The sequence below is a fragment of the Cibotium barometz genome, chromosome 58 (assembly GCF_041138505.1).
Source record: "Cibotium barometz isolate CiBa-2024 chromosome 58, ASM4113850v1, whole genome shotgun sequence".
NCBI classification, from domain to species: Eukaryota; Viridiplantae; Streptophyta; class Polypodiopsida; order Cyatheales; family Cibotiaceae; genus Cibotium; species Cibotium barometz.
In genome coordinates this window covers 7,959,527-8,103,705 of record NC_141103.1, presented here as the reverse complement: position 1 = coordinate 8,103,705, position 144,179 = coordinate 7,959,527, and the positions used below count along the sequence as shown (strand labels likewise).

Sequence of the window (144,179 nt, the reverse complement as noted above, 5' to 3'; positions counted from 1 at the left end):
TCGCTTATGTGATGCCCGTCATCACATATGTGACGCACTAGATATTTTCATCCAATAAGCGACACATGCTTTTCAGCATCACTTAAGCGATGCCTATGCATCTCTTATGTGACACCCGATGCGTTGCTACTGGCGTCACTCAAGCGATGCACCATATCGACGCCCGAGCGATGCAAACAAGTGTCGCTACGAGCGGGTTCTGTTGTAGTGTCCTATTATTAATAGAGGATGTAGGTGGAGAAGGAGGCTATGTGTAAAAGTATGAGTAGGAGTAGGTACCATCATGTTGTTGTGACAGATCCCCTGATATTGGTATTCATTGACTCTTCTAGTGAATTGATAGAACAAGAAATAACCTGTAATTCAAGTGGGTGAGATTAGGCCTTCTATAACCCATACGACAACAATGTAGCCACTCCACTAATAATCACCACGAATTTTAGAAAAGACATTTGGGAAAAAGCATGATTGATGTGTCCACCCAATCTAGGTGCAACAATCATATTTAAGGGCACACTCCAAAAATAAGCTAATAAATTCCATTTACAACGAAGAGAAATATTGTAACATATGTGATAGATTTCATCCGTGACAACTCTCACTAAAAGGATGTTTGAAACCTTAATTTAGTAGTAGATTTTAAGTGGTAATGTAGCATTACGCCATTTTGTGAATTTGATGTTGTCATCTCATTACCTTGGAACTATCCCCCTACACTAATAGAGCATAATAATCATATCCTATTTGACTCTTATTTTTCTTATGGGATTCTAGAAATTCGCAATAGTACACAAAGATTATCTTGGCTTGGTGTGACACCTAACTTTCATGTGTAATTTAGATTTTACGTATCTGTTGTATCATCAGTGAGACTATATCTTCTGAGTAGCATAATTGAAAGTTTGAGTAACATGGAAGCTATCCAAGATGTCAAGTAGAATTCCAATGACTTGCTCGAGTGAAATGAAATATTGATTTACTAATTTCTCTCCTCGGCTGAAGATTCATGCTTATGCTATGTGCTTAATCTTGAGATGAGAACCTTATCATTTGCAGTGGCTCCCTTTGAATTCATCTTTTATACCCAATTTACCTTCCTCTCTAAAGATGTCAATTCACTCCTCATTTCCTCCTAGACTCTTCTCTTGTGAAATGTTGCCAAACTAGAGCTCCTATATATAAGTATCTCTTTAGCTAAAACATGTATCTAGATTTGAATTGGTTTACGGATTTTTACTTTCCTCAATATTTTTTTGAAACATTGCTGTCTCGCATATGCTATCACAAATACACCATAAATGGCGATGGATTGACACACTAGTAGTTGCAGCAACACGCACCACTACAAGGAGTTAAAAAATGGTGATACAGGATCTTTGTTCTTGAGTAAAACAAACTCATGAGACTTGGTAAGCCGAAATCTCCAAGTAATGGCATGATTGTCTAGCACCCTTTCAATGATGTAACCTTCACACTGAAGTCCCAAAGGTCCTTGGCAAGTTTTGAATCCTCTGAAATCTCACTAGGCTTTGCCTCTTGACAGTCGTCAAAGTACTTTCCAGTGGTAGCGTTGATAGAAGGGTGGAGAGCAAGAAGACATTGAGTAGCAGCGCCCTGTGATGAGGAGACCCCAAACAAACCAAATGATCATTACACTCTCGCTGTCTACTCTCTCTCATACACACACACATGCACATGACACAAGCGCACACACATGTACTGTGCTTTCTTGATAGAGCCTGTTCCACTATGTACGCCGACCGTTGATTTTTACTGACCTGGGGGGTGGATTTCCAAAATATAGGTGTGGTCTTCTCGTAATCCTTAATGATTTGTTGCCCTGCACAACAAAGAAAAGAAAAGGGGAAAAAACATCAATAATAAGCTTGAGTTCGCTTAAGTTCTAATAAGAAACGGTAAAGGGCCTTAAGGGTAGGTTGCGACTTGTGTCTTTGGGGGCGTTGGTGAAGAGGTTTGTACTCGCAATGGCGCCAGGGTGAAGAGCGTTTGCGATCACGTTGACGCCATCTTCCTGCAGCATCAAAAACAGCGTATGATGATACATACCCCTATATTCAAGAGATTGGTGCTGGGCGTTAAAACGTACTAGAGAAGGTCGATCAGGGTAATAGAAACCTGAAATCTCCTGGCAAGTTCCTTGGCATGGAGAATGTTGGCGAGCTTGGATTGTCCATAAGCACACCAAGGATCGTAGCTGTGTTGTGGGATGAAAGGAGATCATAATTAGATGGGATGATGGTTCCCCGTTAGTCTTTGCGTCATTCATGATACACGTACCTGGACTCGTCGTTAAGCTCATCGAACCGGATGCCGCCGGGATACGTGAATAAAGCGTGGCCCATGGATGAGACGTTCACGACCCTGCCTTGAATGCCAGTGTCGTTGGCCGCCCTGCTCAGATCGTCCAGCAGGAGGCTCGTCAGGTGGAAGTGGCCTGGTTCGCGAATTTGAGATTAGAATTAGTAACTAATCCGGGTTGTTTTTGGGTTCATTATATTCTCGTCCGCTTACCAATGTGATTCGTGGCGAACTGCATCTCGAGGCCATCTACTGAGAGCTTGAAAGGGCAAGCCATGATGCCGGCGTTGTTGCTGTTAATTATAGATAGCGTGTTGATTAATTATTCTCACAGATCGAAGAAGATGTTGTTAATTATTCGCACACAGATCGCTAATTCCAATCATGTGCTATAGCCATATATGTAATTATTGCTAACAACATTACATGAGGATGTTGAGGCGCAGGTTCAAGGCCTTGAAGCTTTGGCAGAAGGTGCGGACGGAGGCCATGGAGCTGAGGTCCAGCTGCAGCACGTGCAGCCGCGCGTGTGGAATCACCTGCAGGATACCCTCCTTCACCCGCTGTCCCGCGCCGACATTTCTCACGGCCAGCACCACCTGGGCCCCACGCAGCGCCAACACCCGTGCCGTCTCTGCGCCAATCCCGCTCGATGCACCTGCGAAATAAGCATCTAAATACTAAGCATATAATCATTAATCAAACAGTCTTCATTACCAGAACTAATCGACGTATAACCTGTCACGATGGCTGTCCTGTCGGAGGCGTCGATTCCCTCGGTCACATCCTCTGCCGTGGAGAAGCAGCTGAAGGCCGTGGCGTCGTTAGTTATCGGCGCTGCCATGGCAACAAAACTAGTTAGTATTACAAGAGTACTGTTGCGCTAGTATTAATCAAGTGGGCACTGAGGCAGTAGTAGTAGCAAAAGGTATCCAAGGAGATTGGTGAGTAGTAGCAGGCTGGACCGTCGTCGAATTCTTTTAAGGCACCCTAGTGGATGATGTCATGCATGACATCATCGCCCATAGGACGTTTCAAAACTGGTCATGCATGACATCGTCACCCTGGACCACAAAAATCAGGCGAACAATACTTGCAGACTCTAGAGTTAGAGATTTTGGGTGGTTGTGCCAATTTTTTTAAAACTACATTTGATATTTGCAGGTGGAGGTTTTTCACCATTTGGTAGAGAACTTTTTTCTTGGGTGGTTTTGCGCCTAGACTTGTGATTGCCTGTGAAGTATATTGTACTACTACTGTAACATTTGATGACTAAAGAGCTTGTACTATTTTTAGAGAAGTTACTATTTTTCCTAAACACAACTGTAAAGTCGGACCGCAGTTCTCGGAGTCTCCTAGGAGTGGTTTCTATTTGGGACAACTAAAAGGTAGGTCTTGGGTTCAAATTTTGCAGCCCTTATATCATGCCTTGGGGGGTTCATGTGCCTATTATGTGCTTCATGATGTAAGAGGGTGTGAGGATATTGCTACATCCACACATCCAATATTTTTGATGACGTGTCTTGTCTACCTCGTTCTATGATAATGAATTGGTAACAACAATGTACAATTTGGCTCCTCAAAGCTATGTCACTACGGATCGAAGGACTTGGATTGCTGACGTATCTTCGAAGCATGGCCTCCCTTTACATGGTTCTTGTATCTCGCACTGGATCGGAGGACTTGGACTGATCTATATCTCTCTCTCCATGTGCGCATGTGCGTGTGCAGCTCACACACAAAGGACATGCACCCATGTGTTGAAATGTCATCTTTAGCATCCTTGTCTTCAAGCATTATATATCATAGTTGTAAGAAAAATGTTGCTAAAAAAGAGAAATTTTGTCTCATTTGTAGTAAAAAAATTCCTTTATGCATCTTTCTATGCATAGAAAGCAAATTTAATAAGAATAACACTTTTGTAATAAAAAAAATTCTTTATGCATCTTTCTATGCATATAAGTCAAATTTAATAAGAATAACACTTTTGTAATAAAAAAATTTCCTTTATGCATCTTTCTATGCATAAAAATCAAATTTAATAAGAATAACACTTTTAAAATAAAAAAAATTCTTTATGCATCTTTCTATGCATAGAATCAAATTCAATAAGAATAACACCTAAAAATAGATTTCTTTATGCATCTTTCTATGCATAAAATCAAAATTAATGAGAATAACACTTTTGGGTTAAAATAAATTCTTTATGCATCTTTCCATGCATAAATCCAATTTAGTAGGAATTACACTTTTAGAATAAAAGAATTTCTCTTATGCATTTAATTTATGCATAAAATCCATTTATGATGAAAATCTCACTTTTAATATAAAAAAATCTTTTATGCATACAAATTATTTATGATGAAAATCACTCTTTTAATATAAACGAATTTCTTTTATGCATCTAATTTATGCATAAAATCCATTTATGATGAAAATCTCACTTTTTATATTAAAAAAAATCTTCTATGCATACAAATCATTTATGATAAAAATCACTCTTTTAATATAAAAGAATTTCTTTTATGCATCTAATTTATGCATAAAATTATTTATGATAAAAAACACACTTTTAATATAAAAAATATATATTTTATGCATATGTTTATGCATACAAATCATTTATGATAAAAATCACTCTTTTAATATAAAAGAATTTCTTTTATGCATCTAATTTATGCATAAAGTCATTTGTGATGAAAATCACACTTTTAATATAAAAAAAATATCTTTTATGCATATGTTTATTCATACAAATAATTTATGATAAAAATCACTCTTTTAATATAAAATAATTTCTTTTATGCATCTAATTTATGCACAAAGTCATTTATGATGAAAATCACACTTTCAATATAAAAAAATTATCGTTTATGCATATGTTTATGCATACAAATCATTTATGATGAAAATCACTATTTTAATATAAAATAATTTCTTTTATGCATCTAATTTATGCATAAAATCATTTATGATAAAAATCACACTTTTATAATCAGAATAACAATTTCAATATACTTCCTTCTCTGCGCATAGAACTTAATTCTAAAGAAAGTAACACTTTTTTAATAAAATATTTTTAGTATGTATTTTCTTATACCTAGGATAAAAATTAACACTTTAAGAATACATATACGATGGAGATTGCTCTTTTTGAATAAAAATAAATAAAACTTATTTTACATGATTTTAGAAAATTTTGCCATAACCTCCTTTGTATGGCTGACCATTTTTTAATTTTTAACTCTCTAAAATCAACTAGAATTTCACCAAGAGTATTTAAATCATTCTAATGTAAACAATTTCTACTTATTTAAGAAAAAAATTATAAAAAACTTGATTCTATCCATTAATCATTCATCTAGGATAAAGAATGGTTGGATTTACTAAAGAAGAGAGGGGAATGCCTTTTTTCAATGAGGCATATCATAATCATTTTAGAGAAGATAAAAATCACAAAAACCATTAAAATTAAGCATAAATGGAAATTTATGTATTTCCTTACTACCATTCATCAATTAACTCCAATAGCATTAAAAAGCCATTCCAATTAAGCTTCTCAAGCTTGAGAGGGGTTGAGAAGAGAAAACATTGAGAAATTATGAAAAAAGATCAAAATTCACACTTTACCTTACAAATTGCTTGATTCTTTGATCACGGCGGTAGAGGCCCCCAACCAATCAATTGGTTTGGTATGTTGATGGAGCCACCAATGGAGATTGAAGGAGGAGGAAAGCTCCAATTTCTTCAATTTGGAGAGAATTTTAGAGAATAGTAAAAATTATCATTATTTCAGCATAATTCTGGCATAGTATAGTTCTCCTATTTTTTTTTACAAAGGACTCAGATTCTATTTATAGGAGAGGGAGGCTCTAACCAAGACCAACTGATTTCTAGAATTTTCCAGATTCAGTTTGGTTGAATTTGGACTAGATTTGGACCTAGTTTGGTTCCTTTTTTATTCGGTTTGATCCAAGAGAGAGGAGAGATAAAAATATCACATTATTTTTGAGTTTAAAACTCATTCAAGCATGTGAAGTAGGCGCCTCCTTGAAAGGACTCCCCTTCCTTACACATGTATCAAAATGGAATCATTATACCCAAAATATCTCATTTTTTTAGTAATACTCATTACTAAAAACCCTTGTAACTCTTCATCTTATGTGAGCATTTATTCATTTTTGGGTATTTTTCTTTTACAAATTGGATTTATCTCCTCCCCACACATGGATTGATCTTATTGGCCCATAAGAACCTTAATTTAAAATTTTTAAAAAATCTTGACCCTCAGGATAAGGCCTCTTGAACAGATAATACTTGATTTCTAATGCACCTTCTGAAAATCTTTTTGAACTTCTGTTTCGGGGGAACTTATTTTAAACACTTTTGTAATGAAAATAAAATTTTCTTTATGCATATTTCTATGCATAGAAATCAAATTTAATAAGAATAACACTTTTATAATAAAATAATTTCCTTTATGAATCTTTCTATGCATAGAATCAAATTTAATAAGAATAACACTTTTGTAATAAAAATAAAACTTCATTTATACATCTTTCTATGCACAAAAATTAAATTTAAAAAGAATAACACTTTTATAATAAAACAATTTTCTTTATGCATCTTTCTATGCATAGAATCAAATTTAATAAGAATAACACTTTTGTAATAAAAAATTCCTTTATGCATCTTTCTATGCATAGAAATCAAATTTAATAAGAATAACACTTTTGTAATAAAAGTTTTTTTGTTTATGCATATTTCTATGCATAGAAATAAATTTAATAAGAATAACACTTTTGTAATTAAAAAAAATTCTTTATGCATCTTTCTATGCATAGAAATCAGATTTCATAAGAATAACACTTTTGTAATTAAAAAAAATTCCTTTATGCATCTTTCTATGCATAGCAATCAAATTTAATAAGAATAACACTTTTGTAATTTAAAAAAAATCCCTTTATGCATCTTTCTATGCATAGAAATCAAATTTAATAAGAATAACACTTTTGTAATAAAAATAAAATTTTCTTTATGCATCTTTCTATGCATAGAAATTAAATTTAATAAGAATAACTTTTTTATAATAAAATATATTCCTTTATGCATCTTTCTATGCATAGAATCAAATTTAATAAAAATAAAACTTTTGTAATAAAAACAAAATTTTCTTTATGCATCTTTCTATGCATAGAAATCAAATTTAATAAGAATAACACTTTTATAATAAAAAACTCCTTTATGCATCTTTCTATGCATAGAAATCAAATTTAATAAGAATAACACTTTTGTGATTAAAAATTTTCTTTATGCATCTTTCTATGCATAGAAATTAAATTTAATAAGAATAACACTTTTGTAATTAAAAAAATTTCTTTATGCAAATTTCTATGCATGAAAATAAAATTTTAATAAGAATAACACTTTTGTAATATAAAAAATTTTCTTTATGCATCTTTCTATGCATAAAAATAAAATTTTAATAAGAATAACACTTTTGTAATATAAAAAAATTCCTTTATGCCTCTTTCTACGCATAAAAATCAAGTTTAATAAGAATAACACTTTTATAATTAAAAAAATTTCCTTTATGCATCTTTCTATACATAGAATCAAATTTAATAAGAATAACACTTTTGTAAAAAAAAATTCCTTTATGCATCTTTCTATGAATAGAAATCAAATTTAATAAGAATAGCTTTTTTGTAATAATTTTTTTTCCTTTATGCATCATTCTATGCATAGAAATAAAATTAAAAAAGAATAACACTTTTGTAATTTTAAAAAAAATCCTTTATGCATAAAAATCAAATTGAATAAGAATAACACTTTTATAATTAAAAAATTTCCTTTTGTGCATCTTTCTATGCATAGAATCAAATTTAATAAGAACAATTAAATTATTAAAAAAAATCAATGTAGATGGCTCAGGACAAGAGTAGAGTAATAGTGCATAAACACCATTAAGCTTTTACAAAGGGGGAGGCTTCTATTTATAGGAAAAAGTGAGCCTCTAACCAAGAAAACTGATTCTAGAATTTTCGAGATCAGTTTGGTCAATTTTTTTACCATTTTTGGGTCAGTTCACCTTACTTTTTGGATCTAGATTTGAAATAGGAGAGATAAAAATATCTCATTTTATTGATTAAAAATTGGGGGTAACTATGAGAAAAAGGCGGCTACTTCATGAGGGGAGATCCCCACACACTGAGGTGTCAAAAGTCAGTTTTTTTTATTCTTTTCTTTGGTCCTTAGTCCACTCTTCATCTTATGTGAGCATTTACTCATTTTTGGGGGGTTTTTCTTTTATTCTTCAATTTATCTCCTTCCTACCCATAGGAACCTTAATTGGACCATAATCCAAAAATTTTTAAAAATCTAGACCCTTAGGCTAAGGTCCTTTATACTTATTTTCAATTAATTCCAATTGCACATTGGAAAGTTCTTTTTGAATTTTTGTTTCAGGGGAAACCATTTTAGACACTAGGAGGATTTTTATATCCAAAAATATCTCAATTTTGAATTACCTCCCTCTAGATATTTTCTCTCTCTAGGCTAAAACAGGGTAAAATAGGATCTTTCTTTTATTTCAGAGAGGGGAATATTCATAAGATCAGAAGGGAAGGTTCTTACACCTGAACACCTCAAAAGCTAGAGGAGGGAGGAATCTTACAAAATTGACAATACCATACTGCACAGAAGAGGATCCAACCCTAGTGGATTTCTATGATTCTTCTGAATGATGCAAAAAGCTACAAGCCTCTTCTTTGGAAGCCCCTTTACATGAAGACCTACCATCATCTATGTCACTTACCAACTCCAACAAAGAATCTACCCCTTCAACTCCATCCTCATCAAAAAATTTCAATGCTAAAACCGCGCACAATCAACAGCTATTCCTAAAGAAGTCCGCTAAGCACAAAAGGTATCCAAGGAAATTGGTGGCTCGTCGAATTCTTTTAAGGCACCCTAGTGGATGATGTCATGCATGACATCATCGCCCATAATACGTTTTAAAACTGGTCATGCATGACATCGTCACCGTGGACCACAACACAAAAATCGGGCGAACAAGTTAGAGATTTTGGGTGGTTATGGACAAATTTTTTTAAAACTACCTTTGATATTTGCAGGTCACCATTTGGTAGAGAACTTTTTTTTTGGGTGGTTTTGCGCCTAGACGTGTGATTGCCTGTGAGTATTAGGTGGCAGTTCTTGGTCAAAGATACGGTAGTATTGCTAGCGTACTGCTAGCCAGAATGCCTAGACGTGTGATTGCCTATGAGTATTAGGTGGCAGTTCTTGGTCAAAGATACGGTAGTATTGCTAGCGTACTGCTAGCCAGAATGCCTTTTTGTCTAGTCAACATGAGTCTACTGTAACATTTGATGACTAAAGAGCTTGTACTACTTTTAGAGAAGTTACTATTTTTCCTAAACACAAGTTACAACTGTAAAGTCGGACCGCAGTTCGGAGTCTCCTAGGAGTGGTTTCTATTTGGGACAACTAAAAGGTAGGACATGCACCCATGTGTAGAAATCATAGCTGTAAGAAAAATGTTGCTAAAAAAGAGAATTTTTTTCTCATTTGGCTTGGTTAAGGAGTAGTTTATTCACTCTCCTTTCATCAAATGTGCCTCCAAGAAAACATATTAAAAAATATGGCTCTAAGAAAACTAATAGAGTGGTATATACTTAACGTTAGCATCACGCCTCATTTTGACCTTGGCAAAGTTTCCCACGGGCCACACTACGTGAACCCTCTCCACACCGACTCCCATGTGCATTCATGTGGTCCAACAGTTGAGCGTTCCACACACTCAATGGGCGCCACCGTCACCTCAACTCCACATGCTAAATGGCCACCATTATCACCATCACTGTCATGGTCACACACACACACACAAATGTTAAGATTAGAAAAATAAAAAAATTGAAAGAAAACAAGCCTCATTTATACCCCCCTTTCCATACCCACGCGCCCATCTCCTCCTCCTCCCTATCCCATCAATCGTAACTCATTTCCAATCAATTTTCAACCTCTAGTACATTTTCAACATTTCTTCCAATCTACTTCTACACCCCGCTTATAGTGTTCTGATGTCGTTCAAAGACTAAAGTTTTTCCTTTAATGCTAAAATACTTCCTCATACTTGTATGGAAATTTTTCCTTGACCAGTGATGCAAGTTTCATTAACTCATTCCCCTCTAGAGGCCTAAAGTTTTAATGTGGTGACACTATAGAATGAGACATGAAGGGTCACTATATGTCGTGGGATGCCCTTTCACATGAAATGGGAGTTATGGGACAGATAATTCACAAGTTTTTGGTCATTCTTGGATGTGATTGAGTTTGGGATATGCATTCATGCCTTTCCATTGAGTGATTGAGCCCTCTAAAATCCCAAAATACATGATAATATACATGAGAACAATGCATTTTTATGATGATTTCAATGCAAGACATGGGAAATGGAATAATTTCTATCAATATTCAAGTGCCAATGTTAATAATCATGAAGAATGGGTGCAAGAAAAATCCAAAAGATAACTATTTTTTAGAACAAAGGTAAACCCAAGGATATGGAAAAGAAGCCTATAAAAAACCATTCTCCAAAGGGGGTCAAGGATATGCTCAAGCATCAATTTCCAAGGTGGTCCTAAAAAATAATGAACTCACATGTGAGATACTTACTACAAGCGGTCTTGAAAAGTAAGGAATCCACAAGTGAGACACTTTGCCACCACAAGTGATCAGGAGAAAACATATTCTCACTACATGCATGGGCAAGAAGAATGGAAACCTAGTTATCCAAGGAGGATAAAATGATGAAACAATATCTGACACCTTATATAGTGAAAATGAAAATAAAATACTCAAAAAATAGCATGTCAAATTTGCGATGTAACTAACCAAACTCACAAAAAAGAGGAGCATTAGGAAAGGTTAAGTTTTTCTAAGGGCCTTTTAAGAGTGTAAATAATGAAAAAGAGGTTTAAATGGAGCAATGGGAGGATCACACATTGGAAAAAATGTGTAAGGTTCCTCCCTTCTAAAATGGGGGAAACACTTAAGATAGTCCACTAAGTCTTATCTTGGGAAAAATTTCCTATTCATCGACACCTTGACCCTGTAGAGATTCAAGGATACGATTCATAGGTATGACCTAGCTCTATCCCGCAGGGGGAGCGTGGTTTTCTAAACATCAAATCACCCATAGGGAAATTGATCATAAATTGGGCAACTACTAGACTTGATTTCTAGAGACAACGCTTTTTTCCTCATCTTATGCAAGGCACAGCCGCTAGCCTAGTCTTCTAGAATAGAGTTCCCAAGAACCTAATTATCTAGCGTAGAGCGTTCACTTGATCTGTTGGAAAGCTACCCGACTAATCGGGTCCACCCGTCCGTAGGATGGTGCCGTCGGGGCATTCCATCCTCCCACTTTCCACCCTACTCACGCATCAATTTGTTTTCTAATTAGTCCTACCACACTGTTTGACATAAATAAACATATTCCTTAATTAAGGTCCTTTTTCACAAGGTTTGTTAAAACAGCCTTTTTACACAATACAATCATGCCAAAGACAAGATATATTTATATAAAAAGTTTATACATGAATCAATTCCAAGCAAGCCAAACTGGCTCTCTTATTCTTATACTGCCGATGATCTAGAATTTAGCCTTCCAGCCTCTACATGCTGGTCAAAACCCTACGGGACCATACACCTCATCGTCGGCCGCTGGCGAGGACTCAAGCCGGCCTGTCGCCCTCTCAGGCTCCATCGCTTGATCCTCCCGCTCCTCAGAGGGATGTCTGCACACTAGGGTGGGCTTATTTACCGCACTAGCTTGGGCCCTCAGAACTAGGCAGCCTCATAATCTCTCGCCTCAATCGGCAATCCTTATTCTCCCAATGGTATAAGGGATACCTTGGGCCATTCCCTGGCTTTGCTAATAACGACGCCGCTCGGCTACACAAGCACGGAACGGAGTTAGCGTTGAAGCCAAAAAAAAATCTTGAATTCTAAAGATAACAACTTCAAGGCAATTTATTAAATATAGCATTCACAATTCGTGAAGATAACAATTTCAACGCAATTTATCGAATACAGCATCACATAATTCGTAACTTCATACAATTTTTATGTCGTCATTTTAAAAGGAAAAGATACCATTCATTAACACTAATTTAAGAAAAATCCCTTCTTTTAAAAATTAACCAAGCTAACCTGGCCACCATTTCTTTGAGGAGCTTGAAAAGGGAGGGCTGGAGCCGCATTGGGAGCATCTTCTCTAATCTCGTTATTGCGCGCTCCTCTTGAGGAAATATTTTGATGTCTCCGAGAAGAGGCCATCTTAGACGTCGCCTTGTAGAGCTCGCTGCTGCGATCGAAACGCTTCAGTCGGATCTGAATTCTGAGTTTGTTTGCTCACCGTATGAGCAAAAGAGTATGACGCACGAACCCTTTCTTAAGGCAAAAAACTCTTATTAAAGTCTACGCAAATGGGGGGGAGGGGATTGTGAGATATCCTTAAGAGCAAAAACGTGGAGGAGGGCTGAGAGGGCTGCTGTAAGTCTATTCACACGGGGGGGGGGTTAAGGACACTGCCTCTAATGGAGAAAATTTAGCTTATCTGAAAAGAGGCAAATAAGGGGGTGTGAGAGGGTTGGCTGCAAGGGGCGGCTGTACTGCAGCAAGTACGCCACACATGGACGGACAGCGGTATAGACGACGGTACAACAGGGCATATGCAGCATAGAGATGCGTGCCGTCTGTGGAGCACCCCGGGGGTTTATATAGCAGAGGGGTGAGGGTACGGGCGCTCCGCAAAGCAAGGACGAAAGGACGGTGTACCGTCAAAGGCTATAGATCAGTGGCCTGCATGGGTCTAGGGGAAAGGTACGGTGTCGGTTGTCAGGGAAAGGAGTGGTACGCATGTACCTTATCTGGTCTGGGGCAGCATGGGTGTCCACGTAGGGGTACGTGTGGACCATACAGTGGGCGGCCGTCCTTTGGTTCTTGGGCGGCCATTGTACGGGCACCCTAGTAAGTGTGTACGGCCCAAATTTTGGGACGGGGTATCGAAATTTGGGGTGCTCGCCTCGATTTGCGTGTTGGACCGCCCCGAGGGGTAAATTTTTTTTTTGTCCGGGAGGTTCTCCTGGTCGTTGGGGTTCAGACCGTTCGTCAATCTGACACCCGATCGTGTATTTATTAAGGCTTAAAGGTCGTCGCTTTTTAACTAAAATGACTGAAATTTGCATATAAGCTTGATCCGGTGTCCGTTTTGGATGCTGTAAAATCCTATAATAGGTAAAATCACGCGCAGATTCCAAATTTGGGCTCAGAATTTGAAGATTCTAAGTAGAAATGACTCAAATAATAAAATCATTGATTTTTATACCATAAAAACTCATAATTACATGGACATTTCTTTATTAGTGAAGATGGGTATGTTACATCCTTCCCCCCTTAAAGAAATCGAGATGTCCTCATCTCGTCTCATGAATTGGGGATAATCCCTTAAGAGTGTAGCTTCATCTTCCCAAGTTGCATCTTCTTCAGGGTAATCTTTCCACTGTACTAGATGTTCTACAAGAGTTCTATTTCGGAGTTGCCTTTCCCTAGAATCTATGATGCTATTGGGCTGTAATTCAAGGACTCCTTGAGTAGGGATTACAACTTGTTCATCATCAAGAATATGATCGAGACTGGGGACATATGGTTTTAACAAACTTACATGAAATACATTATGGACTTTGATATAGGCTGGGAGTTGGAGTTTATAGGCACTTTTACCTAGACACTTGATAACTGTATAGGGACCACGATACCTAGGGCTGAGCTTCTTATATTTTCCAAGTGATAGAGAACTTTGTTCGGGTCACACTCGTAGAAGAACTCTGTCTCCTTCCTTGAAGATCCTTTCAGACCTCTTGTTGTCAGCATAATGCTTTTGTCGATCTTGGGCAGCTTTAATATCCTTTTGGATTGCCTTGGTTTGTTCCTCCATTTCTTCGAGCATTTTCCTGGATGCCTCAACTCTTATGGTTGGATCAGAGAAATTTAGAGGAGACAGGCATTCTTGCCCATAGAGTGCTTTAAATGGTGACATTCATATGCTTTGATGATAAGATGCATTGTAGGCAAATTCTACCAGAGGAAGGTATTGAATCCACCTTCTTGGTTCTCGTCCATAGTATGCTCTGAGAATGTCTTCAATTACTTGATTGACTCTCTCAGTTTGGCCGTCGGTCTCTGGATGATAAGCTGTGCTAAAGCAAAGTTGAGTTCCCAGGGCTTGAAATAAAGACTGCCAGAATTTTGAAGTGAAGTCAGAATCCCGATCACTTACTATCCTTTTTGGGAGACCATGAAGTTTGAGGACTTCCTTGATGAATATTCGAGCAACATCATAAGCTTTGAAGGTCTTCTTTGCTGGTATAAGGTGAGCTACTTTGGTAAGTAAGTCCACTACTACCAGAATGGAGTCATATCCTCCTTGAACAGTGGGGAGACTCATGACAAAATCCATACTAATGCACTCCCACTTCATTTGGGGAATATCTAAGGGTTGAAGTTTTCCAGGCATCTTGACCCTTTCAGCTTTGATCCTTTGGCATGAGAGACATTGCTTTAAGTACCGAAGCACATCATTTTTCAAGCCTGCCCAATGAAAGCTCCTTCTTACGGCATTTAATGTTTTTGCATAGCCTGGGTGTCCTGCAGCACGGCTATCATGAGCTTCATGGAGGATTAGTTTCTTTAAAGCAGGATCCTTAGGGATACATAGCTTGTGATTGAAGTAGAGGCTTCCTTCATGAGTGGAGTATCCCTTGATTAGATTCTTCTCTTTCTCTGAATTTCCCCCTTCTTCTACTAACTTCATCATTCTCTGATAATCTGGATCATGAGATGAGACTTCTTCCACCTTGACCAGAATGGGATTATTTGGCATTGAAATAGCACTCAAGAAAGATTTGCGGCTAAGTGCATCTACTACCACATTATCTTTCCCAGGGCGGAATTTGATGTCGAAATCATATTCTTGTAGAATTTCAATCCATCTCCTTTGCCGCATGTTGAGGTTAGGCTGGGTGAAGATCCACTTTAGACTTTTGTGATCAGTTATACAAGTTGGAATTTACCCCCCAAGAGATAATGTCTCCATAATTTGAGGCAATGAACAACTGCTAAGAGCTCCAAATCATGGGTGGCATAATTTGCTTCATATTGCTTCAACTTGCGGGAAGTATAAGCAACTGGTCTTCCTTCTTGGCCTAAGACACCACCAAGTGCTAGACTACTAGCATCAGTAACTACTTCAAATTCCTTGGCAAAATCAGGAAGTTTCAGGACTGGGGCAGAAGTAATAATGACCTTGAGCTGATCAAAACTGTTTTGATGGATTGGCAGCCACACTATTTTGCAATCCTTCTTAAGAAGATCCGTCGAGGTGTAGCTACCAAGGCATAATCTTTGATAAAAATCCTATACCAACCCGTGATTCCTAAAAACCCACGAACTTCACGAACTGATTTAGGGGGTGGCCATTCTAGGATATCCTTGACCTTGGCAAGGTCTACTGAGATGCCGTCTTTGGAGACGATGAATCCAAGATACTCAATTTGATGAGTAAAGAAGGTACATTTGCTTTTCTTGGCATAGAGTTTGTGTATGCGCAGCAATTGTAGAACTCTACGCACATGCTCCTCATGCTCTTCCATTGATTTGGAGTAGATTAAGATGTCATCAAAGAAAACAAGCACAAATTCATCCAAGTAAGGACGGAATATATCTTGCATTAGGCGGTTGAAGGTTGCAGGAGCATTGGTTAACCCGAATGACATTACAGTAAACTCATAGTGGCCATAACGGGTATTGAAGGCTGTTTTGGGTATATCTGCTTCCTTGACTTTGATCTGATAGTAACCAGACCTCAAATCGATTTTTGAGAAGACTTTGGCCCCATGAAGCCTGTCAAGAAGTTCGTCGATGCGAGGGATAGGATACTTATTCTTGATAGTGACTTGATTTAGCCCTCGATAATCTATGCAGAGGCGGAGAGTCCCGTCCTTCTTTTTTTGGAAAAGAATAGGTGCTCCCCAAGGAGAGCTACTGGGGCGTACAAATCCTTGTTCAATGAGTTGGGAAAGTTGCTCCTTAAGTTCAATGGCTTCAGGAAGGGACATTCTATAGGGAGTTTTTGAGACGGGTTAAGCTCCAGGGATCACCTCGATTTCATGATCGACTTCTCGAGGAGGCGGTAACCCTATAAGCTCGTCAGGGAAGATGTCAGAGAATTCTTGGAGCCAAGAGGGTTCTGTCTCCATACTAGGTTCAATGACTTTGTTGAGTTTGACTAAGAAAACTTGCTGACCCTTATGTGTTCCCTTGAGAAGATGTTTTGCCTTGACTACCCTAGATTTAGGTTTTCCTGTGATCCCCTGGACAGATATTACTTGGCCATGCTCATTTTCAAAAGTGATACTCCCCTGGTTACAATGAATGCTAGCTTTGTTTGCAATTAACCAATCCATCCCAAGGATTCCATCATAAACTCCTAATGGCAAGACTCTAAAGTGACCATGAGTTTGCTCATTACCCAGCTCAAAATCAATGTTTCCTATAGAGTGGCGAGATACTACTTCTTTCCCACTGGCTAACTCTACAATCATTCTTCTAGCTGTTTTTTGACCCAAGTTTAATTTTTGCAAACACCTAGGAGAAAGGAAAGAATGGGTACTGCCACAATCAATCAAAAGCTGAAATGGCTTACCGTGATGAGTGGCGGGGGTTTGGATTACACCAAATTGTTTATTCGGACCTTGGTGTTCTACTGTCGCATGGACGGTGGCGCACTCTTCTTCAACCGTTTCCAAGGTTGGTTCTTCACTTATAACACAGGCAGTCCTAGCAACTGCTCCTCCGCGGCCTCTGCCACGGCCACTGCCTCTTGCACCTTGGTGGATAGGGGTTCCACGGCCTTGATTTCCTCTGCTACCTTGGGGAAATGATGTTGCCATCTTGGGACAGTTGGCTCTAAAGTGTCCCGGCTCATTGCACTCAAAACACAGAGGGCCTTCTCTGGAAAAAGAAACATACGAGCGGGGGACAAAAGAGTTGCCTTGTCGCCCTCTGTTGTAATAGGGGAAATTCTGTTGGGGTTTCTTGTAGGGTTGATCTTTAAGATTTGCCTCAGGGTAAGATCTCTTTTGATTCTTCGGTTTGTTAGCCTTCATTTCTTTCACAAGGGGCTTTGCTCATATGAGAGCATCCTATAATGTGCTTGGCCTCATTTCTTCAAGGCGGGAATCTAAGGGTTCATTTAGCCCTTGGCAGAAACGAGCCACTTTTGCTGGGAAGTAGTCATGGCTGGGGCATACTTCCGAAGGGTGATAAATTTGGAATAGTAGTCCTCAAGAGTTAAGCTGCACTGCCTAAGACTAAAAAACTCATTCATCTTTATGGATTCATGGGATGGGGGAAGATATCTTTCCTTCACTGCCTGCTTGATGTCTTCCCACGTTTGAGAATGCTCGGTGACTTCCTTGTCACGGCACCACTGTTTCCACCAGAGTCTCCGATGAGGCGAAACCATGCGAGCATAGACTGATTTGCTACTCCAGTACCGGCAGCAGAGAAATAATCGTCCATCGCCTCAATCTAGACTTTAGCATCCTTCTCAACCTTTGAACCTTCTCCTTTAAAGGAGGGAGGTTGCATTTGCTTGAGCAGGAGCTTCTTCTCCTGGGTATCGGTGTAAAGCACATTGGGAAGTGGAGGGTGGTCGTCCTGGCCATCATTGTAAAAACAATTTTAAGATTACAAGATTCATATTTGCACAACGCTTATTTTTGGAGAGTAAAACATTGAAATTATTTTATTTCCAAATATTTACAAGGACAAGTTTTATTACAAAGATCTGAGACTAATATAATTAGTCTTATTTGACATCAAGGGAATTTCCTAGGCTTGACTATGACATAAGGGTAGAGCGGTCCACATAGGTGAAATATGGGGGTTCTGCTGTAGTTTCTAAGACTCTAAAAACTGATGGTAAGGGTGGTAGACTCTGGATTGGGGTAGATCCCAACAACACAGCTACTCTATCAGCGGGTAAGATCTGCATCACTTGTTGGTCATACACCCAACGATCCTGAGGTATGCGAACCCCATCTATAGTCACCGAGGTGTCGGCCCTGGGGACACCGACGAACCAAAATAAACGGATCATCTTCAACTTCTCAATCCAACGAATCCGCTTTAGGTCGGTGGTAAGGTTCCCAATTTGATCTGCTCGGATGAAGAAGTATCTCGGCCCACGACTCCAGAAATCTCTACCCCATCCTCTTTGAATACGAGAGAAATGAGGGAGGGACATCTTCTCTAGTATCTGCACCATGGTGTCGCTAAACTCAAAATTCGAGGAGTGACTAGGAGTCTCGAAGATGCATTGGAAAACTAGAAACTTGGAGTAGGCATCTTCCTCTTCCTACAGTCATTCAAACATCAATTCAACTTATTTGTTTTAGTAGGATGTTTTTACTAATTAGCATTATGTTAGGTAAAACATTCATTGCAAAACAATCCTTAAATGACAATTCCTAGGAGCTAAGATCGGCTCTGATACCAATTGTAAGGTTTCTCCCTTCTAAAATGGGGGAAACACTTAAGATAGTCCACTAAGTCTTATCTTGGGAAAAATTTCCTATTCATCGACACCTTGACCCTGTAGAGATTCAAGGATACGATTCATAGGTATGACCTAGCTCTATCCCGCAGGGGGAGCGTGGTTTTCTAAACATCAAATCACCCATAGGGCAATTGATCATAAATTGGGCAACTACTAGACTTGATTTCTAGAGACAACGCTTTTTTCCTCATCTTATGCAAGGCACAGCCGCTGGCCTAGTCTTCTAGAATAGAGTTGCCCAAGAACCTAATTATCTAGCGTAGGGCTTTCACTTGATCTGTTGGAAAGCTACCCGACTAATCGGGTCCACCTGTCCGTAGGATGGTGCCGTCGGGCCATTCCATCCTCCCACTTTCCACCCTACTCACGCATCAATTTGTTTTCTAATTAGTCCTACCACACTGTTTGACATAAATAAACATATTCCTTAATTAAGGTCCTTTTTCACAAGGTTTGTTAAAACAGCCTTTTTACACAATACAATCATACCAAAGACAAGATATATTTATATAAAAAGTTTATACATGAATCAATTCCAAGCAAGCCAAACTGGCTCTCTTATTCTTATACTGCCGATGATCTAGAATTCGGCCTTCTAGCCTCTACATGCTGGGCAAAACCCTACGGGACCATACACCTTATCGTCGGCCGCCGCTGGGGCGAGGACTCAAGCCGGCCTGTCGCCCTCTCAGGCTCCACCTCCTAGCATTCTTGACATAAAACAGTCATTTAAAAACATGTTTCATAAATACAGTCTCTAATGAACTCTCATCTTTCCACATCCATTTACATCACATCACATCTCATCCACATATAATCACATCCACATCCACATCCATTTACATCACATCCACATCCACATCCACATCCATTTACATCACATCACATATCATCCACATCTCATCACATTCACTCACATCTTATCACATCTTATCACATCGCATTCACATCCTACCACATCTTATTCACATCGCATTCACATTTAGTACCGTTTTCTACTTTCGATAATACTGATAGGACTTTTGTAAGTTTCTGCCAATTGCTTGGCCTAGTTAAAGGTACTTTTTCTCGATGGATATTTTTATATTCTTTCTCAAATTTCTCATGTGAAATATATTCAATATTCTTCTTTTGAGTAAAAGATTCATGGGATTTACAAAAATCAATTCTACCCATATTTTCTAATAAAATTAATAATGCTCAAAATTTCACTTTTGATAAATACTCATAATTTGAATTATGCCAAAAATTCCTCTTTTACCATTTAATTACTTGGATCTCAAATATCATGGGAATTTCTCTTTTTGCATAAAAATAAATTTACCAAAAATTCCTCTTTTACCATTTAATTACTTGGATCTCAAATATCATAGGAATTTCTCTTTTTACATAAAAATAAATTTACCAAAAATTCCTCTTTTACCATTTAATTACTTGGATCTCAAATATCATAGGAATTTCTCTTTTTGCATAAAAGTAAATTTACCAAAAATTCCTCTTTTACCATTTAATTACTTGGGTCTCAAAGATCATGGGAATTCCTCTTTTTGTAAAACTTACTCTTTTCTCATAATCAATTAATTATGCATAATTACAAAAAAAATATTTCTCATGAATATGATGAAAATCATTCTTTTTGCATAGGATGTCCAATCCTAGAATATGGTAGGAAGTCCTCTTTTAGCATTATGCATAAGAATAAGATATGTATTATTTTTTGAAAATTTTTCCATAGCTTCGCTGCTATTACTGATAATTCTCAATTTTATTCTAGAGAATAAAATCTTGTAATGAAAATATGATAGTAGTTCCTCTTTTATTCTTAAAATAAAACTATGAATTTAAATCATAATTTTAACCATAAAATTAAACATAACTATGATTATCCCACTAGATTGAGCTAATTTCAACATTCCTCTTTTCCCAAATTGTTAGGATAATCCATTTCTCATTTAGAATGAATTAGGGTAGTTTTTCACTACTCGTAAACAATCTAAAAGAATTTACCATTATTTTTATAGCACAAAATCATAAAAATGTCATTTTCTTAATCTCTAGCTTATCAAGCCTAGAGTTTAGCTTTGAATTAAGAGACTATCATTGAGAAGCATCCTTTTTCAAGGGATTTAGCCATAAAGATGGTAATTTTTTTAGAGAGAGAGATTTACTTAAAGAAAGCATTATAAATAATCATAAAGATTAACTTTCTCGTAATTAAACATTAAGACTTTAAGAGAAAGCTTGATTTGAATTAAACCAATCATTTAGAAAGCTTCTCAAGCTTGAGAGGGGTTGATAAGAAGAAAGTTATTGAGAAAATTGGAAAAAACCATAAAATTTGATTTTACCTCCAAGTTTGTGAGACCCCTCTGCCCCCTCCGCGCACCAGATTCCCGGTTGTTTGCTACTAGGAGTGGAAGTAGCTTCCTCTTGTGCAGGGCAGGGTTTCCCACTCGGGGCCTCGCCCTCAAATGTCCGGACATGAGACTAAACTGGTGGTCATTTCAAAACCGAAACCGAGAAAATTTTCCTTGCCCGAAAAACGGGGACGATTCCACCTTTTTTATTTTCTTAAACGAATTTTCTAACGGGGCCAAGAGACTAAACTATCCTTCATCTGATTAAACCAGATAGAAAGAAAACTATCACTGACTTAAATTTTCTAATGGGGTCAAGAGACTAAACTATCCTTCATCTGATTAAACCAGATAGAAAGAAAACTATCACTGACTTAAATTTGAAGAAATCAATGCTTTTTCCTAACCAAAATTAGGTACAGCCGTTGATCTAATCATTTGAGGAAATCAACGCTTTTTTCCTAACCGAATCAGGCACAGCCGTTGATCTACTCATTTGAGAAAATCTTCAGGTTTTTATTTAACTACTCGAATTCTAAGCGTATTCCTATTATTTTAATTTAATTATTAAAACTCCACTGATTCCAGTCTAACCCCATCCGGCCCATGGGTTAGCCACCACCCAACCACTGGAATCAGTAGAACCAGACAATTACTCACCCACCCATAATTGAATGCCTTTCTTAACTTTTGCTTTCGAATACAGATACGCACACACTCCTCTTTAAAACTTTAACTTATAAAATAATCCAAACAATTATTGGTTACAGATGTCATAACTCAAAAATTCCATCGAGTCCCTTGTTTCTAAAAAAAAACAGTATCACTCTGGACTCTCCATTGGGACCAACTGGTCAGCCAACTAACAAATTACAATAATCATTTCCTCCATCATACATATCTTCCACGACAAATGCATGGGTGTCCTGGCACACTGCAAGCCTGTGCTCCTAGTCAGAACCCTCCAGGATCCTTCTTAGGTGTCCTGGCACTTCACTCAGGGATCGCTTCGTCGGCCCTTGCCTATCGTACCGGAAGCGCACCATTTTTCAACCATACCAAGGCTGGTCAAGATGACCTGGGCAGGCTTTGCCGCGTGAGACATCCTTTGAACACTCCCCGCCAGCTGTTGCAACCGAACTTTCCTTAGAAAAACATATACCAAATGCTCCCTCCAGCATTCTGGCGTAAGATAGTCCTTTAAGAAAATAGGTTTCTATGCAAGTTTTCAGTTTGATTTTCTTTTCAATACAAGGAGTACTTCTTGAATCAGTATCCCAAAAAATTCTTGATCGGCATTTTGAATTTCATACCAGAATTCCTTGAATTCTATAACCTTGATCCACATATCAATTCGAAGGGTCTCAAACTTAGTTTTAGATTTGGCGAGAGTTTTGAGTGTATTTTTCTAAACTGGTCACACCTTCTTTCCTCGAAACTGACGAAAGAGTTTGGTCTTGATCATAGTCTGATTCAAGGTTCGAGTTGTCGGATAAGATTTTTCCTGAACTATCTTTCTCGAAAAGGTTTGATAATTCAGTTACTATTTTACTGAATTTTTTTCTTTGAATATTCACTTAGCTGATTTCTAAATTAGTTACGAATTCCAATGAGGAATAAAATAATCATTTATTTGAATATTTCGATCTCGATAGATTACCTGAATTTTTCTTTTCACAATCCGTGTGAATATAAAACGATAGAAATTTCTCTCTTAGAGTATTTAATTATTCATTTATCAAATAGTCATAGAATTTAAACATAGAATTTAAGAGAATTCTAATTTTGATATAAAAATTCTTTATACATCTATTTATGCATAAAAATCAACTTCAATGAAAATCCTTTTTATACATCTATTTATGCATAAAATTAAATTTAATAGGAATAACTCTAAAAGAATTTCTTTATGCATCTATTTATGCATAAAATTTAATTTTTATAAGAATAACACTTTTACAATTAAAAAAATTCCTTTATGTATCTTTCTATGCATAAAACTCAAATTTAATGAGAATAATACTTTTGTAATTAAAAAAATCCTTTATGCATCTTTCTATGCATAGAAATCAAATTTAATAAGAATAACACTTCTGTAATTTAAAAAAATCCTTTATGCATCTTTCTATGCATAAAAATCAAATTTAATAAGAATAACACTTTTAAAATAAAAAAATTCCTTTATGCATCTTTCTATGCATAGGAATCAAATTTAAAAAGAATAACACTTTTATAATTAAAAAAATTCCTTTATTGATTTCTATGCATCTTTCTATGCATAGAAATCAAATAACACTTTTGTAATAAAAAAAATTCCTTCATGCATCTCTCTATGCATAAAATCAAATTTAATAAGAATAACACTTTTGTAATAAAAAAATTTCTTAATGCATCTTTCTATGCATAGAAATTAAATTTAATAAGAATAACACTTCTATAATAAAACAAATTTCTTTATGCATCTTTCTATGCATAGAAATCAAATTTAATAAGAATAACACTTTTGTAATAAAAAAATTTCTTTATGCATCTTTCTAGGCATAAAAAATAAAATTTAATAAGAATAACACTTTCATAATAAAAAATTTTCTTTATACATCTTTCTATGCATAAAAATCAAATTTTATAAGAATAACACTTTTGTAATTAAAAAAAATTCTTTATGCATCTTTCTATGCATAGAAATCAAATTTAATAAGAATAACACTTTTGTAATTAAAAAAAATTCCTTTATGCATCTTTCTATGCATAGAAATCAAATTTAATAAGAATAACACTTTTATAATTTTTTTTAAAAAATATGCATCTTTCTATGCATAAAATTCAAATTTAATAATTAATATCAGTGATATCCATGCATATTCATAGGTGAATATGTACATGGAGTAATTAGATTATTTCTTTTAGATGCAAAAATGGTGGGAATTACTCTTTTGGAATAACATAAAAACACAACTTTCTTTTTCACAAAATTTTGGAAAATTTTACCATAACCTCCTTTGTATGGCTGACCATTTCTCATTTTTATCATTCTTCACATAGCTTAAGTAACTCAATTTAGAATTATAGAACTCTAATCTACACAATTTTCTAAATTCAAGAGAGTAAACCATAAGAAGAGTTTAATTAATCACTTAGTTAATTTTTCTAGGATTAAGAAAGGTTGGAATGTAAAGAAGAGAACGGGGTGGCCTTTTCATCAAAGGCATAGCATTAGAATTTAATTCAATCATTTGCAAAACATAAAAAATCAAGAAAACCATAGATTTTTCATTAAAATTTGTAAACAAAGTAAGAAAATTAGCTTACATGGAGCTTGTAAGCTCTCCTTTGGCTTGAGGGATTGAGGGTTCTGCTCTTGTTTGAAGCAAGAGTGGCCACACCAATTCACTTTGGAGAGGATTAGGCCAAAATAATTGAATTATTAAAAAAATCAATGTAGACGACACAAGACAGGAGTAGAGTAATAGTGCATAAACACCATGAAGCTTTTACAAAGGGGAAGCTTCTATTTATAGGAAAAAGTGAGCCTCTAACCAAGCAAATTGATTCTAGAATTTTCCAGATCAGTTTGGTTAATTTTTGACCATTTTTGGGTCAGTTTAGCTTACTTTAGATCTAGTTTTGAAGTAGGAGAGAGGAGAGATGAAAATATCTCATTTAATTGATTAAAAATTGGGGGTAATGATGAGAAAAAGGTGCCTACTTCATGAGGGGAGATCCCCACTCTGAGTTGTCAAAATTCAGTTTTTTAATTGTTTTCTTTGGTCCTTAGTCCACTCTTCATCTTATGTGAGCATTTACTTATTTTGGGGGGGTTCTTTTATTCTTCAATTTATCTCCTCTCTACATTTGGATTAATCTTATTGGTCTATAAGAACCTTAATCCAAAATTTTCAAAAAATCTGGACCCTTAGGCGGCTAAGGTCTTTTGTGCACATTATAATTTATTTCTAATGCACCTTAGGAATTTCTTTTTAAACTTTTGATTTAGGGGAATTTATTTTAATAAGAAGGGTTATTTTTCCATCCAAAGATATCTAAAAATTGAATTATCTCTCTCTAGAATATTTTCTCTCTCTAAGCTAAAAAAACGGGTAGAAACAAGATCTTTTATTATTCTAAAAAGGGGATTGATTACAGGGGAAGAAACTGGACATCCTCTCCCACTTGAGAAATGCGAGATGTCCTCATCTCACAAACTGGGGGTAATCCCGCATCAGTTCGGCTTCTTTCTCCCAGGTGGCGTCTTCAAAAGGATAGAACATTTAACTAATAATTCTCTCAGAATTCTGTTCCTGAGAACCTTCTCTCGACATCAAGGATTTCTTCAGGTTGGAGTTCCATCTGCCCTTGGGTTGAAGAAGTTAAGAGTTCATTATTAAGCACATGATTCGGGCTTGGTACATACTTCTTAAGTAGGCTGACATGAAACACATTAAGTACTTTGAGATGAGGAGGTAGAAGAAGTTCATAGGCTAAGTCACCTACTTTCTTTGTAATCAGATATGGCCCACAGTATCTGGGGGATAACTTCTTGTACTTCCCAAGAGAGAAAGAACTTCTTTTGGGCCGTACTCGAATGAAGACCATATCTGCTTCTTTGAATTTTCTATCTGACTTCTTATCAGCATACTGCTTCTGTCTATCCTAGGCAGCTTTTATATCCTTACGGATTGACTGCATCTGCTGCTCCATGTCATCAAGCATCTATATGGACATCTTGACCCTAATCACTTGGACATCTCGACCCTAATCAATGGGTCGGTCCAAGTTAATGGTGTTAGGTAGTCTTGTCCATACATAGCTTTGAAGGGGCTCATCTCGATACTTCGGTGATAAGAAGCATTGTAGGCGAATTGGACTAGGTGCAGATAGCTTAGCCACTTCTTGGGTTCCCTGCCACAGCATGACCGAAGTATATCTTTGATTACTTGGTTTACCCTTTCTATTTGACCATCGGTCTCAGGGTGGTAAGCTGTGCTGAGATCCAAGAAAGTTCCTACTGCTTCAAAAAATGCAGTCCAGAATCTTGTCGTGAATTTGGAATCTCGATCACTTACTATTTTCCAAGTAGGCCATGCAATCTGAAGATTTCCTTGAGGAACACTCTGGCCACATCCACTGCAGTAGTGTAGGTTTCTTTTACTGGAATCAGATGGGCAACCTTGGTTAGTCTATCAACTACCATGAAGATGAAGTTGTAACCTAATTACACTGAAGGTAGTCTAGTAATAAAATCCATACTGATACATTCCCACTTCATCTTCCCAGGCATTTTTACTCTCTCGGCTTTGACTTTCTGACATATCAGGCATTGACGTACATGATTAAGTACATCCTTTTTTAGTCCAGGCCAAAAGAAGCTTTTCTTTACAGACATGTAGGTCTTGATGAAACTTGGATGTCTTACTATAAGGCTATCATGGGCTTCACTCAGAATTTGACCCTTAGTTCCCTCATCATTGGGAATGCATAGCCTACTATTATAATACATAATTCCTTCATCCAGGCTATACCCTTAAACTCGGTTCAACTCCTGAGGAGTTTTGCTTTCCTGCATAAGTAGGGTAGAAATAGGGCCAAAGAATCTATCCTGCATGATCTTCTCTCTTGCTTCATTAATCAATGGATTTGACACCACTCTGTGATTGCAAGCAAGGAGGCTTTTCTACTGAGGGCGTCTGCTACCACATTTTCTTTGCCTGGGCGGTACTTGATTTCAAAATCAAATTCCTACAAGGTCTGCATCCACCTTCTTTGGTGCATGTTGAGATCCTTCTGAGTGAAGATCCACTTTAAGCTCTGATGATCTGTCACATTAAAGTGAATCTTTGACCCAGTAGTAGGTAATGTCTCCACAACTTCAGGGCATAGACTACTGAAAGTAGCTCCAGGTCGTGGACAGCATGATTTCTCTCATGTGTTCTGAGTTTTCGGGATTCATAGGCCAGTGCATGACCTTCCTGTATGAGCGCACCTCACAGGGCAAAACCATTGGCATCAGTTACTACCTCACAAAGAGTAGAGAGAAATTTGGCAACTTTAGAACGGGATTGGTTACCAAGGCGGTCTTCAGCTTATCAAAAGTGCTCTGACACTTGGCAGCAGACCATTGAAACGGGGCATTCTTCTTGAGAAGATTAGTTAGGGGGGAAGCTATGAGAGCATACTTAGGTATAAAAATTCTATACCAACCAGTGAATCCCAAGAATCCCTTGACTTCTTTCACTGTCTTTTGTTCAGGCCAATCTATGACTACTTGGACTTTTGCAAAATCTGGAGAAATTCCATCTTTGGATACCAGAAAGCCCAAGTATTCAACATGGTCGACAGAGAAAGTGCATTTGCTCTTTTTAGCAAAGAGTTGGTGCTTCCTTAGAATCTCAAGAACTTTACGGACGTGAGCTTCATGGTCAGCTGCATTCTTTGAGTAAATCAGAATATCATCAAAGAAAACAAGAACAAAATCATCCAAGTATTCTCTAAGAATGTCCTGCATTATGCGATTGAATGTAGCTGGGGCATTTGTCAATCCAAACTACATGATAGTAAATTCATAGTGCCCATAGCGAGTATTGATGGCTGTCTTTGGGATATCTTGATCTTTAATCCTAATATGGTAATACCCTGATTTGAGATCTATCTTTGTGAAGATTTAGGCTACATTTAGCATGTCTAGAAGCTCATCAATTCTTGGGATAGGATACTTATTCTTAACTGTCAGCTGATTGAGACCTCTGTAATCCACACAGATGTTCCATCCTTCTTTTTCTTGAAAGAGAACTGGCGCTCCCTAAGGTGAAACACTGGGTCTTACAAACCCCTGTTCTAATAGCTGCCTAAGCTGTTCCTTGAGTTCAATGGCTTCAGGGACTGGCATTTTGTATGTGCACTGGGCTACTGGATGGCTGAGCTCCGGGGGTCAATTCTATCTCATGATCTACTTTTCGAATTCATTTAGCTCTACTGGGAATAAATCATCATACTCACTTAACCATTCTGGTTCTTTAGCCTTTAACTTTGTGTTTACTGGATACATTTTGACAACATAAATTAGCTGGTTTTTTCTAAGTCCTTTCAGTAACCTAGAAGCTTTTACTAATTGCAGATTTGGGGATCCAAAAATTCCAATTCCTTGAACTTTGTTCCCGTGAAGGTCACGGAAGGAAATGGTTCCATTGTGACAGTGAATGTCAGCTTGATTTTTGTGGAGCCAATCCATTCCAGTCAAAAACTCCCAAAGATAAAACTCTGAACTGGCAGTCAGTTACATTCTCATCTAGATTAAATTGAATACAATCTATCTCATGGTGAGTGAAAAGAATCTTCCCACCACTGGCCAATTCAACTTGCATAGGTTTCCCTGATTTCTGTTCTAAGACTAGCTTACGCAAGCATCCTGGGGAAATAAATGAATGAGTACTGCCTGAATCAATCAAAAGCTTGAATGGCTTACCCTTATACTCAGCTGGAGCATGGATGACAGAGAATTAACGATTTGGCCCTTGGTTTTCAATCGCGGCATAAATCTGACCTCTTTCCTCTTCCACTACTTCTGCTATTGTAATTGCTCTGGCTGCTCCACATTGGGGCGGAACTCTTTCTCTTTGGTTACCCGAGTTCTAGGAGGGAGTTTTGAGACTACTCTGAATAGAGGCAGATGGTTGAGAGCTCGAATCCTCCTGGGATTACCCTGATTTTGGCAAGATGGACCTTGATTTTGACTGATATGAAGGGGCTGGTCTCTGCACTCTAGGTCCTTGACTTCCCTGTCCTCTTGACATGGCAGGAGTCGAGCAGTCTTTAAGCTGGTGACAGAAACCCGCGAGACCTTAACAACAAATGCTTTGGCAAAGTCCTTTTCCATTCTGACAGCTTCTGCCATTGAGAGTGGTTTGGCATTTTTCACTAAAGTGTCCAATGACTCGTTCATCCCTCGAATGAATCTGGACAACTGCTCTTCATCCAAAAGTGGAGAATATTTGAGGAGAAGGAAAAATGCTTGATGGTATTCTTCAATCGTCCGGCTGTCCTGCTTCAATTCCAAGAACTCATTCATTTTGGTTTCCACGAAGCCCGGAGGACAGAACCTCTTCCTAAGGTAAGCTTTAGATCTGACCAAGTCTGGGTATTTCGGTCAAGACGATTTGTCTCGCAATGGTTCCTCCATGCGACCCTGGCCGTTTCCACAATTTTCAATTTGGCGAGAGCCATCTTGCTCCTCTCGTTATTATAACCGATTACATCAAAATACTCTTCTATTGCCTCGATCCATTTTTCCACTGCTTCTCCTAACTGTTACCCTTCACCCTTGAAGGGACCAGGTTGGGATCGAGAGGTACAAAGCAAGACTTGTGGCTAAAGGCTACTCCCAGAAAAAGGGAATAGATTATGAAGAGTCTTTTGCTCCTACTTTGAGAATGACCACAATAAGATTAGTGATTGCATTGGCTGCCCACCATAAAGGATGGAAAGTGCATCAATTGGACATCAAAACTGCATTCTTAAATGGGGATTTACAGGAGGAAGTATATGTAAATCAGCCCATTGGTTTTGTAGTTCCTGGTGAGGAACATAAAGTATGCAGGTTGCACAAAGCATTGTATGGGTTAAAACAAGCTCCAAGAGCTTGGTATGATAAAATACATGCTCGACTAACGAGCCAAGGTTATGAGAATAGTCCAGCTGAAAGCACATTGTATGTGAAGAAAACCGATGCCGATATTCTCATAGTCATCTTGTATGTAGATGACATGCTCATTACAGGTACAAGCAAAGCACAAATTTCAGATTTCAAAGCTGATTTGAAAGCTGAATTTGATATGTCAGATTTGGGGCCTTTACACTACTATCTCGGCATACAGTTTATGCATACAGATGATGGCATTGTTATGCAGCAAACTAAATACATAAAAAGTTTGCTAAAAAGGTTTCACATGGATGAATGTAAGCCCATTTCTACTCCGGTAGAACCAGGTGTACAGCTTACTATGCATGATATTGGAGAGCCTTTTGAGGCCGGCATTTACAGCCAGGCAGTGGGATGCTTCATTTACTTGTGTAACACGAGGCCAAACATATCTTTTGGAGTGTCTTTGTTGTTGAGCAAATTCATGCACAGCCCAAGCACAAAGCATTGGCAAGCAGTCAAACGCATTTTTCGTTATCTTAAGGGTACCCTGGATCTTGGTTTGTTCTATCCCAGGGGGCAGCTTGCAGCTTTATGCATACAGTGATTCAGATTGGGCTGGTGATTATGATACCAGGCAATCCACCAGTGGGAATTGTTTCTTTCTTGGCAGCTCATGCATATCTTGGTTGAGTAAAAAGCAACCCACTGTTGCTACATCTACTTGTGAGGCTGAGTACAGAGCAGTCTTTACAGCTACAGTAGATTGTGTATGGTTGAGGAGACTATTGACTGATCTTCGTGAGTGTTAGCAGACACCCACCACCATTCTCATCACTGATAGCCAGAGTGCTATGGCCGTGGCACGAAATCCAGTATTTCATGCACGCACCAAGCACATAGAGATTCATTATCACTATGTCAGAGAGAGACTACATGCAGGGGAGATCAGTTTATCTTATTGCCCTACACAAGATAATGTTGCAGATCTATTCACAAAGGCTTTACCTCGAGAAAAGTTTGAAGCTTTCCGCAAAGCTTTGGGCTTGCTCTCATACAGAGAGTGATCTGCTACCTTGTACAGGTTCACACTTCCACTATAGGGGGGATTTGTAGGCATATGCTCACTTATGGTAGTGCTATGTGTGAACAGGGCTTAACCAAGGGCACTTTTTTCCATGTGGTTTTTTCCCTTGGACATCAAGTGTGAAAGGACACATATAATATTTTGTACTTCTATATTATATGGATGTGGCACACATGCAAGGGTTGACTTGCATTTTGTGGATATACCACACTTTTGGCTCTCTCTCTCTCTCTCTCTCATTTCTGTGTGTGAGCTTCTCTACCCTGCACCTTACCCTAATGTGCAGGTTTGTGTGTGTGAGTGTGTGAGTGTGTGAGTCCAACACCCAACAGTGTGCTGGGACTTCACTCAGGGACCACTTCGTCGGCCCTTGCCCATTGTACTGGAAGCGCACCATTTTTCAACCATATCGAGGCTGGTCAACAAGACATGGGCAGGCTTTGCCGTGTGAGCCGTCCTTTGAACACTCCCCGCTGCCAGCTGTTTGCAACCGAACTTCCCTTAGAAAAACATATACCAAATGCTCCCTCCAGCATTCTGGCGTAAGACAGTCCTTTAAGAAAACAAGGTTTCTATGCAAGTTTTTAGTTTGATTTTCTTTTGAATACAAGGAGTACTTCTTGAATCAGTATCCCCAAAACTTCTTGATCGGCATTCTGAATTTCATACCAGAATTCCTCGAATTCTATAACCTTGATCCACATATCAATTCGAAGGGTCTCAAACTTAGTTTCAGATTTGGCAGGAGTTTTGAGTGTATTTTTCTAAACTGGTCACACCTTCTTTCCTCAAAACTAACGAAAGAGTTTGGTCTTGGTCATAGTCTGATTCAAGGCTTGAGTCGGATAAGATTTTTCCTAAACTATCTTTCTCGAAAAGGTTTGACAATTCAGTTACTATTTTATTGAATTTCTTTCTTTAAATATTCACTTAATTGATTTCTAAATTAGTTACAAATTCCAATGAGGAATAAAATAATCATTTATCTGAATATTTCGATCTTGATAGATTTCCTGAATTTTTCTTTTTACAATCCGTGTGAATATAAAACGATAGAAATTTCTCTCTTAGAGTATTTAATTATTCATTTATCAAATACTCATAGAATTTAAGAGAATTCTGATTTTAATATAAAAATTCTTTATGCATCTATTTATGCATAAAAATTAACTTCAATGGGAATAACACCTTTATAAAAAAAATCCTTTTTATACAACATCTATTTATGCATAAAATCAAATTTAATAAGAATAACACTAAAAGAATTTCTTTATGCATCTATTTATGCATAAAAATCAATTTTTATAAGAATAACGCTTTCATAATTAAAAAAATCCTTTATGCATCTTTCTATGCATAGAAATCAAATTTAATAAGAATAACACTTTTGTAAAAAAAAATTCCTTTATGCATCTTTCTATGCATAGAAATCAAATTTAATAAGAATAACACTTTTGTAATTAAAAAAATTTCTTTATGCATCTTTCTATGCATAGAAATCAAATTTAATAAGAATAACACTTTTGTAATTAAAAACAATTCCTTTATGCATCTTTCTATACATAGAAATCAAATTTAATAAGAATAACACTTTTGTAATAAAAAAATTCCTTTATGCATCTTGCTTTGCACAAAAATCAAATTTAATAAGAATAACACTTTTGTAATTAAAAAAATTCCTTTATGCATCTTTCTATGCATAGAAATCAAATTTAATAAGAATAACACTTTTGTAATAAACAAAATCCTTTCTGCATCTTTCTATGCATAAAAATAAAATTTAAAAAGGATAACACTTTTATAATAAAAAAATTCCTTTATGCATCTTTCTATTCATAAAAATCAAATTTAATAAGAATAACACTTTTGTAATAAAAAAATTTCTTTATGCATCTTTGTATGAATAGAAATCAAATTTAATAAGAATAACACTTTTGTAATAAGAAAATTTCCTTTATGCATCTTTCTATGCATAGAAATCAAATTTAATAAGAATAATATTTTTATAATAAGAAATTTTCTTCATGCATAAAAATCAAATTTAATAATTAATATCAGTGATATCTATGCATATGTACATGGAGTAATTAGAATATTTCTTTTAGATGCAAAAATGACGGGAATTACTCTTTTGGAATAACATAAAAACAAACTTTCTTTTTCATAAAATTCTGGAAAATTTTGCCATAACCTCCTTTGTATGGCTGACCATTTCTCATTTTTATCATTCTTCACATAACTTAATTAACTCAATTTAGAATTATAGAACTCTAATCTACACAATTTTCTAAATTCAAGAGAGTAAACAATAAGAAGAGTTTAATTAATCATTTAGTTAATCTTTCTAGGATTAAGAAAGGTTGAAATGTAAAGAAGAGAAGGGGGGTGGCCTTTTCATCAAAGGCATAGGATTAGAATTTAATTCAATCATTTGCAAAACATAAAAAAATAAGAAAACCATAGATTTTTCATTAAAATTTGTAAACAAAGTAAGAAAATTAGCTTACATGGAGCTTGTAAGCTCTCCTTTGGCTTGAGGGATTGAGGGTTCTACTCTTATTTGAAGCAAGAGTGGCCACCAATTCACTTTGGAGAGGATTAGGCCAAAAACAATTGAATTATTAATGTAGATGGCTGAGGATAGGAGTAGAGTAACAGTGCATAAACACCATTAAGCTTTTACAAAGGGGGAGCTTCTATTTATAGGAAAAAGTGAGCCTCTAACCAGGCAAACTGATTCTAGAATTTTCTAGATCAGTTTGGTCAATTTTTGGCCATATTTGGGTCAGTTCAGCTTACTTTTTGGATCTAGTTTTGAAGTAGGAGAGAGGAGAGATGAAAATATCTCATTTAATTGATTAAAAATTAGGGGTAATGATGAGAAAAAGGCGCCTACTTCATGAGGGGAGATCCCCACTCTAGGTGTCAAAATTCAGTTTTTTAATTGTTTTCTTTGGTCCTTAGTCCACTCTTCATCTTATGTGAGCATTTACTCATTTTTGGGGGTTTTTCTTTTGTTCTTCAATTTGTCTCCTCTCCCTACATTTGGATTAATCTTATTGGTCCATAAGAACCTTAATCCAATTTTTTTTAAAAATCACTACCCTTAGGCTAAGGTCTTTTGTGCATATTATAATTTATTTCTAATGCACCTTAGGAATTTCTTTTTAAACTTCTATTTCGGAGAAATTTATTTTAATAAGAATGGTATTTTTCCATCTAAAGATATCTGAAAACTGAATTACCTCTCTTTTCTCTCTCTAGGCCAAAATAGATAGCAACAAGATCTTTTATTATTCTGAAAAGGGGATTGATTACAAGGAAAGAAACAAGACATCTTGAGGGAATGGGGTGAATCTTATAAAGTTTGGCTTGATTCTCTAATTGCAGTCAAGCCTCCGACCAAAATCAATTGGTCCACCAAGAGGAGAAGAGCAACTCTAAGAGTTGTTGTAGAGAGAGAGAGCTCCAAGCTCCCAAGAGAGAGGAAATTTTAAAGGATAATAGAAAATATGATTATTTTAATATAATACTGGCATAGTATAGCTCCAATAATCAATTACAAATGACTGAGTGTCTATTATAGGTGAGGGAGGCCACTAACCAAAGTCCAACTGGGTTCTAGAATTTTCCAAGTTTAGTTTGACTCAATTTGGACAAGATTTGGACTAGTTTGGCTCCCTTTTTGACTTGGTTTGATCCAGGAGAGAGGAGAGATAAAAATATCACTTTGTTTTAAATTAAAAACCCTTCCACACATGTGAAAGAGGTGTCTACCTCAAGAGTCCGCCTTTCCTTACCAAGGTGTCAAAAATGCATCATTATTCTAAAATATCTCATTTTTTTAGTAATATCTCATATTTTTTAACTAATAAACCTTGTACTCAGTCAACTCTTCATCTTATCTGATCATTTACTCATTTTTTGGTATTTTCTTTTATTCTTTTGGATTCATCTCATCCCAACACTTAGATTAATCCAGTTGACCCATTGGAACCTTAATTGGACCATAATCTAAAAATTTCTGAAAATATAGACCCTTAGGCTAAGGTCCCTAATACCATTTTTAATTAATTCCTAATACACATTGGAAAGTTCATTTTGAACTTCTATTTCAAGGGAATCCACTAGGAGGATTGTTATATCCAAAGAAATCTCAATTTTGGATTATCTCTCTCTAGACATTTTCTCTCTCTAGGCCAAAATAGGGTAAAACATGATCTTTCTTCTATTTCAGAGAGGGGAATAATTACAAGAACATAAGGGGAGGTTCTTACACATTTACACCTCAAAATCTAGAGGGAGGAATCTTACAATATTTGACTCTGTTAATATAGTCTCGAATAATTTCACCATCCCTTTGTCTAACGTTGTGCAGCTGCTCCACCGGACTCCATCTAGTACCCTGATGGGAATATCCGACCTTGAAGGCCTCTTTCAAAGCTTTGAAGGTGGCTTTGTCCTCAGCTTTCAAGGACCTAAACCATTGGCATACTTCACCGTCTAGGGTGAGGCCAAAGGCACTCACCTTAACTTGATCTTCCACATGGCCAAAGGCTTCACAAATTTGGTTGAATATCTCTAAGTTCGGGATGCGATATCTAGCCCCATCGAATTTAGTGATTAGCTTTCAGATGTTTGCAATTTTTTTGCACTCTAATCTGAGTCTGGTTGAGAGATGGGGCTAGGGGCGTGATGCCTGCAGCCACCCCCCTCCCTGTTTCCATGGCTAATCTCAACATTTCTAGTGTTAGCCCTGGAGCAGGTGTTGGTTGAGGAATGATTGGAGGAGGAGCAGGGCTAGCTGGATAATAGACCATTGGAGGCCCTTGTCTTATGGGTGGGTTAAGTTGCGCCCCTTGTTGTACCATGTGGTACCCTAGGTATGCTCTCTGTGTGGTGGGTGTACTATTGATATATAGGTGGACTGGGCTAATGAGACGGGGCCAGGTAGGCTCCTTCTGTATGGTACGATGTTTTCAGTCCTTGGGAAGATGGACCTAGCCTTAGGTGTACGAGCGTGGCACAAGTGTCACGGGCATGGCACTTGTTGAAGGGAATACTTTGGAACGCGTGTATGCTTTGGGAAGGAACGACCGTGGCACAAATGGAATGAGTGTGGCACAAATGGAACGGTCGTGGCACTGTCAGATTTCAGAGATTTTTTAGAGAATTTAAGGCTACAGGTCTAACTGCCACCTACAATATTCTCTGACAGTGCAGATGTACCCCCTTGGTAAAAAACAATTAAATGTAATTTATGCCTACTTAATGATGCAAATATTCTCTTTTTAATGCTAACTACCACATTCAAGGCTGAAGATTTCCCAAGATCTGCCCAGATGGAATGGTATGGGGGTGGCACATTTGCCACCATGGGTGTGGCCTATGAATGGAATGTCCATTCGTTTCTTAGAAAAGCATCCAGAATGGGATTTTTGCCTTGTTTCCTCCTCTGATTTTTGCAATTTCACGTATCTTCCCAATGTTTTTTTGGGTTTTTGATTTGATAGGGAGCTAGAGCTATAGTCTCTAGCTATCTATTGATGCCTATAATGCTTAATGTGACCCTAAAAATTTGAGACTAATTTGATAATTAAGCTATGGTGCAAACTTAATAAAAGATGAACAAAAAAATAAAATTTGTATGAATGTCAAGGGCAAAGATTAAACACTTACTTGCTTTTCCCACACTTGGTGAAGACCTCAATGCACCGATGCTCCGGTTGACCTCCATATGTCCATGGACACACCACCAAACAAACAAACAACAAACTCAAACACAAGCAAACAACTGGTGAATTTGCACTCCAACCAGGCCAAATTAGGACTCTAGCAAATAAAATAATTGGAGGACCCGAAGCTAAGTACTATCCCCGATAGCAGTGCCAAAGATGTTAATCCTAACATAAAACCTTGCACACAAGAGAGGGGATGAAGAAGAAGAGAACAACCATGCAAGGGTCGGGTCGTCGGAGATGTGAAATTAGCCAACCCTAATGAGGGTTAACTCCCCTAGTTGAGGCTGCTAGGGGCTCACTCCACCTCCACTTATGTCACCTAAGTGGAGATTCAAGAGCTAGGTAGAGAGCAAGAAGGAGGGAGCTATGGAAATCTCAACCTTCACTCCATGCCACATGCATGCAAGAGGGACCTTAGTAGAGAGACAAGAGAGAGGGGAGAGGAGAGGAGAAGCTAGATCATCACCATCCCTACAAGCATACATAACAACAATCAAGCATGCAAGCAACAACGAAGCAAGAATGCATCCACAAGCGAGAGAGAGAGAGAGAGAGAGAGAGAGAGAGAGAGAGAGAGAGAGAGAGAGAGAGAGAGAGGAAAAACTCAAATGAGACTAATGGGATTGTCCCTTTTTAATATTTCATAAAATGTCTTATATACAAGAGCTCTTAGTTTACAATGGCCAGCCACCCAATGGGGGACCAAAACTAGTCGTCCTAGCTCTATGTACAACTCTTTCCTATGACCGGCATTACACAAGACGTAAGCTCAGTCATCCCATGTCTCTTTTATCATTAAGTGCTTTTCGTGGTTACAAAAAGATAAGTTACAATGAGCGTAACCATGCTTGAAAAGTAATGTTAAACCAGAGTGGTTAACATTTAGCTTGCTCTTCTTCTCTCTCTTCTTGTCTTCTCCCTCATCTTCACTCTTGCATAGATAAAGGCATTTAGTAGGAGTTGAGCTCTCCATAGCTCCCTCTCTCTTTGCTCATTACCTAGCTTGTGGAAGCTCCACTTAAGTGACACAAGTGGTGGTGGAGTGAGCCCCCTAGCGGCCTCACATAAGGGAGTTAACCCTCATTAGGGTTGGCTAATTGTTGCTAGTTCCCAAACCGACCCTTGCATAGCCTTTTTTCTCTTCTCCTCACCCTCTCTTTTGTGCAAGGAAGCATGTTCAATTTGGTGAACATCTTTCCATACCCCTTTCCTTGGGATGAGGATCGTCTGATTGTGCATTTCCCAGGATAAAGTTTTTGAGTCTCATGAACAAGACTTCTTTGTAAATGTGCATCAGATTCAAGGTCTTGCTCGAGGATTGGTGGTCTATCCATGCACTTGGCAGCCAATCTTCCTACCTCTAGGTCAATGGTAGTGTGTCCCGTGCTAGGATGTTCTTCACTCTCACTAGTGTTCTCAAAGACTAACACTGTTTGACTCCGTGTTATGTTGACTGAAGGGTATGATCTCACAAGTGATTTCACATAGGAAGGTTTAACATCATCAAACAGAGGGTTATTTTGCACCAATTTCCCTGAATGTAGGTGCATGAATGTGGTGAATGATAGTGTCAGATCACCCTCTGAATAGGGGACCCTCTCTTTCTTTCTTTTTCTTTTCTTTTTTATATATATAAGGGTATCGTCTACGTATATAAAGGTACAAGCATGGCTTAGTGGAGGATACGAGCGTATACTAAAGTTGGTATGGGCATGGATCTCTGTCAGTGAATGGACATACGCTATCGTCGTTCGCTTATGGGAGGAATGGGCATACGCTTGAGTAGGTATGGGCATGGCTTAGTGATGAAGGAACGTGCCTACGCTTGTAAGGGAATGTGTAAGGTTCCTCCTCAGCCCTAAAATATGTATAAGCTCTCCTCTCAGTCCCCTGTAGTCATCCCCTATTTCAGAATGCAAGAAAACATTGTTTTCCTTGTTTTTGGTCTAGAGGGAGAAAATGTTCTAGAGAGAGGTAATACACTTTTAAGATATTTTTGGATATAAAGTTATCCCTTTTATTTAAGATGAAATTCCTTGAAACAAAAGTTCAAAAAGAGTTTTCTAATATGCATTAGAAGTTAATTGAATATGTGTATTAGACACCTTAGCCTAAGGGTCCACATTTTTACAAATTTTTTATTAAGGTCCAAAGAGTGTTCTAAGGGGTCAATAGGATTAATCCAAGTGTTTCAATAAGAAAAAATAAAAGAATAAAAGAAAATCCCCCCAAAAATGAGTAAATTATCACATAAGATGAAGAGTTGACTAAGTACTGGGTTTATTAGTTTTAAAAAATGAGGTTTAGTAAAATAAATAAATTTTTGAAACCTCAGTAAGGAGGGAGGGGGCTCATGAAGGAGGCACCTATTTTTGACACCTCAGCAAGGAGGGAGGGGGCTCATGAAGGAGGCACCTATTTCACATCATTACTTCACATTTTTAATTCAAACAAATGAGATATTCTCATCTCTCCTCTCTCCTCTTTCAAACTGGATCAAAAAGTGAACCAAGCTGGTCCAAAACTTGTCCAAAATGGATCAAACTGAAGCCTCTAGATCCCAGTTGGACTTGGTTGGTGGCCTCCCTCACCTATAATTAGACCCTCATTCCTTTGTATTTTTATCTTTGTGTATTTACATGCTAGTATTATCTTCAAATGAGTGTAATTTTATTATCCCTCTATTTGGCCTCTTCTTTGGGAAGCTTTGGAGCTTCATTAATCTTCATCCTCTTTTGGAGATTACCCTCTACATATTGGTGGCCAAGATTTCTCTTGTAGGCTTCACTTCTCTCTAAAGAATCAAGCCAAAAACCAAGGGTGGTAAGCCTAAATCAATGGTGTTTTTCTATCTTTTTCAATGGTAATCTTCTTCCCAACCTCTCTAATGCTTGGGAAGCATTTTAATCAATGGTTTTTTCTGAAAACCAAGCTTTTAGTGATTCATATTGTTTAAATGGATTAATGCTAATCTTTTATGCTTAAATATAATATTTTCAAATGATTAGTAAATCTCTCTTTTTGTAAGAATACTCACCTTTATGGATTAATCCTTCTTGGAAGGATGGATCTTAGTATTAATCTCATTTTCTTAACCAAAACTCTAGGCTTAACAAGCTAGAGATAGAGATTAAGCATTTTGATGATTTTTATTCTAATTAAAATGAGGATTAATTCATTCAATCTTGTTTTATGATTAGAAAATTCATAATTATCCATTTTAAATTGAAAGAGAGTTTATGCTAACATTTTTGTAATTATTTTCATATGGAAATGATAATGGGATATTTGTAAAAATAATCAAGAGGTTTAAATGTAATTATACTTAGGTATGCATTATGAATTTTTAGATTAAAAGAGGAAATCCCACCATTTTTTAGATAATTAGGAGTAAATATTAAAAGTAGAATTTTGGAGTATTCTCAGAAAATGTAGCGAAGCTATGGAAAAAATATTTAAAAATGAATTTAATTCTATGCGTAAATTTGATAATGCAAAAAGAGGAATTCTCATCATACTCTAGGCATAAACATTTTAATGCTAAAAGAAGGATTTTTGTTACATTTTTTGAAAATAATTTCATAGTATTTATGCATAAATATTTAAATGGAGAAAAGAGGAATTTTTGTCATATTTAGTTTTATATGTGCATGCATAAAAATTTAGATGCAAAAAGAGAAATTTTCACGATATTTTATGTACAAACATTTTAAATATTAAAAGAGGAATTTTCATCTTATTTCAAAATAGGTATATTCATGGTATGTATATACATGGGTACTTTTAATTATTTATCAAAAGGTGAATTTTTATCATATTTTAAATTAGGAAAATGCATAAATTAATTTGGTATCAAAAAGAGAAAGTCTCACCATATTCTGCGTAGATAATTTAGGGCATGTGAATGCTTAGGTCCAAATGAAAAAAAAAAAAGAAATATTTTTCTATGTGAATATTCTAAATAAATGAGGAATGCATATCCACAAAAAGGATCATCGGGAAAAGAAATATCCTTGTTAAATTCCATTATTTATGAATAGAATTATTTAAAGTTCTATTATACCCAAGAAAGAATAAATTTTCATAATTTTGGATTTTTACCCTTATGATTAGAAATCATAGTTAATTTATCAAATAAATGGAGAAAAATCATTAGAAAATAAATCTAGGATTAAATCCGAGTAGACCATGACCACATGAGAAAGGTGGATCAGTAAGATGCATGCCCATCTCTTGAATCAAAAATTAAACCAAGTCTTGTGACTATTTCCATTTCTTCAATACAAAGAATGGATAACCGGCTGACTTAGAGAAGTTTTCCCTAAGACCCAAAATCGTCGAGAAATAGGTTAGAAATTCATTGTAATTGATGGGTGGATCACTGAGATACAAGATTCGTAATTTTCATTGAGAAAGTCTAGGTTTTGAGAAAAAGGGTCTTGAAAAATCAACTCAATGGGAAATTCTTAATTGCATAGAAACTCTATTTTTGTAAAGGACTATCTTACGCCAAAATGCTGGAGGAAGCATTTGGCTTATGGTTTAATCCAAGGAGAGTTATGTTGCAAAATAGCTGGCGGGAGTCATCGAAGGACGTCTCCCATGGCAAAGCGTGCCAAGGTCTTTTGACCAGCCTTGGTATGGTTGAAAATGGTACACTTTCGATACGATGGGTGAGGGCCAAGAAAGCGGTCCCTGAGTGAAGTACTAGGATACCTAAGGAGGATCCTAGAGGGTTCTAACCAGGCGATGCACGGGCACGTGGCTGTTAGGATACCCATGTGTATGTCGAGGAAGATATTCATGGATTGGCGAGAAATTATCTAAGTGAACTGGAAACTTGAAATTGGATCTCGTTAGTTGACTAGCTGGTCTTCAACGGAGAGTTCGGATGACAAATTGATTTGTAAAACAATGGAACTGGAATTTTGAGGATTATGATGTTTGGCTTAAATAAAGGTTATTTTTCTCGACGACTATTTTCATATTCTTTCTCAATTTCTTAATTGAATTATATTCAATATTTCTCTTTTGAATAAAAGAATTCATGGGATTTACAAAATTCAATTCTACCCATATTTCCATTTTTGATAAATATTCATAAATTGAATTATACTAAAAATTTCTATTTTTTCGATTTAATTTCTTGGATCTCAAATATCATGGAAATTTCTCTTTTTAAATTTAACTGCTTGAATTCTAAATGTCATGGGAATTCCTCTTTTATCATCAAATAAATTTATCTAAAATTTCTCTTTTCTTTAATAAAAATATCCATTAATTCAATATGCCAAGAATTTCACTTTTAATATTTAAATGATTGAATTCCAAATGTCATGGGAATTTCTCTTTTATCATTTAAATATTTCTCATACATAAAATAAATTTATCTAAAATTTCTCTTTGAATTTAAATAAAATATCCATTAATTCCAATATGCTAAGAATTCCACTCTTCCTATATTTAAATGATTGAATTCCAAATATCATGGGAATTCCTCTTTTATCATTTAAATAAAATTACCATAATTTTCTCTTTTCTTAATTATTTAATTATACATAAACCTTAAAAATTAGTTTTCCATTATATGTGATGAAAATCATTCTTTTAGCCTAGGATATTCAATCCTAGAATATGGTAGGAAGTCCTCTTTTCACGTTATGCATAAGAATGAATTATGTATCAATTTCTTAAAAAATTTACCATAGCTTCGCCTGCTATTACTGACAATTTTTAATATTTTTAAAAAGAATAAGACTTAGTAATGTAATTATGATAGTATAACTATCTTTTGACCTTAAATCAAATTTATGGATTTAACTCATAAGATTACCGTAATTTACTAGTATATAAGTATAAAAGACTATTTTCTTAACCTCTAGCTTCAAAAGCCTAGAGTTTGATTTGTGAATTGAGAATTTCTCCATGATAAGCATCAATTGAATAGAGAATTGGTCATAGGAATGACCATTCTTTGGGGGAGAGAGAGATAAACCTAAAAAGCATCCTAATTAAGCATAAATGTAAACTTTTCTTAATTATTCATAACAACTCTTAAAAAAAGCTTGATTTGCATTATAAACGCTTAATTTAGAAACTTCTCAAGCTTGAGAGGAGTTGAGAAGTGAAAACATTGAGAATAGTAGAGAAAAACCATAAAATTACACTTTATCTCTTGTTTTTGCTTGCTTCTCTATCTTAGAAGAAGCCCCCAACCAATCAATTGGTTAGTGTGTTGAAAGAAAAGCTCCAAAGATGGTTGAAGAGATGGTATAGTTCACATATTTTTTTTACAAAAGACTAAGGATCTATTTACAGGTGAGGGAGGCCTTTAACCAAGTCCAACTAGGTTCTAGAATTTTCTAGGTTAACTCTAAATGATTTTTATGCATAAACATATGCATAAAAGATATTGTTTTATATTAAAAGTGTGATTTTTATCATAAATGATTTTTATGCATAAAAGATATTTTTTATATTGAAAGTGTGATTTTCATCATGATTTTTATGCATAAATGGATGCATAAAAGAAATTCTTTTATATTAAAAGAGTGATTTTTATCATAAATGAATTGTATGCATAAACATATGCATAAAAGATATTTTTTTATATTAAAAGTGTGATTTTTATCATAAATGATTTTTATGCATAAATGGATGCATAAAAGAAATTCTTTTATATTAAAAGAGTGTTTTTCATCATAAATGATTTTTATGCATAAACATATGCATAAAAGATATTTTTTAATATTAAAAGTGTGATTTTTATCATAAATGATTTTTATGCATAAACATATGCATAAAAGATATTTGTTAATATTAAAAGTGTGATTTTCATCATAAATGATTTTTATGCATAAACATATGCATAAAAGATATTTTTTATATTAAAAGTGTGATTTTCATCATAAATGATTTTTATGCATAAATGGATGCATAAAAGAAATTCTTTTATATTAAAAGAGTGATTTTCATCATAAATGAATTGTATGCATAAACATATACATAAAAGATAATTTTTTATATTAAAAGTGTGATTTTATCATAAATACTTTTTATGCATAAATGGATGCATAAAAGAAATTCTTTTATATTAAAAGAGTGATTTTTATCATAAATGAATTGTATGCATAAAAGATATTTTTTTAATATTAAAAGTGTGATTTTCATCATAAATGATTTTTATGCATAAAAGATATTTTTATATATTAAAAGTATTATTTTTATCATAAATGATTTTTATGCATAAATGGATGCATAAAAGAAATTATTTTATATTAAAAGAGTGATTTTCATTCATAAATGATTTTTATGCATAAACATATGCATAAAAGATATTTTTTTATATTAAAAGTGTGATTTTCATCATAAATGATTTTTATGCATAAATGGATGCATAAAATAAATTCTTTCATATTAAAAGATTGATTTTTATGATGATAAAAGTGTGACTTTCATCAGAATTGGATTTTATGCATAAATAGATGCATATAGAATTTTTATATTAAATAAGGGTTCTCTTTAATCCTCTGTTTAAATTCTGCAAAAATTGAAAAAATGAATAAGTAGATAATCTGTGAGAGGAAATTCTACCGTTTCATATTCACTAAGATGGTAATGAGAAAATTCAATTAAACTATCGAAGTTGGAGATCGAGATAAATGATTATTTTATTCCTCATAGAAAATTCATGTTTAGTTTAGAAATCTGTAAGCAAATATTCAACGAACAAAATTTAGAAAAAGAGAAATTGAAATATTACCTTTCGAGAAAGATAGTTTAGGAAGAACCTTTCTAGACCCAAAGTCTAATTCAGACTATTGACCAAGACCAAATTCCTTTGTCAGTTTCAATCAATGACGATGTGCCCAGTTTAGGAAAAATGCACTCAAAACACCCACCGAATCTGAAACTAAGTTAAGACTTTTGATTTTGATCTAAGGATCAAGTTAACAGAATTCAAGGAACTCTGTTTGGAATTTAGAACTGGATCTAGAAGTATTGGGATACAGATTTAAGATTTATTCATGGTATTCAAACAAAATCAAAACTGAAAACTTGCATAGAAACCTGTTTTCTTAAAGGACTGTCTTACGCCAGAATGCTGGGAGGAAGCATTTGGAATTTGTGTTTATCTAAGGGAAGTTCGGTTGCAACAGTTGGTGGGGAGTGTTCAAGGATAGCTCATACGGCAAAAACCTGCCCAGGTCTTGACCAGCCTAGGTACGGTGAAAAATGGTGTGCTTCCGATACGATGGGTGAGGGCCGACGAAACGGTCCCTGAGTGAAGTACCAGGACACCTAAGGAGGATCCTGGAGGGTTCTGACCACGCGATGCATGGGCTCGCGGTGCTTTGGACACCCATGCATATGTCATGGAAGATATATATATGAATGTTGACGAAATGGTTATTGTAATCTGTTACTGGATCTAGTTGTTGCTGACCAGCTGGTCCCAACGACGGAGAGTCCAGAGTGGTACTGTTTTTGTGAAACAAGGGATTGAATGGAAATTTTGAATTATGAAATCTATGACCATATCTGTTTTGTCAATGGATTATTTTTATATTAAAGTTTTAAAGAGGAGTGTGTGCGTATCTATTTTCTAAAGCTAAAGTTAAGAAATGCATTTCAATTATGGGTGGGTGAGTACTTGTTTGGTTCTACCGATTCCAGTGGTAGGGTGGTGGCTAACCCATGGGCCGGATGGGGTTAGGCTGGAATCAATGGAGTTTTAATAATCAAACTGAAAAATCTTAGGATTACGCTAGGATTCGAGTAGTTAGTTAATTCCCTGATAAATTTCTCAATTGAGTGGATCAACGGCTGTGCCTGATCTTGACCAGGAAAAAAGCGTTGAAATTGCTCAGATGATCAAATTATATCAGTTATAGTTTCCTTCTATCTAGTTTATTCATGTGAAGGATAGTTTAGATGTGATCTTGTTAGAAAAATTTGTTTTAAGAAAATTCAAAAAGGTGGAATCGTCCCTGCTTTTCGGGCATGGGAAATTTTCTCGGTTTCGATTTTCGGAGTGACCACCAGCTTAGTCTCGTGCGGACATTCGTGGGGGCGAGCCCCCGAGTGAGAAAACCTACCCGCGCATGAGGGGGCTGCTTCCGTTGTCAGCTACCGGGAGTCTGGTGCGCGGAGGGGGCAGAGGGATCTCACACTCTTATCTTTGTATATGGTGTGTTGAGTGTTGAGTGAAGAAGAAGAAGATTTTCAACCTTTCACCTTGTGTGTTCTCTATTAGGGTTTTGTGAGTGTGTGTGTGCTTGCAAGAGCTCAAGCTCTCTTCTCCCCTGCATCTTTTCATGGTAACAGAGCCTGGTTCATGCTAAGGGCTGATCTGCAAGCAAGAGAAGCACAGAAAGCGGTACGAGGGTAAGAGCTTCAACTACTCTAACCTATTTGTGTTGGCGACTACACCCTCGTCGGGAGCTCTACAGGAGGCACCGACAAACGATCTCTGATTGAGGAGCTTTCTTTGCGGGAGTAAAGCTATAAGGCAACTATATTGTCCTATCGGACTGAATTTTTTGGGCCAAAAATGCGTTTTGGACGCGTCACAACCTCCGTTTCTCAGAAAGCAGGTGATTTCGAGCACTGCAGGTAAGTCATCGATTCTCTGTAGAACTCTGTTTTAAGAACTGCAGGAAGACAGATTGGTTGTGCAGACACTGTGTGTGCTGCAAGGAGGTCAACAATTGCCATTGGGTGTATGTATGCACATTGAGGTCATTGGTTGTGACATTTGAGTGTAGTACAGTACCGCTGCAGAAAATACAGTAGTTTGTGCAGGACAAACCAGAGTGCTGTTTCTGGTAAATTTGTGTGTCTGGCAAAATGTCAAATGATGGCATAAACCAGATTGTTGCTGAGAAGCTTGATAAGAACAACTTCCATGCTTGGAGGTTCAAGTGGACAAATTTTCTGATGGTGGGAAAGGGTTATTGGGACTACATAGAAGGTGAGCTTGATGAGGCACCGGAGATACCGGAGATCAATCCGACTGTTGGAGACGTGAAAGAGTTCGAGGACTGGAACCAAGGAGCCAGAAAAGTTATGTATTGGCTCTCTATTAGTATATAGGACACCCTGATTGGGCACATATAGGATGCCAAGTCCCCCAACGAGGCGTGAGACACCTTGGGAAAACTCTATGAAACAAATACCAAGGCACGAAAGATACAGTTGAAGTATGAACATACTGTGGAAAAAAAGAGTATGTCTGTGAATGACTATGCATTGAAGATAAAGAGTATTGTGGAATCCCTTGCATCTATTGGTGTTTCAATAGATGATGATGATAAGGTGGAAGTCTGTCTACATGGTCTTGGGCCACGTAGTCTGTCTACGTGGTCTTGGGCCACAATACAAGGCGTTCAAGACGTCTATTCACACTCGGGAAAACATTCCCAATTTCACAGATTTGGTGTCTATGTTGATTATAGAAGAGAAGAGCTTGGGTGAAGACCAACAGTCTTCACAAAACAAAAACAGTTCACAGCAACAGGCCTTCTACACAAGTTCATGAAGAGGACACGGTCAAGGAGGTGGCCGAATAGGTAATCAAAATTATGGCCAGCAGCAGCAGCAGCAACAACAGTCCTAGAATTCACAACAACAACAACAACAACACAGGTGGAAGAGGCCAATTCAGAGGCAGGGGGAGTCAAAGAGGTTGTGGAAATTGGCAAAGGCAGTATAATGATACACATGGATGCTTTTATTGTGGTAAGCCTAGACATGTGCAGGCAAATTGTTAGAAGAAGTAGGCTGACATGCAAAATGGGGAATTGCAGCAAAACAACTATGCATCCTCGAGCAGAAACAATGAGGATAATGAAAGGTTGTTTGTTATGCAGCATGTCGTTAATGCCATGTCTGAAAATGTTGAAGCAACACATAAAGATGATGTATGGTACGTTGATTCAGGTGCTTCGAACCACATGACAAGTCATGGGGAGTGGTTCAAGGAGATGAAAAACCTTGAAAGACCAGGTTTTGTGGAAACAGGGGATGACACTGCTCATCCAATTGCCCATGTTGGAGATGTGCCATTGTCTATGCAGGATGGTAAAGTGAAGTACCTTTGCAGATGTACTTCATGTTTCGAACATAACAAAGAATCTAGTTTCAGTTAGCAAGATGATTGAGCAGGGTTTGCAAGTTCGGTTTAACCCTGATGGTTATTATGTTGAAGACTTTAAAGACAAGTGCAGGTTGGTTGCAAAAGGCAGCAGAGTGGGCAGAATGTTTACGTTGAATGTAAACATGCGTGAAGTGAGTGCTGCTGTGATGTTTGCAAATGGTTCAGGAATTGTTGTAGACACAAACATTGGCATAAAAGAATTGGACATGTGAATGTGCAGAGAATGAAGTCTATGCAGACTAAAGGAATCGTGATAGGACTGCCAAAGTTTAAAGTTGAAGGTATGCAGAGAATATGTGAAGCATGCCAATTTGAAAAAAGCAAACAAAGCATGTATTTCCACGTAACAGATATATGAGCAGAAATGCACTAGATGTTGTGCATTCAGATGTATGGGGTCCTACAAAGACCATGTCTATGGGAGGCTGCAAGTATTATGTGACATTTATTGATGACCTCGCAAGGAAAGTGTGGGTATACTTCATGAAAGAGAAGGGTGAGGTGTTCACTCACTTTCAAGATTTCAGAGTTATGGTTGAAAAGCAAACAGGGAAATATGTAAAGTGCCTAAGGTAAGATGGAGGGGGAGAGTACTTCTCCAATGAGTTCTCTGAATTTTTGAAGAAGAATGGTATTCGGAGATAGTTTACATGCAGATACACTCCGCAGTAAAATGGAGTTGCTGAGCAGAAAAACAGGCACATTACTGAGATTGCGTGAGCATTGATGGAAGAGAAGAATATGCCGCATAGCTATTGGGTTGAGGCTGTTTCTACAGCAGTTTACATCATGAACAGGACTCCAATTGCAGCCATACATGATGTAACTCCAGAGGAGAAGTTTACTGGCAGAAAACCTGATTTGTCTCATCTGAAAGTCTTTGGATGCATTGCATATGTGCATGTGCCAGATGAGCTGAGAACTAAGCTGGATCCAAAAGCTGAAAAATGTGTGTTTATTGGATATTCCCTTGAGCAAAAGGGATACACGTGTTATAACCCTGCTACATGTGAGTTGAGCGTAAGCAGGGATGTTGTCTTTGATGAGATGAGCAACTGGTATGCTGCTGAAAAAGAAGCTGTTGGGGCTGATGTGAGTGGAAGTGTGGTTGCACAAAATGCAAGTCAGCAATCACAGTCTTTGAGTGGACCAGGAGAGTCCTCATCTAGTGGTTCAGTTGATAGACCATGGAGTGGTAGGCTGCGTCATAATACCAGTCCTACAAATGTGATTAGTACATCACATAAAGGCAAAGAGAAAGTGGTTGAGCCCCTTAGTATGCGTGACATTTCTGTAGGGCATTCTCATGTTGATGGAGAGTCTAGTGGCTCAAAGATGAGCCTTGATGAGGAGCTTGGGATCCCAGCTATGAGAACACCTGGTGTAAAGAAGGCTATGGAAGCCATGAATGCAAAGCTGCAAAAATCTTGGAGAGTGAAGAATCCTGTGCAGAGGTTTACCTATGATGGTTATGTGGCACATCACTATGCATACATGGCAAAAGTTGTACAGGTTGTAGAGCCCACATGCATTGATGAGGCTGTTGGAAATGTGTGTTGGGAGAAAGCTATGGATGAGGAGATGGATGCATTATATGGAAATGAGACTTGGGTTTAGTGTAATTGCCTAAAGGCAAGAAAGTCATTGGATGCAAGTGGGTGTATAAAGTAAAACATAACAGTGATGGAAGCATAAGCAGGTAGTACAAGGCTAGATTGGTAGCCAAAGGATATGCACAGACATATGGCATTGATTATGAGGAAACTTTCAGCCCAGTTGCCAAGATGGCAACATTGAGAGTTGTGATAGCAGTGGCTACATCAAAGCAATGGTCTTTACATCAGATGGATGTAAAGAATGCATTCTTGCATGGGGATTTGCAGGAAGAGGTGTATATATTGCAACCACCTAGTTATGAGAATGTGAGTCACCCTGAGCATGTGTGCAGGTTGAAGAAAGCCTTGTATGGCTTAAAACAAGCACCAAGAGCATGGTCTGACAAGATTTTTGAATATCTTGTCACTATTGGCTTTCATGTAGCCAAGGCAAATTTCTCGCTGTATGTGAGACAGTGATAGAGGGGTTGTGCTTGTTGTCATCTATGTAGATGACTTGATTATTATGGGGGACCATGATGCAGAGCTCTTTGATGTAAAGATCTTGCTTAGACAAAAGTTTGAGATGTAAAAGGGGAAGAGAAGGGTGTGTGTGTGAAGGGACTTAAGGTCCACTAGCTCATCTATTTAAAGGTGGAGCTAGAAGGCATTTTGTATTGAGCAAGAAGCCTAGTTGTATTTTGAGCAAGATATTTTCTTGTATTTTGTGAGTCTCTCTCCTCCACATAGTTGATCTAGCATGAGCACCATGAATTCTAACATGGTATCTAGAGATTTGGTTGATTAGGTCCCCTTTGTGGTGTAGAATAGGTCAATTTTCGTATCTTTTTCCTTGTGGAGCTGAACCTCCTAGTAGTGGAGGCCCTCTAGCTACTCGTGGAGGCAAGATCTCAACGTGCTTTCAACTGGAGAAGTGAAGAGGAGGCTCGAGCGCTCACAGTCGTACAGTCAATCACCAAAGTGTTTTTAAACACTAAGAGTGTTCTTAAACACTAATGGTGAATCTAATCACCAATGCAAGTGTCATTAGATACTAGAAATATGCTCTTAAGTACGAATCGTGTTTTTAAACACTAATGGTAATCTTAATCACCAAACAAAGTGTTGCTTAACACTAATGTGGTCTTAACCATCAAAGGAGGAGGTCTTTAACGCTAAGGAGGCTCTTCTTCATCAACATTGGAGGCCGGGCACACACCATAAGTGCCACATTATAAGTCTTCATCATCAACCCGCTTCTATGCTTACCTTGGCAAGCTTCCAAGGAGAAATGGTGCAACCATATGCCATTATCTTCATTCCATAAGCCAAAGGATTGAAGTTTTTTGGTTTTTCATCAACAAACTCAGTTTTGAGTGGTTTAAAGTTGGGCACATGTACACTAAGTGCGCATCTTTAATGTTGTTGTGTATCACCCTTGAGGCTCTTGTTTGTAAGAGGCATAGGCATTTCATAAGCCATATACTCTCATTTCCCAAGCCCAAGGCATGTTATTACGTTGCATATTCAACATTTTCATCTTCTAAGATGGGTTGTAAGGTTGAGCATAGCATCACTAAGTGCTCTACCTTGTTGTTTGTCATGTTTTTAAGCATCTCTTGGCATTGTCTTTGTAAGAGGCATAGGCAACGGCATAGGCAACATAATGAGCCATGCACTCACCTTCTTGAGCCAAGAATGATGTACCTTATTGGTTTGAGCATTTACCTCAACCACTTACTCACTTTCATTAAGCTTGTACAACATGCACAAAAGCTTTTGTTGTAATTATGGAGTAGATACTACCCTTGACCAATCTATAAGGCAAGTGGTAAGACCCTCCCTTTTGTTGTAATTATGGAGTAGATACTGCCCTTGACCAATCTATAAGACAAGTGGTAAGACCCTCCCTTTCCCTTTCCCATATAAATCTACCTCATAACCATTACTCTAAGAAGGAAGGCCCTCATTGCCCATGGAGGAGGTATGGTATGCAGAGAAGCATCAAGCATGTTGAAGGAACATCTATGTGCAAACCACGTAAGCAAGGGTGGTAGCCTTGTTTTGATCATTGTGTGAGAATGGTCAAGGTGGAAAGCATGTGGAAACAATGGCATGTATGTCCAAAGCATGTCAACTACAAGAGGTCAAGCAAGCACAGAGAGTGGGGTGCACCATCATTAAGGTGTATATCTTCATCGACATCAAATAAAGACTTAGATGGCATCATTGTATTAGCCTCTAAGGCTCTAGGAACATAGTTGTAAGTCCTAGATAACCACACCACCATGACATTCTTGTAAGCCTAATGTTATAAAGGCAATCTTTTTCATATGTCCAATACCACCTATTCCAAACACTTTCATAGTTGGTATTGAGGGGGGGTATTAAGAGACTAAGGTTATGTAAAAGGGGAAGAGAAGGATGTGTGTGTGAAGGGACTTAAGGTCCACTAGCTCATCTATTTAAAGGTGGAGCTAGAAGGCATTTTGTATGGAGCAAGAAGCCTAGTTGTATTTTGAACAACTTAATAAGCAAGATATTTTCTTGTATTTTGTGAGTATCTCTCCTCCACATGGTTGATCTAGCATGAGCACCACGAATTCTAACATGATTTTGGGAATATGAGAAGCATCCAACTCAACTTTCCCATTTGGGAGAGGCTCTCATGAAGTAGGTCGTGGGCCACAATCCACAGCTTTATAAAGAATACCCACAAGGTTGAGAAAAATAATTTCTCTACTACACTGAACCTTGTTATCAAGCTGTATAGCATACCTCACCATTGTTGCCCACCTAGAGAAAATAGGGCTTGGTGTCTTGCCCACCCTATAGCCCTGGGGACCCGATCTCCTTAATTTCTTATACTTCATTGAGACTTATGATGCCATCCATGCCATAGGGCAAGTCATAGATAATGAAGGCAATACCCAAATTGTCCACATATGCCTTAATCCCGTTCGGGATGCCCTCCATCTTCCCACATCAAGAAACCATATATGAGGTACAACAATGTCATGCACTATGTATGTGATGCTTACCAGGGGCTCACAACAACTAAAGATAGAGTGGAGTGGTAACATATCTCTTGCGCAGAACTAGTTATGCTAGCCACCACGACCCTAACTTTCCTCCTCAACACTCGTTGGATCGACAGGTTCAATAGATGTAACCTGTCCACATTAGCCCGTGTCCACCAGGGTGTCCCAGTTAATTGGGCACAATATCTACATAAAGAGCTTCATTTGGTCTGCTCGAACCCCCAAGGAAATCTCACAGCATCCTCTCTCCTAACCAAGGTCATTCATCACGTTGCGGGCTGGGAGGAACTACCACAACCCATCTGCATACAAAGCATAGCCACCATTCCACACCCCATCCTAGACCCGGACCCTCTCCAACCTTTCAAGCCTCCAAATGCCAGCACATGGATACCCAACAATAGGAGGAAGCCCGTAGACAAGCTCCCATAGAGGAAGTAGCCCACCTCAAAGCTACAGAGAAGAGGAGGAAGAATCCCAACGCAAAGAGCAAGAAGAAGAGGACATATGCCGCACAACCCAATTCTTTAATTAAAACCTCATCAAAACCCCTAGCCCCAGAGGCCAACACTTCCCCTATCCACCCCCCATTTTTCCAAGAAAGGACCCTCGACACCCTCCTCTCAAAGGCACACCATGGATACCTTACGGCAGCGGTGGGTCCACTCTAGCTGTTTTATGGTAGCTTGTCCTGGCGGGCATACTCTCAAGACATCCGATCAACCCATGGCACCATTCTAGATTTTGCCCAACAATTTTCCAACCTCGCCCGTGAGCTAGTCACCTCAATGATGTATTATATGCAACACTAGCAAGAACAGGTGACAGCCACCCAACAGCGAACACTCCTGGCCAAAGTGGACAGTAGAAAACCCAAGAAAATCTCCAAAAAGCCTCCCTCGCCAACAACCAACGCTTGCATGTGGCACTGGAGGATAGAGAAGAAACCCTCTCCACCACCCTCACTACCATCACAGAGCTCTAAATTCAACTCCAGGTAGCTTAAGAGGCTACCTGCAATGCTAGACAAGCCCTTTCCCTTGCCCACAATGAAACCCACGAGCTTTGGCGCATAACTAAAAAGGAAAAAGATGCTACAACCTCCTTTGGATTTCCTTCGACCAATACCAATAGGTGGAAAATCCACATTACTCCAAAATGATGCCCAGTGGGCCGCAGAAGCCCGACCTCTCCAACCTCCACCCCCACCCTTTGGGCCGGTACCAAGCACAGTTGAGTGCAAGGTCAACGCACTCATGGACTTGGCCACCACTGAGTTGCAAAACCTCGCAAACCCCCTCCCCCCGGCACAAAACCCACACCAACTCCTTGACCTCCACCAACACCACACTCTCTGCCTATACATGCTCCACAAAACATCTTTCTCAATGACCCCATTTCCTCCACCGCCCTCTCCTATCTCCTCAGCAAACTCCCCTCCCACTCCATAATCGTTCTAGTCACCCTTTTCTTCCAGAATAAAATCTCCTTCTTTGACCCCACTTACCTCTTCACACTCCCCATCCGCCCCCTTTCCGCCGCAAACCTCATCAACTAGGCAAACCTTCTACGGTATGTGCATGCCACTAAGATGACAATGCCACAATTGACCTTTCTGTTCCCCATGGCATCTGCCCATACTCTTATGTAGCCTCCAAATCCATAGTAGCCCTTAACTTCCTCTAGAACACCATGTTTAGGAAACCATCTACTGGGCTTACAAATCTCTTCATCGCTGGTGTGGGGAGCTCCCACCTTATTCGCCCTATGGGCTTTTAGTCCTTTACCAAAGGTGCTACCTTTAACTGCAAGTCCTCATCTCGCCACCACCACTGAGATTATTCAATTCAATGACTCTCATGTGGCATACCATTTTGACATATCCGCCCACGGCAGAAGAAACCCACACCTTCCTCTACTCCAAACGCCCTATTGTGACTCCAATGATGATAAATGATGACAAAGATGATGATAGGGACGGCACCAACATGCCCCCAAATAATTCCCAAAACTCCCAGTCTCCTCCACAACCCCTTCCACCCCCGTCACATTACCACTCCCAACAACTAGGACCTAGCTCTCAACCCCCACCCCACCCAGCCCACATGGGTGCCCACGACTTCTCCTCGGCACACCCCACCCCACACGGGTGCCCATGACTTCTCCTCGACACCCCCCACCTCTTTCACCCATCACCCTACCACTTTTCCCCTCACCGTCCATCATGCCACATCTAGTTTCCTCTTCGCCTCCCTCACTCACACCTCTGTCACCCCTTCCAACCCTCCATCTCAACCTAGGCCACCCCAAACACATCTACGATATACCCTTAACAATGGCAAGGCCACCCCCTTTCCTTGATGCCACCCTCGCCACCCCTACCTCTACTTCAGCTACTCCTCCACCTCTGTCACAATTCCCTGCTAACCTCCATTCCCCCCCATCCTTGGAGGAAGGCGAGATCCCCCCTAGGAACATGAAGAAGTGGATACGCTGCTAAACCCACTTAATTGGTGTGACCCCTTGGATTGCATGGAGTTCAAGGCAAGCCATCAATATCCTACTCACAAATCCAAAGAGCACCCATCACCAAGCTTACAAACTGTCTGGACATTAATGTCCTCCAGCCTTACCTCAATGCCAAACACAAAGCATGGAAGTGCCGCCATCCGCACACCGACAATGCAAAGGTTACCAGTGACCCCCCTCTGATGCCCAACCCATCACATTCAACCTTATGGGGCGAGCAACCCGTCTTGCTTTGACCATTCCTTCTGAAAACCTATGTCTGGGTAAAATACTGCAAGAGGCACCCCACCACTTTAGATCGATCTCGCATATCTACCCATCCACAACAAACGCGAGGCCTGGGACCGACAAGAGCAATCATCAAACCCCAAATTGCAATTCAACTTCCTATGGTTTGCCCCACCTATGTCCCAATGCACAGAGGCCATCATGCTAGCAAAGATTCACGCTTTCATTGTCTGATATGATCAAGTTCTCGACGCCGCCTCGCTATAGTGGCCACAATCAGATTTTTTCAACCTCATCATCACCCTCCTGGAAGCCTTTCCAGAGTGGGACCACTTTGACCTCAACAAAGGCCCTACTTCAAAGCAATTGTTTGGCTACTATGAGCGCATCCAATGGATACCCACCTGGATCCCCCCATATCCCAAATAACGATACAACTTCTTTAGAGCATAATCCATCTACTACCACTTGCCAGCTCCAACAAGGACAGATCTGAAATAGCGAGGGGGTTATATTAACCACAACTAGTTAACATTTATTCTAAAGTGTGGTTACGTTTCATATAGCTCATTTTTTATGTATACCTCACCACCGAGAACTTAATGTAAAAGATATATGGGATGACCGAGCTTATGACTTGCATAATGTCGGTCACAAGAATAAGCCTAGGTGTACATATAGCTAGAGAATTAGTTTTAGGCCTCCAATTATTAAATGGGTGGTCGACCATTGTAAAAAGAGAACTCATGTATATAAGTGACTTATGGAATATAAAAAGGGATAATCCCATTATCACATTTGAGTTTTCCTTCTCTCTCTCTCTTTCTCTCTCACTCTCCTGTGACTATGGTGGTAAGCTTGTGTATGTTTATGCTTGCTTGCTTGATTGTTGGTGTGTGCATGTAGGTGATGGTTTCTTGGTGTTAATCCTAACATACAACCTTGCACAAAAGAGAGGGGAAGAAGAAAAAGAGAACAACCATGCAAGGGTCTGGTCAAAGATGTGCACTTAGCAGCCAACCCTAATGAGGGTTAACTCCCCTAGGTGAGGCCACTAGGGGCTCACTCCACTTCCACTTGTGTCAGTGCCACCCAAGTGGAGATTCAAGACCTAAGTAGAGAGCAAGGAGGCAGTTATGGAAAGCTCAACCTTCACTCCATGCCACATGCATGCTAGAGGGACCTTGGTAGAAAAAAGAGAGGGGAGATGAGAGAAGAAGCTAGATCATCACCATCCTTACAAGCATACACAACAAGAATCAAGCATGCAAGCAACAACCAAGCAAGCGGGAGGATCAAGCGATGGAGCCTGAGAGGGCGACAGGCCGGCTTGAGCCCTCGCCAAGCGACCAACGATGAGGTGTATGGTCCCGTAGGGTTTTGCCCAGCATGTATAGGCTGGAAGGCCGAATTCTAGATCATCCGGCAGTTAAGAATAAGAGAGCCGGTTTGGCTTGTTTGGAATTGATTCATGTATAAACTTTTTATATAAATATATCTTGTCTTTGGTATGATTGTATTGTGTAAAAAGGCTGTTTTAACAAACCTTGTGAAAAAAGACCTTAATTAAGGAATATGTTTATTTATGTCAAACAGTGTGGTAGGATTAATTAGAAAACAAATTGATGCGTGAGTAGGGTGGAAAGTGGGAGGATGGAATGCCCCGACGGCACCATCCTACGGACGGGTGGACCCGATTAGTCGGGTAGCTTTCCAACAGATCAAGTGAAAGCCATACGCTAGATAATTAGGTTCTTGGGCAACTCTATTCTAGAAGACTAGGCCAGCGCGGCGGCTGTGCCTTGCATAAGATGAGGAAAAAAGCATTATCTCTAGAAATCAAGTCTATTAGTTGCCCAATTTATGGATCAGTTGCCCTATGGGTGATTTGATGTTTAGAAAACCACAAATCCCCTGGGCGATAGAGCTAGGTCATACCTATGAATCGTATCCTTGAATCTCTACAGGGTCAAGGTGTCGATGAATAGGAAATTTTTCCCAAGATAAGACTTAGTGGACTATCTTAAGTGTTTCCCCCATTTTAGAAGGGAGGAACCTTACAATTGGTATTAGAGCCGCTTTTAGCTCCTAGGAATTGTCATTTGAGGATTGTTTTGCAATGTTTTACCTAACATAATGCTAATTAGTAAAAACATCCTACTAAAACAAATAAGTTGAATTGATGTTTGAATGATTGTAGGAAGAGGAAGATGCCTACTCCAAGTTTCTAGTTTTCCAATGCATCTTCGAGACTGCTAGTAGTCACTCCTCGAATTTCGAGTTCCGCGACACCATGGTGCAGATACTAGAGAAGATGTCCCTCCCTCATTTCTCTCGTATTCAAAGAGGATGGGGTAGAGATTTATGGAGTCGTGGGCCGAGATACTTCTTCATCCGAGCAGATCAAATTGGGAACCTTACCACTGACCTAAAGCGGATTCGTTGGATTGAGAAGTTGAAGATGATCCGTTTATTTTGGTTCATCGGTACCCCCAGGGCCGACACCTCGGTGACTATAGATGGGGTTCGCATACCTCAGGATCATTGGGTGTATGACCAAGTGATGCAGATCTTACCTATTGATAGAGTAGCTGTGTTGGGATCTACCCCAATCCAGAGTCTACCACCCTTACCATCAGTTTTTAGAGTCTTAGAAACTACAGCGGAACCCCCATATTTCACCTATGTGGACCGCTCTACCCTTATGTCATAGTCAAGCCTAGGAATTTCCCTTGATGTCAAATAGACTAATTATATTAGTCTCAAATCTTTGTAATAAAACTTGTCCTTGTAAATACTTGGAAATAAAATACTTTCAATGTTTTACTCTCCAAAAATAAGCAGCGTGCAAATATATATCTTGTAATCTTAAAATTGTTTCTACAATGATGGCCAGGATGACCACCCTCCACTTCCCAATGCGCTTTACACCGATACCCAGGAGAAGAAGCTCCTGCTCAAGCAAATGCAACCTCCCTCCTTTAAAGGAGAAGGTTCAAAGGTTGAGAAGGATGCTGAAGTTTGGATAGAGGCGATGGACGATTATTTCTCTGCTGTGCCGGTACTGGAGTAGCAAATCAGTCTATGCTCGCACGGTTTCGCCTCATCGGAGATGCTAAACTCTGGTGGAAACAGTGGTGCCGTGACAAGGAGGTCACCGAGCATTCTCAAACGTGGGAAGACATCAAGCACGCAGTGAAGGAAAGATATCTTCCCCCATCCCATGAATCCATAAAGATGAATGAGTTTTTTAGTCTAGGCAGTGCAGCTTAACTCTTGAGGACCACTATTCCAAATTTATCACCCTTCGGAAGTATGCCCCAGCTATGACTACTTCCTAGCAAGTGGCTCGTTTCTGCCAAGGGCTAAATGAACCCTTAGATTCCCGCCTTAAAGTAATGAGGCCAAGCACATTACAGGATGCTCTCATACGAGCAAAGCCCCTTGTGAAAGAAATGAAGGCTAACAAACCGAAGAATCAAAAGAGATCTTACCCTGAGGCAAATCTTAAAGACCAACCCTACAAGAAACCCCAACAGAATTTTCCCTACTACAACAGAGGGCGACAAGGCAACTCTTTTGTCCCCCGCTTGTATGCTGCTTCTTCCGGAGAAGGCCCTCTGTGTTTTGAGTGCAATGAGCCGGGACACTTTAGAGTCAACTGTCCCAAGATGGCAACATCATTTCCCCAAGGTAGCAGAGGAAATCAAGGCCGTGGAACCCCTATCCACCAAGGTGCAAGAGGCAGTGGCCGTGGCAGAGGCCGCAAAGGAGCAGTTGCTAGGACTACCTGTGTTATAAGTGAAGAACCAACCTTGGAAACGGCTGAAGAAGAGCGCGCCACCATCCATGCGGCAGTAGAACACCAAGGTCCGAATAAACAATTTGGTGTAATCCAAACCCCCACCACTCACATCACGGTAAGCCATTTCAGCTTTTGATTGATTGTGGCAGTACCTATTCATTCCTTTCTCCTAGGTGTTTGCAAAAATTAAACTTGGGTCAAAAAACAGCTAGAAGAATGATTGTAGAGTTAGCCAGTGGGAAAGAAGTAGTATCTCGCCACTCTATAGGAAACCTTGATTTTGAGCTGGGTAATGAGCAAACTCATGGTCACTTTAGAGTCTTGCCATCAGGAATTTATGATGGAATCCTTGGGATGGATTGGTTAATTGCAAACAAAGCTAGCATTCATTGTAACCAGGGGATCACAGGAAAACCTAAATCTAGGATAGTCAAGGCAAAACATCAAGGGAACATGTAAGGGTCAGCAAGTTTTCTTAGTCAAACTCAACAAAGTCATTGAACATAGTATGGAGACAGAACCCTCTTGGCTCCAAGAATTCTCTGACATCTTCCCTGACGAGCTTATAGGGTTACCGCCTCCTCGAGAAGTCGATCATGAAATCAAGGTGATCCCTGGAGCTCAACCAGTCTCAAAAACTCCCTATAAAATGTCCCTTCTTGAAGCCATTGAACTTAAGGAGCAACTTTTCCAACTCATTGAACAAGGATTTGTACATCCCAGTAGCTCTCCTTGGGGAGCACCTGTTCTTTTCCAAAAAAAGAAGGACGGGACTCTCCGCCTCTGCATAGATTATCGAGGGCTAAATCAAGTCACTGTCAAGAATAAGTATCCTATCCCTCGCATCGACGAACTTCTTGACAGGCTTCATGGGGCCAAAGTCTTCTCAAAAATAGATTTGAGGTCTGGTTACTATCAGATCAAAGTCAAGGAAGCAGATATACCCAAAACAGCCTTCAATACCCGTTTATGGCCACTATGAGTTTACTGTAATGTCATTCAGGTTAACCAATGCTCCTGCAACCTTCGACCGCCTAATGCAAGATATATTCCGTCCTTACTTGGATGAATTTGTGCTTGTTTTCTTTGATGACATCTTAATCTACTCCAAATCAATGGAAGAACATGAGGAGCATGTGCGTAGAGTTCTGCAATTGCTGTGCAGACACAAACTCTATGCCAAGAAAAGCAAATGTACCTTCTTTACTCATCAAATTGAGTATCTTGGATTCATCGTCTCCAAAGATGGCATCTCAGTAGACCCCACCAAGGTCAAGGATATTCTAGAATGGCCACCCCCTAAATCAGTTCGTGAAGTTCGTGGGTTTTTGGGAATCACGGGTTGGTATAGGATTTTTATCAAAGATTATGCCTGCACCTCTGACGGATCTTCTTAAGAAGGATTGCAAAATAGTGTGGCAGTGCCAATCCATCAAAACAGTTTTAATCAGCTCAAGGTCATTATTACTTCTGCCCCAGTCCTGAAACTTCCTGATTTTGCCAAGGAGTTTGAAGTAGTTACTGATGCTAGTAGTCTAGCACTTGGTGGTGTCTTAGGCCAAGAAGGAAGACCAGTTGCTTATACTTCCCGCAAGCTGAAGCAATATGAAGCAAATTATGTTACCCATGATTTGGAGTTCTTAGCAGTTGTTCATTGCCTCAAATTATGGAGACATTATCTCTTGGGGGTAAATTCCAGCTTGTAACTGATCACAAAAGCCTAAAGTGGATCTTCACCCAGTCTAACCTCAACATGCGGCAAAGGAGATGGATTGAAATTCTACAAGAATATGATTTCGACATCAAATTCCGCCCTGGGAAAGATAATGTGGTAGCAGATGCACTTAGCCGCAAATCTTTCTTTGAATGCTATTTCAATGCCAAATAATCCCATTCTGGTCAAGGTGGAAGAAGTCTCATCTCATGATCCACATTATCAGAGAATGATGAAGTTAGTAGAAGAAGGGAGAAATTCAGAGAAAGAGAAGAATCTAATCAAGGGATACTCCACTCATGAAGGAAGCCTCTACTTCAGTCACATGCTATGTATCCCTAAGGATCTTGCTTTAAAGAAACTAATCCTCCATGAGGCTCATGATAGCCCTGCCAGGACACCCAGGCTATGCAAAAACATTAAATGTCGTAAGAAGGAGCTTTCATTGGGCAGGCTTGAAAAATGATGTGCTTCGGTACTTGAAGCAATGTCTCTCATGCCAAAGGATCAAAGCTGAAAGGGTCAAGATGCCTGGAAAACTTCAACCCTTAGATATTCCCCAAATGAAGTGGGAGTGCATTAGTATGGATTTTGTCACAAGTCTCCCCACTGTTTAAAGAGGATATGACTCCATTCTGGTAGTAGTGGACTTACTTACCAAAGTAGCTCACCTTATACCAGCAAAGAAGACCTTCAAAGCTTCTGATGTTGCTCGAATATTCATCAAGGAAGTCCTCAAACTTCATGGTCTCCCAAAAAGGATAGTAAGTGATCGGGATTCTGACTTCACTTCAAAGTTCTGGCAGTCTTTATTTCAAGCCCTGGGAACTCAACTTTGCTTTAGCACAGCTTATCATACAGAGACCGATGGTCAGACTGAGAGAGTCAATCAAGTAATTGAAGACATTCTCAGAGCATACTGTGGACAGGAACCAAGAAGGTGGATTCAATACCTTCCTCTGGTAGAATTTGCCTACAATGCGTCTTATCATCAAAGCATAGGAATGTCACCATTCAAGGCACTCTATGGGCAAGAATGCCTGTCTCCTTGAATGGTGCCTTGAATGTCACCATTCAAGGCACTCTATGGGCAAGAATGCCTGTCTCCTCTAAATTTCTCTGATCCAACCATAAGAGTTGAGGCATCTAGGAAAATGCTCGAAGAAATGGAGGAACAAACCAAGGCAATCCAAAAGGATATTAAAGCTGCCCAAGATCGACAAAAGCATTATGCTGACAACAAGAGGTCTGAAAGGATCTTCAAGGAAGGAGACAGACTTCTTCTACGAGTGCGACCCAAACAAAGTTCTCTATCACTTGGGAAATATAAGAAGCTCAGCCCTAGGTATTGTGGAACTTATACAGTTATCAAATGTCTAGGTAAAAGTGCCTATAAACTCCAACTCCCAGCCCATAAAGTCCATAATGTATTTCATGTAAGTTTGTTAAAACCATGTGTCCCTAGTCTCGATCATATTCTTGATGATGAACAAGTTGTAATCCCTACTCAAGGAGTCCTTGAATTACAGCCCAATAGCATTATAGATTCTAGGGAAAGGCAACTCCGAAATAGAACTCTTGTAGAACATCTAGTATAGTGGAAAGATTACCCTGAAGAGGATGCAACTTGGGAAGATGAAGCTACACTCTTAGAAGATTATCCCCAATTCATGACGAGATGAGGACATCTTGATTTCTTTAAGGGGGGAGGGATGTAACATACCCATCTTCACTAATAAAGAAATGTCCATGTAATTATGAGTTTTTATGGTATAAAAATCAATGATTTTATTATTTGAGTCATTTCTACTTAGAATCTTCAAATTCTGAGCCCAAATTTGGAATCTGCATGCGATTTTACCCTAATATAAAATTTTACAGCATCCAAAACGGACACCGGATCTAGCCTATACGCAAATTTCAGTCATTTTAGTTAAAAAACGGCGACCTTTAAACCTTAATAAATGCACGACCGGGTGTCCGATTGACGAACGGTCTGAACCCCAACGACCAAGAGAACCTCCCGGATAAAAAAAATTCGCCCCCGGGGCAGTCCAGCACACAAATCGAGGCGAGCGTTACTAGGGTGCCCGTACAATGGTCGCCCAAGAACCAAAGGATCAGTAGGAGCTTTAAGTGAAGGAACTACAAAACAAAATTTCCATCGAGCTCGAGTTGGATAGCATGAAGATCAATCTTCCCAATAGCAAGGCCTAGGCCAACAAGTGAATGAAAATTCCCTCCACGCTGAGCTTTGAACAAATATAGGAGCTTAGAGCGCTTCACAAGCACCACCTTCTCTAAGCTTGATTTCACAGGCATGGCCTTGAATGCAACACCCTTTGTTAAAGCCTTTATCTTCATGAGAGATACTTGTCCATCAAGGGAGCATACTTTGTGAAAGCCAATGATGTCTTGGAAGATCTTGCCAATATACTCCTTCAAAGCTGCATCCTAGACTCTTCCTCTGCCACCCCTTGTTTCACCAGCTCTTGATGCAAACTCATCGACATAGACAATTTCCTGAAGAAAATATTTGCATGCAAAAATAAAATATCAAAAATTATTCCAAAATATAATTGCATGAAAAAAAATATTTTCAAATGAGTTTAAATTGTCTGTGCAGGGCCTTAGGGGCCTGGGGACCCCACACATGTAATCTGGCATGCATCGGGGCTCTCCAAGCATGCCAGCCGAAGGCTAGCAAGGATGGCCTTGATTCTATAGAATCAGAGCCATCCTCGTAGAATCAAGGCCATCCTTGCCAGCCTTCGGCTGGCTGGAGAGCCCCAATGCATGCCAGATTACATGTGTGGTGTCTCCAGGCCCCTAAGGCCCCGCCGAAATTTTAAGAAAGATTTAAAATTTTTTTTACATACCTTCTCAACCTCATCATTCTGTTTCCCAACCGGTTCATCTAGGTCTGCCCCAGTGATCGCTCTATCATCATGTAGAGGGTCCGAGATGTCAATGCATGGTCGAGGTCCAAAGAGCTCCTCCTGCAACCTCTCAAATTCTGCATCTGAGATATCATAGTCAGGAGCAGCTTTTGTAGCACTTCTTTGGTGGATGTGCATGATTACAGAGACATCATCCATGATCGTGCCATTATATCAGCCAATCTCAATTACTTGTGGAGGGACATCCACAGTGTCAAAGTCAATGAGGTCTTCATCAACATCCTGGATAAGGTGGCAGTACAGCTCTTCCTCCCTCAAATCCAAGACCTCAAGGACATCCTGCATGAGCAAGTACTCAACACCGTCTATAGTGATGGCACTCAATGATGCAAGTTTTGCATTCTCAGAAGGATGGGCTGCCTCCTGGTGGATAGTCGACAAGTCCAAAGACAAGCTACATGCCTCCTCCTCTTGCTTGTCCCAGGACTGTCTCCTCTGGCTCCTTCTCTTCATAGGTGAGAAGAGGCACCACTAGCTCCTCATAATTCTCCTCTTCAAAATCAGAACATAATATACAAATAGCAAAGACAATATCCCGCTCGATAAGATAAATCGGGTCTGCTTCCTCAAAAGTGAGGGGCACAGAGGTAGATCGGAAGGGGGGGGAACATGTGCAAGTGCTCTTTACACAACCTTTCTATGGTTGTCATCACTCTTCATGGAGAAGAGGAACTCTAGGGGTATCCACCGAGCAATGGAGTCAGGGATAAAAAATGTGATATCATCACATCCCGCGTAAAAATATGCAAGCACTGAGCTATCAGGATCTAGAGTCCTAAATATATTCTCTAGCTCAACACTATAACAAAACCTAGGGTAAAATTGGTCCCACATCTGACCGTAAACGGGTTTCACTCATCCACTGTACAAATGCATCATGATGAGAAGCCATGGTGAAGGCGTAAAGGGAGCAACAAGCAAGGTGGATAGAAAGTGAGAGATAGAGAATGCAATAGAAGTGAATGAAAATAACCCCTACTTATACTTATAAATATAAATTTATATATTATTTCATTAAAACTTAATAAAGTAATATATATTTTATTAAAATTTTAATGGAGCAATATTTATTTCATTAAAACTCCAAGAGCTCCAACACATCCTACATAAGGAGGTACTCCACCCCTTCAATGGTGATGGCACTCAATGGTACTAGTGGTGGATCATGACTTTGGGTTTCGTGAGGCTGGATGGATGCAATTTATACTTATGTTTATTATTGTACTTAAAATATCTATAAACTTATATTTTTTTAATACCTTATGTTTATACTTTAGTAAATAAAGGACACTTCAATAAAATATAATAAATAATAAATCATACTTCTATTTCTTATTACATATTATTATTATTATATTATTACAAAGTTACTTATATTATTATTTGCACTTAAATATATACTTAAAGTTATATTTATGTTTATACTTATATCCATAGACCTGAAATTAATGACACTTCATTAAAATATAAGAAATCATAGATCATATTTATATTTCTAGGATAATTAATTGTATTATTGTTTACACTCAAATATATATTTATACTTATATTTACAATTGTACTTACTTATACTTATCTTTATTTTCTTACATATTAATGGGTTCGAAACACAGTAGACTTAAAAAAACCACTATAATTTTGTGAAAATAAAATTAAATTAAATTTACAACATAGAGAAACAGATTTTAATATTCACTTGGAAGAATAAGAATTACATGGACTCTACAATTTCAAGGATGTGTGGAGCAAAACACTACTTGCATGTTTTGCAATGTTCACTTTGACTCCCAACCTTCCTACCATCTAACTTGAAATAAAAATTACAAGGGGGATCATTAGACATGAGTTTGGAATTCTTGCCTCAGAAAACTAAGGGACCAATGACTTTCTACATTAACGCTAAAAGGGTCATGACCCTCCCAAAGAATATTCACATCAATGAGTGCTGAATACGTGCCATCGGCTGAGCCACTCCCCTCGTAAGAGTCACCACCTCCTATACTTGAAGCGAATGCACAAAGTTTGTCTTGCAATGAAGTACATGTCACAAAAAACAAACAACCAACATAAAAACATAAAAACATAAAAACAACAATCAACAGCCAACAACAAACATAAAAACATAAAAACAACAACAACAATCAACGATCGGTGTCTTGCAATAAAGTACTTATGAATAAAAACTATAAACAATCAATAGGAGTGTAATCTTACCTAAATGTAACATTTGACACAGTGATTCTACACTCGTTTGATATCATCATGGTGAGTTCTCTTGAGATGCCATGACTCACCTAGTAACTGAGTCATCCAATCCTTAAATGGGCACTTGCATTGATACATAATCTTAGTTTTCTTTACTACTTCATAGGATCCAAACAAATGTGCAAACAAACTAACTAGAACAAACCAACTTAGATGCACATCTCTAGAGCCTGTGGAGGGTTTCATGGTAGCATGAACATGATTTTTTATCTTTACCCTACATACTTTTGACATGTCTAAGCTAGGATTATACCATTCCTCGCTAGACAACAGTGGTAGTGGAGTGTACTCCAAACTATGTCTCTCCACAACATATGTGGAATCATAAAAGTAAACACTCTTATTGTCATAGATCAAGGCACCTATCTCTACATGTAAAACATTTAGCTTTTCACTTAAGCACTCTACATTTTGCCATTTATGCAGAGTTGATGGATATAAAGCTGCAAGCAACAAACATGCTTGCATTAAAACTCTATCTAATAACCATGGACTCAAAGCACAAGAACACAAAGCACAGAGAACACAAAGCACAGAGATATAAAGCTGCAAGCAACAAACATGCTTGTATTAAAACTCTATCTAATAACCATAGACTCAAAGCACAAGAACACAAAGCACAGAGATATAAACTTACTATTAGGCTTATGTCTCGCACTGAAGTTGTCATGATGCACTCGAATCTCTTTGTGCATATAAACATGTTGAATGAAAGTCTCTGTTATTGTACCATTAGTGCGTCTCCTGAACTCTATGATTCTACCTTTCCATTGTTTGTTGGGGTCTGTTACATCTTTAAGCTTCACCTTGAAACTCCCACAAGTACTTGTCTCATTAAAATTCAGTTACCTTCATCATCTCTCCTATTAAACACCTCCATTGTGTGAATATTACTGATATTCCTCCTCCTTGAAGACATTTACAATAAAAAACAAAGAACTAAATTAACAAAGTTAGACTGCATGATTAATAAATATCTATGTTAAGATTGTAAGCAACAAATAAACATTATAACAACAAGAAATAAATAGCAACCTATTGCTTTGATTCACATAACCTTGTTTCTTACAACCTATGAAAATGAACATAAACACATTAAGATAAAACATAAACAAACCCTAAACCTATGATCATTACTCACACAAGTATTTTATGCCACTTAAAATCAAGATAGTTATCTGTGGTGTAGAGAAGATTATAAGCAACAAATAAAGATTAAAACAACTATAAATAAACAGCAACTTACTGCTTTGATTTGCACAATCTTGTTGCTCACAACCTTGCTCCTATGAAAATAAACAACAACACATCAAGACAAAACATAAACAAACCTATCTTACATCAAGACAAAACACAGACAAACCCTAATCATATGATCATTACTCATAAGAATTTGATGCCACTTCAGATCAAGATAGCTATTTGTGGCGCAAAGAAGAGAAAGTTCACATGAGAAAACATACATAACTCATAGAGATTTTGTCCAAATGAGATGAAATTTTATAAGGAGAGAGCTATGGTGGAGAACAACATACCTGTAAAATTTTATGAAGAAAGAACTAGAGTTGCAAAAGATATGGCAAAATTAAATTTTGCTATTAAAAAAAAGGGGGGGGAATGAAAAGGTAGTGAAATGCAAAATGAGGGAAAGTTAACATTAAAAAAAGGAAAAAAGGAAATTCGATTTTCGAACTTCCATGTGCTGACCACAAGGTACATCTTACATGACAGAATAGTTTATGACATGAAATCTAACATTTCCCTATTTTTTAAAGTGGGACTCTATTATTTTATTGTCCTAAGAGATTTGGGTAACGATATGACAAAACGATCCATGTTACATGGATCTAGAATCCCAGCTCTCTCATTGATCAAGCCAATCTTTTTTTATTCACTCCTTAAGGGGCAAAATGGAGAGTCCATATTTCTCTTAATTATTAATTACAAGATTAAGCTACTTATACAGTTTTTTAGCAAATTTTAAAGGAAATAAGAAATGAATGGACTCAAGAGAAAGATTAGACCACTTACTTGTAGCTCCCACTTTTGATGTAGCTTTCCAAGCTCCTCATGCTCCATTGAACTCCATTAGTTAAAGAAAAACAAGATCAAACCAACAAACACACATATCAAAACATACTCCTATTGGTGGATTTGCATTCCACAAAACTGGTGGGAAAATCAAAACTCTAGCAAGTGATAGGATGTGGAGGACCCTAAATTAAATGCATTTCTTGCCAAGCACAGTGCCAAAGATGTTAACCAAAATGAAAATACTTCCTTGCACAAAAGAGACGGTGAGGAGAAGAGAAAGAAGACTACGCAAGGGTCAGTTCAAGAACTAATAAATTAGCCAAACCTAATGAGGCTTAACTCCCCTATGCGAGGCCACTAGGGGCTCACTCCACCACCACTTGTGTCATTGAAGTGGAGCTTCCACAAGCTAGGTGAGGACCAAAGAGAGAAGGAGCTATGGAGATCTCAACTCCTACTCAATTTCTTCATGTGTGCAAGAGAGAGAGAGAGAGAGAGAGAGAGAGAAGAAGAAGAAGAAGAAGAAGAAGAAGAAGAAGAAGAAGAAGAAGAGGCAAGCAATGAGAATATCACCTTCATGCACACACCACAATCAAGCAAGCAAGCATAGATCTACACAAGCTTACCACCATAGCCACAAAAGAGTGAGTGAGTGAGAGAGAGAGAGAGAGAGAGAGAGAGAGAGAAGAACTCAAATGTGATAATGGGATTGTCCCCTTTCATATTTCATAAGTTACTTATATACATGAGCTCTCTTTTTACAATGGCCGGCTGCCAACTACAATTGGGGGCCCAAAATTGATTCCTCTAGCTCTATGTACACCTAGGCTCATTACACAAGTCGTAAGCTCCATCATCCTATATATCTTTTACATAAAGTGCTTAGTGTATTATATCAAAATAAGTTACGTGAAGTGTAACCATGCTTTAAAAAAATGTTAACAGTGTGGTTAAACTCCTCCAAGAGCATGTCTAATCCCCTTGGTTACCCATGGTTTTGCATTGTGTTGAATTCTCCTTTATGAGTTGGTGCACAATTCCGAAGTAGATACTATTTTTTATGAGTTGGTTCACAATTCTCAAGTAAATTCTATTTTTAAGGTTTATATTTTTTAACTTATTTAAATTATTAAAATTTATAATTTGTTTGGAGATTTTTGGGTTTTGTATTTTGTTTAGGTTTTTTGAGGTTTTAGATGTTTTTGGTATGTTTGTGTTAGCTTAGTAGGATAAGAGAAACTAATAATCATGTGAATAGCCACTTAAGTGAGGTGCAAATGTTTAGCTAATCCAATAAAGGCCCAAAAGGCATAGGTGCTTAAGAATGCACGATTTGATTTTGAGACAACTTGTCTCTCTTTGTTTCCATGCATACAAAGAGGGATCATGGGTACACCTACATGTGTTATAGAGTCCCTAAGGTAGATGGCCAAGTAGCCTATCTTACATTGCTCTATAAATCCAACGACATTTATAGCCAAAATGTTCAAAACTATGTAGAGAAAAACCTCCTGCCCATAGGAGGCTATCCATCCCAAGTGTGTTCTTGAACATACATGTATACTTAACCTTAGAGTTTCTAAAAATGGTGTAGGAGGTTTTCTTGTGACTACATTGTGCAAGACTTTAAGGGGTGTTTTTAAAAAGAAGACAGGCCTCTGTACTTTAGTCCACTTTGAGGGGGTGTCTTGAGTCTCAACTTTTTATGTGGCTGATGGTCTTGCCACCACTAGAGTGACAATCACTCTGTTTCTCTATTTAAATAATCCTTGAAGGCATATTTGAATCCACACTTGTAACATATGCCTCCATATGGAATAACATTGGGATTTGGCACTGGATCGCGGTGACACTATGAGAGGACACTCCAAGGACACTTGGCAATGTGGCGAGGGCCCTTACAACAATAAAAACATTGAAGAGATGGCATCTGTGCCATATTGTTGAGGTCTCTGGATTTTTCTTTCACCATGGCCGCCTCAAACAAAGGTATAGTTTATGGCTAGAGGCTGCTTTGGATATCCATATCAATCACATTGCACATATTACTCATAGCTCTCCTATTCTCGACTCTTTGAGTCTGTTGGCAAAGTCACCCTGAAACTGGTTGGGGTGGTAGTATTGGATGTGGGTATGGCATTGGCCCGGTGGTTCATACATACCTCTCAATATAGTCTTCTAATAATTAGGCACTAGATTATGGCATTGTTGGTGATCTATACATACCTCTTGATATAGATAATTGGGCACTAGATTATGCACCAGTTGAGAAGAAATTAGTATGGGTGGCAGGGATAGTGATTGCTTTAGCATAGAGAGCATAGGTTGTGGTGTCAAGTTTCCCTAGTACCAAAACAATGAGATGTGTCGTTCCCATGGGACTGGTAATGAGCACAAACTAGGCCACAACATTGGACACTCTGTGCATGTATGATTTTGATGGAAAATTATACACCAACCCATGTATCTTCGTGGGAATAGATGTGGGTGTTCTACTTAAGATGCTAGTTGGGGATGCACATAGACAAGTTGGCCAAGGGTACTTAACCAGCACCAACTAGAGTCCTAGTTAAGGACATGCACATAGACAAGTTGGCAAGAGATCTACTAAACCGTTTAGCACCTTAAGGTGCCTCTACTTGCCTAGATGGTTTAGTAGATCTCTTGCCAACTTGTCTATGTGCATGTCCTTAACTAGGAATCTAGCTGGTTAGGTACCCTTGGCCACCGTTGACAACGAGGCTTTGGATGATGAGTCCCCTATCTCCTAGTTTGGGTGGACGACTTCTACATTCTTGTCTTGTAGATTATCCACTAGATCTATTTCCTCACACAACATCACTCATTAAAGATGTAGTGCCTAGACTTATAAAGATGGTCATGCAGCCTCTTTCTCTTAAGGCTGATCATAAATCAATCAACGTGTGATAGATCAACTGATCTTTCATAATGCTACATCTTATGTGAAGATACTTGGTTCTAGCAATGTAGTCCCACATGGTTTCCCCCTCCTCCTGCTTAAGGTTATAGATCTACATAATGGGGCTCCATATGGCTCCACTAGGTGAGAATCCCACTATGAAAGTGTATCTCAAGACCTCTAAGCTGGCCTTTTCAAGTGGGTTTAGTGACCTAAACCAATGGCCTACTTTACCTCCAAGGCAAAGTTTGAATGAGTAGATCTTGGTGGGATTATCAATCTGTCCAATGGCCACACAAATTTGATCAAACTTATCTAGGTACTAAATGGGATCTCCAGTTTCATGAAATTTGGTCATCATCCTTGAGATGGGATTAGCTTGGTTTCACCTAAATCTGAGTCTCTAGGTGCTATGTTGGTTGCAACCCCCCTTCCCATTTCAAAAGCCATCCTAAGCATGTCTTCTGCATATTTATGTGGTGGTGGAACGTAAGGAGGTGGTTACATAAAACCCTCTATTTTTAGGGTATAGGATCTCTTTCTCTATGGGGTTAAGTTGTGCAGTTTCCAATGGAACTTATCTTCCTCTAGCCTAGCCTTGAGTTTACAGGCTTGCTACTATGACTAAGGATAGATTTGGTGAATGCCCTTGTGAGGGGTCCCTTTGTGGATGAGGTAGTCCTAGACTTTGGATCTTTACCCTTCCTCGTGCTCCCTACTTCTCATCCAAATAGAGAAGAAATAGAACTTGTGGGTCCCTTTATGATGAGGTAGCCCCAGACTTTGGATATCTACCTTCCTCATTCTATGGAAAAAGCCTTCTATAATTGGCTCTTGGGGAGAATGAGACTCCTACTTGTGTTGTGTGCGCTTGTTGTTGGGTGTGTTGCAGAACACTTCTTCTTGGTCGTATGACAAAACAGACATATTCCATTTATAATTACAGTTGTTGGGTTGCATGTCAGTCATGGTCTACTTTGGGATAAGCCCAAATTAGGATTGACACCAATGTTTGAAACATTATGGCATCTGACATGCTTAGGCTGCTTCCTAAGGGAGCGAAGCTTGAGATTCCTAGTCCTAAGCACTCTTACTCCTTCACTGGATCCAAAGGTAGGGTGATTAAATGCCTTCTTTATAAAATTTAGGGTGCAAAGCCAATTAGTGGATCTGGAGTTTGGAGGGTCATGATAGCTCCTAGGTTCTATTGTTCCTCCACTCATGTATGTGTTTTGTTGTCTCATTTCCTCCCTCGCCTGAGGTGCCTTCTTAACAAGAAAGCATTCTAAGTGTGCTAGTAGTGTGCTTGGATCAAACGCTTGGTGGGTTTAAGGAAGCATTTATGTGTTATGTTGGCTCATTTCCTCCCCCGCTCTTGAAGTGCCTTCTTAACAAGGAAGCACTCTAAGTGTGCTGGTGGTGTGCTAGGATTGAAGGCTTAGTGGGTTTAAGGAAGTGTGGTTTGATGCACTGCAATCAACTATATTGTCATTTCCAATAATTAGTCTAGATTGGGTTCACATTAAAGTTCTCTAGTGCTTCTTCTGGATCAGTCTGAGAATAGTTTTAGACTTTTTAAAAAAATATAAATATATGCTACTTTTAGGCTCACATCACCAAGTTCACATTTCTAGACTCACATCTCCAAGCTCACATGTCCAGGCTCTAGTCTTTGTAGGTTCACGTATCCAAGTTCATGCCTCTAGACTCATGTTTGTAGGCTCATACCTTTTTCACATGAACGCGGCTCACATACTTTCCTTGTATAAAATTATCATACCTAGGGCACATAAACATACGAATTGGGACTACACGATAGGGTTAGTGTGTAATTGTTAGAGGTAATAAGTTTACTTAATTGCCTACCAATAATTCCGAAGGATAAGAATTTTCCTTAGAATTTGTAGAGCTAGTATAGATTGTATGACAAGAAAATCTTCCAAGGACATGGATAGGTGTGTATATATTAGTCTTTATGGTAATAATTGGTTCATACTGCATTAAATATGCTTACCTCCAGACTCATGTCTCCAGGCTCACGGATCACATGTCCAGACTCACGGCTCATGTGTCTAGGCTCACGGCTCACATGTCCAAACTCATGGCTCACATTTCTAGGCTCACGACTCATGTGTCTAACATCACGAGATGACTGACGTGTCTAGGCTCACGGCTCATGTGTCCAAACTCATGTCTTTTTGCACAGACTCACATCCCCTACCCGAGAGTTAGTTTAGCATGGTTTTTTTATTTTTTTGACTTGATGGGGTGTAATTAATGATCCTAATCTTAGTTCATGGTTGTGATGCACTAATTACGTATTTTTTAATGGTTTTTTGGTGGCATGCTTAGCAATTCCAATAACGCATGAACAAATTATAAAAACTTATGAAATGCATGAACAAAAATTGACAATTCCACTCTAATTCAACTCTAATGGCACTAAATGTATTTTGGGGTGGATTCCACTTTTAATCACTAATTCTAAGCTAATCCCTTGGTCAAAGTAATCAAATCTAAGCCTCTTGGGCTCCAATTTCATGCAAAACACCAAAAAACCAAGGTTTTGGCCTATCAATAGATGAACATAGAATGTGCTAATGCAAACTAAACTCCAAATCAAAATCAAACACAATAAACAAACACATCCAATGCTCTAAAACTGTATGTTCTTGGAGTATGACCTCCAAATCAACACCAACAATTTAAGCTTTGAGCTTTTGAGCAATTTGTGTAGATTTTAACACACAATGAAGTCACACAAGAGAGCAAGATAATATGGTTTTTCCATAAAACTATCTTACCATACCACTTATAAAAGATATCAAGTTGTGGTAACACACAATGACATCACACGAGAGAGCAAGTCGATATGGTTTTGCCACAAAACTATCTAACCATACCACTTATGAAAGATAGCACGTTGTGGCAACCTAGTTATTAAACACAAAACTATCAAAATAGGTTGCCATCAAGCAGGTGTGGTAACCTAGTTATTAAAGATAAAACAATTAAACTAATAACATCTAATTGAAAATCAGCCATTCACGATGACATAGTGTTAACCACTCTGGTTAACATGAACCTCGTGTGGTTACTACACCCTTTTGTAACTCGTTTTTTTTAATCGCACATTGCGCTAAATGTAAATGAGACATGGGATTACCGAGCTTACAACATGTGTAACGCTGCCATGAGTATTTGATATACATAGAGCTAGTAAAACTAGGAAGACTAGTTTTGGGCCCCCACTTATAATTGGGCGGCCGGACATTGTAAATATGAGCTCATGTATATAAGATATGAGCTCATGTATATAAGACATTTTATGAAATATGAAAGGGGCAAATCCCATTTGTCTCAATTGAGTTTTGCCTTGTCTCTTCTTTTTTCTCTTGTGTGTGTAAGGTAGTATGTTATCCATTAACACTTTTGGCACCAGTATCGGGGAAGGCATTTAGCTTAGGGTCCTTCACTTGAATCATTATAGCTAGAGTCTTTGATTTAGCCCGGTTGGAGTGCAAATCCACCGATAGGTTAATTAACCTTTTTTTGTTTTGTGTTTTGATGATAATTCCCTAGAGTTTAGACTATTGAGCATTCGAGTCTTCATTGAGAGCGAGGAGAAGCAAGTGAGTGCCCTTATCTTTCCCTTAACATTAAAAAAAATTTAATTTTTTGTGTTTTTCCTTCATGTTTGCATTGTAGCTTAATCATCCAATTAATTTCAGTTCATTAGCATAAATCATACATTATAGGCATCAATAACTAGCTCCTTGTTACAACAAAAACACAAAAAAAAATCTTAGGAAGATACCTGAATCAGCAAAAGAAGGAAGAAAATTCTAGGTGAAACTACATTTTGCCACCACAAGCAGCTCTGAGAAGAAGCGCACATCCGTTCACTCATCAGACCACGGTCGTGGCAAGTTTGCCACATCCGTTCCATCTATCTACAAACCATAATATCTAGTAAGATCTGCTGCCTAAATTTGTTAAAGCCATTCAAAATAGATTGAATGCATTTAATTGGGCATAAAGTGCATTGAAGAGCATTCAATCTAGAGGGATATTGTACTGATAGAGAATATCCAAGGTGGCTGTCAAACCTCCAGCCATTAAGTTCCAATCAATTCTAAAAATTCCCAGCCAGACAGTGATGCAACCATACGTTCCCAAGCATGCGTCTGTTCCTTCTCCCCTTTGAAGAAAACGCCCGTGCCTTAATTTTGATCCTTGATCTTACAAGCAAACACCCATTCCCTTTTATCATCTGAAGCGAATGTTTGTGCCTTCATTTGCCATGCTCTTTCCATTCAGCACTCAACTTTGAATGCCCGTTCCCTTTTGATTTGAAGCGAATGTCCATTCCACCTTCCATACCTGAAACGCACACCCACCGTGCCAAGTCTGGAGGTGAATGTCTGTTCCCCCTCCCCTGAGAAGCGAACGCCTATTCTCTTCCTATTCTGAAAGTGTGGGGCATTAGTTAATCCAAACGGCATGACAATGAACTCATAATGCCCATAGCGAGTATTGAATGTTGTCTTCAGGATGTCATGTTTGGTAGTACCCGGATTTGAGATCTATCTTTGTGAACATTTGGGTCCCACTTAATCGATCCATAAGTTCATCAATCCTCGGGATAGGATACTTATTTTTAATTGTTAATTGATTCAATCCTCCGTAGTCAATACAGAGTCTTAACATTCCATCTTTCTTCTTTTGAAAGAGAACAGGTGCACCCCAAAGTGAGACACTGGGTCTCACGAATCCCTGCTCTAATAGTTGTCTTAACTTCTCGTTAATTTCTATGCTTCAAGGACTTGCATTTTGTATGCACACTGGGCTACTGGTGGCTGAGCTCCGGGGGTTAACTTGTATTAGAATATAGGCATTGTAACCATTAGCCTTGGGCACAATATTGGATGGTTGAAATTATGGTCGTGTGTAAAGGCACCCCAAAGGGGTGGCCTCCTCCTATTTAAAGGATGGAAACTCTTCACAATGTGTGTGAGAGTAGAGCCCTGTAAGATTCCTCCCCCAACCCCTTTTTGATGTCTAGCATATTCCCCTGTAATCAATTCCTTTTCTGAAATATAAGAGATCTTGTTTGTGGCTGTTTTAACCTAGAGAGAGAATATTCTAGAGAGAGAATATTCAAATTTTGAATATTTTTGGATAGAAAAATATCTCACCTTATTAAAATGAATCCCCCTGAAACAGAAATTCAGAAAGAATTTTCCAATGTGCAATTGGAATTAATTGGAAATAGGTATAAAGAACCTTAGTCTAAGGGTCTAGATTTTCAAAAAAATTTGGATTATGGTCCAATTAAGGTTCCTATGGGCCAATAGCATCAATCCATGTGTAGGGAGGAGATAAATCCAATTTGTAAAAGAAGATACCCAAAAATGAGTAAATGCTCACATAAGATGAAGAGTTGAAAATATACAAGGTTTATTAGTAAAAAACTATGAGCAATAAAATTTTGACACATATGTAAGGAAGGGGAGTTCTTTAAAGAAGGTGTATATTTCACATAAGATGAAGAGTTGAAAATGTACAAGGTTTATTAGTTAAAAAAACTATGAGCAATAAAATTTTGACACATATGTAAGGAAGGGGAGTTCTTTAAAGGAGGTACATATTTCACATGCTTGAATGAGTTTTAAACTCAAAAATAATGTGATATTTTTATCTCTCATCTCTCTTGAACCAAACCAAATCAAAATGGAACCAAATCGAATCAAAAAGTAACCAAACACTAGGTCCAAATCTAGTCCAAATTCAACCAAACTGACTTGGAAAATTCTAGAATCAGTTTGTTTGGTTAGGAGCTCAATTTTTCCTATAAATAGAAGCCTTCCTTTGTTGAAGAAAATATAGTGTCTTATGCATTGTTACTCTACTCCACCTAAGCCAAGAACTGTGAATTCTTTAATAATTCACTAGTTTTTGATACTTCTCCCTTTCTTCAATCCCCATTGGTGGCTCCATCAACATACTAAACCAATTGATTGGTTGGGGGCCTCTACCGTGAACAAAGAATCAAGCAAGTTATAAGATAAGTATAGTGAATTTTGATCTTTTCTATAATTTCTCAATGATTCTCTCTTCTCAACCCCTCTCAAGCTTGAGAAGCTTAATTGGTATGGTTTTTGAAATGCTATTGAAGTTAATTAATTAATGATAGTAAAGAATTACATAAATTTCCATTTATGTTTAATTTTAATGGTTTTTCTCTCTCTCTCTCTCACTTAAGAAATGGTTATACTCATGACCCATTCTCAATCCAAATGAAGCTTTTCATAAAGCTTTTTCTTAATCCAAGATTAATCTATGCTTGAGAATAAATTAATAGTTTTTTTAAATCTATGCTTTTAGTTTATGATTATTTTTAATTAATCCATTAAGGGTTAATGATCCAATTAGTGATCATTCTAATCATTCCCTTAAAGATATGCCTTATCTTTAAAATAATTGAGATTTATCAGTTATAGTAGCGAAGCTATGGCAAAATTTTATAAAAATTTACATATAAAATAATTTCATTCGAAGCATGAAAAGAGGACTTCCTACCATATTCTAGGAATTATCATCCTAGATTAATTAAAAGAATTTTATTGTAATCATGGAGGTGTGGAGGTATGCATGTAGATGTAGATGTATAGATATGGATGTGAATGGAGATGTGGATGTATGCATGTAGATGTAGATGTATAGATGGGGATGTGAATGGAGATGTGGATGTATGCATGTAGATGTATAGATGGGGATGTGAATGGAGATGTGGATGTATGCATGTAGATGTATAGATGTGGAGGTGAATGGAGATGTGGATGTATGCATGTAGATGTAGATGTATAGATGTGGATGTGAATGGAGATATGGATGTATGCATGTAGATGTATGTTCTGATTTGGAATGGAGGCCTAAATCCCCTACTAAAAGCAACAAAGCTTATACAACTGTTTCTCTTGACACTGGAGCTGCAAGACCGCCTCCAACGTTGTCATCTGAAGATAGCCTGGGATTGCTTTTAAGCTCAATGTCAAAGCTTAAGCAGCTCAACATTGTGGCTGAACAGCCTGTTATCATTCCTGATCACCTTCAAGTTCCTGAGGCAGATCGAACACATTTTAGTTTTGGAAGCTTTGGGAACGATATTGATACTCCTTACTCTACTCAACTTGCAAATGAGTGTAGATGTATGCATGGAGTTGTGGATGTATGCATGTAGATATGAATTTATGCATGTAGATGTGGATGTATGGATGTGAATGTGGATGTGGATGTGGATATATGTATGGATGTGAATATATGATATGTGATGTGAAGGAATCTGAAGTGGTGAGATGGAAAATGATGTGATGGGATGAGTACACATATAAATGGAACGTGGAATAAGTAATGTGGGTTGATGAGGGATAATGTGGAAAAATGAGAGTTAATATAGAAACTGTATTTGTAAACTGTTTGTAAATGTTGTTTGTAAATGATTGTTTTATGTCAAGAATGCTGGGGAAGCATTTTGGCTGTCTTGTGATTAAGGTCGTGATGATAAAGTTGCAACTGCTGACGGAGAGTCAATGAAGGACGTCTCGCGTAGCAAGGTCGGCCGAGGTCTTGACTAGCCTCGGTGCGATTAAAATGGTGAGCTTCCGGTATGGTGGATGAGGGCCCAAGGAAGCGGCCTATGAGTGAAGCGCTAGGTCACCTGCGAAGGATCCTAGAGGGTGCTGACCATACGGTGCTCGGGCTCTGGGTCACCTAGGATACCCACGCGTGTGTCGAGGAAGATATTGGAACAAGAGTAGGAGTTGTTTTCTGAAATCGGGCATGGATCTGGTTGATTGACCTTGCTGGTCTTCAATGGATGAGTTCATGGCTCTTTATATGGATCTGTTGATTGATCTTGCTGATCTTCAACGAGAGTCCATCTTGATAAGTGATTATATTGCCGAGTATTATGGGCTAGGAATTAGGAAACGGCCCCTGAGTGGACAGGTGGTGAGCGTCCTAGTTGCCAATGATGCCATAGATACTCCGATGAAGGAATGATGGGAAAATTAAGAATCAACTGGATAAATTGGAAGATGGTGATCAGTGATACTATGGTTTTATTAAAGGATTGTTTTAAACTGGTTGAATCTGTGAAAAGGCAATTTCATATTGGGGGTGTGTGGGTGATGTGACTAGTTTTATTTTTGCATGAACATCCAGCTAGGGGGCCTTGGAACTCTTTTCCTTGGTACCTGGGAAAAAACCTAACCAAATTCTTAATTGGATCCCATCACTACAGTGGTTGGGTGGTTGGCTAACCCATGGGACTGGACGGGGTTAGGCTGGACTGATGGATCCGTAAATCGAGACTCAAACTTTTGTTTTTACGATAGATAAAATAAATCCTGGACAGTAACTGCTCTATGGATAGGAATCAACGGCTGTGCCTCTTGAATGGGGAAAAAGGCGTTGATCCCAATGATCCAAGTGCAAGTTTCTTCCTTGATCTGACCAAGTATCTTATAGATGTAATTGGATCAGCTTGACCAGAAATGATCTTGACTACGTTAGAGTAAAAAGTTATCCTGGTGGAATCGCCCGTGCTTTCCAGTAAAGGAAGTTTTTCCGAGTTCGGTTTTGGAACAACCGACGGATTAGTCTCTTATCCGGATATCCATGGGTGAGGCCCCGAATGTGGGACCCCTATCCCGCGCTAGAAGTGCTACTTCCGCTGCTGCTGCTGGTATCCCGAATCTGTTGCTCGGTGGGAATAGGGATCTTACAGTTGGTATCAGAGCATTTGGTTAATAAAGATCAACTGAGAAGACAAATATGTCAAAAATTTATCTAGAAAGACAAAAAGGTTATAATTGTGTGATATAATTCATACAATTTGATATTCAAACTGAAACTCGTAATTTGGTAACTGGGTCTTCAAATAGAAGTACCGCAATTATATAGAATCCCTGACTTTCTTGAGGCCTAGACATGATGGTATTTACCTTATAATTCCAAGGGCCGTGACTACCGTATATACCGAGAGTATAACTGCAGCTCTTTACTGACAGTATATACGAGTAAATCTAAGACTTGAAATTATAAGCGTTAATGCTATCCAGATGATGATTTTGAATGTGATTGATATGATTTTTAATTCTGTTTGAGAATTGATGAATTGATTTGGATTCTGATTGAAAATTCTGATTAAAAAATGATGATTTTTAAAAATTAGTTGAAATATAATGAAACCACAATGAGGGGGAATGGGACGAGTCGCTGTGATGATATTCATAACTAGAATGATGATAATGAATTCAGCAAATCACTATGAGATTAGTGGGTTGTGCTGTCAAATTGCTATTGTTAATACTTGACCGGTAGATCAAGTTAAGGGATGTCAAATTGAGAACTTGCTTGACTGAAATTTCCGTGGAGGAATGTTCCGAAGGAAACTTTTCGGTCTAATGGACCATTATCATGTTAAAGATATGAATGATATGATCTGAATGAATTGTTATTAAATGATGAGTTCTATATAAGGGATATTTATCCTAGTGTTCTGTTGGATTGACCAGAATATAAGGAACCCCAGAATAAAATTGGATCTTAAGAAAAAGAGATGTCCTCTACCTTGCGAGATGAGGACATCTCGCACTTTTTAAGTGGGGTAGAATGTAAGATTCCTCCCCAGCCTTCGAGGTATACAGAAGTAAGAATCTCCCTTTCTGATCTTATAATTATTCCCTCTCTAAAATAAAAGAAAGTTTCTGTTTAAAAAAGGAAGACCCTTTCCCTAAAATACTTCTCAGGAGTCCCACCTGTTTTAAGGATTTAGAACAATGAGTTCAGAAGTGAGAATCGGTGTTTTGGATACCAAGGTTTTGGTTTTCATTCGAGTACAGCCCAAAAGAAGTTCTTTATCTCTTGGGGAGTATAAGAAGTCATCCCCCAGATATTATGACCCTTATATCTAAATTCAATGAAAGTAGGTAACTTAGCCTACAAGCTTCTTTTATTTCCTCATCTCAAAATTCTTAATGCCTTCTATAGAAAAATGTGTCAAACACAAATCATGGAAAGACGGTAAAACTTCAGTGGCAAGTTACCGTTGGCTTCTAGGTTACGCTAGCTCCTTCCTTTATATAAGTCGTAACTTTTACTTGTCGCTCACAGTAATCTTACTCCCATCAATCTCCTTTCTTTCTTAATCTCCTTCATGGCTTGGCAACAGGAATTAGTTTTATCCCTGATGATTTCTCACCTTCAAGACGCAAGAGAGTCTAGAAAGACTTTATAGAACAGTATGAGCGCTCACTTTTTCCTCACCTAGGAACTTCTGTAGCTCAGACCAAATGGCGGACCTATCAAAACATAACTAGGGTAACCACCCTGGGGTTAGCAGCACTTTCGTAACAATGTCCGCTTGGCCATGGTTATTGAAGCTTTGGGTTTGGGTCCTCGATACTACTGCGTCATGAGATCAAGGCATCTTGGGTTTTCTGAGCGGGTCTTCTTACTGGCGTGTTTTCTTCCTCATGAGAAGATATGCCTTTATCCCGTTTTTGGCTTGCCTCTCAGAGGTCCTTTTGTTAGATCACCTCATACCACTGAGATAGGTGCGGCAATAACCAGCAGAATCATTCCCATAGATGAGTTACCCTATACTTGTGCAGCTTGTGAGTGCTGCTTTTGTGACCATATGATGGACGGGCTTATGGAAGTGTAAAGAGTTCTTCTATCTTTACTGTATAAGTTCCGAGAATGAATAAAGTTTAAATCTTGTTCTTATCTTACTTTCTTTAAGACTTTTCTTGGTGGTTAATCTTGATTAAAATTTTTCTCTAAGTCTCATATTCGTGCATCTTGCGAAATTATCCCAGTTTGCGAGATGAGGACATCTCGCATTTTTTAACTGGGGTAGAATGTAAGATTCCTCCCCCAACCCCTTTTTGATGTCTAGCATATTCCCCTGTAATCAATTCCTTTTCTGAAATATAAGAGATCTTGTTTGTGGCTGTTTTAACCTAGAGAGAGAATATTCTAGAGAGAGAATATTCAAATTTTAAATATTTTTGGATAGAAAAATATCTCACCTTATTAAAATGAATCTCCCTGAAACAGAAATTCAGAAAGAATTTTCCAATGTGCAATTGGAATTAATTGGAAATAGGTATAAAGAACCTTAGTCTAAGGGTCTAGATTTTCAGAAATTTTTGGATTATGGTCCAATTAAGGTTCCTATGGGCCAATAGCATCAATCCATGTGTAGGGAAGAGATAAATCCAATTTGTAAAAGAAGATACCCAAAAATGAGAAAATGCTCACATAAGATGAAGAGTTGAAAATGTACAAGGTTTATTGGTAAAAAACTATGAGCAATAAAATTTTGACACATATGTAAGGAAGGGGAGTTCTTTAAAGAAGGTTCATATTTCACATAAGATGAAGAGTTGAAAATGTACAAGGTTTATTAGTAAAAAAACCTATGAGCAATAAAATTTTGACACATATGTAAGGAAGGGGATTTCTTTAAAGGAGGTACATATTTCACATGCTTGAATGAGTTTTAAACTCAAAAATAATGTGATATTTTTATCTCTCATCTCTCTTGAACCAAACCAAATCAAAATGGAACCAAATTGAATCAAAAAGTAACCAAACTAGGTCCAAATCTAGTCCAAATTCAACCAAACTGACTTGGAAAATTCTAGAATCAGTTTGTTTGGTTAGGAGCTCAATTTTTCCTATAAATAGAAGCCTTCCCTTGTTGAAGAAAATATAGTGTCTTATGCATTGTTACTCTACTCCACCTAAGCCAAGAACTGTGAATTCTTTAATAATTCACTAGTTTTTGATACTTCTCCCTTTCTTCAATCCCCATTGGTGGCTCCATCAACATACTAAACCAATTGATTGGTTGGGGGCCTCTACCGTGAACAAAGAATCAAGCAAGTTATAAGATAAGTATAGTGAATTTTGATCTTTTCTATAATTTCTCAATGATTCTCTCTTCTCAACCCCTGTCAAGCTTGAGAAGCTTAATTGGTATGGTTTTTGAAATGCTATTGAAGTTAATTAATTAATGATAGTAAAGAATTACATAAATTTTCATTTATGTTTAATTCTAATGGTTTTTCTCTCTCTCTCTCACTTAAGAAATGGTCATACTCATGACCCATTCTCAATCCAAATGAAGCTTTTCATAAAGCTTTTTCTTAATCCAAGATTAATCTATGCTTGAGAATAAATTAATAGCTTTTTTTAATCTATGCTTTTAGTTTATGATTATTTTTAATTAATCCATTAAGAGTTAATGATCCAATTAGGGATCATTCTAATCATTCCCTTAAAGATAAGCCTTATCTTTAAAATAATTGAGATTTATCAGTTATAGTAGCGAAGCTATGGCAAAATTTTATAAAAATTTACACATAAAATAATTTCATTCAAAGCATGAAAAGAGGACTTCCTACCATATTCTAGGAATTATCATCCTAGAGATCCATCAGTAAATTTATGTTTTCATTGGGGTGAGTGCTGTTGTGACATGGAGCACAAGAAGCAGCCCACAATTGCCTTGTTGAGTATAGGAGGAAAAGTATAAAGGAGTTGTGTGGCAACATGTGAGGTAGCTTGGTTATGCAAGCTACTTGTTGCTAATTTGGGGTTGCACGTGGAGAGAAAGGTTGTCATATATTGTGACAATGTTAGCAATATAAAGTTGGCCAGGAGCCAAGTTTTCCATGTGGCAGACAAAGCACATTAAGGTACACTACCACTTCATCAAGGAGAGAGTCTTGGCAGGCGACATCAACTTGGCCTACGTCAGCACACAGGATCAGGTCTCTGACATCTTCACGAAGGCCTTGGGACCTGAGAAGCTCCATATTTTGAGATATGTCTAGAGTTCACGAGCTAGATTTGAGCTTGAGGGGGAGTATTGAGATGTCAAGCTCAACATGAAAGCTAACACTCATGAGGTGCCTACATGTGCCTACATGACCATTCGACATTTATATCACTAGCGAATTTGGTTGGCACCGACATATCTTCCCCAGAGATTTTATAGTTGGACTACACTGACTAGTCCACACCTACCCACTTCACTTTAGCGTGTTCACATTATGGACCACTTGTATATACTCTAGTATGTGTGTTAGTCACTTTATCTCCTTTGTAGACCTCTTTTATAGAAGAAGAAGAATTTTCAGACCTCCTTTGTAGACCTCTTTTATAGAAGAAGAACAATTTTCAGCCTCTCACCTTGTCTGTTCTCTTTTAGGTTTTGTGAGAGTGTGTGTGTGCTTGCAAGATCTCAAGATCCCTTCTCCCTTGCATCTTTTCATTGAGATGGAGACTGCATTGGGAAGCTCCTCCCACCGTGCAGCGTAGTAGAGGACTTTGGTTAAGAGTGTTTTAGCTGTGAGCTTTCCCTAGGGGTTGGAGTAGACAGCATGCAGCTCTTTGTGTAGATATTCCATCCAATTCACTGGCATCCCTTGGTGTACCTTGGCTGATGTGGACTTGTTAGTCCACCTGATGGCCAAAATAAAGGAAAGTTTCCTTGCTGGCATCACCAACTCCTCATCGATGATGTTACCCCATTCCATGCCATCTTTTGTTGTGGTACCCCTGTAAGTGCCTTTGGTCAACCTCAAAACATTGGTAAACCTCACATAAGTTTGGTCGAGTTAGGGGAACTGGAGGGCATCTCTGATAAGGTCTATGATGAGGTGTATTGTTTGTCTCTGTCCTTGATTGTCCAGCACCTCTCCTATTTGCTGGTTAGCATCATAAGTTTCTGTAAAATATAAAGATCCGATCCCCATGGCTCCATGGTAGGTAGGCCTCTGAGCCCCAACTACTCTAGGCAGGTTATTACTATAGGTTCTGTAGCAGCATGGCCTGGTGAAATACAGCAGTTTGGGTTCCACCTTATGGTTGTTCTTCATGAGTGAGTGCACTGTATGGCCGCTAACTTGCTTGATCAATGGCTCTCCCAAGTGTGAAAGCTAAGTTGGGGGTGGGAGCCGTATTCTTTGAAGCATCCCCCTTTTAGGCACTTCTTCCTGAGGGTGGGGTGGTGGAGTGCCTCCATTGAGGAATCTGAGAGGTGTTGGCCATGGGTGAGAGAGGATGGAAGAAAGGGAAATCTTGAGAAAAAAATTTGCAAGAGTTCTGTGAGGCTAAAAGTCGAAAGTGAGGAAGTGAGGGGGTGGGGGCCATATATATAGTTTTCCAAAAGGACATGGCTGTGGCACCTAAATGGTACGGGCATGGCATTCCCAGCGAACAGGCAAGGAAACGTGAATGGAACGGGCATACCAACAACTAGTGTTGAGGATGGAACAGGCATGGCAGTTGGAGCTGATGATGGAATGGCCATGGCAACTTGAATGCAAATGGTACGGCCATAGCACTTGGAGAAAAATTAGAATGGTTACGACACATTTGAAACGGCCGTGGCATCTAGAATGTTGAATGGTATGACCGTGGCAAAGGGAGAGGTGAATGGTACGGTTGTGGCACTTAGATTTTATTTTTTGGTGGGCACCCTGAGTCAGGTTTTGTGCCCTTGGGTTATGCTACCAGCACCCCATTGTGGGTTTTGTACTAACTACGTGCCTAATTTTCCAAATGGAGTAGTGGTGGCAAGGGTGGGACTTCCTTGGGGAGTTCAAAAGTTGGTGACAAGGGAGTACCTAAGATAGGAGCAGTTAATGGTTTATTGAGAGTACTCCGATGTAGCCTGATGATGACGGGTGGAGGAGTAGCCGATGTTGAGGGGGTATGTGTCATTGTGAAACTTTTGCTTCCCTTTCTCTTGGGCAGTCTTTGTGGAAGAGGCCACTTTGGGTTTCCATTGAAGGGTGGGTGACTGCAAAGTGACACGAGTTGGGAGTTGTTGTGTCATGGTGATTTGGGAATCCAAATGTGGCTATTTCCCTCATAGAAATGTTGGCCATGTAGTAGAGGTTTTAGAATCCATCCAGAGGTTGTTTTTGGGCACAACTAAGGGTGTGATTGAGGATAGTTGGGCCATGGAGAGAGTTTGGGTTGGCATTTGTCATGTACCCTATGGGCTTGTGGTTTCTAAATTGGTTGCCTATAAGGGGAACAAGGAGCTCGGGGTGCCGGTGGTGTATGAGGATGAGAGTTGGATTGTCAGGGGATCCACAAAGTAGAAGTGCCCTCGTAATAGCCTTGCACAGTTAGGATCCTTTTAGGTACTCATTGTTGAGAAGGTGTGCTATGTGTGCATTTGTTAGTGATGTTAGAAGTGTTAGTGTGGTTAGTTTTCTTTGGTGGGTTAAAAGCTTGGGTAGCTTTGGAGATGTGGGAGTGGATTGCTGCCAAGTGGGGTAGTGGGGAGGATGTGAGAGGTAGTGGGGGGTATTCGGAGTCATGAGTGACCTCTTTTTGAGTGGGATAGATTTTTGGGGATGTAAGGATGGGATGATGGTGGGATGAGTGGAGTGACTTCTTGGAATGGGGGAGCACAACGGGTACGGGCTCTTCATCCATCATGTGGACAGTAACTTGCAACTGTAGGGTAGCCATCCTTGCATCCCAATTGATGTTGCACCTATTGTGTCCCATCCAACCCCTTTCAAGGGATTATTTCTCCAACCCCTTTCAAGGAGTATTTCTTTGTACATTGTTCCTGCAAGCTTTACATAGAACTTCCCTTCCAAGGGATTATTTCTTATGTGGAACAAAAGTGTGACTGTGCCTAAGCAGTGAACGTCCTAAGATGCCACTATTGTGATTGTGGCAGGAGTATCTTTCAATGAAGGTTCCCCAAGGGAATGGCATGTTTCATGAGACATCAAATTGTAATTAGCCCCTATGTCTACGAGAGCTAATTTTTGGGAGAAACTCAGTGGGGGGTGGTCATTCCTAACCACAATCGAGCAGGCTTCACCTCCCATTTATTTGTTTGTCTTTTAGCTAGTCGAACCATTTTTTACACCTTAGCTTCTCGACAATCATGCTATATACAGCTAGAAGGTGTGCTTCATCAAGCTTTTCAAGCTCTAAAAGGAGACAGCCTAAAACGTTCCCTATGAGTTTCTCTTGTACAGAAATGCGTAATCTAGGGACCAAGAACTCCATTGGCATAATCGCCTTCAGTACCATAGGTTAAACTGAAGGGGGTGGCATTGGTAGCTACCTTGTAGGAAGTTATATAGGCCCAGAGTGCTATTGGTAACTTTTGTTTGCAATCATTTACAAGCTGGCCTCAACAGTTTTGGTTAAAATGGCACACAAAACTTTGTTAGTGCTTTTGGCTTAGCCATTTGCTACTTGGGGGTAATAGGGGGAGGACTTTCTATGAGTGACAAGGAATTCTTGTAAGAGGAATTGGATTACCTCATTAATGAAATGCATTCCATTGTTGCTCACAAACTCAAGAAGGCAACCGAAGCATGTGAGGACTGACTCATAAAGGAATTTTGCAGTTGATCATGCATTAGCTTTACGGGTAGCCTGAGCTTCAACCCATTTAGTACAATAGTCCATTGTGTGGCTAAAAATAGAGGCTGATAATGTGTACATACGTGTGCATGGCGTGTGTGAAGTTTTGCTTTTGGGAGCATTGCCAGGTGTACAGGGTAGATGGTTTTGATGTGAGCATGTACAGGCCTGTCCGGAGTAAGGTCAACTGCAGGTGGTTTCAGCAGTTCGGCCACTTGAATTGTGTGCACGTCCAAATGGAGTGGGCACTGAAGGTTGTGTTTGAGAATGCATGAAAGCAAGGGCAAGAAAAGATAAAGGGGCCATGTGCCATGGGCATTGGTATGAAAGGGAATATGGTGGCCATTATTGAAACTCTAAAATATATATATATAATATAATACAAACATGGCCAACAAAAGTAATGGCCACGTAGCAGCCAACCTTGCCGCCAGCGAGGTTCTTCTGGAAGCTGGCGAAGACGCCTTGCGTGGAGTAGCCGCTTTTGAAAACTGGGGGAAGCGCAAGATAGTAAGGGGGCCCCCGTGTGTTTTTGGGTGGCTAGCTGCAGCCACAGGCACAGAAGACGTGTGGGCTAAAGGGTTGTGACAAGTGAAGGCGGTTCGCCGTGTGGAGAGCTGGGGGGGTCTCCTTGAACGGAGAGGTGTCAAGGTGCAGGACGTGGCTGCTGGGAGGGCCAGCTGTGGAAGCCTTGGCGACGGGCTGGTGTGAGCGACGCTAAGCAAGAGTGGAGCGCAGCTGCAGACAAAGAAGGTCCTTGGTGACTGTGAGGAGACGACCGCCGTAGCTGCAGTAGGTAGCGCATGAGGCACCAAAGAATGAGATGCTGGTTGACGGGCTGAAGCGCAAGGAGCGCAGCTGAAGGTGCTGCTGCAAGAGGGTGGAGCGACGCCTGTGGGAAAGAGACAGAGGTGGTCCTGTGGGCTAGCGTGGACTAGGCAGCGTTACAGGTGGTCGCTGTGGCAGGTGACTGGACAAGAAGACGTGTGGGCTGGCGTGTGGAGGCCGCCTAGGTGCTGGTGTTGAGGAAAAAAGGTAGAGAAGCGGGCTGCCACCACAGAGCAGATTTTGTGGAGCGGTGGCTGAAGCAAGTGAAAGAGTATAGTGGAACCAGGCAAGCAGGTGTTTGTAAAGCTGTCGGCGACAAAGAGGGATTGGCTCTCGGTTTTCTGGTGGTTGGCAATGGCAAATAGAGAATACGAGGAGAGGGAGCCTGGGTAAGGATTGTTTTGGGCTGGCTGTTGTGAGCAACAGTGAGTGCCTTGCTTTGTATTGGACACAGCTGGTGGCTGGTGAGGACAAGAGGTTGCTTTGGGTTTTATGCTTTGAGGACTGGCAGTGTGCTGGTGGTGTAGGAGAGAGTGGACTTCAGCTGAGGTGCAGTGCAGAGAACAAAGAGGTCAGCTATACAGAGAAGCAAAAGAGCGAAGGGATTTGGAGCGATCAGGAGCTAGAGTGGGCTGATTGCGAGTGAAGCTGATATTTGGGATATCCGACTCTATAAAAGTGAAGGTCTTTTCTAAAATATAAGTCTTGTTCATGCTCTTTGGTCTGGTGTTCTGGTGTGTTTGCATGCGTGTGTGGAAGTGTGGCATTCTATAAAGGCGTAAACAGCTTTACCACTTCCATGCCATCACTTTTTGGTGCCTCCACAGAGGAGCAGATTTCCTCTGGTTTGTGAAAGAAGACAGGGGCTGTGTGAAGCAAGATTTGGAAATGGCTCAGGATTTTTCGAAGTTTTGGGGATTGCCACAGGAGAATGCAACTAGGTTTCTAGAGAAAATGGAGTTTACAGCTTTGATGAAAGACAGGGCAACCCCGAAGATCCTTTCTCGGATTTTGGCTTATTGCTTGCAGGGTGATGCAAAAGTATGGCTACAGATGTTTGTGACTACACACAGAAATGCTCATCAACAGGATCCTGAGTACCGTGTAGTCAGAGCTGCATTTTTGGCACCGTTTGTCCATGTGAAGAGTCCGAATGAAGTGTGGAAGGAGTTGTGTAACATTCAGCAGAAGGATGGTCAGGATGTGGATCAGTATTTGATTGAGTTTGGTAGGCTGTGGAGTCTATGGTGTGAGGCTTTGATTCCTGAAGTACCCCCGCAGATAATTAAGAGGGAGCGGTTTGTGGCTGGTCTGGAGCCAACGATCCGTCTGAAGGTGGAGCTGAAGAACCTGGATAGCTTTGAGGAGGCTGTCAGAGTAGCTCGTGAGAAGGAGTGGAAGGTGAAGCGTCTGAAGCAGTTGGGAATGCAGGAAGAGCCGAAGAGGTTTGTGAAGATGCCAGAGATTGAGAGTATGCATCCTGGAAGAAAAGCTGCTGTTGTTCCTAAATAGGAGGATTCTTTGAAGAGGGAAGTTCATGATGCAATGGAGCTCATGAAGTCTTTAAGCTTGAATTGGATAGAGTCCGCAGGAAGAGGACGAGGCATAGGTGTTATGGGAAGGAAGACTGATGCATCATCTGGTTTTGAAAGAAATTCAGCAGATATTGGAAGAGGGAGAGGGTATCCGAGTGATGTGCAGTGCCGGAATTGTGGTGAGTGGGGTCATATCAGTCCACAATGTGAGAGACCAGCTAAAGCTAATGGTGGCATATATCAATTGTCTATGGGAATGAATAATAGGGTGATGGACCCCAGTATGCAGATGAAGGATGCAATTCAGCCCAATGTTTGTGAAGTTCATGAGGTCACATTTGCAGAGCAGGATATGGGACAGATTAGCCTGTTGGGAATGGAGAAGGGTGAGGTTTCTAGAATCAGCCCTGAAGAGCTTTCAGAAGATGAGGAGAAAAAGGATGGAATAATTGATGGTGCTGTGGATTGTGAAAGTGATGCTAGTGCTGTGGAGCCTGATGAGTTTGAGTATGGATATGGCTTGGTGGATGATCTCTTTGATTCAAAAAAGAGTAATGATTTGCATGTGCCAGTACTTCAGCCAGTCAAGGTGGAATATGATGATCAAGATGTTACTATAATGAAGGTACTATGGATGTAGTACAAGTGGATGATCCGGGTGATGAGTTGGATATTGCAGCTTGTGAGAATGAGGATGGTGAGCTGGACAGTGTTCTTGATAATGCACTGGATGATCTGTTGAGGTTGGCTTCCTTGGAGAAGATTACTTGCATACCAGTTGTGCAGGAAGGGAGTGATGGTGAGACTGATGATGGGTTAGATGTTATTTTGGATGATGACATGATAGATTTTGGATGTGTGGTTGCTGATCATAAGGTGTGTGTTCCTTGTCATGCCCAAAAGAATGAGTCGGTTGTGAGTAGTGGGAATGCATGTGAGGCTATTGTTGTTGGTCAGGGGGACCAAGATGCTTTGCCTGGCAGTTTGGGGAGCTTGGACTTGGTAGGGATGCCTGCGCAAGATGTGGAGAATCTTGAAGGATCGCCAATGGTCTTGAAGCTGGAGAAACTGCAGGAAAGTGACAATGATGAGTCTGCAGTGCATGAAGTTGTTGTGTGTGATGTTGATGGGCTGAAAGGAAATGGGTTAATGGTGGACACACCACATGTTGATGCTCAGCATATGCATGAGTGGTTTGGTCATAGTCTTAGTCTGGCAGTTTGTCCAGAGAGGGAGAGTTGGAAGCCAATGATGTGGGCTGCAGATTGGATGACCGTAAGGTGGAAGTTGATGATCAGATGTTTGTTATTTTGGTATATGATTATGAGTGGAACTCAGATGTGTCAGAGGGGAGTAGAGGTGAGGAGTGGTTGTCTCCATCACAAGGTTATGTGAGCTGGTATGGAGGAGGAAGTGCAGCAGAATATATTGATGAGTATGCCATATATGAAGAGCAAAGGGGGTTGCTGAAAATGGAAGACTATGACAGGGTGTATCAATGGTTGTTTGATAGAGGAAAATGCTTGAAGGATTGGAAGGTAGATGCACCGAGGTTTCTGTTTGATCCAGGGGGATAAATGGTTTCTGTTGTGCAGCTGCTGGACATAAATGTCTCAGTAGAAAAAAGGGGGTTACTAAATATGTGTGGCTAAAAATAGAGGCTGATAATGTGTACATACGTGTGCATGGCGTGTGTGAAGTTTTGCTTTTGGGAGCATTGCCAGGTGTATAGGGTAGATGGTTTTGATGTGAGCATGTACAGGCCTGTCCGGAGTAAGGTCAGCTGCAGGTGGTTTCAGCAGTTTGGCCACTTGAATTGTGTGCGCGTCCAAATGGAGTGGGCACTGAAGGTTGTGTTTGAGAATGCGTGAAAGCAAGGGCAAGAAAAGATAAAGGGGCCATGTGCCATGGGCATTGGTATGAAAGGGAATATGGTGGCCATTATTGAAACTCTAAAATATATATATATAATATAATACAAACATGGCCAACAAAAGTAATGGCCACGTAGCAGCCAACCTTGCCGCCAGCGAGGTTCTTCTGGAAGCTAGCGAAGACGCCTTGTGTGGAGTAGCCGCTTTTGAAAACTAGGGGAAGCGCAAGACAGTAAGGAGGCCCCCGTGTGTTTTTGGGTGGCTAGCTGCAGCCACAGGCGCAGAAGACGTGTGGAGAGCTGGGGGGGTCTCCTTGAACGGAGAGGTGTCAAGGCGCAGGACGTGGCTGCTGGGAGGGCCAGCTGTGGAAGCCTTGACGAGACGGGCTGGTGTGAGCGACGCTAAGCAAGAGTGGAGCACAGCTGCAGACGAAGAAGGTCCTTGGTGACTGTGAGGAGACGGCTGCCGCCGCAGCTGCAGTAGGTAGCGCATGAGGCACCAAAGAATGAGATGTTGGTTGACGGGCTGAAGCGCAAGGAGCGCAACTGAAGGTGCTGCTGCAAGAGGGTGGAGCGATGCCTGTGGGAAAGAGACAGAGGTGGTCCTGTGGGCTAGCGTGGACTAGGCAACGTTACAGGTGGTCGCTGGCAGGTGACTGGACAAGAAGACGTGTGGGCTGGCGTGTGGAGGCCGCCTAGGTGCTGGTGTTGAGGAAAAAAGGTAGAGAAGCGGGCTGCCACACAGAGCAGAGTTTGTGGAGCGGTGGCTGAAGCAAGTGAAAGAGTATAGTGGAACCAGGCAAGCAGGTGTTTGTAAAGCTACCGGCGACAAAGAGGGAGTGGCTCTCGGTTTTCTAGTGGCTGGCAGTGGCAAATAGAGAATACAAGGAGAGGGAGCCTGGGTAAGGATTGTTTTGGGCTGGCTGTTGTGAGCAACAGTGAGTGCCTTGCTTTGTATTGGACACAGCTGGTGGCTGGTGAGGACAAGAGGTTGCTTTGGGTTTTATGCTTTGAGGACTGGCAGTGTGCTGGTGGTGTAGGAGAGAGTGGACTTCAGCTGAGGTGCAGTGCAGAGAACAAAGAGGTCGACTGCAGAGAAGCAAAAGAGCGAAGGGATTTGGAGCGATCAGGAGCTGGAGTGGGCTGATTGCGAGTGAAGCTGGAGTGGGCTGATTGCGAGTGAAGCTGATATCTTGGATATCCAATTCTGTAAGATGAAGGTCTTTTCTGAAATATAAGTCTTGTTCATGCTCTTTGGTCTTGTGTTCTGGTGTGTTTGCATGCGTGTGTGGAAGTGTGGCATTCTATAAAGGCGTAAACAGCTTTACCGCTTCCGTGCCATCACCGTAGTAGGATTATATATCTGGCTTGAGTGTATTTGGTTGTTGTAGGACTAATGGGCCCAATGAAATCAATGCCCCACTTTTCAAATGGCTACAAGGACACTACAGGGTTTAGGAGCATGTTGTTCTTAAAGAGGGGGATTGCCACATGTTGGTATTCATCGCACACCACTTGACGTATTCTGTTGCGTTAGCCTATAAGGTGGGCCACCATAACCTGGCTGCTGTGAGGACTTTGCGTGTAGTGATATCTGCTGCAAAGTGCCCCCCAGCACAGGAAGTGTGAGCTTGTTCTGAAAGGAAGACATATTCATCTTCACAGACTCAGCATTGGAGAATCTTGTCTTTCCCCTGCCTATAGAGTTGAGCTGGTAGAGGGTTACCTGTTTAATTAGGCGTCAACCACCACGGTCCTTGTTTAGGAGGGGGTCCACTTGTAAGCCATTGGCTAGAAAGTGTGCTACCTCCTTGCCCCACTCAGGAATTAAGCATAATTGAAATAGGGCAAAATTTGGTAATCATCATCCACTCCCCCCATGGGCGGCTCGCCATTGGGGATTCTTGACATGTGGTCTACCAAGACATGCTGTGAGACCTTCCGCACTATGAAGACAATGAAGTCAAACTCAAGCAAGATCAGCCACCTAGGATCCTTCCTATTGTATAGCGCTTGTTTACCAGGTATAGAAGAGCTTGATGGTCTACAAAGAAGATTAATTTAGTCACCCCAGAAGATAATGGCAAAATTTCTTGACAGTATAGACCATGGCCAAACCTTCTGTTTTGGTCATGGTATAATTTCTCTCGTGTTAACAATCTAGAAATGGGATTGATCATGGTGAAGGACATAGATTAAGCAACATAATTAAGGTGGATTAAACCACACTAAAAACTCCATGAGAGAGAGAGAGAGATTGCACACTCAACAATCGCTCTATTGCATATCTCAAGTGAACCATACAATGATATAGGCTTTCTAGCCTTATCCCACTTTACACATCATCATCCATATGGCAACTCCTTTTTCCACTCTTTTGGTCAACTCTCACACACCATACAATATTACATGTGGCATTCCTATCTCACCACAATATCTTGCACCTTTAGGATGCTTTCCCACACAACACAACACCACGATTATAACTCTCAACACCCCCTCTTAATCGAGGTGTTCCACAACTCACCCATCACCCGTATCAATGTAGCATTGCACAAACGCAATCGCTACTTCTCTTTCAACACCCCCTCTTAATCGAGGTGTTCCACAACTCACCCGTCATCCATCACCCATATCAATGTAGCATTGCACAAACACAATCGCTATCTTTTCACACTCCCCCTCAATGATACATTGGAGTGTCCATCAACAAAACATATGTGTCCGTGTCTACCATCTTAGACACCTAGTCCATTTTGAGTCGACTCGCTCATAGCGGAACCACTGAGTCCGATTTGAACATGGAAGTTCGGGTAGGAACTAACCCATGCGCATGCACCTCACACGTGCATCGCTCATGCACACATCACAACAACCATTTTGAGCTTCTAGGTGAGCTCGGGCATGAGACCCTCATACCATGGGTGATTACATAAAAAATCCTCGTTTTGAGCACACAAGCTCGGGTACGGTTACCCATCATCAATTATGGGTGAATAAAAATTACAAGGTCTTTTGTGTGTGAATTCTTAAGAGCATTTGAATGGCCTCTTATCAACACAAGGCAGTGTGTGTGTGAAGATACCCTTAAAATTTATAAGGGTCTAAAAAATTAAACAAAAAATCCTATTTTGCTTCTACAACTTGCAGCATGCCAGTCAACTCTGTGCATCGCTGAAAGTTTGTAGCTTTTAGCTATTGCGTGTGCCACACACCAACCCCATCCGAGCAATAATTATTTTGTCCTCATCTCCAAACGGCACCAAGTTGTTTATGAAACTTACTACAGGCTTCGTCTTCTTTGCGTTGTACTCCACATGTAAGGTTCCCCCCTTCCACAAATAGGGGAAACGCTTAAGATAGTCTGCTAAGTCTTATCTTAGAGAAAATTTCCTACTCATCGACACCTTGACCATACAGAGATTCAAGGATACGATTCATAGGTAAGACCTAGTTCTATCCCGCAGGAGGAGCGTGGTCTTCTAAAATCAAATCACCCATAGGGTAATTGATCACATAAATTGGGCAACTACAAGACTTGATTTCTAGAGGCAACGCTTTTTTCCTCATCCATGTAAGGCACAGCCGTTGGCCTAGTCTTCTAGAATAGAATTGCTCGAGAACCTATTTATCTAACGTAGGGCTTCCACTTAATATGTTGGAAAGCTACCCGACTAATCGGGTCCACCCGTCCGTAGGATGGTGCCGTCGGGGCATTCCATCCTCCCACTTTCCACCCTACTCACGCGTCAATTTGTTTTCTAATTAATCCTACCACACTGTTTGACATAAACAAACATGTTCCTTAATTAAGGCCCTTTCACAAGGTTTATTAAAACAGCCTTTGCCTTTTTCCACAATACAATAATGCCAAAGATAAGATTTATAAAAACAAAGTTTAAACATGAATCAATTTCATATAAGCCAAACTGGCTCTCTTATTCTTTTCCTTTATACCGCCGATGATCTAGAATTCGGCCTTCCAGCCTCCACATGCTGGGCAAAACCCTACGGGACCATACACCTCATCGTCGGCCGCTGGCGAGGACTCAAGCCGGCCTGTCGCCCTCTCAGGCTCCATCGCTCGATCCTCCCGCCCCTCAGAGGGATGTCTGCGCACTAGGGTGGGCTAATTCACCGCACTAGCCTGGGCCCTCAGAACTAGGCAGCATCATCACAATCACTTGCCTCAACCGGCAAACCTCATTCTCCCAATGGTATGAGGGATACCATGGGCCAACTCCGGGCCTTACTAACATCTCCGCCGTCCGGCTATACAAGCACAAGAACGGGGCAGCGTCAAGGCAGGGAGAGTTGTACCTGTACCTTAATTTAACCAAGATAACAATCCATTTACTCACTAAACCATAGAACTAGGATCCATATCACCTTCTTTAAGAAAACAATCCTTTTCACAAAGATTTTAGCATTTCAACTTGAGATTGCGATAAGACATTCTTTATTAAGGCATATGCTGTTGTTTAAAAGAATACAAACTTTAAATGGTAAATCAATCAAATAGATCACTGTAACAATCAATAGAGAAGCCGGGGCCATACCTCAACCCCTAGGAAAATGATATGTAATTGAAAAACAAAATATGTACCTTAATTTAACCAAGATAACAATCCATTTACTCACTAAACCATAGAACTAGGATCCATATCACCTTCTTTAAGAAAACAATCCTTTTCACAAAGATTTTAGCATTTCAACTTGAGATTGCGATAAGACATTCTTTATTAAGGCATATGCTGTTGTTTAAAAGAATACAAACTTTAAATGGTAAATCAATCAAATAGATCACTGTAACAATCAATAGAGAAGCCGGGGCCATACCTCAACCCCTAGGAAAATGATATGTAATTGAAAAACAAAATATGTATATACCTTGTAGAAATTTATCGTTTATCTCGTTGTCCTTGCTTGTTAACAAGAGCTTTAGAACTTGACATATGAGAATAGAGTCTTCTAATACCTTGTCCTTTGATTGAAATCATCCAATAATCTCCAAGCTTTATCTCCTCTTACTCATATTGTGATTCTTCTCTCTTTCTAAGATCTATGGCAAAATAACCTTCTCTAATAGGACTACGGTCTACTATTCTTTCTCTACAAGAAAAGCTATGGAGTTTTGGTCTCTTCCTCCGAAAGACTATAGCAATCTAAGCTTCTTTTCTGAGATATTAGATAAGAATTAAGGGATATATGTATCTCAAACTCTAGGATTACCTTTGCTGCCTTCTCACAGTTTTCTTTATGTAGAGACCCTGACAGAAACAGCAAACTGTTTCGACCATAACTCTCTGATAAAAACTCAGAATATGGTCATGTAACCAGTCAAAAGAACGGGAAGGCATCTGGTCTACAAGCCAGCGCGGGCAGAATAGGCAAAAACGTCTGTATATAGCCGCAAACGCACTATCTTTAGAAACGCGTTGTTTTTCCACATTTTTAGTATGCATGGACTCTAAATGTGTAAAAGTACTCTAAATATGACCTCTTATCACCTAAAATCGAAATTCTATTTTTGGGGATACTTATCTCTTAATAGAACTATTCTTATGTTCTTATTTCTTTTAGGATTTTTGAAGCTAATATTTTTATTCTAACACTTTTCTAATGTTTCTAGCTTTATTGTCTCACTCTTTCTAATTACACTCTCTTTTCTTATTGAAATCTATATTAAAAGAGACACATACATACATGGCTTGGGAGGGACGTTACACCACAGTAGATAAACGCAAGCTATTGGAGCCTTCTTTTTCCCTGCACCACAGTGATCTTTTTTTTAGTGCGTGCATTGCATTACTTTTGTAGAGACGGGACCCACCCTGGTCATCGTCTTCCTCACCGCTTCTTTCTCTGTGCATCTTTCCTACGCCATAGCCAAAAGTTCACGGCAACCTGACTAAGGTCGCCATAGTTGTTTCTCCAACTGCGTGGTCATAGTTTCTTTACACGTGGCAATCCCCCTTTCCTTACCAAGGTGTCAAAAATGAATGATTACTCTAAAATATCTCATTTTTTTAGTAATATACCACACTGCCATGAGTTGCCTTTTTTCTTACTGAATTTTCAATATTGAATCGGACTGCTGCCACCTCTTGCCTGCGAGTGTTTTGTTGACTGCTGGTGACGACTGCTATTCCTCACTGCTTTCTTTGCAGTCGACTGTGGCCTGCTCTCTAGCCACGCTGCCTATTTCTCCATGGCTTTCTTATACGCTTGCCTGTTTCTCCATCTGCATCACCTCTTTTTCTCTGCTATGGAGCTTCCAGCCTCTCCTCTACTTATGTCATTTTCAATGTCTTCATAGCCCCTTGTGTTGCTACTTCTGTCTACTCTGCCATGTTGCTTTTCATGGCTTCATGGATTTGCTTGCCTGTTGCTACCATATAGCGAGTTGCCACCTCTCATGGTTGTTGAATGTGTAAGACTTATCTAACACAGATTTGGACTTACCGGCTTGATGTCCAAGCTCTCTATTTATGTAACTTCTTTTAGTTACAACTCTTTGCCTCCTTAACCTCTTTCATGAGGTTATTGTAGCAATTGTATGGCCACCATTAGAATCCCCACAATGAGATCTACATGCATGCTACCATCTTGCATGCAATCAAAGGTTCTTTCAATTTGCTTCTCTATTCCAAGAAGCCTCCAAGCTGAAAAACACTTATGTGAAAACCCTAGTCACTTCCATCACCACTTGCCCATCTTCCATGAGCGATTACACGAGCCATGCCCTTATGACATGTTTCAACATGAGCTGCAAATTATCCCATCACAGCTTGCCATCACTTGACCAGCATGCACCTCCTCCACAAGCAAAGAACCTTGGGATTCTTCCATCCCATCAAGCAACCCTTATCAAAAAATGAGCATTCTCTTATGCTCAAACACAAAACTTTGAGGCAAAACTTCACAAAACCAATCTTCTTGAGGCATAATCAGCAGCATATCTTCTATTGGCAGCTTCTCCTTGATGATGATGAAGACTCCATAGCCTTCATAATGCTGAAATCTCTATTTTCAGCTTCCTTGATGATGAGCAAGCTCTCCATGTTGTAAACCTCCATTTGCAACTCTCTTGGTAGCTTCTATGCAACCTCCTTGTTGCAAATCTCCTCTCAAATCCTCACAAATGCAAATCCAAATGATGATATGAGTGTGCATAATTTTTTTCTCATAATAATTGAAAATAATGCTTAATCAAACAAACACACAAACAAGCTAATATACATAATAATCACCATGACCAAGAGCCCACCCAAGCTCTGATACCATGTTAACAATCTAGAAATGGGATTGATCATGGTGAAGGACATAGATTAAGCAACATAATTAAGGTAGATTAAACCACACTAAAAACTCCATGAGAGAGAGAGAGAGAGATTGCACACTCAATAATCGCTCTATTGCATATCTCAAGTGAACCATACAATGATATAGGCTTTCTAGCCTTATCCCACTTTACACATCATCATCCATGTGGCAACTCCTTTTTCCACTCTTTTGGTCAACTCTCACACACTATACAATATTACATGTGGCATTCTTATCTCAACACAATATCTTGCACCTCTAGGGTGCTTTCCCACACAACACAACACCACGATTATAACTCTCAACATCTTGGTCTTGTTTAGTTGTCGCACTGGAAAAGATGGTGGAAAAATCCATCTTGTGTTTACTGGGTTGCACATCCAATAGCAAAAGCGGAGGTGTCAATGTGGACATGAAAGATAATGTCCGAGTTGGGAGACCTGAGAATAGGAGCACTAGCCAAGGCTTTCTTAAAAGTGGTATAAGCATGTTGGCATTCCTCCGTCCACTAAAAAAGGATCAAGAGTCTGTAAAGAGGTCGAGCTATATTAGCATACATAAAAATGAAATGCCCATAATAGCCAACATGTCCCATGAAACGCTGGACTCCCTTAAAGTTGGTAGGTGAGGGTAGCCCAAGGATGATCCCCACACCTTGCTATCATCCATGGAGATTCCCTTTCTAGAGACAATGTGTCCCAAGATAACTCCATGTCTAACCCAAAATTGTCATTTAAGTGGGTTCACTGAAATGCAATACATCCTACATCATTTTAACACCTTACATAAACAGTCAAGGTGTACAAAGGTCATCCATAAAGACCTCAAGAAGATATTCCTTATAGGCCATACACATTAGACATTGGAAGTTGACAGGGGAATTGGACAACCCGAAGGGCATGACACGATAAGCGTAAGTGCCCCATTCTGTGGCGGCAAAGGTTGTTTTGTGCTAGTCCTTAGGGTTGATCAATACCTCGTTGTGTAACTAGAGAATCCATCAAGGAAGTTGTAGGCTTCCTTTCATGCAACTTGTTTGAGAACATGTTCAATGAAGGGTAAGGGATAATGATCCCTTATGGTGGTGGCATTGACCTTTTTGAGGTCCACACACACTCTTACCTTCCCATTCTTTTTGGGCACTAGATGAATCCGATGTCAATGAGTCTGTTGATCTCTTCTTGGACCATCTTGGAATATTTTGGGTTGGCATAGGATAAGCCCTTTGTTTGACCGATCTTACTCCATCGACCATCAAAACGGTGTGCTTGACTACTTTGGGAGGTACACCTTTCATATCCGTGTACTACCAAGCAAAGCAATCCTAGAATTCTGCCGAGTAGAGCAACAAGCTTGGTCTCTTCCTCTGTAGAGAGGTCGTCTCCAATGTATATTGGCCCTAGGTCTTCGCTCGGGCTTGCCATGTTAATTTCTTTTACTTTGGCTGGACCATCATATGAGGTCCTTGGTTGTTCATTGTGGGACCTTTGGGCTGAGTCATATTGCACAAATCCATTGGCCATCTAAAAGGTCTTGAAGTGTTTGGGCACCTGTTTAGTCTCTTCTTCCCTAGCACTTTCTTCTTCTACTAGCCTTTTGGCTTCTTTTTTTGCAAGTGCTAACTTCTTATTACATGCTCTGCGTGGGGAGCGACAAAGCTTTTCTGGTTCAGGTTTAGGATCAATGGGTTCCATTAGTTTTGGAGTGCTTGTGTAGACCATAAGGGAGCTATTTGTGAACTCCTTTTGCCATACCTGGTTGAAGTGGTCATGTGCTTCAATCGCCCTGCAATATTTTAGGCAGTGGTGGGTGTCTGAATCGTGAGGGAAAATGTAGCATTCTGGCCCAGGGAATCCATTAGACTTGTGAGTCCTATGCTGTTAGAACTTCATGGTGCTCATGCTAGATCAAATATGTGGAGGAGAGAGACCCACAAAATACAAGAGAAAATCTTACTTATTAAGTTGCTCAAAATACAACTAAGCTTCATGCTCATAAAATGCCTTCTAGCTCCACCTTTAAATAGGTGAGCTAGTGGACCATAAGTCCATTCACACACACACCCTTCTCCTCCCCTTTTACATAACCTTAGTCTCTTAATACCCCCCCTCAATTCCAACTATGAAAAAAAAATTGGAATAGGTGGTATTGGACATAGGATGCCTTTATAACATTAGGCGTACAAGGTTAGGAATATAGGTGTGGTTACATTGAGATTTAAAACAATTTCTCAATGGAGTTAGAGGCTGATACAAAGTTAGCCTCTGACTCTTTGTTAGGACATTTGGAAGTGATATGTCCCGTTTGTTTACACTTGTTACATTTCATTTTGTTGGGATATTTGATCCGACAATTATTTGCCAAATGACCCACCTTTTTGCAATGGACACATCTTACTTTGATCACTTGATGTGACAAAGCTTGTTCGATATTCGATGAAGTTGTTGCATTTGAAGATTCACCTCCTCCCTTTGGCCTCTTTTCTTCATCACAAGACAAGATTGAATGACTCCTTCAAGGGTGGGATTAGGTATGTTCTTCAGGGTGGTGATGACTAAGGTGAGGTACAACTTCTTGACTGCTTTTAGCAAAACAGCCACTACATCATCTTCATCCATTCTCGTATTCATTGATGCAAGTTGAGCCATAAGGCCCTTCAAGTGAGAGACGAAGGCTCCAATGCCATCTCCATCTTTGAGTTCCAAGCTGAAAAATTTAATTTTAAGTGAGATCTTGGAATTCTTACCACGAGCTCCATAGAGCTTGTCAAGCTCATCCCATTTCTCCTTTACAATCGGAAGCTGGTCCACATGGTGAATGAGAGCCTCATCAAGATGAAGCATCATGATGGCTTATGCCCTCTCATCATCTTCAATATCTTTAGCCTTAGTTTGATCAATAACCTTAGTGCCCGGAGATGAATGGCCAAAAACCTTTGGACATCATCTTGTACTTGACAAGGACTTGCCAAGTGTGGAAGAACTTCTTAATTTGGGTGTTGTCCTTTGACATTAGGTATTGAAGGAGATTATAAGAGAGTAATGGGATGATTTATAAAAGAAGAAAAAACCAAAAATTTGTGATGTTTTGGCTTAAGTAGAAAGAGAAAGGCTTATGAGAGTGCAACAATCCTTAATCAAGCCAAGGATTTTGCATAAAAAAGGAGATTAAGATGGTGAAGTTTATGGTTTAGCACTTAGGGTTTGTGCCCAACCACTAATTTTGATGGAGATTAGGTTTATTAGTGTCAAAGAACACTTTGTTTGGTGATTAAGATCACCATTAGTGTTTAGCAACACTATTAGTGCTCAAGAGCACTTTTCTAGCATCTAATGACACTTGCATTGGTGATTAGATTCACCATTAGTATTTAAGAACACTCTTAGTGTTTAGAAACACTTTGGAATGGCTCCCCTTTGCTGGATTAGTAGCCTCATTAGTGTTAATCAACACTATTAGTGCTTATAAGCACACTTTGAGAAGCTTTGTCTTGAAGATGTTGATGAAGCTTGATAACAATGAGGCTTATGAACACCTCATGGTGTATGCCCACAACATCAGAGAATCTGGAGCAAAACACTTCAAGAAGCACTTAAGATATTTGAAGCTAAGAGGAGAGGATTAGTGCAAAAAGGACACTTGATTTTGAAGCTTTAATGGAAGCTTCAATGGCTACCAAGTGAGCAGCCTGGTCTTTTGACTGTAGCGCACACATGGAGCAGCCATTAGGGCTGAAATCTTGACTGTAGACCCTTGATACTTAGGGCTTCAAAAGCCCTAATCTTGTGTGGCTTGAGGTTGCCCACAAGCTGCGCATTATTGTACGACAAACTGTGCTGCTAAAATCGTATGCCGGCCTGCTCAGTGTGCAATGGCGTGGCTGAGGGGAGTGTAATCTAGCAATTAGTTGTATGATTCTGAAGAGCGCCCAAACCTCCTCTACACTTTCCTAGATGAGAGCTTGCCGAGTTCTTGCCTCCACGAGATGCTAGGGCTCCTCCACTGGCAGGAGGTTCAGCTCCACAAAAAAAAGGGAATAAAATTGACCTATTCTACACCACAAAAATGACCTAATCTTGCCAAGCTCTAGATACCATGTTAGAATTTCGTGGTGCTCATGCTAGATCAAATATGTGGAGGAGAGAGACCCACAAAATACAAGAGAAAATCTTGCTTATTAAGTTGCTCAAAATACAACTAAGCTTCATGCTCATAAAATGCCTTCAAGCTCCACCTTTAAATAGGTGAGCTAGTGGACCATAAGTCCATTCACACACACACCCTTCTCCTCCCCTTTTACATAACCTTAGTCTCTTAATATATGCAAGTGTGTGTCTCATGATGGTTCCACTGTCATGGCCTATTCAAGCTCCTAAGTGGTGACATAAGGTAGGTATGCAGTGCTAAGCATGTATAGAGATGTGATCTCCTACCCATCTGCCATAGCAAATCTTCTTCCTGTGCATCTAGGAAGTATGTCCAGCGTAGAGGATATGCATCCCCAACCCTCAGAGTCTTCTGGCTCTAGAAGAGGTGCACATTCCTCACTATCCTTTTCATCATCTAGTGTCTTGTGGCACGTTTGACACCAATGGACTATAGTAGATCTGGTTGTTGTTACTGAGTCCTCTGTGAAGGGTCCACCACTCATGGGATGTACCTTCCACGTGCGTAGGTTGATCTTTACTATCTGATCTTTCCTTTGAATGTAGATATGGTCAGTATCCCAATCGTGGATCATTTTGGATTCCCTCATGAATGATCTCCCATCAAGGATGTAGTCATATGAAACAGTCTGACCTCCAAAGTTCATCACACCACAAAGGTGTGACAGTAGGTAGTTCCAAGGATCTTTATTTTCAAATCCTTCAATAGACCAATGGGTCTAGCTGTGGCTCCATCAGCGAGTTTGACTAGTAATGTTGTATCATCCATGGCAGGTGCTCCCCATTTTTCCAGCATTGTTTTGTAAAAATGCTCACTCCTACTCCCCTGTCCAGGATTGATGTGACCTAGAGGTCATTAAAGGTTATTGACAAAGCCGCATTGAACTCATCGCCTTCAAAGTATTGTCCGAGCTTATTTACTCAAACTATGGGGGTGCCAATGATCTCGTGGGGTTCAACAAGCTTGTCTTCCTTTGACTCATTAGAGTTGTCTAACTCTATGGATTCTAGCATGCCTGGTGGCCCAAGGTGTCCCTCCATCCAATCCTTTAGATCTTTCAATAAGATTGGGCTACCTTGCCAATGGGGATTTGAATCTGAAGAGAGAGGAAGGAAGAGAGACCAACAATGACTCTAGGAGTGGAGGTTGTTTCATGAGGAAGGTCGCCTTGGCTTAATCTTAAGCTCTTATGTGTATATGGTATGTGGGTGGGGATTTCTGTGTTCATTTTTTTAAGATGTTCATCCCCTAGATTTCTGAGATATTTGGCTACCCGGTTTCCCTGGTGGGGGGTAGGTGTTGCAGTGGGTGCTACTGCTTATGTTGGCCGATGTGGGGGTGATGGGTCTGGAAGCTCTCTAGTGTATACCTGAGCTTCTTCAGCGGGTCTCCTGTTGGAGACCAAAGGTCATGGCTCAAGGTAATCAGTAGGAGACTCGTCTTCTATTTGTGCTTGGCAATCTCGGATCAATTCTTGGGTTGCCAAGAGTCTTTCCTTCTCCTCTATGGGGTTAGGGTATTCAAAAAGATTTTTGGGGAGCTAGTTAGTGTCAATTGGTTCCCTAGCTCGGGTGGCTGAGCGTAGCAAATCTTTTTCCTCTTCTGGAAAAGAGGTCGATGCATGTGTTGTCATGCCATCTTTCAAACCACTTTTGATAACTACCCAACTATCTCCCTTGCCGATTAATGTGGTTTTCTCTCTTGAGCATCTACTTGCTCGTGCTTGTGCAGAGACATTCTTTGAAGATAATACCTTTGCTTGTCCCTAATCTCATGAGGTTGATGCCTCTGCCTACAGCATGATATGCGGTCTCATGAGGTTGATGCCTCTGCAAAGACATTCTTTGAAGATAATACCTTTGCTTGTCCCTGGTCTCATGAGGTTTATGCCTCTGCCTACAGCATGATATGCGGTCCTCTGTCTGTTTTGTAATCTGGTTACAACGTTGAGAGAGACCGTGTGGATGAAGCCATCTCTTACACTTAACAGATTAATGTTGGTGCTAGGATTAGCTTCACGAGACTTCCCTATTGTTCTAGGCCTCCAGCGAACAATCATTATAACATATGGTAAATCCCACCCAACGCATAAAGGGGTTAATGCGGGAGCACCTACAAAGGTACTTTCCATCCCTTTCTTGATTGGACACTCAACCACTCGGTGTGAGGTCCTGCAAAATGATAGCATTGCATGGGTGGTCATTTTGCTATTGTATTCATGTCCCAACCATGTGGCATTGGGGAAGCTAAGTACACTGGGTACATTTTTGGCCTGGTTGAGGCACATTGTAAAGAGAAAGTACTGGCAAAGCCAGCCATTGCCTTGGGCTTGCATGTAGGGCTTGAGATAGAGCACGAGCTTTGAGCACCCCTTTGCTAATAGCAATTCGTGACTTTGTGATTGCCCCATCTTTGGCAATATGTAAAATAGAGGGTGGGATGGGGTCACAAATGTGGACACTCTCTGCTGGTATGGTTAGCTTGATAGAGCGAGAACCATACAAGCTCCCTCTTTGGATAGAGATGGGGTTGGCCAACCCGATCCCAGCCTTGGCTGATTCTCCAATGTTGGGTCATTTGCTGCATTAATGTAGCACCCAACTACTCGACTTATTGTCTAGATGTGGATTCTTTACTCTTTCCATCAGATTTTATGCTAGTGGTCTTGAATGAGGCTTCTAATGTACCCTCGTGAAGTTCTCGAGAACGTGTTCCCTTAAAATTGTCCTCAAAGTACACGGCACTCCTACAACATTTCTCGAAGGAGGTATGGGCCAAGGCATACAATGAATTGTGTAAGGGTATGTCATCCAGATCTTCCAAAAATGTCCTATCAACATTTCATCAGAGAACTTGTCTCTAGCACTGCGCGGGAGTGGAGATATTTGAAAGATCCCTGCCCTCTCTGCGCAATGAATTCTGGGGTACTAGCAGAGTGGAAGTAGCACTTCTTGTGTAGGACAGAGCCTCTCACTTGGGGCCTTGCCCACGGATATCTAGACAAGAGACTAATCCCTCGGTTCTTCCAAAACCGAACCCGAAAAAACTTCCCTTGCCTAGCAGACATAGGCGATTCCTCCAAGATATTTTTTTCTAACATAGTCAAGGTCTTAACTAACCAAACTGATCCAACCGAACCCGTAAGTCACATGGTCAGATCAAGGAAGAGACTTGCACTTGGATCATAGAGACCACTGCATTTTTCCTCATCAGGAGGCACAACCGTTGATTCTTTCCCATAGAACAAGGACTATCTGGGATTTACTTCATCTATCGTAACATAATAGAATTGAGTCTCATTTTAGGGATCCATCAGTTTAGCCTAACCCCATCAAATCCCATGGGTTAGCCAACCGCCCAACCACTATAAATATAGGATCCATTTAGGAATTTGGTTATGATTTGCCTCGGGTACTAGGGAAAAGAGTTCCCAAGCCCCCTAGCCATATGCTTCAAGCAAACTTCAAGATAGTCACACCACTTACACACCCAATATGAAATTACCTGTTTCACAGATTCAGGTGTCTTTAAAACAATCTTTTAATGAAACCATAGTATCACTGATCATAATCCTCCAAAATATCTAGCTTGAGTTTTAATTTGTAATCATTCCTTCATCGGTGTACCTATGGCATCATTGGTCACCAGAACTCTCACCACCTGTCGACTCAGGGGCCTTTTCAATAGTTCCTAGCTCATAGTACCCGAAAATATATTCACTTAAGAAAATCCAGATGAACTCTCCATTGAAGATTAGTAAGATCAACCAACAGATCCATATAAAAGAGCCATGGACTCATCCGTTGAGGATCAGCAAGGCCAATCAACCAGATCCATGCAAATAACTCTAACACCTTGTTCCATTTTCTTCCTCGACACATGCGTGGGTGTCTCGGTGACCCAGAGCCCGAGCACCGTATGGTAAGCACCCTCTAGGCTCCTTCACCGGTCACCTAGCGCTTCACTCATAGGCCGCTTCTTTGGTCCCTCATCCACCGTACCGGAAGCTCACCATTTAAATCGAACCAGGGCTGGTCAAGACCTACCTTGCTATGCGAGATGTCCTCCATTGACTCTCCATCAATTGTTACAACTTTATCACTTAGGTCTCCACTACGACCTCATTCACAAGATGGTCAAAATGCTTTCCCAGCATTCTTGACATAAAATAGTCATCTAAAAACATGTTTCATAAATACAGTTTCTAATGAACTCTCATCTTTCCACATTGTTCCACAACATTTCTCGTTATTCCACATTCTTCTACATCAATTCACATTGCTTATTCCGCATCCAATCATATGTATTTCTATCGTCCTTCATCCATTCTCATCCAATCACATTCCGAATTGTTAGGATAATCCATTTCTCATTTAGAACGAATTAGGGTAGTTTTTAACTACTCGTAAACAATCTAAAAGAATTTACCATTATTTTTATAGCACAAAATCATAAAAATGTCATTTTCTTAATCTCTAGCTTATCAAGCCTAGAGTTTAGCTTTGAATTAAGAGACTATCATTGAGAAGCATCCTTTTTCAAGAGATTTAGCCATAAAGATGGCAATTCTTTTAGAGAGAGATTTACTTAAAGAAAGCATTACAAATAAGCATAAAGATTAACTTTCTCTTAATTAAACATTAAGACTTTAAGGGAAAGCTTGATTTGAATTAAACTAATCGTTTAGAAAGCTTCTAAAGCTTGAGAGAGGTTGAGAAGAAGAAAGTTATTGAGAAAATTGAAAAAAACCATAAAATTTGATTTTACCTCCAAGTTTGTGAGACCCCTCTACCCCCTCCGCGCACCAGATTCCCGGTTGCTAGCAGCAGTGGAAGTAGCTTCCTCTTGCGCGGGGCAAGGTTTCCCACTCGGGGCCTCGCCCTCGAATGTTCGGACACGAGACTAAACTGGTGTGGTCATTCCGAAACCGAAACCGGAAAAATTTTCCTTGCCCGAAAAACGGGGACGATTCCACCTTTTTTATTTTCTAACGAATTTTCTAACGAGGTCAAGAGACTAAACTATCCTTCATCTGATTAAACCACATAGAAAGAAAACTATCACTAACTTAAATTTGAAGAAATCAACGCTTTTTCCTAACCAAAATTAGATACAGCCATTGATCTAATCATTTGAGAAAATGAACGCTTTTTTCCTAACCGAATCAGGCACAGCCGTTGATCTACTCATTTGAGAAATTCTTCAGGTTTTTATTTAACTACTCGAATTCGAAGCGTATTCTTATTATTTTAATTTAATTATTAAAACTCCACTGATTCCAGCCTAACCCCATCCGGCCCATGGGTTAGCTACCCACCACCCAACCACTGGAATCGGTAGAACCAGACAATTACTCACCCACCCATAATTGAATGCCTTTCTTAACTTTTGCTTTTGAATACAGATACACACACCCTTCTCTTTAAAACTTTAACTTATAAAATAATCCATTGACAAACAGTTATTGGTTATAGATGTCATAACTCAAAAATTCCATCCAGTCCCTTGTTTCTAAAAAAAAACAGTATCACTCTGGACTCTCCGTTGTTGGGACCAATTGGTCAGCAAACGAGATCTAGTAACAAATTACAATTATCATTTCGTCCATCATACATATCTTCCACCACGACATACGCATGGGTGTCCTAGGCACTGCGAGCCCGTGCATCTCTCGGTCAAAACCCTCCAGGATCCTTCTTAGGTGTCCTGGAACTTCACTTAGGGACCGCTTCATCGGCCCTCGCCCATCGTACCGGAAGCGCACCATTTTTCAACCATACTGAGGTTGGTCAAGACTTGGGCAGGCTTTGCCACGTGAGCCGTCCTTTGAACACTCCCCGCTAGTTGTTGCAACCAAACTTCCCTTAGAAAAACATATACCAAATGCTCCCTCCAGCATTCTGGCGTAAGATAGTCCTTTAAGAAAACAAGTTTCTATGCAAGTTTTCAGTTTGATTTTCTTTTGAATACAAGGAGTATTTCTTGAAACAATATCCCCAAAACTTCTTGATCGACATTCTGAATTTCATACCAAAATTCCTCGAATTCTATAACCTTGATCCACATATCAATTCGAAGGGTCTCAAACTTAGTTTCACATTCAGCGGGAGTTTTGAGTGTATTTTTCTAAACTGGTCACACCTTCTTTCCTCGAAACTGACGAAAGAGTTTGGTCTTGGTCATGGTCTGATTCAAGGTTCGAGTCCGATAAGATTTTTCCTGAACTATCTTTCTCAAAAAGGTTTAATAATTCAGTTACTATTTTACTGAATTTCTTTCTTTGAATATTCACTTAACTGATTTCTAAATTAGTTATGAATTCCAATGAGGAATAAAATAATCATTTATATGAATATTTCGATCTAGGTAGATTTCTTGAATTTTTCTTTTTACAATCCGTGTGAATATAAAACCATAGAAATTTCTCTCTTAGAGTATTTAATTATTCATTTATCAAATAGTCATAGAATTTAAACATAGAATTTAAGAGAATTCTAATTTTGATATAAAAATTCTTTATGCATCTATTTATGCATAAAAATCAACTTCAATGGAAATAACATCTTTATAAAAAAAATCCTTTTTATACATCTATTTATGCATAAAATCAAATTTAATAGGAATAACACTAAAAGGATTTCTTTATGCATCTATTTATGCATAAAAAATAATTTTTATAAGAATAACACTTTTACAATAAAAAATTTCCTTTCTGCATCTTTCTATGCATAAAACTCAAATTTAATAAGAATAACACTTTTGTAATTAAAAAAATCCTTTATGCATCTTTCTATGCATAGAAATCAAATTTAATAAGAATAACAATTTTGTAATTTAAAAAAAATCCTTTATGCATCTTTCTATGCATAAAAATCAAATTTAATAAGAATAACACTTTTATAATAAAAAAATTCATTTATGCATCTTTCTATGCATAGAAATCAAATTTAATAAGAATAACACTTTTATAATAAAAAATTTCCTTTATGCATCTTTCTATGCATAGAAATCAAATTTAATAAGAATAACACTTTTGTAATAAAAAAATTCCTTTATGCATCTCTCTATGCATAAAAATCAAATTTAATAAGAATAACACTTTTGTAATAAAAAAATCCTTTATGCATCTTTCTATGCATAGAAATCAAATTTAATAAGAATAATACTTTTATAATTAAACAAATTCCTTTATGCATCTTTCTATGCATAGAAATCAAATTTAATAAGAATAACACTTTTGTAATAAAAAAATTCCTTTATGCATCTTTCTATGCATAAAAATCAAATTTAATAAGAATAACACTTTTATAATTAAAAATTTCCTTTATGCATCTTTCTATGAATAAAAATCAAATTTAATAAGAATAACACTTTTGTAATAAAAAAAATTCTTTATGCATCTTTCTATGCATAGAAATCAAATTTAATAAGAATAACACTTTTGTAATAAAAAAATTCCTTTATGCATCTTTCTATGCATATAAATCAAATTGAATAAGAGTAACACTTTTATAATTAAAAAAAATCCTTTATGCATCTTTCTATGCCTAAAAATCAAATTTAATAATTAATACTAGTGATATCCATGCATATTCATAGGTGAATATGTACATGGAGTAATTAGAATATTTCTTTTAGATGCAAAAATGGTGGGAATTACTCTTTTGGAATAACATAAAAATAAACTTTCTTTTTCACAAAATTTTGGAAAATTTTGCCATAACCTCCTTTGTATGGCTGACCATTTCTCATTTTTATCATTCTTCACATAACTTAATTAACTCAATTTAGAATTATAGAACTCTAATCTACACAATTTTCTAAATTCAAGAGGGTAAACAATAAGAAGAGTTTAATTAATCACTTAGTTAATCTTTCTAGGATCAAGAAAGGTTGGAATGTAAAGAAGAGAAGGGGGTGGCCTTTTCATCAAAGGCATAGCATTAGAATTTAATTCAATCATTTGCAAAACATAAAAATCAAGAAAACCAAAGATTTTTCATTAAAATTTGTAAACAAAGTAAGAAAATTAGCTTACATGGAGCTTGTAAGATCTCCTTTTGCTTGAGGGATTGAGGGTTCTACTCTTTTTTGAAGCAAGAGTGGCCACCAATTCACTTCGGAGAGGATTAGGCCAAAATAATTGAATTATTAAAAAATTCAATGTAGATGGCTCAAGACAGGAGTAGAGTAACAGTGCATAAACACCATTAAGCTTTTACAAAGGGGGAGGCTTCTATTCATAGGAAAAAGTGAGCCTCTAACCAAGCAAACTGATTCTAGAATTTTCCAGATCAGTTTGGTCAATTTTTGACCATTTTTGGGTCAGTTCAGCTTACTTTGGATCTAGTTTTGTAGGAGAGAGGAGAGATAAAAATATCTCATTTAATTGATTAAAAATTGGGGGTAATGATGAGAAAAAGGTGCCTACTTCATGAGGGGAGATCCCCACTCTGAGGTGTCAAAATTTAGTTTTTTAATTGTTTTCTTTGGTCCTTCGTCCACTCTTCATCTTATGTGAGCATTTACTCTTTTTTGGGGGGGTTTTCTTTTATTCTTCAATTTATCTCCTCCCTACATTTGGATTAATCTTATTGGTCTATAAGAACCTTAATCCAAAATTTTCAAAAAATCTGTGTAAGATCCCTGACCGCACCGCGCAACGAATCGGTTTTTCCAAAACCGAACCTGGAAAAACTTCCCTTGCTCAGAAAGCACGGGCGATTTTTCCAAGATAACTTTTCTCTAACATAGTCAAAAGTCTTAACTAACTGAACTGATCTGATCACCGAACCCGTAAGTCCCATAGTCAGATTAAGGAAAAGATTGTACTTGGATCATAGAGACCAATGTTTTTTTCTCATTGAGAGGCACAGCTATCAATTCTTTTCCATAGAACAATTTTTGTCCGAGATTTACTTCATCTATCGTACTATACATAAATTGAGTCTCGATTTAGGGACCCATCACTCCAGCCTAACCCCATCCAGTCCCATGGGTTAGCCAACCACCCAACCACTGTAGTGATGGGATACAATTAGGAATTTGGTTAGGTTTTGTCTCAGGTACAAGGGAAAAAAGTTCCCAGGCCCCGAGCCGAATACTCATGCAAACATAAAACTAGTCACACCACTTACACACCCATATGTACTTGCCTTTTTCACAAATTCAACAATCTTTAAAACAATCATTTAATGAAACCATAGTGTTACTGATCATAATCCTGTAATTATCCAGTTGAATCCTAATTTCTAATTCCTTTCTTTATCGATGCACCTATGGCATCATTGGCAAACTAGAACGCTCACCACCTGTTCACTCAGGGGCCTTTTCTATAGTTCTTAGCTCATAGTACTCGGCGATATAATCACATAAAAATATCGAGATGGAATCTCTATTGAAGATCAACAAGATCAACCAACAGATCCATATAAAAGAGCCATGGACTCATCCGTTGAGGACCAGCAAGGTCAATCAACCAGATCCATGCCCGAATTCAGAAAACAACTCTTACTCTTTGTTCTAATAGCTTCCCCGACGTACTCGTGGGTATCTTTGGCAACCCAGAGCCCGAGCACCATATGGTCAGCACCCTCTACGATCCTTCGCAAGTCACCTAGCGCTTCACTCATAGGCCGCTTCCTTGGTCCCTCATCCAACACTGTATCGGAAGCTCACCATTTAATCAAACCGAGGCTGGTCAAGACCTTGGCCAACCTTGCTACGCGAGACATCCTCCGACTCTCCGTCAGCAGTTTTGCAACTTTAACAGATAGGTCTCCACAACCTCATTCACAAGACGGTCAAAATGCTTCCCCAGCATTCTTGACATAAAACAGTCATTTAAAAACAGATTTCACAAACAATACAGCTCCAACAATATTTCCATCTTTTCTCATTACTCCGCATCCTTTCACATTAGACCCTATCTTTTTTTTCATCTTACCACAATTTTATTTTCATCACATCGATCCCTATCACATCACATCATTCCTACATCAAATCACATCCAATCGCATCATCCACACATCAATCCACATCATCCATCCACATCAATCCACACATCAATCCACATCATTCAAACATCCATGCACATCAATCCACATTATCCACAAATCAATCCACCTCATCCATACATCCATCCACATCATCCACATCATTCACTCGTCATACACACACCAATCCACATCAATCTACATTATCCACACATCCATCCATATCTTCCATACATCCATCCACATCAATCCACACGTCAATCCACATCATCCAAACATCCATGCACATCAATCCACATTATCCACACATCAATCCACCTCATTTCATAAGCATTCCCATTCTCATCTAATCATATCTTTTTCTATCTCATCACTTATTTCCTCATTTATCCTCATCATCAAATCTCACCCACTTGCATCTACCCATATATCTCATCACTTCGCATACATTAACATCTATCCAGTTTACATCGCATCTTATCACATTCATTTCACATCATATCTCATTCATTCACATCCTGATTCACATGCTAACACATTCATTCATGTCCCTTATCGTTCATTCACATCCCGATTCACATCACATCACATCCATTCACATCCCTTATCATTCATTCACATCACATCACATCCATTCACATCCCTTATCATTCATTCACATCCTATATCATTCATTCACATCCCAATTCACATCACATCACATCCATTCACATCCCTTATCATTCATTCACATCCCGATTCACATCACATCACTTCAATTCTCGTTCATATCCATCATATTTACATCCACATATATTCTCCCACATACATCCACATCCATACTTATCACATACACATCCACATCTATCCCTTCACATACATCCACATCCATACTTATCACATACACATCCACATCTATTCTTTCACATACATCCACATCCATACTTATCACATATACATCCACATTTATCCTTTCACATACACACATCCACATCCATTCTTTCACATACATCCACATCCATCCTTCACATACATCCACATCCATACTTATCACATACACATCCACATCTATCCTGTCACATACATCCACATCCATACTTATCACATACATCCACATCCATACTTATCACATATACATCCACATCTATCCTTTCACGTACACACATCCACATCCATTCTTTCACATACATCCACATCCATCCTTCACATACATCCACATCCATACTTATCACATACATCCACATCCATCCTTCACATACATCCACATCCATCCTTCACATACATCCACATCCATATACACATCCACAAATATCCTTTCACATACATCCACATCCATACTTATCACATATACATCCACATCTATCCTTTCACATACACACATTCACATCCATTCTTTCACATACATCCACATCTATCCTTCACATACATACACATCCATACTTATCACATACATCCACATCCATTCTTTAACATACATCCACTTCTATTCTTTAACATACACATCCATACTTATCACATACACATCCATACTTATCACATACATCCACATCCATTCTTTAACATACATCCACTTCTATTCTTCACATACATCCACATCTATCCTTTCACATACATCCACATCCATACTTATCACATACACATCCACATCTGTCCTTTCACATACATCCACATCCTTACTTATCACATACATCCACATCTATTCTTTAACATACATCCACTTCTATTCTTCAAATACATCCACATCCATCCATCCATTCATTCCCATCTATGTGATTCGCATCCCATCTCATCACATATATTTACCTCTCATTCTCATCATATTTATCCATCCATTCATTCTCATCTATTTGATTCGCATCATCCCATCTCATCACATCTATTTACCTCTCATTCTCATCACATCTATTTACCTCTCATTCTCATCACATCTATTCTCATCACATCTATCCATCCATTCATTCTCATCTATTTAATTCACATCCCATCTCATCACAACTATTTACCTCTCATTCTCATCACATCTATTCTCAGAATGCAAGAGAATCCTTATTTTTTATATAAAGATTCTTTACACATCTATTTATGCATAATTTCAATTTTAAGGAGAATAACACTTTCGAAATAAAAATAAATCTTTTATGCATCTTTCTATGCATAAATTTAATTTTAATGAGAATAACTCTTTTGAAATAAAAATAAGTTTTTTTATGCACCTTTCTATGCATAAAATCAAAATAACACTTTTAGGATACACAAATGGTGGGGATTACTCTTTTTGAATAATAAAAGATAAAACTTACTTCACCAATTTTTTAGAAAATTTCGCCATAACCTCCTTTGTATGGCTGACCATTTTTTAAATTTTCTTATCTTAAAATTACTTAAAATTATCCCCAAATGGCTTTAAGCAATCTAAACTAATCAAATTTCACTTTTAAAAGATAAACAATATGAAAAGTTTAATTCCAACAATTAGATTACTTATCTAGGATAAAGAAGGGCTGAATTTAAGAATGAGAGAGGGGGAAAGCCTTTCCAGCAAGGCATAGCATCTATTTATCATTTTAAGATAACAAACAATTTAGAAAACCATTCAAAGAATAAGAAAAAGTAATATTTCTTACTTACATGAAATTCTCGGAGCTTTCCTTTGGCTTGATGGTTTGAGGGATCTACTCTTGTTTGCAACAAGAGTGGCCACCAATTCTTTAGAAGAGGGAATGGTCAAAAACTAGTGAATTATTAAGAAATTCACAGTTCTTGGCTCTTGGGAGAAGCAGACTAATAGTGCATAAAACACTATTAAGCTTCAATAAAGGGGGAGACTTCTATTTAAAGAAGAAAGTGAGCTTCTAACCAAGCAAACTGATTCTAGAATTTTTCAGATCAGTTTGGTCAATTTTTGACCATTTTTAGGTCAGTTTAGCTTACTTTTTGAAACTAGACTTAAATTAGGAGAGAGGAGAGATGAAATATCTCAATTTTTGATAATTTTAAACTCCACCACACATGTGAAGTAGGCACCTCCTTCATAAGGGGGGAATCCCCATTGTGAGGTGTCAAAAATCCATTTTTTTAGTAATTCCTTTTGTCCTTAGTCCACTCTTCATCTTATGTGAGTATTTACTCATTTTTGGGAGGATTTTCTTTATTTCTTCTATTTATCTTCTCCACACATTTGGATGAATCGAATTGGCCCCTCAAAATCTTAATTTAAAATTTTTTGAAAATCTGGACTCCTAGGATAAGGCCTCTTGAACAGATTATACTTGATTTTTAATGCACCTTCTGAAAATCTTTTTGAACTTCTATTTCGGGGGAACTTATTTTAATAAGAAGAGATATTTTTCTGTCTAAAAATATCCAAAATCTGAATAATCTCTCTCTAGAATATTTTCTCTCTCTAGTCCAAAACAGGCAGAAACAAGATCTTTTATATTTTTGAAGAGGGGATCGATTTACAGGGGAAGATATTGGACATCCTTAGAGGCTGGGGAGGAATCTTACAATCTGGACCCTTAGGCTAAGATCTTTTGTGCACATTATAATTTATTTCTAATGCACCTTAGGAATTTCTTTTTAAACTTCTGTTTTGGGAGAATTTATTTTAATAAGAAGGAATATTTTTCCATCCAAAGATATCTAAAAATTAAATTATCTCTCTCTAGAATATTTTCTCTCTCTAGGCCAAAACAGGTAGAAACAAGATCTTTTATTATTCTAAAAAGGGGATTGATTACAGGGAAAGAAACTGGACAACTTGAGGGGCTCGGGAGGAATCTTACATCCTCTCCCACTTGAGAAACGCGAGATGTCCTCATCTCGCAAACTGGGGGTAGTCCCGCATCAGTTCGGCTTCTTTCTCCCAAGTGGCGTCTTCAAAAGGATAGAACTTCCATTTGACTAATAATTCTCTCAAAATTCTGTTCCTGAGAACCTTCTCAAGGATTTTTTCAGGTTGGAGTACCATCTGCCCTTGAGTTGAAGAAGTTAAGAATTCATTATTAAGCACATGATTTGAGCTTGGTACATACTTCTTAAGTAGGCTGACATGAAACACATTAAGTACTTTGAGATTACGAGGCAGAAGAAGTTCATAGGCTAAGTCACCTACTTTCTTTGTAATCAAATATGGCCCACAGTATCTGGGGGATAACTTCTTGTGCTTCCCAAGAGATAGAGAACTTCTTTTGGGCCATACTCGAATGAAGACCATATCTGCATCTTTGAATTCTGTCTATCTTGGGCAACTTTTATATCCTTGGGCAGATTGACTGCATTTGCTGCTCCATGTCGTCAAGCATCTGGTCATCTCAACCCCCTAATCAATGGGTCCAACCAAGTTAATGTTGTTAGGTATTCTTGTCCATGCAGAGCTTTGAAGGGGCTCATCCCGATACTTCGATGATAAGAAGCATTATAGGTGAATTCGACTAGGTGCAGATAGCTTAGCCACTTCTTGGGCTCCTTGCCACCACAGCATGATCGAAGTATATCTTCGATTACTTGGTTCACCCTTTCTGTTTGACCATCGGTCTCAGGGTGGTAAGCTATGCTAAGATCCAAGAAAGTTCCTACTGCTTCAAAAAATGCAGTCCAGAATCCTGACGTGAATTTGGGATCTCCATCACTTACTATTCTCCTGGGCCATGCAATCTGAAGATTTACTTGAGGAACACTCTGGCCACATCCACTGCAGTGTAGGTTTCTTTTACTGGAATCAGATGGGCAACCTTGGTTAGTCTATCAACTACCACAAAGATGGAATTGTAACCTAGTAGTCCAGTAATAAAATCCATACTGATACATTCCCACTTTATCTAATGGATGTAACTTCTGAGGCATTTTTACTCTCTCGGCTTTGACTTTCTGACATATCAGGCATTCACGTACATGATTAAGTACATGATTAAGTACATCCTTTTTTAGGCCAAGCCAAAAGAAGCTTTTCTTTATAGACATGTAGGTCTTGATAAGGCTATCATGGGCTTCATTCAGAATTTGACCCTTAGTTCCCTCATCATTGGGAATGCATAGCCTGCTATTATAATACATAATTCCTTCATCCAGGCTGTACCCTTGAACTTGGTTCAACTCCTCAAGAGTTTTGCTTTCCTGCATAAGTAGGGTAGCAATAGGGCCAAAGAATCTATCCTGCATAAGTAGGGTAGCAATAGGGCCAAAGAATCTATCCTGCATGATCTTCTCTCTTGCTTCATTAATCAATGGATTTGACACCACTGTGATTGCAAGCAAGGAGGCTTTTCTCCTGAGGGCATCTGCTACCACATTTTCTTTGCCTGGGTGGTACTTGATTTCAAAATCAAATTCCTACAGGTTCTACATCCACCTTCTTTTGGCGCATGTTGAGATCCTTCTGAGTGAAGATCCACTTTAAGCTCTGATGATCTATCATTAAAGTGAATCTTTGACCCAGTAGGTAATGTCTCCACAACTTCAGGGCATAGACTACTAAAAGTAGCTCCAGGTCATGGACATCATAATTTCTCTCATGCGTTCTGAGTTTTCAGGATTCATAGGCCACTGCATGACCTTCCTGTATGAGTGCACCTCCCAGGGCAAAACCACTGGCATCAGTTACTACCTCAAAGGGTAGAGAGAAATTTGGCAACTTCAGAACAGGATTGGTTACCAAGGCGGTCTTCAGCTTATCAAAAGTGCTCTGACACCTGGCAGACCATTGAAACGGGGCATTCTTCTTGAGAAGATTAGTTAGGGGGGAAGCTATGAGAGCATACTTAGGTATAAAAATTCTATACCAACCAGTTAATCCCCCAAGAATCCCCTGAATTCTTTAACTATCTTTGGTTCAGGCCAATCTATGACTACTTGGACTTTTGCGGAATAATCTGGAGAAATTTTGTCTTTGGATACCAGAAAGCCCAAGTATTTAACATGGTCGACAGAGAAAGTGCATTTGATCTTTTTTGCAAAGAGTTGGTGCTTCCTTAGAATCTCAAGAACTTTACACACGTGAGCTTCGTGGTCAGCTGCATTCTTTGAGTAAATTAGAATATCATCAAAGAAAACAAGAACAAAATCATCCAAGTATTCTCTAAGAATGTCCTGCATTAGGCGATTGAATGTAGCTGGGGCATTTGTCAATCCAAACCGCATGACAGTAAATTCATAGTGCCCATAGCGAGTATTGATGGCTGTCTTCAGGATATCTTGATCATTATTCTTGATTTGGTAATACCCTAATTTGAGATCTATCTTTATAAAGATCTGGGCTCCATTTAGCCTGTCTAGAAGCTCATCAATTGTGGGAATAGGATACTTATTCTTAACTGCTGCTGTCAGCTGATTGAGACCTCTGTAATCAACACACAGAGTCTTAACATTCCATCCTTCTTTTTCTGAAAGAGAATTGGCGCTCCCCAAGGTGAAACACTGGGTCTTACAAACCCCTGTTCTAACAGCTGCCTAAGGTGTTCCTTGAGTTCAATGGCTTCAAGGACTGGCATTTTGTACGTGCGCTGGGCTACTGGGTTGAGCTCCGGGGGTCAATTCTATCTCATGATCTACTTCCCGAATCGGAGGCATCTCAATTAGCTCTGCTTGGAATAAATCATCATACTCACTTAACCATTCTGGTTCTTTAGCCTTTAACTTTGTGTCTACCGGATTCATTTTGCCAACACAAATGAGCTGCTTCTTTCTAAGTCCTTTGAGTAACCTAGAAGCTTTTACTAATTGTAGATTTAGGGATCCAAAAATTCTAATTCCTTGAACTTTATTCCCATGAAGGTCACAGAAGGAAATGGTTCCATTGTGATAGTGAATGTCAGCTTGATTTTTGTGGAGCCAATCCATTCCAAGGATTCCGTCGAAAACTCCCAAAGGTAAAAATCTAAACTGGCAGACAATTACATTCCCATCTAGATTAAACTGAATACAATGTATCTCATGGTTGGTGAGTGAAAAGAATCTTTCCACTGGCCAATTCAACTTGCATAGGTTTGCTTGATTTCTGTTCTAAGACTAGCTTACACAAGCATCCTGGGGAAATAAATGAATAAGTACTGCCTGAATCAATCAAAAGCTTGAATGGCTTACCCTTATACTGAGCTGGAGCATGGATGACAGAGAATTGAGGATTTGGCCCTTGGTTTTCAATCGCGGCATAAATCAGACCTCTTTCCTCTTCCACTACTTCTGCTATCATAACTGCTCTGGCTGCTGCACATTGGGGCGAAACTCTTTCTCTTTGGTTACCCCAGTTTTGGGAGGGAGTTCTGAGACTACTCTGAACAGAGGCAGATGGTTGAGCTATGACTGATATATGAAGGAGCTGGTCTCTGCACTCTAGGTCCTTGACTTCCCTGTCCTCTTGACATGGCAGGAGTCGGGCAGTCTTTAAGCTAGTGACCAAAACCCTGACACCCAAAACACGTGTTCTCACTTCTAAGCTCATCCCTTTGAATCCTTGAAAGAGGTGGTGCTCTTGAGAAAGTGTTCTGAGGGAAGGGTCTTCCTTCCCGTCTAAATTTCCCAGCATCTTGATTCTGATTAGGGCCTTGCTGCCTCTTTGGGGGTGGAAAGTTTGAAGCACTTCTCGAGGTTTGGAACCTTTTAAAGTTTGAGGTGCAGGCTTCGGTGGGACCTTAACAACAAATGCTTTGGCAAAGTCCTTTGCCATTCTGACAGCTTCTGCCATTGAGAGTGGTTTGGCATTTTTCACTAAAGTGTCCAATGGCTCGTTCATCCCTCGAATGAATCTGGCCATCAGTCCCAAAAGTGGAGAATATTTGAGGAGAAGGACAAATGCCTGATGGTATTCTTCAATCGTCCAACTATCCTGCTTCAGCTCTAAGAACTCATTCATTTTGGTTTCCAGAAAGCCCGAAGGACAGAACCTCTTCCTGAGGTAAGCTTTAAGATCGGACTAATTCTAGGTATTTCGGTCAAGATGGTATGTCTTGCAATGGTTCCTCCATGCGACCCTAGCCGTTTCCACAATTTTCAATCTAGCGAGAGCCATCTTGCTCCTCTTGTTATAACCGGTTACATCAAAATACTCTTCCATTGCCTCGATCTATTTTTCCACTACTTCTCCTAACTGTTCCCCTTCACCCTTGAAGGGACCAGTTTGGGATCGATGCAGGGCTTTACAAACGTCCGGATCTAACTCTTAATCATCATTGGTAAGAGGATCCGGCTACCTACCACGGGCCACGCGCCTCATGATTCTGACAAAATGATATTTTCGTCAACTTAACTTTGTCATCAAATTTATGACATTTAATTTTTGAGATTTATTTCTTAAACAAATAATTATTCAATCATAAGAGGAAAACCATTCACCGAGCAAACTTTTTCGAGCTAATGTAAAAATCTGAGCGACACCTGGATAAATACTTTGATATGAGAAAAACAAAACCCAAATGTATAATGTGAAGATGAATCCATCCAAACAAATCTACCCACAATTTGTCTCTGATATAGACATACAGACACATGTATCTCAGCATGCATTTTTGGAATAGCTTTCTTGTATAGTGGTGCAATGGCAAGGTGGTGCTAAGCTCCAAAAAATTACATAGGCTTTAGTGGAGTTAACTGGTTCTCTCTCTTCGTTTGAGTGGTAGACTTTTTCAATTAAGTGTTTTTGATCTCTTGGATGGATCTATGCTATCTGCAAGTAGGGAAAAATGCATACGTATTGTTAATGTTGTTCCCCTGTAGTTGCTGTTTGTGAAAGCATCATTATTGCTAGATTGCTCTTTTTGTTCAGGCTCGATGTTTGTGTGCAAAGTACTATTTGAGTTCAAGCTTTGCATTTTGAATTGAAATGCTTTAAATGTACTCTCTTAGATTTTGAAAACAGATAAGATCCCTAGAAGTCTTCAAAGTATAGCAATGTAAGCGTAGCAATAACACTTGAATGTGTGTATACAATGTTGATGGAAATTTATGTTATATAAACAGAAATTATTTTCATGTTTATAACTCAAAAGCAAGATTACGACCTTCCATTCTCTATAAGCTTTAGACAATGCATGTGATTATGGAGGGATGATCAATTCCATATGCAATTGCAATACAATTGTTGCTACTTGTTAGGGGGGACACTGAGCTGGCAGAGAGGAATGGCATATATTTACTTATAGATGTTTACATAATAATCTAATAATCAAAATGTTTGTTTCCAAGAAGGAAACAACACCAACTTTCCTGAAAACAAAAAGTTGTACTCAAAACCATTGCATTTAGATATTCTTAACACCACTAAATCTTTCAACTTACAATGGTAGGTTTGTTCGTCTACTACCCAATGCTTGAAATAATTCCACCTTGCTAAGTGCTGCTTGATGGATAAACTCTGTGCATTCTGGTCCAACCCAAGTACTTGCAAAAAAATGTAGTATATGTGGTTGCAAGGAACATAAACCAAGTGTTTGGCCTCTCTTTTTTGAAAACCTTCACAAGTGCATCTTGGAAAATTAGATATAGTCACTGAATATGTCACACCCTTTGCTCGAGAGCCTTCAGTACTAACATGGAATATATGAGACTCTCCACACGTTATTATGATCTCTTGAACAACTTGCGCATCCACCAATAGTTGGCCTTTTTCTATGCAATCTTGAAATTCTTTTGTTAATTTTGCCCTCCATTTGACAAGCTTTCCATCTCTATATTTTGGACAGATTGCACTTGGAACCCTCCCATCAGACTTGCTAGCTTGACCTCCCTGAATGTGTTTCACCTCCCTATGAAAAACAAATCCATTTTTTTGAAGTTCAACAACCTCCTCAACCGTAAGACCTGTTCCCTCAGCTATTGGCCAAACACCAGGTGCAGGACCGGGAGGCTGACCACCTGACGCTCATCCACAACCCAACTGTGGGTGTTAGATATATTGCAAAACCAAATAAATCCTTCCACCAATCCACTTGGGTATTTGCGACGTCCCCAAAAAGATGGTGCAGGCACCCCTTGAGAAGCCTGTTTTTTTCCTTGGTTTATAAATCTCCCACATCTTTCTGTATGTCCATCCAACACTCCAAAACATGTAACTTTGCTTCCAGGTTCAGTCCTATGAATTGCCCACACTGTCTTTGCCACCCTTGATTCTTTTGGCATCTCCATATTTTTTGCATTAACTATATCTTGCTTAGTATTCATAGTGACAGTAATGTACTCTGGCCTATGGCTATCCTCTTCCAAGATCACACCAGGCTGACTAAGCACAGGTCTTTTCTTGCGAATACTCTTCTGGCCACCATTGTTGTTGTCCATATGTGTGGGATTTACACCCATTTCTTGCATAGAAGATTGTGTCAAGTCAGCCAATCTTTTTCCTGAAGAGGATCCCACACCTTGGTTGTAAAATTTGTTAGCCATGTCTTGCAACCCAAGCCCGAGTCTAGTCCTTGTGCCTTTCAAATATGCATTGTATTTTACACTTTGGAGAACAGCCATTGACATATCTGCACCAATTGCCTCAAAGAAAGTGATTTGTTTTTTATAACCAACACATGCTCTCATGCTTGCATGTTTTGCCTCTGAAAGATTGGTTGTTGGAATAAAAACACCAGAGTCATCTTGGGAGACAAACCATGCACCCCAATGGAATGCTCTTGACTCCCACCAGGAAAGCCAAGTTTCCAATGTTGATATCTCACTGGCTACTGCATGACCAACATTCCAAAACTTTCTTATCTCTTTTTTACAGCTCTCTATAGCAATCTCTAAGGGTGCATTTCTCCACTTTCGACACAAGCATTTATGATCCTCTTGAGAAGAAGGATGTATACATTTTTTAGTGTGCCTCACCATGCTTTGCTCCCAATGGAAGACACAAATCTCTGAGGGTGCATTTCTCCACTTTCGACACAAGCGTTTATAATCCTCTTGGGAAGAAGGATGTATACATTTTTTAGTGTGCCTCACCATGCTTTGCTCCCAATGGAAGACACAACTCCTTTCTCTCTCTGGTACTCTTTTATTAGCATCCCCAAAGTACACTGTGCAAATAGCAATCCAATTAGCATTGGCCTCATCTGCCATGAAACCTCTGAATTCTGGTTTTTCAAAGCCCTTACTTTGAACCACAGCATTTAACATTTTCCAAAACTCAATCTGTGCATATCTATCCTCTACCATGAACTCACATGTTGCTATGGACAATAGCTCTCGCACGTATGGATCATATACATGCCGCAGACATCGTTGGCCAGCCTTGAACTCTGTGCACATGATCAAAATGTAGCCACATTTCCTATAGATTTCCACCAGGCCGCATTCTATTGACTAAGTCTAATCCACTCCCACGTCCAAGAGTTGACATCTTAAAAACATGTGGCTGGTAATCTGATACTAACTGCCCTGGAAATAACACACTTTGAATAAAAGGATATCTGCATCTATCTTTGAGATCCAAGATTGCCTCAAAACCCTTTGAGGTAATACTTTGGGCCCTTTTAGCATGTTCCAAACATTTAAGAGTTCTTTTCGTGCTTGAGAGCGGCGTTATATACTCAATCATGCTAGCAAGCTCATCATCACCAATATCTAACTGCTTTTTATTTTTAGCCCCCATAAGCATGTCCAAGATAACATCTTTTGCCACTATGGTTTCCAATTGTCGTGCAGCAAGAAATGGATTTCCCTTTGCTTTGGAATGCAATTTCTCCTCAATCATTTGAATATCCGCCCTCTGAGTGCCCTCTTCATATGGATGAGTATGGTGCCCTAGATGTATAGCACATCCTGTAAAGCCAAAGTGATCATTTGGTATACAATAATAGGGCAAGATGCAACACATTCAGGCATCAATGCCTACAAGTAATGTTTCCATGCTCCGAAGTTGGCAAATCCTTTTGGACAACTACGCTTCATCCTTCCTTTCCACCACCACTGAGTTTCATTTTGAAATCCGAGTCTCATGTAGTAGGAACAATCCAAATTAATACATCTAAGGTGGCCAGAGCACCTACTGAAATGCACAACACCTTCAAAGCAATCATACGTACTCGTAACATATTCTATCCAATGATGACTATCATTCTTTTGCTCCATACCAATCATAGAGGACTTTGAAGCACATGGGGGAAGCTCGAATGCAACATAACCATCATAACACCTTGGAAGCTCAAGAAGCTTTTGGAAGTCTTTAACGCTTTGCATAGCAGCATGCAAGCTACTATTTAATGGCATAGCCTTTATCAAATCAAAAACTGAGGAAGGCTCAGTCTTGGACCCGGAACCTGAGGCCATTTTTTATCGACATTATGGTGCTCATACAACTCCTGTTCACAACCTTCATCACCAAGCCCATGGAGAATAGTTTTATCCTTGCCAGTTGCATCATCAATGCAAACTCTGTATAACTGGTTGGCCGCGAATCTAGAAGAAAACCATTTGCACCATCCGACAAGTGTATGGGCTCCAATTTACATTGCTCTATATTCAAGGGATAGAGGCTTCAAAGAAAAAGCCTTACCTTGAAGATGAAAATGATCCAGAAGCTGAACACACTTAGGACCGTCGGGACACTTTTTCCCTCTTTAGGAGGTTTTTTCTCCTGGCTTGTATATACACCCATCATTCTAGGGCTAACTAATCTTTTGTACATTGACACAATCTAATGCATTATGTGTTGTGTGCATTCTTGCTTCTTCTTCTCCAAGCTTTGTGTGCTTTCCTGCAACCCTAATTCCAACAATAAAGAAATTTATTTTTATTTCAAAAGAGTTATTCTCATCAATTTTGATTTTATGCATAGAAAGATGCATAAAGAAATTTATTTTTATTTCAAAAGAGTTATTCTTATTAAAATTGAATTTATGCATAGAAAGATGCATAAAAGATTTATTTTTATTTCGATAGTGTTATTCTCCTTAAATTGAAATTATGCATCACTCAATAGATGCATAAATCGATTTTTATAAAAGTGTTATTTCCCACTGAAGTTGTTCTTTTGCATAAATAGATGCGTAAAGAATCTTTATATCAAAAACAAGAATTCTCAAATAGTCTATAAATAGATGTGATATGATGTGATATGAATCAAATAGATGAGAATGAATAGAGAATGGATGTGATGAGAATAGAAGTGATAAGAATGAGAGGTAAATAGATGTGATGATATATGATACGAATCAGATAGATGGGAATGAATGGATGGATGGATGCGATGAGAATAGGAGTGACAAGAATATATGAGATAAATAGATGTGATATGAGTCAGATAGATGAGAATAAATAGAGAATGAATGTGATGAGAATAGAAGTGATGAGAATGATAGGTAAATACATGTGATGATATGTGATACAAATCAAATAGATGGGAATGAATGGATGGATGGATGTGATGAGAATAGAAGTGATGTGAATGAGAGGTAAATAGATGTGATGATATGTAATGCGAATCAGATAGATGGGAATGAATGGATGGATGGATGTGATGAGAATAGATGTGATGAGAATGGATGTGATGAGAATAGATGTGATGAGAATGAGAGGAAAATAGATGTGATGAGATGTGATGTGATAAATGTGAATGAATGATATAGGATATGAATGAATGTGATAGCATGTGAATGAATGATAAGGGATGTGAATGGATGTGATGTGATGTGAATCGGGATGTGAATGAACGATAAGGGACGTGAATGAACGATAAGGGACGTGAATGAATGTGTTAGCATGTGAATCGAGATGTGAATGAATGAGATGTGATGTGAAATGAATGTGATAAGATGCGATGTAAACTAGAGGATGTTAATGTATGTGAAGTGATGAGATATATGGGTAGATGCAAGTGAATGAGATCAAATGAGGATAAATGAGGAAATAAGTGATGAGATAGAAAAAGATGTGATTAGATGAGAATGGGAATACTTATGAAATGAATGTGGATTGATGTAGATGGATGTATGGATGATGTGGATTGATGTGTGGATATGTGGATTGATGTAGCTGGATGTATGGATAATGTGGATTGATGTGTGGATAATGTGGATTGATGTAGATGGATGTATGGATGATGTGAATTGATGTGTGGATAATGTGGATTGATGTAGATGGATGTATGGATGATGTGGATTGATGTGTGGATAATGTGGATTGGTGTAGATGGATGTATGGATGATGTGGATTGATGTGGATAGATGTATGGATGATGTCGATGGATGTATGGATGATGTGGATTGACTTGTGGATTGATGTATGGATGATGTGGATTGATGTGGATGGACGTATGGATGATGTGGATTGATGTGTGGATGATGCGATTGGATGTGATTTGATGTGGGAATGATGTGATGTGATAGGGATCGATGAAGAAAATAAATTGTGGGAAGATGAGAAAAGATGGGGACTAATGTGAAAGGATGTGGAGTAATGAGAAAAGATGGAAATATTGTTGGAACTGTATTTGTATGTGAAATCTATTTTTAAATGACTGTTTTATGTCAAGAATACTAGGAAAGCATTTTGAACGTCTTGTGAATGAGGTCGTGGAGACCTATCTGTTAAAGTTGCAACTGTTGATGGAGAGTCATCAGAGGATGTCTCGCGTAGCAAGGTCGGCCGAGGTCTTGACCAACCTTGGTTTGATTTAAATGGTGAGCTTCCGGTACAGTGGATGAGGGACCAAGAAAGTGGCCTATGAGTGAAGCGCTAGGTGACCTGCAAAGGATCCTAGAGGGTGCTGACCATACGGTGCTTTGGCTCTGGGTTACCGAAGATACCCACAAGTACGTCGAGGAAGATATTGGAATAAGGAGTAAGAGTTGTTTTCTGAATTTAAGCATGGATCTGGTTGATTGACCTTGCTGGTCCTCAACGGATGAGTCCATGGCTCTTTTATATGGATCCGTTGGTTGATCTTACTGATCTTCAACGGAGATTCCATTTTGATATGTAAATATATTTCTGGTTACTATGAGCTAGGAACTATCGAAAAGGCCCCTGAGCGTTATAGTTGCCAATGATGCCATAGGTACACTGATTTTGGAAATAAGGATTTAACCAGAGATTTTGAGGATTATGATCAGTGACACCATGGTTGCATTAAATGATTGTTTTTAAAGATAACTGATTCTGTGAAAAAGGTAATTTCATATTGGGTGTGTAAGTGGTGTGACTAGTTTAAGTTGCATGAATATTCGACTAGGGGGCCTGGGAACTCTTTTCCCTGATACCCAGGACAAAACCTAACCAAATTCCTAATTAGATCCCATCACTACAGTGGTTGGGCGGTTGGCCAACCCATGGGACTGGATGGGGTAGACTGGACTGATGGATCCCTAAAAGGAGACTAAATTTCAGTTGGTACGATAGATGAAGTAAATCTCGGATAAAAATTATTCTATGGAAAAGAATCAACGGCTTTGCCTCTCAATGAGGAAAAAAGCGTTGGTCTCTATGATCCAAGTGCAATCTTTCCCTTGATCTGACTATGGGATTTACGGGTTCAGTCAAATTAGTTCAGTTTAGTTAAGGCTTTTGACTACGTTAGAGAAAAGTTATCCTGGAGGAATCGCCCGTGCTTTCCGGGCAAGGGAAGTTTTTCCAAGTTCAGTTTTGGAAGAATCGATGGATTAGTCTCTTATCTCCGGATATCCGTGGGCGAGGCCCCGAGTGTAGGACCTTGCCCCGCGCAAGAAGTGCTACTTTCTCTGCTAGCACCCCTGAATTTGTTACGCAGTGGGGTCAGGGATCTTACAGCTGGTATCAGAGCAAATTAGCTAATGAGGATCAATCGAGAAGCCAAAAATGTCAAAAAATTTATGAAGAAGCAGTAAAAGGTTGTAATTGTATGATAAAATTCATACAAATTGATATTCAAACTGAAATTCATAAATTGGTAATTGGGTCTTCACATGGAAGTACTGCAGTTGTATGGAATCCTTGACTTACTTGAGGCCTAGACATGATGATATTTACCTTATATTTCCAAGGACCGTGACTACTCGTATATACCGAGGGTATAACTGCAGCTCTTTACTGGCAGTATATATGAGTAAATCTAAGACTTAAAATTTTAAGCATTAATACTATCCAGATGATGAATTCGAATGTGGTTGATATGATTTTAAATTCTGGTTGAGAACTAATGATGAGTTGATTTGGATTCTGATTGAAAAATGAGGATTCCTGAATTTTGGTTGAAATGTAATAATCTAAGCAAAACCACAATGAGGATGAATGGGACGAGTCCCTGTGTGATGATGTTCGTAGCTGTAATGACATTAATGACTTCAGCAAATCACTATGAGATTAGTGGATTGTGCTGGCAGATTGCTGCTGTTAACACTTGACCACCCAGTGGATCAAGTTAAGGGATGTCAAATTAGGATTGAATGTTACGATCTGAGTGAATTATTATCTGATGATGAGTTTTATATAAGGGATCTTTATCCCAGGATTCTGTTGGGTTCACCAGTCTATAAGGAACCACATAATCAGTTGGATCTTAAGGAAAAGAGTTCTCCTCTAATTTTGCGAGATGAGGACATCTCGCATTTTTTTTAAGTGGGGTAGGATGTAAGATTCCTCCCTCCGGCTTTTGAGGTGTGCAGGTGTAAGAACCTCCCCTTTTGATCTTATAATTATTCCCCTCATTGAAATAAAAGAAAGATCCTGTTTTACCCTGTTTTGGCCTACAGAGAGAAAATGTTCTAGAGAGAGGTTATTCAATTTCTAGATATTTTTGGATGGAAAAATATCTCTTCTTATTAAAATAAATTCCCCCAAAACAAAAGTTCAAAAAGAAATTCAGAAGGTGCATTAGAAATAAATTATAATCTATTCATCAAAAGGCCTTAGCCTAAGGGTCCAGATTTTTTGAAAATTTTAGATTAAGGTTCTGAGGGACCAATTAGATTAATCCAAATGTAGGGAGGAGATAAATTAAATAAATAAAGAAAATCCACCCAAAAATGAGTAAATACTCACATAAGATGAAGAGTTGACTAAGGACAAGGTTTTTAGTTAAAAAAGAGTTGACTAAGGACAAGGTTTTTAGTTTAAAAAGAAGAGATATTTAGAGGAAATGATGCATTTTTGACACCTCAGTGTGGGAAAATTCTCCTCATGAAGGAGGCACCTATTTCACATGTGTGGTGGAGTTTTAAACTCTCAAATAATGAGATATTTCATCTCTCCTCTCTCCTGCTTTAACTAGATCCAAAAAGTAAGTTAAACTGACCTAAAAATGGTTAAAAATTGAACAAACTGATTTGGGAAACTCTAGAATCAGTTTGCTTGGTTAGAGGCTCACTTTTTCCTGTAAATGAAACCTCCCCCTTTGTAAATGGTTAATAGTGTTTTATGCACTGTTACTCTACTCCACCCTAGAGCCAAAAACAGTGAATTTATTGATAATTCATTAGTTTTTGACCTTTTCCTCTTCTAAAGAATTGGTGGTGGCCACTCTTTTTGCAAACAAGAGTAGATCCCTCAAACCATCAAGCCAAAGGAAAGCTCACAGAAATTCATGTAAGCTAGAAATCCTACTTTTTCTTTTATTCCTTTTAATGGTTTTCTAATTTTTGTTTTCTTAAAATAAAAAAATGATGTTATGCCTTGTTGGAAAGGCTTTCCCCCTCTCTTCATTCTTAAAATCAGCTTTTCTTTATCCTAGATAAGTTATCAAATTGTTAGAATTAAACTTTTCATATTGTTTCTCTTTGAAAAGTGGAATTTGATTAGTTTAGAATGTTTTAAACCATTTGGGATAATTTTTAAGTAACTTGAGGATAGAAAAACTTGAAAAATGGTCAGCCCTACAAAGGAGGTTATGGCAAAATTTTCTTAAATTTTGTGAAATAAGTTTTATCTTTTATTATTATTCAAAAAGAGTAATCCCCACCGCTTGTGTATTCTAAAAGTGTTATTTTTATTCTATGCATAGAAAAATGCATATTAGAAATATTTTTATTATAAAAGTGTTATTTTCATTAGAATTAATTTCTATGCATAGAAAGATGCATATTGGGAATATTTTGATTATAAAAGTGTTACTTTCATCAAAAATGATTTTTATGCATAAATAGATGCATAAAAGAATTTTTTTATTATAAAAGTGTTACTTTCATTAAAATTAAAATTATGCATAAATAGATGCATAAAAGAAATTATTTTATTATAAAAGCGTTAGTTTCATCAAATTTTTATTTTATGCATAGAACGATGCATAAAGAATTTATTTTTATTCCAAAAGTGTTATTCTCATCAAATTTTGATTTTATGCATAGAAAGATTCATAAAGAAATTTATTTTTATTTCAAAAGAGTTATTCTCATCAATTTTGATTTTATGCATAGAAAGATGCATAAAGAAATTTATTTTTATTTCAAAAGAGTTATTGTCATCAATTTTGATTTTATGCATAGAAAGATACATAAAGAAATTTATTTTTATTTCAAAAGAGTTATTCTCATTAAAATTGAATTTATGCATAGAAAGATGCATAAAAGATTTATTTTTATTTCAAAAGTGTTAATGTCCTTAAAATTGAAATTATGCATAAATAGATGCATAAACGGATTTTTTTAAAAGTGTTATTTCCCACTGAAGTTGTTCTTTTGCATAAATAGATGCGTAAAGAATCTTTATATAAAAAATAAGAATTCTCTTACATTCTATAAATAGATGTGATAAGATGTGATATGAATCAGATAGACGAGAATGAATAGAGAATGGATGTGATAAGAATAGAAGTGATGAGAATGAGAGGTAAATAGATGTGATGATATGTGATACGAATCAAATAGATGGGAATGAATGCATGGATGGATGCGATGAGAATAGGAGTGACGAGAATGTGAGATAAATAGATGTGATATGAATCAGATAGATGAGAATGAATAGAGAATGGATGTGATGAGAATGAGAGGTAAATAGATGTGATGATATGTGATACGAATCAGATAGATTGGAATGAATGGATGGATGGATGGATGTGATGAGAATGAGAGGTAAATAGATGTGATGAGAATGAGAGGTAAATAGATGTGATGATATGTGATACGAATCAGATAGATTGGAATGAATGGATGGATGGATATGATGATATGTGATACGAATCAGATAGATGAGAATGAATGGATGAATGGATGTGATGAGAGTACAAGTAATGTGAATGAGAGGTAAATAGATGTGATGATATGTAATGCGAATCAGATAGATGGGAATGAATGGATGGATGGATGGATGTGATGAGAATAGATGTGATGAGAATGAGAGGAAAATAGATGTGATGAGATGTGATGTGAATCCAATAAATGTGAATGAATGATATAGGATGTGAATGAATGTGATAGCATGTGAATGAATGATAAGGGATGTGAATGGATGTGATGTGATGTGAATCGGGATGTGAATGAACGATAAGGGACGTGAATGAATGTGTTAGCATGTGAATCGGGATGTGAATGAATGAGATGTGATGTGAAATGAATGTGATAAGTTGCGATGTAAACTGGAGGATGTTAATGTATTCGAAGTGATGAGATATATGGGTAGATGCAAGTGGATGAGATCTGATGAGGATAAATGAGGAAATTAGTGATGAGATAGAAAAAGATGGGATTAGATGAGAATGGGAATACTTATGAAATGAATGTGGATTAATGTAGATGAATGTATGGATGATGTGGATTGATGTGGATGATGTGGATGGATGTATGGATTGATGTGGATTGATGTGGATGATGTGGATGGATGTATAGATGATGTGGATTGATGTGTGGATAATGTGGATTGATGTAGATGGATGTATGGATGATGTGGATTGATGTGTGGATAATGTGGATTGATGTAGATGGATGTATGGATGATGTGGATTGATGTGTGGATAATGTGGATTGGTGTAGATGGATGTATGGATGATGTAGATTGATGTGGATGATGTGGATGGATTTATGGATGATGTGGATGATGTGGATGGATTTATGGATGATGTGGATTGACCTATGGATTGATGTATGGATGTTGTGGATTGATGTGGATGGATGTATGAATGATGTGGATTGATGTGTGGATGATGCGATTGGATGTGATTTGATGTGGGATTGATGTGATGTGATAGGGATCGATGAAGAAAATAAAATTGTGGGAAGATGAGAAAAGATGGGGACTAATGTGAAAGGATGTGGAGTAATGAGAAAAGATGGAAATATTGTTGGAACTGTATTTGTATGTGAAATCTGTTTTTAAATGACTGTTTTATGTCAAGAATGTTGGGGAAGCATTTTGACCGTCTTGTGAATGAGGTCATGGAGACCTATCTGTTAAAGTTGCAACTGTTGAACGGAGAGTCATCGGAGGACGTCTCGTGTAGCAAGGTCGGCCAAGGTCTTTACCAACCTCGGTTTGATTTGGAGTGCTCTTCTCCTCTTGGTGGACCAATTGATTGGTCGGGGGCTTCACTACAATTAGAGAATCAAGCCAAACTTTGTAAGATTCCTCCCCAGCCCCTCAAGATGTCTTGTTTCTTTCCTTGTAATCAATCCCCTTTTCAGAATGATAAAAGATCTTGTTTCTACCTGTTTTGGCCTAGAGAGAGAAAATATTCTAGAGAGAGGGAATTCAGTTTTTAGATATCTTTGGATGGAAAAATACCCTTCTTATTAAAATAAATTACCCCGAAATATAAGTTTAAAAAGAAATTCCTAAGGTGCATTTGGAAGAAGAAATCCAAACGTAATGAAGTCCACAAACTCTTTCTCCAATGCAATCATATGAGACTGTTATGGCAGCCTTGTTGTCGGTGAAGATCCTTGAAAATACTTCATGAAATCTCCATAAAAATGGGTTGCAATTGATGCATAACCTCAACCAAATGAGTCCCACATCTTTGCCTTATATCATGATGATCTTCCAAGTGTGTTGGAGTAGAATGATGGCCCCAACAATGGATCCAACCAAAGCTGTCCAAAAATTACAGCAAAAATGTCCAAAGATTATAGCATATGTAGTCCTCATGTAATGCCCATTCTCCACATGCTAAACATGCCACTTGGTCAAGGAATACTTCCATCAAGCAAACCATGTTGTTGTACATACTCCATTGATTGCCAAGTAGCCTCATCCATGGGCAAATGCTTCCATTTAACAAGGAATTCTTCAATATTCATGTTCCTCAATGCTCTTGTCCTCTTGTCTACAATCCTCTTCGGCTCATATATTATCTCTCCTTCTTCATCCATTGGTGGTAGTTCTTCAAGCTCTTGAGGAAGAGAACCCACAAACCTCTTGAAGTTAGATACATGGAACACATTATGGATTCTTGTGGAAGGAGGTAAGTCAAGCTTGTAAGCCAATTCACCTACTCTCTTGACTATCAAATATGGTCCATAATACCAGTGAGCCAACTTTGGGTTAGAAGACCCTTTGAGGATATGTGATGGCTCTTAGGAAGCTTGAGTAACACATAATCATGTCTATGCTCATCCGCATTTGCCTTCATGACTTCTTAAGCCTTCTTCATGTTGTCCTTGCATAATTGAAGAAGTTGTGTCATCCTTTCCAACCCATCCTTGGCTAAAGGATTAACCATTTTATCCTCATGAAAGGCAATGGATGGCATATGCACTTGATAACCATAAAGAGCTTCAAAAGGTGATATCCCAATACTCAAATGCTTGCTGGAATTATGGCAAAATTTAACAAGATAGAGCCATTCATCCCACGATGCTTGATGTCATGACAATAGTGCCTCAAGTACACTTCAAGCCATTTGTTTGTGCACTCCGTTTGCCCATCCGTTTGAGGGTGATAGGCTGTAGAGGGAGTGATTTGAGTACCCAAGTTCTCATACAATATCCTCCAAAAAGTGCCCATAAACTTGGTATCTTGATCACAAACTATATTGATTGGCAATCCATGTATCTTGAATACATGCTCCATAAATTGCTTGGCAATGTGAGAGGCTCCATATGCACTCTTGGAAGCAATGAAATGGGCTGATTTGGTGAGTCTATCCACCACCACAAAGGCTTGATCCCATCCATGCTTTGTCTTTGGTAGACCCATATGAAGTCCATAGAAATGTGAGTCCATTTCCCATCCGGAATAGGCAAAGGATGGATTAAACCACTTGGCAATTGGTGACTATCCTTATTCCTTTGGCATGACACACATTCCAAAACAAACTTCTTTACATCTCTCCACATGCCATTCCAAAAGAAGCTTTTGCTCACTTTGTCAAATGTCTTGAGTACACCAAGATGACCCAAAAGTGGTGAAGAATGCATCTCGTGAAGCACCTTGGGAGGTAGGAACCAAATACAGCTTATCCTTGTGCCATAAGAGACCATTCCGAAGCTTATAATGAGGAAATTCTTCACCCTCTCCTTGCTGTAATTTTTTGTAAATATGGGCAGCATTCTCATTGACAAGATACTCCTCTTGAATCCCTTTGAGCCATTCACTATACACTTCCATAATTGATGTTATAGTGCAAGCCCACATTCTACACAATGCATCCGCTACTACATTGTCCTTTCCTGGAGTGTAGGATATCTCAAAGTCATATCCTTGGAGAGTAGCCAACCACCTCTTTTGTTTGGGAGAAAGATTAGGTTGGGAGAGGAAAAATTTCAGCACCCTATGATCACTTCTCACCTTGAAATAAGCACCATAAAGATAGTGATGCCATTTCCTGATTGCATGAAGTATAGCCAACATCTCTTGCTCATAAACATGCAATTCCATCTCCTTCTCGGAAAGCTTCCTACTCTCAAATACAATGACACCATGCTCTTGATATAAAACTGCTCCAAGACCTTTTCCACTTGCATCCGCTCTCACATAGAATGTCTTTGTAAAGTCCAGATAAACAAGAATAGGAGCTGATGTAAGCAAGGCTTTGAGCTCATTAAAACTCTTGTCAGCAATGGTATCCCAAAAGAAAGCTTCTCTCTTGAGTAGATCGGTAAGAGGTGCCGCAATAGATGCATGATGCGCCATAAATCTTCTATAGAAAGAAGATAGCCCCAAAAATCCTCTCAATTGAGTTGCATTGCTAGGAATTGGCCATTCTTTGACACATGCCACTTTCTTTGGAGTCTTCAGGTTTTTATTTAACTACTCGAGTTCTAAGCGTATTCCTATTATTCAATTTCATTATTAAAACTCCACTGATTCCAGCCTCATCTGGCCCATGGGCAACCACTGGACTTGGTAGAACCAGACAATTACTCACCCACCCATGATTGAATGCCTTTCTTAACTTTTGCTTTCGAATACAGATACGCACACACTTCTCTTTAAAACTTTAACTTATAAAACAATCCATTAACAAAACAATTATGGTTTACAGACATCATAACTCAAAAATTCCATCCAATCCCTTGTTTCTCAAAAAAAACAATCCATTAACAAAACAATTATGGTTTACAGACATCATAACTCAAAAATTCCATCCAATCCCTTGTTTCTCAAAAAAAACAATATCACTCTGGACTCTCCGAGACCAGTTGGTCAGCCAACGAGATCCAGTAACAATTTACAATATCCATCATCCACGACATACGCATGGGTGTCCTAGGCACCGCGAGCCCATGCATCGCCTGGTCAAAACCCTCCAGGATCCTCCTTAGGTGTCCTGGCACTTCACTCAGGACCACTTCGTTGGCCCTCGTCCATCGTACCTGAAAGCGCACCATTTTAACCGTACCGAGGCTGGTCAAGACTTGGGCAGGTTTTGCCGCGTGAGCTGTCCTTTGAACACTCCCTGCCAGCTGTTGCAACCACTTCCCTTAGAAAAACACATACCAAATGCTCCCTCTAGCATTCTGGCATAAGACAATCCTTTAAGAAAAACAGGGTTTCTATGCAAGTTTTCAGTTTGATTTTCTTTTGAATACAATGAGTATATCTTAAATCGGTATCCATAACAAAATTCCTCGAATTCTATAACCTTGATCCACATATCAATTCAAAGGGTCTCAAACTTAGTTTCAGATTTGGTGGGAGATTTGAGAATATTTTCTTGAACTGTTCACATCTTCTTTTCTCGAAACTGATGAAAGAGTTTGGTCTTGGTCATAGTTTGATTCAGAGTTCGAATCTGATAAGATTTTTCCTGAACTATCTTTCTTGAAAAGGAGGTGATATTTCAGTTACTATTTTACTGAATTTCATTCATTGAATATTCACTTAACTGATTTCTAAATTAATCACGAATTTTGATGAGAAATAAATTAATCATTTATCTGAATATTTCGACTTTGATAGATTTTTTGAATTTTCTCTTTACAATCCGTGAGAGTATAAAACGATAGAAATTTCTCTCTTAGAGTATTTACTTATTCATTTATCAAATAGAAATTAAACATAGAATTAAAGAGAAATCTAATTTTGATATAAAAATTCTTTATGCATCTATTTATGCATAAAATCAACTTCAATGGGAATAACACTTTTAAAATAAAAAGAATTTCTTTATGCATCTATTTATGCATAAAATCAATTTTAATAGGAATAACACTTTTGTAATAGAAAAAAATTCCATCATGCATCTTTCTATGCATAGAAATGAAATTCAATGAAAATAACACTTTTATAATTAAAAAAAAATTCAATATGCATCTTTCTATGCATAGAAATTAAATTCAATGAAAATAACACTTTTATAATAAAAAATTTTCCATTATGCATCTTTCTATGCATAGAAATTAAATTCAATGAAAATAACACTTTTATAATTAAAAAAATTCAATTATGCATCTTTCTATACATAGAAATTAAATTCAATGAAAATAACACTTTTATAATAAAAAAATTTTCATTATGCATCTTTCTATGCATAGAAATTAAATTCAATGAAAATAACACTTTTATAAAATAAAAAATTTCTATTATGCATCTTTCTATGCATAGGAATTAAATTCAATGAAAATAACACTTTTATAATAAAAACATTTTCCATTATGCATCTTTCTATGCATAGAAATTAAATTCAATGACAATAATACTTTTATAATTAAAAAAAATTCATTATGCATCTTTCTATGCATAGAAATTAAATTTTAATAATTAATATCAGTGATATCCATGCATATTCATAGGTGAATATGTACATGGAATAAATTAGAATATTTCTTTTAGAATGCACAAACGGTGGGAATTACTCTTTTAGAATAACATAAAAATAAACTTTCTTTTCCACAAAATTCTAGAAAATTTTACCATAACCTCCTTTGTATGGATGACCATTTCTCATTTTTAACATTCTATTTTCAATTTAAAATAACCCCAATTAGATATAAAGGACTCTAATCTACACAATTTTCAATTTTAAGAGAGTAAACAATAAGAAAAGTTGAACACACTTAGGACCGCCGGGGCACTTTTTCCCTCTTTAGGAGATTTTTTCCCCCGGCTTGTATATACGCCCATCATTCTAGGGCTAACTTATCTTTTGTACATTGACACAATCTAATACACTTTGTGTTGTGTGCATTCTTGCTTCTTCTTCTCCAAGCTTTGTGTGCTTTCCTGTAACCCTAATTCCAACATTATCGTTGAAAAGTGCATAGGGTAAGATTTGAAGTTCTTTTCCTTTTTTGCATGTATTAAGTTTGTAGGAAATGTTTGTGCTTATGTATTTTTGAAATGATTACAGATTTTGTGTGTGGTAAATCCTTTGCTTGGAAAAAAATGGTTTGAGATACTATGGTCTTTGCCCTTTGAGAAACCTTCTAGCAAGTTGACAATTGATAAATTGTACCAGCTTTCCATTGTGACATGTGGCAAGCCAAAACAATTGGCAATTTTATCCTTTCTTGGTGTAGATACTAATCTGAAGAGCACTTACGAGATGCCTTCAAGTGACCATGCTTTCATACCATGGCTTGCAATAAAAGAAGTTTTTATGGATCAGATACTTGGTGATGCTACTAGGTTGCTGCTGTGCAGAGTAGGTAGCTAAGACAACTATTGGTGATGCACTTCTTGAGATACCCGACCATCCCACATTTGCTGAGTATTATGAGGATGTGATATTTAAACATAGGAAAGAGGGATCTCTCCCTTTGGCAACCCCACCTTTGAAGCAAGTGGATTTGATTAATGCGAGTCATTGGCTGGTTTGTTCTTGAGACAAATTCCTTGCTTGTTGTGTTTGTCATTAGATTTTGGAGAAATGTGCATAGACTTGTTTGCTTGCTAGGTATTTACATCATCTAGCCAACACAAAGAAGATTTGGTCCATTTCACAAATATGCAAAGCATGGACAATGCTTAAACATCAATAGTTTTGTATGTACACATGCTCTATTCTTTGTGAGGGAAAGACGACAAAAGGCACCACCCATAGTACTTTCGGAGTGGGAAAGATAGAAGTGCCCATGGTGGATTGAGATGCATAAAGGTACATGCCTGGAGGAGGAGAAGGAAATGTACGCTAGTCACCAAAAGGGGGAGTGCAAGTCTAGCTCGGGTTCTTCTAGAAACCTTAATGAGGAGCAAACAAAGAAATTGGAGCAAGAACATAAGAAGCTAGCTATGCAATGGCTCTTGGAAAGCCTGATCCCTCTCACATATAGGCAGGCCAAAGATCATCAAATCAATGATTTAGTAATGTCATTGTGTTGCACCTTTTTTTTTGCTTTGTAGAAAACTTTCCATTCTGCTTATTGTTAGAGTAAATGGCTTCTCAAGGTGGGAAGGATGAAAATGGGGAGAAGGGGGAAAACCCAATGTCCTCTTTCCATATGGAAGAGGATATTACAAAAACAAATGAAATAGATATGCAATATTTAGATCTTAATGAGTATGAGGATATAGAAATGAAAGAAATGAAAGAAAAAATCTCTAATATAGAGTATAGAATTGAGAAAATGATGGGTATTCTTAGCTCCTTAATGAGAGGGGAAGAATTGGGAGTAAAAGAAATATCTAAAAATAACATTAATGAGGGAAGGGAAAAAACTCTAGAAAAAGGATTGAATGAAGCCATAGTTGAAGAGGTTCCCAAAACTAGAGACCACGGTATAGTATTAAAACATTTAAAGGCACCCACTTTTAGTGGAGAAGAGAAAGAGAGAAATAAAGATGCGGTCCATTTTTTTTACAAAAATGGCAAGATTTGCATCTTTTAAGAAATGTGCCTAATCATAACTGCCACATTGAAGCTAGCTTATCCTTACAAGGTAAAGCTTATAAGTGGTGGATGAGCTTAGTAGAAGCTAGGCAAGTACCCGATTCCTGGGATTCATTTAAGGAATTATTCTTAAAGGAATATGTTCTTGAAAATGAAGAAGACCAAAATTGAGAGGAGTTGGATAATTGTTCTATGGAACAAAAGAATTTAAATCTCACTCAATATATAGCTTGCTATAGAGAAATTGTCTTAAAGATTAAGGGAATAGACAATTTTCAAAAAGTAAGAGGCTTCATTAGAGGCCTAAAAAGGGAGTACAAGAAGGAATTTTGCTCCAAAGAGCCAAAAAACTTGGATGAGGCTATAAAATTTATAAAAAAATTTGACGATACCATGGGTAATGGTAATTATAAAGAAAATGATAATTTTTTTCATATAAGCCTCATGAAGAAAATTTTGGTTCTCAAAAAAGAAAGGGTTTTTTCTTTAAAAAGGAAGAACCTCTTAAAAAGTAAAAATCCAGTCCTAGTTTCTAAAAAAGCAAGATTTTGAGAGAGTGGTTAAAGAAAAACTTTGTTTCTCTTGTCTTAAGCTGGGACATGATAAAAGGAAATCTCCTAAGTGCCAAGGACAAGAACTTGCTGGGAATGGTAATGATAAGTCTAAAGGAATGCACACTTGAATTATTTTCATTGGAGAGAAAAACACTTTTGAGAAGCTATTTACATAATACACTAACATTTGAGCGTAAAGGAAAATTTATTACATTGCAAGAAGAGCACAATGTACCGTCTTCTCCTTTGATATGTAATATTGAGCTCCAAAAGTTCATCAAGATAATGGAATAGAACAAATGTTTTTTTGTTATGTAATGTCTTAGTTTACAAACCGTTGTGAAAATTTTGATTCAAGTATTTCTAAAGTAGTTCATTCTTTTTTAAACAATTTATTAGAAGAATTTGAATATGTTTTCTTGAAAACATTGCCAAAAGGTTTACCTCTTCGGATAGAGGGATAGATCATCCCATAGAAGTTTTAATGGATTCAAAGCCAATTAGTGAGTTATATTATAGAGTAAGTTTGACAGAAACACAAGAAGTTGGCTGAATATTTAGAACAAGGCTTTATTAGGCCAAGTAAGTATCTTTAGACTTCACCAATATTATTGGTGAAGAAAAAAGATACATATATATGTGCTTGTGCATATATTATTGAGGATTAAATTCAATCATAATAAAAAATAAAATTTCTATTTCTAGGATAGATGAGTTATTCGATCAATTTAAAGGTGCTAAATATTTTAGTAATATAGATTTAAAGTTTGGATATCATCAAGTAAAAGTTAGAATTGAACATGTGCCAAAACATCATTTAGGACATCTTTTGGGCACTTTGAGTTTTTAGTTATGCCTTTTAGTCTAGCTAATGCTCTCGCTACTTCTATATTCAGAAAAATCTGTGGTGGTTTTTATTGATGATATATTAGTCTTTAGACAAAATGAACTTGAGCACCTTAGAAAAGTATTTCAATTATAAAGGAAAAATAAATTATTTTCCCTTAAAAAATTCTAAATTATTTGAAAGTAAAAGTTGAACAAAGCTCAAAGTTACAATTATTCAACTTATGAAAAATAATTATTTGCAATTGTGCATGCTTTTAAAAAGTGCAGTCATTATTTATATAGTGTCAATTTGGAAGTATTGTCTGACCATGAAAGTCTTAAATGGTTAAGTACTCAAAAGGAGTTAAAAGGTAGGAAGGCTAGATGGGCTGAAATCCTACAAGAGTTTGATTTTCAAATAAGATATAGAAAAGGAAAATTTAAGGTCATGGGGAAAATGCTCTAAGTGGAGCACCCATGATAAATGAGTCGAGTTTTACTCAACTAGAAAGGGAGTTGCTAGCTTATTTAAAAGAAAAATGTGCTAATGACCCTAGGTATCAAGTAGTTTGGAATTACTTGATTAAAAGAGATAAGTCTCAAATAGGAAAATGCAACTGCTGCTAGTGATAAAAGGGTATCACTTAAAAAGATAGTGGTTCAAAGGAATCACTTAAAGAAAGGTCAAAATTGAAAAAGATCGTTAACGCCTAGTAAAGATAGTTAATGCCTGGTAAAAGCGGCTTGTTTATCTATAAATAAGAGTCTAAATCATTGGAAAAGAGGAAAGACTATAAATTCTCATTGTGGTGATATAATAAAGTGATGTTTGTTTCAGCCACATCATAAAGGTATGAGTATGTGATTGTAAAAGAAAGTAATGAGATGTACTCATTTGTGAAAAGAAAAGTTAACCATATTAAAGAGAGGCATTATAACGAGTGGTTATGAATTCCATAATGGTAGACATAGTCAACTAAACTTATAATTGTTTCTATATATGTATAAAAGGTTATCAAGCAAATAAGTTGCTTGAAAAAGGTCTACAAATAAAAAGAAATGTCTATGTGGACATTGTTTCACTTATTGAAGTGTAACAAAAAAGAAGTTATTACCTAGATACAAATTCTAGGATGTCCAAACTTTTAAAAAGGTAGGGTCTAGTGTTAATGACTGGTTACTCAAGGTACTTGGGAGCAACTAGGTGGAATGGGACGCGTAGTGATGCATGCTATGCCAATGTATGAGTAATCGAAAGTAGTTAACCGAGCAAGGTTGAGATTGTCTCATCCCCAAAAGAATTTCTCAATTAAGTCGACACGATCGAGAAGTAGAAGGAATTGGCCAAGGGAGTAAATGGCTCTTTTACTCTTCATTGCTTATGGTATCCAAGGTCGGTTAACTAGTACATAAGGTACTAAAAGGTAATAGAACAATCTTATTTGGGAATTGTGTCTCACAAAAAGGAGGTTATCCGTAAGATTGGTTCTAGTTAGTGAGTGTGCACTAGGAAAAGGATTGATGGTAGCCAAGTAGCTTCTGAGTGATCATGACACTTGAGAAGTAAAAAAGAGCAATGAAAAGTCATTAACTGCATACAAGCCTCTAATCAAGGACATATGCAAAGTTGGTAGACATAGTCATATTGGTTTGTCCTCATGTTTAGCATCAACCAGAACAAAATACTCATCTTAGAAGAAGGTATTAAAGCCAACCTCATTATTCTAAGGGTAACATAAAATTCAACACTGTGTCACATCTATATGGTGTAATGACACTTACATGGACAGTAGGTGTTTTTAAAAGAAAAAGATACTCTCTCGTAGAAAAGGAGTTCAAGAACACATGAACGAGGAAGTAATATTCCTCTACTAAAGGAAATGTTTCTATAATTGAAATACTTATAAAAGATAACTTTTTCCAAGTTGAGTGGTTACACTGAAGAAAAGGTTTCCAGAATTTGTTTTCGAGGACGGAAACTTTTCTTTCAAAGGGGAGGAAATGTTATGAGAATGATAGAAAACACTATAAGGTAAGACTAGAAAAGATTATTTATATGTAAAAGGTTTGCTTATAAATAAGATTCAAGGGATTTCAAATTGGAAATACCTAAAGGAATGGCTAATAGGCATTAAGGTCAATGTGAAAGGGATGTAGATGGTGCATAAGGGAAGCCCAAAGGCCACAGAAGTAGGCGCCCCATTCTAGGGGGAGTTGAGGAGGTATTGGATAATGAAAGGGCCATGCCTAGCCATTGAAAGGTCAGGGGGGTGAAGTTGGAAGAAGGTCATGCATCACCTAGGACAATATAACCATGTGTTTAGGGTGCATTTGGGATATGGTTGGGTGGAGAATCAAATTTCTAGTCTTATAAGTTCTCAATCTATTAATGCAAGGAACTTTACAAACAAGGAGAGATTTCACCTCACGA

At 38.6% G+C, this 144,179-nt stretch overlaps 1 protein-coding gene across 1 annotated transcript; it reads right to left on the bottom strand.

Annotated features, from left to right (window-relative positions):
* Window positions 1–1,276: 1,276 nt before the first annotated feature.
* On the bottom strand, window positions 1,277–3,286 carry LOC147605854 (short-chain dehydrogenase TIC 32, chloroplastic-like). Its single transcript, XM_086792647.1, has 8 exons — window positions 3,058–3,286; window positions 2,746–2,977; window positions 2,533–2,612; window positions 2,299–2,455; window positions 2,137–2,215; window positions 1,945–2,032; window positions 1,779–1,840; window positions 1,277–1,614 (listed from the first exon to the last, which is right to left on the bottom strand). Exons 1-8 carry the CDS (start codon window positions 3,161–3,163, stop codon window positions 1,444–1,446), a joined length of 975 nt encoding a protein of 324 aa, XP_086648773.1. The 5' UTR covers window positions 3,164–3,286; the 3' UTR covers window positions 1,277–1,443.
* Window positions 3,287–144,179: the final 140,893 nt, after the last annotated feature.

What these genes read in the sequence shown, in the direction of transcription:
- LOC147605854 (XM_086792647.1), bottom strand. Translation starts at nt 3,163, where the DNA reads ATGGCAGCGCCGATAACTAACGACGCCACGGCCTTCAGCTGCTTCTCC. An exon ending in CTGCGCCTCAACATCCTCAT is followed by an intron (nt 2,613 to 2,745) that starts GTAATGTTGTTA and finishes TATAATTAACAG; the next exon opens with CAACAACGCCGGCATCATGG. An exon ending in AACTTGCCAGGAGATTTCAG is followed by an intron (nt 2,033 to 2,136) that starts GTTTCTATTACC and finishes TTGATGCTGCAG; the next exon opens with GAAGATGGCGTCAACGTGAT.